Below are 144,179 nucleotides of genomic sequence, written 5' to 3'. Positions count from 1 at the left end.
AGTGATTCCAATATTTCAATTTTGAGTTTCTTATTGCCACTTTGGTTAAAATTTATTCCTAACTTTGAAACGTGATTTTTGATTACCAATGACGAGATGTTTCAAAATCGTTTTCACATTACATCTCAACATGTGTATTTCAACTTTTAAACGGTGATATTTAAAATGCTTTACATCTTTGAATCGAGATTTGCAGGTTCTTATTTCATTTGAAAGTATCTATTTTTTTGCCCTTTTTGGCAATATCTGATCTAAGAGGTGGCTTCGATTGAGTGAATGACTTCGATGCATGAAGGAAAAGAGAGAAAGAAAAAAAGTGGGTTGTTTTGTAAAGCGGGAAACACATTTTCAGAGGCTATTGCTACCGACACGAAAGTAGTTCACCACAGATTGCGCATCTCGCGGGCAGGTTTTTCGAAGGAAAATTTTGTAAATTCATCAGTTCGTAGCCTAAACAACGGATGCATTCTAGTAAACTGGATTGGACGCTACACCAAAAGAGTTATCAACTTTGCACCCCCACTTCTCAGCGCAGACTTGTCAATTTTCATCAACTTGTATTATTTTGTAGACTGACAATGAGTCAACTCTCGCATCGCTGATGAAAATTGGAATTTTTATACCACCCGTTTGTTTTGTTGCAGATCGGCTAAACAGCACAGTAAATGCGTTAGCCACTAATCATTTCTATTTTCAAAATGTATTTAATTCATTATTTTGGAGAGGGGGGGGGGACAAAACGTCTCTACGCATCCGCATGTTTCATTAGAAAGTTTGCATACCATCTCGTGTGATACAGACATAATAAAAATTAGAAATTTAAACCTCATATCACCCAGATAACCCGTATCACTCGGCACGTTTGCCATTTTTCAGTTTTTACGACGTGTATCAGGAAATTTTGAAAATCAATAAAAGTAGACTCAGTTAAGGATGAGGCTCAGTAAAGGTAATTTTAGGTTAGGGTAAACCCAGTAAGAGTTACATGTTTTCGATGGGTTTAGATTTCACAGAGTTTTATTTTCGTACTTCTTTGCTAAACACATTACCCTCACAAATGTGAGAAAAATCGTTCTCTCCTAAAATTTCAAATATTTGACTGTATACTTTCGCTTTTTATGATTTACCTTACACGTAAAAGGACTTGTTACGTAAACTCCAAAGTCTGTAGTCTTAAAAACGCTTGGCCTTATTAGTTTGCAATGTCCATGAGAGAATTATTGTCAGAGTTACAGATTTTCCACCATTTGACAACACTGCCCATCTAATCCAAAAAGTTGCTCACTTGTTAAAAAAGTCGGGCAACCCGTCTATGTTTTTCCAAGCAATGCATGTTTTAATCATCGGTTCATTGAAACCATCGCAATGCGCATTAGTGACTCGTTTGATGGCTCCCCTACGTGAGGTTGAAAGCTCTTGCAAAAGCTGAAAAAATGTTTAGTAAAAAAGCAACTCACTTGGTTATACCCACTGCTTATATTTTATCGATTTTATCGACGGCGATGCATTGCAATATTATCGAACTAAAAACCGTGATAAATTGGAATACAATTTTGATTGTATCGGACGCGATTTTAGAAGGATACAATTGCGACAAGATTGAGGATAATCGCTCAGATGTTGATAGTCTTAACGATTTTATCGCCAAAAAATTGTAAAAAAATCGCATTTCAATTTCAAAATATTGCAATTTTTGGTTGAAAAATGCTTCTTGGGAAAGCACAAGATTTCTTAAAACTGACAACCCTTTTTGCGAGAGAGTATCCAACGCCAACAACCTTGCCCTTGCACAATCACTTAACTGGAAGCTGAATTTTTCTCCGAAATTTTTCGCGGTAAATTCAGAAAACTCCGACGGGAAAAATAAGATTGTTGAAAAATGATCGACAGAAGAATCCCACGAATGAAGACGCTTCGATTATTGTTTTTCAAAATGTTCGACGGAATGAAGCATACTCTTCCATTACTGTTTCATGAAAGACACCGAGATAAATCCTAAAAAAAAAGTTGGTGCAAAGTTCACTTAGATGACGGAAAATGATTTCTTTCATGGAATGTAGACGTGATCTTTGTTGTGACTGGTATTCGAATTTTTGCGTCTTTCATTTGGCTTTTAACCTCCAATTTAATTAAAAGTAAACAATCGTCCACTGCCGGCAGTCTTCCTTTTAAATAGGGTTTACTCCATTAGTTCATGACTCCCAAGTACTTGCCTTTATGCTTTTTAAGAGATCTACGGTGAAACTCCCAAACCACGCATCTCGTTTGCAGTGTTTAAAAATCTCTCCTCCCTTTTTATTTTTTCACAAGTGAACGAGTCAACATCATTCCTTGAAGTTTTCGTGGAATTTTCTCCGATCGGAGAAGCAAAATCTTGGTAGTTTTTAAAAATTGCCGCTGAGTAGTTTTCGATTTGAAAAATAAAAGACAGGAAGTCTGCAACGTCGCAAACCGAGTTACCTGGTTTGGGAGTTTCAGCGACGATATTGGTTTGCGACGTTACAGACTTCCTGTCGTGCTTTATTTGTTTTAAATAAGGAACTATTCAACGTCAATTCTTAAATACATCCGTGATTTTTCTCCTCTGTGCGAAGCAAATTCTACGAAAACATCAAGGAATGATGTTGACTCGTTCATCGATATAAATTGGTTCGACATGTAAACAAAGCCTCAAAAGCCAATTGAGTAATCTGAGGGAACGGATTTTTTGTGATAAATGCTTTATTCTAATGAGTACAAAATGATAATAAAAAGAGAAACAGTCAGGAATTTTCTCATTCTCAGCTTTTCCAATACAATTCCTAAATTTTTTGTACGAAAAAGAGAGAGAGAGAGAAAAAGAGTTTATTAAGCCATTTGGTGTCTTTTCATCGGCATTATTGTTTCTTTCTTAAAATTTGCCTCCGATTACATTTAATATATCACAAATACCGCTTCTTGCAACAAGACCTTTATTTTCTCTGCTACGATTTCTTTTTCTGAGTGAGGCGAAGGTTAGTAGCTTTATTAATTTTCAAGTTCCAAGACGTCTTTCGTGAATAACAGGGCCGGATTCACCTACTTGCCGCCCATAGGCCGCCTATATTTTGCCGCCCCCTTCTCATTCGTTTTGAAACTCGATAAAAACCATCAAATGAACGTGCAGGCGGGGGAGGGGTGCATAAGCCGCATTTATTCGTGTTGAACACATTTTTTGGGAAAACCCTGTCAACACTACTAGCAAAAGTTCACGGAACTTAGCGCGAAAGTTAAGTTCCGTAAACCTATCTCTGTGTGGACACGGCCTTCCATTCATAAGAAATGAACGAAAAAATTATGAAAGAACAAACATAAATGTGGTTCAATGATTTTAACTTCCGCCGCCGCGCCGCGCAGACCGCACAGTGTTTGGCGCAATGCGTGAAGTATTCCGGCAGTCTTGTAGGCGCTTTGCGTTTCACGCTGACCGCACTCGCACTGTGTTTGGCGGAATGCGTGAAGTATTCATGTATTCTTGAAGGCGCTATCCGTTTCATGCTAACCGTAATGACAGCACTGTGTTTGATGCAATGCGTGAAGTATTCGTGCAGTCTTGTAGGCGCTAATATGTGTTACATGCCGATCGCCGCGCCGCCGAGGGCGTCTCCTTTTCATCTCAAGTCCTCGTTATCGTTTCTCTCTAAGTCGCGCCGTTCCAGTCCAAATTACGTGTTTGTTTTCTCTCGTACATATTGAGGGTGATGTCTCTTGTATCACTAAGAGGCGACAAAATTAGAAATTACTATACTCTCAGGAAATGACAGATTTTCTCGCCTTTTCTCGTTTGTAATTTTGTTTTTATAAATCCGATTTTTTTTATACCTACACTTTAAAAAATTGCAAATTTTTGCCGCCCCTTAGATTTGCCACCATGGGCCGCGGCCCATGTGGCCACCCCCTTAATCCGGCCCTGGTGAATAATACGAAATAAAAACGAATTAAACGACGACGAAGAAGAAGAAGAGTATGCAAATACAGAATGAGAGGAAGAGTACGACGACGAAAAAGGAAAGGAAACCGAAGTAAAGGAAGGAAAGACAGGAAAAGAAGGAGGAAAAAATCAGTCCATCCCTGAAAAATTGAATAAATACAAGAAACGCGAGAAATTTGGGCACTCTCCCAATTGGCAAGACGTTTTTCGGGATAGCGTTCGTTTTTTTGCCCCTCCTGTCGGCTCTGAATCTCTGTCACCCCCGATTATTGTTTTTTTTTATTTTTTTTTCGTATAAAATCAAATTAGTACAACATACAATTATAGAAGCTTATGCATGTTTTTTTAAAGCTTAATCGAACTGTAAGTAAACTTAAATATGGTAAGTATACATTTTAACTTACTGCCTCTTTACTATGAGGAGAGAGAAAAGTACAAAATTACTACGAAAAATAAAAATTTCTTTTTGTTCTATCTTCACTGAAAAAAAATTCTCGGCGTTTTTACCAAGGTCCGTTGGTACCTGTATACCATCTCACTTTTTTTTACCAATTATTGGTAATTTTACGAAGACAGACTGGTTAGCTTACCTAAAGACCGGTATTTTTACTGTTTTTTCAGGTAAGAATACCACTTTTATTGGTAATCAATTCCCGGTAACTTTGCCATTTTATCTCGGTAATTATACCACAGTTGATAAAAAATATTGGAGTTTTTACCAAGGCCCTGTAAAATTACCGAGAAAGTCCAATGGTTTTACCGAGATTTCTCGGTAAAATTACCAATTCCATTAATGGTAATTTTACCAAGAAAAAACTGGGATCAAACAGAACCCTGAATTCTAGGTAATTTTACCCTTTTCTTAGTAAATACACCGAGATTTTTTTTTCAGTGTTTCAACGTCTTTTGCTTTAACTGATTGTGTCACTCCCTGACGATAGTGTGAAGATAAATGGATGGGGATTTTCCTATAACATGGCAACAAGATTGGGGGTCGCGTGTTGGGTGAGATGCGCACGCGAGCGGGCGATTGAGCGGCAGAGCGGATAATGAGCTGGAAGAGGCGGGTGTCGCGCTACCGCCGCGCCGCCCGATAAGTCAGTGACGTCGTCAAAAGTTTACTCCTTGCCCCAGTGACCAGGTCATTTTATCGCCTCTCCTTTCTCACGCCGCGCGCCGCCCGCAACCGCATCCCGATCAACACCGGCTGCGTCCCTGTGGGAGCCCAGAGGTTGGAGAACATCGCTTCGGACGTCATGTGTTTCATGTCCCAATCAGGGTGGCATGAAACGTAAGAAAGAAATGAGAGAAGACCTGACGCAAAGCCTTGAGAAGTCACGAGAAGGCACAGGGTATTCAGTAATGCTGGACAGGGCCGGATTTACCTACTTGCCGCCCATGGGCCGCCCGCATTTTTCTGCCCCCTTCTCATTTGTTTTGAAACATCAATAGATTGTATTCGACAGTGGTTCGATGTATCGTTTGGTTCAAAACAATTGAACATAACCTCAAACAAAAATTTTAGGATTTCATTTGGAAAAGCTGAAAATGAGAAAATTCCTAACAACTTCACTTTTCATTGCTAGAGCGTAAAAATTTAATCACATAAGACCCGTTACCTCAGATTTCTAAATTGACTTTTGAGGCTGTGGTTACATATTGAACCAATCGATATCAATATAATCTCACCCGTGTGACCCGTCGATTACGATCTATAAAAACCATCTAGTGAACGTGCCGGTGGGGGAGGAGTGTATGAGCCGCGTTTACTCGTGTTGGGTACATTTTTTGTGAAAGCCCTGTCAACACTAACAAATGTTCAGTTCCGTAAACCCATCCCTGTTTGGACAAAGCCTTTCATTTATAAAAAACGAACGAAAAAATTATGAAAGAACAAACATAAATGAGGTTAAAAATTTCAACTTCCACCGCCGCGCCGACCGCACTGTGTTGGCGCAATGCGTGAAGTATTCATGCAGTCGTGTAGACGCTATGCGTTTCACGCCGACCGCTGCTGACCACACTGTTTGACGCAATGCGTGAAGTATTCATGCAGTCTTGTAGGCGCTATGCGTTTCATGCTGACAGCCGCCGCGCTGCTCCGTTCCAGGTCAAATTGCGTGTTTGGTTTCTCTCTTAACTCGACTAATTGAAGGTGTTGTCTCATGTTTCACCGAGAGACGACAAAATTAGAAATTACCATACTTTTACTCTGAGGAAACGAGAGATGTTGTCGTCTTTTCTCGTTTGTAATTTATTTTCTGAATCCGATTTTTTCCTCTCTTTTTTTTGATACCTACATTCAAAAAGATCGCAAAATTTGCCGCCCCCTACATTTAGCCGCCATAGGCCGCGGCCCATGTGGCCACCCCCTTAATCCGGCCCTGATGCTGGAAATCTCCGCCGCGCGTGCCAAAATCTCCTTCAAGATTAAAACTAAGCAACCCCACGACGGCAGCGTTTGAATAGTTACAGTTTTAAACTGATAGATTTGAGGAGGAAAATGACTAATTTAAAACGCATTATTGATTCATCATTTTTGAAAATTAGGTTTCATGCACCTCAGAATTGTTTCCCTTTCTTGCTCTTTGTCCATGGTTTTTTCAGGACGTAGATAAAAGGATAGCGTTATATTAAAGCACTTCTGTGCAAAGATTTTGTGAATTTAAGTGAAGACAATAAATTTTCATATACACAATCAGAGGTCATAGAAATCAAGTGGTTATTTGACTCTCTTTGCAGCAGGTGCTCGCTGCTCCGTGATGTCCGATAGTGACGTGTCAATAAAGTGTAATAAAGAGGGTTTATTTTTTTTTTATATTTTTTTATTATTTTTTTTTTTTTTAAAGCGTGATACCGCATTTATGTACTGCTACGCATAACGCAACATTCTCTTTTAATACGGTACTGGATACAACTGAGAGCCCAGTACCGCGAAGATTTAAACGATCCATTTCGTGCTTAAACTTTCTAACAAGACTTCAAACCGTCTAGAGCCTTCGCGCAACTTTGATATGTTCTCTTATCGAGCATCGCGGAGAAACTGCATCGTAGAAACAGAGGAATTAAAATGAATCCTACTGACCTATTTTCTGGCTTCGGTGGAATTGACCTTTTCCAAAACTGCGTCTATCATCTTTTATTAGATCTTCCCGCGACTAATATACGCATTGTTTTTCGTGAAAATCATATCGGAAACATTGCTCACATCAATACATATATTTGAGGAAAATTATGTCGCATGAGTGTTCATAGCTTTTCTTGCGGAGAACAGAATACAATTGATTAACTCTTATCTTTGTAAGACTTAAAAATAATAAATGTTATCCATTTCTTCAAAGAGAACTCCACAGTTATTACCGAGTGAGAATTTTTAGTGTGATTAAAAAAAATTTAGCCCGTGCAGTCACGGAATTTTACTTTCACTCAACTATACCGCTATCTGGTGCCTTTACACTTCTAGCTAGTGCAACTACTCTTATGGCTAGCGCCAAAATCGGCTGGAAGTACAGTTGAGATTGTGATACTTTTTATTTCATTGCATATTGGTGGATTTCAGCCAATGGGATAAAATATGGGAAAGACGTGTAACATGGTTGCTCAAAACTTTCAATTATAATATTTTCTTTCGATGTTTGGTTTTTTGCGTAGATGCAGGTCACACCAACCACAAAAATACCAAGAAAATGATCATTTATCATTATATATGTTATGATATATTATATAACGGTATATAATATATATTATTATATAATATATATTTTATATATTTAATTATAAACGAAATGATGATTTTCTTAAGAAGACGAGAGAAAAAATAAATGATGCGAAATTTCGTGTAAGCGGGAGGACAGATCTCAAAAATTTGCCGTTACGAACCGCAGGTGATTTTTTTATCTTTTACGTGTCATATTCAGCAGAATAGAAGAAGAAATACTGAGTATATACTGTTATTTTCTGAGGTTACATGAATGTGCTGTTTACAATTGCGGCGAAAAAAAGTATTATTTTTTGTGAATAACTGCCCCTTATCTTTGCGCCTCTTGTTGGTGAGAAGATTTCAGCATTCTCCAAAATTAGAGAACTTGTATGCTTCTTTAGATTCATCTGCCCTTTTATAGCATGACAAAAACCCCAATCACAAAAGCTCATCTTAGACCCAAGCCAGTAGTCCTAAGCTCATATAAAGTCTTAAAATGAAGCTCAGCCAGTCAAAAAACTTGAGCATTTTAAGTACCGAAAGTTGCTTTCTCTGGTTCTTTACAGGTTGCCTTTCTCTATCGAGCGATGCTAGGGGGTCTTCTCAAATTGACAAACTAGCTCATTAGAAATTCGCATAAATTTGAAACTATGTCGAGATACCGAAAAATTTAACGAGTCGCAGAGGCTGTGACGGGTGTCTCGCTGAAAGACAGCGACCGGCATTTTTAAATGCGTTTTTGGGGAGCAGGGTTGCCAGATGCGAAGGAGGAAAAATCGATCGATTGATTGGTTCTTTAACTCCATTTTTGCGCTCATAATTCTGCAAACTGACAATTCCGATAGGGAAAAGCGGGCAGATCATTGATCGATGAGAACCTCGCGGTCACTAACTGAATTTGAGATCGGAGTCAGAACTCTGCTCTGAACGAAATTACGCTCCGCTAACATACCAGATTTTCCTTCGTTGGCAGCAGGAATGGCATGGTTTTTTCTTAAACTAACCTTCTTTTCCTAGCTTTTTAGTATGCGTGATAGATACTTATTTTAAAAAATTCTCGTTGACTTGAAACAATAATCAAAGTTTCAATGACTCAAGTCTATCTATGTTGAAAGTTTAATCTGAGGATAATAGCATATTTCTCACGTTGTTAAGCTAACTCCAAAGGACGCCTTCTTTAATATTCTGACGTATTGTTAGGCATTCTAAAATCCGCCCTTATGTGATTTTCAAACTTGCATAATCAGGTAGTTTCACGAATTTAAAGGGTAGAATGCATGGATCAGTCACGTGTCTCATAGAATTGCCCTCTAACGGTTAAGATCTTACGCGCTAGCAAAAAATATTAAGATGTATTCAAACATCAATTTTTCTCAATTTACATGGTAAGCAGTAGGTTACAGTGGTTCCTTACACCTGGTTCCATCGATGATGTATAGGAGCAAGTGATGCATCCAACATCGGAGAGTAAATAATCGCCTTGAATATTCGTCGGTCTTTAGATGTAAGGGTGTATCTCCATTTCTACATAGGCCCTAGAAAACATAGAGCTAGAAAAATAACAAGGTTCAAGAATAGAAATAGAGGTATGCCCTTACGTTAGGGGAGCGACGATATATGCACAAAAGCGAAACGTCTTTCAAAATACGATAAAGGAGGGGGGGAGGGATACCTGTCAGTTCCGGGGAGGGACTTAAAGCGTTTGGACTTGTATCATCCTTTTTTGCTGCCCAACAAGATTCGACCATCAAAACACGATCCAAGGCTGCAACTTAAATCAACCTATCACAGAAGTAATCTTATGAAATTAGATACTTTTGGAACATTGTTCCACTCTTATGTTTTCGAGAAGGTGGGACCATGGGCTTTTGAGTCGCGTCTTCGTAGTTGCCATCCAGAATACATATCGACGGTGCATAAGTCGGCAATCACATAACTCGTTTGCGCGGTGTCTGAAAATTCTCACCTCTGTGTTACTTTCTGAAAGGAGAACAAATTGACATCATTCCTTGAAGTTTATGCAGAATTTTCTTTGCACGGAGAGGAAAAATCACGGCAGTTTTGAAGATTTGCCGTTGTATAGTTTTTCGTTTAAACAATAAAGTATGACAGGAAGTCTGCGACGTCGCGATTGCCGACTTACACTTTCGATATGCAAGATAATACCTCTTTAACACTTACATGTTCCAACTGGGTCAAATTGACCCGAGGCTTGCTAAAAAACATGTGTCCTGCGGGTTTTATGGGGCCGATACAGAAGAGCTTTAGATTCAGGTCTACAAATACGTTCTGAAAAAAGAATCAGACATTCATTGAAAGAAAAATAAAAGAATCGAGAGTATACAGCAAATGATAGCAGAGACATAAACGATCCAAGCTTTTTAACCTCACTCCAAATCTGAGCATTATCTCACTAACAGCACAGATCGGAGCACTGCAAGCTCACGCCCGCCCGCTTCATCGCTCCTTCAATCTGTTGCATGCAACACGGACATCCATTAGGTGTGTATAGTTGTATCTCTGCGCCGTCATCAACGCGCGTCCTTTTCCTTCCTCTATTCCCATATAGTGTTGGTTTCTGTTCGTCTTATTTGTAGCGGTGATTCTTGGGCAACACAGCTGAAGGTAGGAGCGACGTAAACGGGCCTCGGTTTTTAACATTCCTCCGAATTTGAGCGGCACTACACTAGCACCATACTAGAACGGAACATTGCGAGTTTACGCCTCGCACCATCGCGCAATTTTGCAGACGCAACACGGACAATCAAACTTGGGACATTGCGTATAAAAAAGTCTTGGAAATCTAAGGGTTAAAAGCACTGTTATCAGTGGCAAAGCGTGAACGATCGATTATCGATATATCCCCATTTAAAGTTGTGGTAAATGGACGTATTTCTGCCAAACGGAACTATGTGCATTGAGACATGAGCCCTGAGACCCATAAGAATACAAGTGTAACAGGGCTCACGTCATAATACACATAGTTCCGTTTGATAGAAATACGTCGAAATAATCGATTATTAAGGTGTTCGTTGCGAAAACTCTGTTCATCGATCCTTTTCCATATGTTTAAATGACAGATCAGTATAAAATCGCAAAGCACGCCGCGCTACTGACTGTTATCTTTCTGCCCGTGCCATGAGCGTTGCTCATGACAGACTGAAAAAACTAGGGGGATGCCCCATCATTAAAAGCTCTCGGACACCCTAATTTTTCATATTTTGTCACTATTCATTCTACTGTGCCAACATGCATGATTTTTAAAGATATCAAGAGGTGATTTTTTTTTCAGAAGAGCCCGTTTCATTCAGATTATGGAAATATGACTTAAATTTTTGTAATATTACATGATAAAGTTGTGAATTCTCCCATTTAAACAATGTAAATACTCACTATTTGTCTTACAGGATGAGAAGTGCCCTCTGGGGGTCGGACTGTGAATACCGGTCTACCGTGCTAAGGACGAACGCCGTATGAACATTGGAGAGATGACAAGTTTCCTCCAATGAAATGCTCGTTTTTGAGGAAAGTTTTGAATATTTTTCCTTGCAATTTTTAGAACTTTTTGGTGGAACTGCATGCAAGCAAAATTCTTTAGAAAATTGGAGGAAAAATATTCATGAGTTTAATAGGAAGTTCGTTTTTTATTAAAGGAAATTTGGCAACGCCTGAAGGTTCATACGACGTTTTTCCTTCGCACGGCAGTAAGTTTGCAGCATTAGAGCGCATGACGTCAATTGCAGTACGTGTCTCTCGAGGGCCGATGTCTCCGTCTCTCCGTCACGATCGGACGTAAAAAAAATTTGCATTCGGACGGGCCGTATTTTTGTTTACAAATCTGCAGTGTTCTACCATCAAAAGGCAGTTGAGCACCTGCTACGATCGACCCATCTGTGGAAAGCCGGAAAGGCATATCCTTAGGTTGAGAAGTTGGTGTAAGTATGCATAATGTAGTTTTATCCCGTTTCATCGGCGTGTGTCATATATAACAGCAATTTGAGGACCTTGAACGAAGCACATGAGTGGCATGAAATATAGGTCAACGGTGATAAATGGACCAATAGGTCAACAATGGCACAGAGCGCGGCAAGGCAAGGCCGAGCGCGGAAGCATCTTATGAAACACCCGAATTAGTCGGAGGATCCAACTTGCCCTACAGCATGTTCATTTGTGCGGGGACCCAGCCAGCAACCTCACAAAAGCATTATAGAGTACCTACCTAGGGAGTGGGGCAATTCTGCCGTGCTGACGAAAAACGCCGTATGAACATTCAAGAGTTGCCACATTTCCTTAGATAAAATGTTCATTTTTGAGGAAAGACGTGGATATTTTCCCTTGATATCTTCAGGAACCTTAGGTGAAATTGCGAACAAAATTATCTGAGAAATTGACAGAAAAATATTCATAAGTCTACTAGGAAATTCGTGCTTTACCAAAAGAAATTTGGCAACGCCTGAAGGTCCATACGGTGTTTTTCCTTAGCACGGCAGCGCCATGCTAGGGAAAACGTCGTATGAACCTCCAAGCGCTGCCAGATTTCCTTCAGTAAATCACGGATTTTAGGGAGCATTTGTAAATATTCTTCTTTCAATTTTCAGATAATTTTGTTCGCAATTTCACCTAAAGTTCCTGAAAATTTAAAGGGAAAACATCCTTTGCTTTCCTCAAAAGTAAACATTTTATCGAAGGAAATTTGGCAACTCTCGAATGTTCATACGGCGTTTTTTCTTAGCACAACAGAAGTCGTCTAAAGCTTTTCCATTATTCGCAAAAAATAGGCCGATGTAGTGATCATACGGATGTCAATGATCAATAAAAGTTGTACTTCCTCGCAACCGTTAAATTCCCTCTGAAATACTATTAAACCGACTCATTATAAAGCGTACATCGAATGCAACATAGAATTTCGTTAGGGAAACATAAACTGCTGTTTTTGGTGTCTTACCCTGTTTAGCGGTTCTCTGATACACCTATACAAAAAACACAATTTTATGCTTTATGGGTCAAATTTAGAAATTTTTGATTCGCCTATCGGACTCTGAGTAAAATATTGATGAGGAAACATGTATTGTGGTCCATGAAATTGTATGTGCCTTGTTCAGTAGCCCATCAGTTATTGTGTTTTTTGCCTGGTTTTTATCCCATACACTGATAAAAATATTTGTTTTCTAGTTACTTCATGGTTAATATCGGAAGTGGAACACAAATAAACACAAAAATTGTGTTGATTTTGGTACCGATTGCGATGAATTTATCGCAGAAAACAATGGCGGGACTGGAAAAATTCATTCCTCCAATTGGGGCGTTGGTACTCACCGCTCGTTTTTAATTACATTTTTTCAAGAAAACTAGCTGGTATTAGCTCTGAAAATTGTCAACCGAAATCGAGTGTTATTTTGTGTTTTACTTCCTGCATTAACAAAATTTTCGTGTTGAAATTTCTCTTTGTGTAGTGCCTTTTATAGAGAAATTGTGGTTACTTGAGGATCCATTTCAGATTGACTCAGCTATCTCAGGCTTCTCAGAGCTCCTGGGATAAAGTCAGAGCTCTCTAGGGCCTCAATAAGACTCAAAGGCAGTACTTTCCCTATTAAGGTACCTTAGATATACCTATTGGACAATATGGGTACTTGAATTTCTCGACAGAAAGAACAGTATCATCTCTAGGCATGTACACGTGTTTTGGACATTTTAACCTAAGACCATTTATGGTCCATCCTGTATATCCTCGGTTCCTCCACTATTCTCGGCAGGCGACGAATGGGGAAGGAAGGTCAAAATTTGCTCGGAAATCAGCTCGTCAAAGGGAGAATGCTCCATGAATACTAATCATGCTCGGCTCAATTCATCCTTTGCTTCTCTGCAGTGGCGTGGCGTGCTTTGCGATGTATCGGTTGATCTGTCATTTGAACATATGGTAAAGGATCGATAAACAGGGTCATCTTAATAATCGATTATTTACCTTGGCTTCAAATGTGGAAATATCGATAATCGATCATTCACGCCGCGCCGCTGCTTCTCTGCGTCTGTGTCTATGCCTCTGTGGGCCGTCCGAGCCGCCTGCGTCTGCTCTGCCATGACCAAGGTTCGCATTTTGTGACCTTCTCAACCAGGTATCAATATGCAAAAAGACGTATCCATCCGAGACACTAATATCCTATAGGACCTTCTTGCACATTCAAGTGTTCGCCACAGTTGCCATATGTACAGAGGTCTCGTTTACGATATACTATACGTACTTCAGTATGCAAAACGTGAGCCGTTATAACCTCACTTCATGATATGGCAACGCTGTCGAATATTTTTTATCGCACAACGGGAGGCTTTAATACCGTCTTAAAAACTTGGGACCGTGTTCATATTCGCTTCTCAAACTGCTTCTTTTCTTAGGAAGGTCCGCTATGATTTTCATTGTGATTAAGGAGGGTTTGAAGTGGCCTTCAAAATTCTACGATAAAAAGGACAGATTTCTGAGCCTGGTGTAAAATTCAAGGAGCGTACTTTTGGAACTTGATCTTAGTAAGGAATTAAAATGACTTTTCGCCACAACAATCACGAAATATGAGGAAAAAATGATCAGGGCTTTTGCAAATATTATTTCGGTTCCAGATCCACATTAAAGCTTCAAAGATTCATGGATCTTCTTTTTCCTGCGTACTTAGTATCTTATCAAGTGGCACATCATTTTACTGAATCCCTTAATAGCAAGGATTTATTTCTAATGTTCTACTCCAGCCTTGTTTTGTGCTTTTTATTATCTGGGGGAATACGCATATTCTATGGAAGTTGTTACTTTCCTCCGTTATACAGAAAATAAAGGATGAGATGCAATTTTACATTACCAAATGCGTTCACGCTTATTTCACATACAGCTTTTCATCTTCATGCTATCACTGAATGCTCATTAGTGTGTAGTGTCATCGTCCATTTGTCTTTGAACTCGAAAACAAATAGCGAGAATGTTCCCCATTTTAATGTATACTTATACCTAACATTGCTATTTTTTTTAATGTACAAGAGACAGTTTCTTCCGCGATAATGACCATATGAACATTGGTAAATTCCTCCAAAATCATAATTTCATCAAAAGTTTCAACGGTATCAGAAATAGATTATTTAAACACGTGTCCTCTTCCCTGGTGTCATCTTTTCGAGAGAAATCTTACATCATCCCCTGCCCCAACCTCATGCTCTTCTGGATGCCGCTGTTTCTGCGGATTTTTCGTAATAATTGCGATTCGTTGGAATTTCCTTAAAACATCAACCAAAGGAGCACTGTAATGCGAGGAGCATCATATTTCGCTGTTTTCTCGTCGTAATTTTATACAAATATCAAAACGCAGAAAGTACCGAGAAACAGGGGAAGAGGATATATTTTTGGTACGCAAATCTTAAGATGGTTTCTTTTCAACAGTTGCACGGTTGCCGCTTGTCACTCTTCTTTCTTTTTATGTGGACGGTCTCGTTCAAAACGGATCTCACCATTAAAAATAGTTTTAAAAACAACGTACAATCTATATCATAGGTCTGAGAGCGCGTGCATACCAATTTCTTTTGGTTGAAATATGCACTCAAAGCTTCTGTTACATTAATACCGTGGAATGGACGGCAGTACTTATATGCATCGTTATAATTTTACCACTAAAATATCCCTTTCTCTGCCCTGATAGCTCAATAACGCTTAGCGAATGATTTTGAAAGATATGAAAAACAATAACATGTTTCAAAGATGTTTTAAACAAGGGGCAAAACTGGAACATCTCAAAATCGACTTTGAGACTTTGAAGGGAGTAAGTTATCAAGGCATTTTTGATCGTGTGAAAAGAATGTTTAAAACGTTGAACCCTGGTAAAAATTGGCGATAGGAGCTGCGTTTCAAAATACCAAAGGAGCTCTTATAGCCGACTGAAGAAGGCGATAGATCATATAGCTGGCTGTAGAAAGTGGAAAAAATCATACGGCCGGGCTACACGAAGCGATAAACAATTATACAGCCGGGCTATAGTTCCTATCGCCGGGCTTTACACTTTATATCGCCTGGCTGTTGCTTTTTCGCCATCGGCTATAAAAGGCTATAAGAAATTGTGTAGAAATTCGTGTGCTTTGTAAATCCTTGAGTTTGTACGGAATCACCTTAATATTTACAAAACGCACATTATATTTTCCTTTACTACATATTTTTTTTCATCAATTAAAATGAGAATAATCCATAAAGAGTGTGCAAACATTTCAAAGTCATGAGTTGAAAAACGCTGACTCCACGATATTAAATATTAGAGCCTAACACAAAGCGGAGCGGAGGTACACTGCCGCCTACAAACCTAACAGGGATACTACACGCATTGCGCAATGCGTGAAGTATCCCTGTTAGGTTTGAAGGCGCCGATGCGCGAGTTTCGCGCTGGCTGCCCGCCCGCCGCGCGGCGCCGCAGCGTACCACGGCGCTTGAAGCAACTATTTCACACCAGAGGTATTTTGCTCAGTATCATACGAAATGGCAGGCATCCTTCAAAAGTACGGAGCTTTCCTCGCAAAATAAATCAAGATACTACTGCCCAAAAAGAGAGCGGTTGTCTAAAAACTCACTAAGTCCTAGCATCCGTAATTAGTAACGTTTAGCATACACTTTATCGCCAGGCTGTTGCTTAGTCACCATCGGCTATAAAAGGCTATAAGAAATTGTATTGCCGGCTAAAGAAGCTATCGGAAATCTTACAGCCGGCTGTAGGTCTATGGTATTTTGGAACACAGATTCTATTGCCAATTTTCACCAGGGAAAGTCATTAAATGGCTTAAAAAGTTTAAAATAATTCTTAATTATTTATAAACTTTTTAAACTGCTCTAGGCAAGACCCTCCGCAAACCTCCTTGATAGATAGAGAGCGAAGGTTGCACTCTCCTGACCGTTACTAACCTCATCATTGTTACTATTTATCAAACCTTTAGTTCACGCGTCACCACTGATCACTGAATTAGCATAGTATACATTTCCGTGTTCCGTCCACTGTCGATGCATTTGGTATGACAAGCAAATTCGTCGGCTGCTTCACAGACATTAAAATTTGACGAGGGGTGGAAAAATCGCAGAATGCAGGTACTTCCGCGATAAGCGGCGCCCTCTTCTCTACGTGTTCTCAAAGGGTGATATGTCCATTAATGTATCTGGTTATTTGTAGGTAGTACACTATACATGCAATCATCAAAACACGATTCAATGATCATCGTAACGTATTTCTTCCGTGAGGATTCGGACATAAACACCCACTCCAGTAGGAAATGAAAATATCAATAAAGTAAAGCAATGAGGCAATATGGCTTTTAAAACCTGAAAATTCCGAATCTGAGCCTCGCATCTGCATGTAATTGTATACGCGACACATCTTCAGATGATCAGTGCGTGCGCACTTCCCAACCAGCGTCCGAGTTTGCCAAGCCCATTTGGATAATGGATGTATTTCACCCTTCTTTAATAAGGAAATTTCGCGTTCCAATTGTAAGTTGGGAACTATGGAGGCGCAATCTTATCCCTGATCAAAATAAGTCGCATCTTCTTTCCATCTGTGGGAAACGTCACACTGACCCACTTCTCTCGCCTGGTATACATGTCAGCACATTGAGAGTGGATTTCCATGAATTCCATCATATCCAGTTGCATGAGAGTCCCGTTCAAATTTTCCACAAAAAGCAATTCCCACAGAGTGAAAATCACGTATACCACGTAAGTTCCGAGAACTTAGTGTCATCAAATTTTTTTGGCAGGAGGATACAGGATACAGGACTAAAACCCACTGGTGATCCACTGAAAGGGCGTTGAACCGGTGACAAACATCATACGACTCGAATAAAATGAGCTCGATGGTCAACGTCGGAAAATGCGTCTCGCGATTTGCTAGATTGGAAATTGTCATCTCGGATTAGTTTCTCTGTGGAAGAAAAATCGACAAAATAAATCAAACATAGTACGATTTCTCGCTGATTTCCAAGACGATCCTCTAAAAATCACAAGTAAAATGTAAATCGATACCAAAATAATAACTGAGGGATGTGAGTTTAGCCAATGGACCACTAGACAGGGTCTGACCTAGAAATTAATATAACATGAATTCTCCTCAAAATCTTTCATAGAAAACGAGTCATACAACGAGAGTTTCGGGATTCAACTCCTGGACGAGATATTCGCTAATATTTTTAACGCGAGTCAAATGGTAGTCCAAGTATACAAATGACTTCATTTATATTACTGCTATTTAACCAATGTTAATTTTAAACAATTATATCTTGTTCAGGATTTCATTTTCAGACTTCCCGTTGCGTGATTCGTTTTCGTCGTGAAATTTTGAAAAGCAAACATCTTGCGCAGTGATTTAATTCGTACCTGGTCTAGAACCCTATTGGGCATGCATTTTGCCCCTTGATTCGGCAAAAAAAAACTAGACACGTTATATAATTTCAAATTTTTGAGTAAAATGTACAAGGCATGGTAGAGTAAATTGAAGTCTCAATTCGTGGTGGTCAAAATGTGGTGCCTTTACATACGAAGGTAGATCGATGGTCAAGGTGCGGAATTACCTATACCTCCGTTTGCAGCGCTGCAGATTTCCCGCCATACTTAGAATACAAGTACGCCAGCGACAAAAATACTAAAATCCTGACTATAAATGAGCCGAGGGGGAGGGGGGGGGGGCTGGTCCTCCAGAAATCTTCACAGCCCCCTCCAGAAAAATTCAGATATTTTCCTCAATAACTTCCTGACATTTTTTTGGAATTATTATATTTCAATCGACTTTTCGGTCAGAGCAGCTGAAAATTTTTTCTGTAATTACTCATTCTGTCTACATTTTCTCTCAGAGCCCTTCTATATTTGGAGCTGCCACCTGGCGACCCCCTTTGGTTGGGAGTCTTTCTGCATCCTTAAGACCACCCTTGATTCCAAGTCCCATCCATGATGGTCCTGGCGCCTAGTTCGGAAGCGAGAAATCGTTGCTCCTCTAACGTGAGGGCTTATCTCTATTCCCAAACGAGACCTAGAAAGCATAGAATTATAAGGAATTCAGGGCTCTCTTGCAATTGAGATACGCTCTTACGTCCGAGGAGCAACGGAATGTGCCTTTGCGAGAGCCTAAACGCGAGAATCTTAAACGAGCGCTAAACTGAATGATAAGGCTGATTACGCTGCTCCGAAGCATGGGTAACATTGTAGTCCAAGGAGCTTAAATTAAGCGACCTGACAAATGTCAACACCTTTGACCGTCAGCTGGCGATTTGCTCTAGTGGCCGGCGACAAAAATGACATCATGTGGGCCGCTGATTGTGAATCTCATGAACTAGCAAGTGATTTGACAGTTGCTCCCACTTCACCATAATTAATAGGTCGTAATAATGGTACCAGCCAAAAAGTTGATTCTCAGTGCCCGATGGTAATGTATATTTTATGAAATCACGTAAATTTTTATGATTCAATTTTCCTCGCTCCTATTGGACAATTTTTGTAGAAATTTGTTCAACTAAATTTGAAACTTATCGTCCCTCTCTCTCAAGTTTCAACAAAGCTAAAAGATGGATATGCAATAGTTACTTTGTGAAATCTCCGATGATAAAGGACGTATAAACGTTAAATTTGGGGTACCATCATTCTGTTTTACAAGGAATTTAAGCCATTTTTACACAATTCTATTACCGATGCAACTACCCAGGTCCGGAACTGTAAATTTTTCCCAAAATAACGTCATTTTCCGTAATTTTCAGGAAAGTTTTTCCTTCAAATCCCCCATGAGAAATTTTTGACCGTAGACCCCCCCCCCCCCGAAATGTGTCTTGCCCTACCACTGAAACCAACCCATCGCATGTCGGTCATCGGAACTATCAGCGACGGCCAAAGTGCACCAGTGGCGTGGCGTGTTTTGCGATGTATCGATTCATCTGCCATTTAAACTTATGGAAAAGGATCGATTAACAGGGTGTTCGCAACGAACACCTTAATAACCGATTCTTTACCATAGCTTCAAATGGGGAAATATCGATAATCGATCATTCACGTCACGCCACTGAAGTGCACAGTCACGTATCTCCATTGTGGTGTTTTAAAATTTCGACTCCTATTTTAATTTTTTGGATGTGAAACAAGGCAACTTTAAAGCTTGAAAAAAATATTCTGCTGATAGGGAGAAAAATCAAGGCAATTTTCAAGAATTTGACCAGTTTTCCGAAGAAAAAATAAATAATGTCATTAAATCTGCAACGTCGCAAACGGAGATACATGGTCTCGTACTTTATAGTCACCAATATAAATCCTGTAGATTTGATAACAGGCCCCAGCTAAAGTTTTTATAAGCCTTGGTGCATCGATCAAATGGACTTTTTGAGTGTTTCGAAATCCTTCAAAATTGTTTACAAGTTGGTAAAAAGAGCGGCGCGGAAAGAAGAACGGATATCTCAATTGAGTGGGAGTAATACGCTGAGTGAGTCATTCATCAGAAATAAGGCTTGGATCAGCGATCGTGATGTTTCATAATATCCAGGTGCACTCTCCGAAAGAATTTTGGATTTCCGTGCTTTTAGCGGATGAATACAGATTTTTGACCGGGCGAATAGAAGTCAAACCACGATTCGGCAGATTTTTTGCTCGCGTGTTAGACATATCAGCAAAAAACTTGGAGTGATTGACCGTTCGATTGGCAGTCTACTCAAACTTAAAACCTGGCTGATTTCAAAATTTCGATCCCCAAGACTGTCCTTTTAAATACTGTCTTCAATCCAGTTACCTTAATGGTCAACACATACACCATATATATCAACTCCTGACATTTTACAATTACTAAAAAGAAATTGGTGTAAAAGGCCAGGTCAGTAGGTATAAATAAGAATGAATAAACATTAGAATTCTTGGAGAATTTCGGTGATTATTTTCAACATTAACTTTTAAAGTATAAATTAGTGTTGACCTCCGTTGGTCCCTCCGATTCTATCAAATGAACCAATTCTAATTTCCCTTTTTGCGAGAAAATTAAAATGAGCATAGAATTGACGATTGTGAAAGGGATCAAATAAGAAAATGTAGTCATCTAGCACTGAATACTAAGAAACGAGCTATACACGTACATACATTATGTCAAATGTACGAAAGCTTTTAGAAGGTGCGTTAGCCTGCATTTCAGTGGTTATGCTATTTGATCGACAGCACCTCGTCAATCAAACAAATAAACATGTAAATGTTCTCATTTATCCAGATCACCGCATTGGAATGCATATTAAAAGCATTTTTTTAAAAAAAATGTTGAGTGGTTTCCTTAACATATTTTTTTCTGAATTTTCTTTTAATCGCCTTATCTTTTGTCATGAAATCTATAAACGTTCGTTTCGACCATTCAGATGTGAAAACTCTGTGGTATCATTAAAATTTTGTTGAAAATTTTCGCTCAAGAGAAGCGTTCCAAATTTATTCACAAATGCAGTGATTCTACAGAAAAAAATATATATTTTGTCTGTGAATCTTACATAAAATTAACCAGCAACGTATTTACTTTTCCCTTTTTCGTTAGGTATGGCGATCTGACTAAATATTGCTTAAACACCTCTAACTTATTGTGACGGTTACGGAAACACCTAATAATGCTGCCTACCATTGTGCTGTTTTGGGAGTTGTTCCTGCAAGAACAACATCCAAAACAGCAAGCTACGAAACCGAGTAGTCGTGCCAAATGTTCCGTACAGATATCCGGCTCCTAAGTTAGCGCCATCAGAAACTAAAATAATAAAAGGAGGATGTAAATAAAAAACAATAATATTTCATGCCCTCGGTGTTTCCGTTGGAACGGCCCGTGATCAGACCTATAACTTATGGTCTTCCTTGACCGACTTAACTTCCCTTTAGCATGTCTCCTGCCAAATGACTCATTGCACCCATAGCTACCGTGGTAGCATATGGTTTCATTTCCGAACCACTCGGTGTTATATTTCGCTCTATTTGCCATATGTGTTGCCACCCGTTGTCTTATGCGTTGTCTTTTTAAAAGTAGTTGATCATTCGAGAATCTTCTCTTTCCTACATCGTAACTAATTACTTTCCACTGATGTTCTTTTACCCATACTGCGAGGTACGGCCCTCGACCGATTCTCGGTCCCATCCCCCAGGCGCTTTGCGCCTCAAATGTTAAGCGTTACGCGTTACTCTAAAGATTTTAGCTTCTATAATAGCTTCTATTTTAGCTCTAAAATAATAAAGAATAATATGATGTATGCTACTGTATTAGCACATGTATTAACAATGATCATGTTACTTTCACCGAAATTTAAATTTTCACCCTAGTAATTTGTTTCTAGATGTTGAACGTCATACATTGAGTGATATCATTCGCACTTCAAACTGATTAAATTTTGCAATAAATAATTTTTCTGGCTCATCCATAAAAATTTCTGTCACTGTTTACGGTACCTAATGGTACATATTTTATCGCTAAAATAAGCAAGATGTAGTAGCTCCATATTACACTTTAAAAAGTTATTCTCATATTCGAGAGCGACTGCACTGTCGCCGTCTATAGGCCTGTGCATTAACTGAAATTCACGAAAAAGGAAATTAATACCAGTAAACGTCTACATTTTTAAAAACGTAAAAAGTATCCAAACAATTAAAGTACAATTAAAAATACCTAACGCTGAAAATCTCCAAATCGATAGTTCAATGCCGCACACATTTAAAGCGCCTTTATACTTTTTACTTTTACCGTTCGCGTTCATTTTGAATAGATTTTTCCTGGACGTTATACGGGCAGATTGCTTATCTGGCCGGGCAAAATTGAAAAAACTAACGTAGGGACAACAATTTAGCACATAGCGATCTGCCCTAGCAAACCCCTATCCTGTGAACCATTGCAATCGATTTATGCAATTTTTTTTTCTTTGTGTGTTGTTTTACCATGGATATACACGTTTTGAAGATGAGTTCCTTCCGTAGCAAACCTGTCGAGATGCTTATTTTCCGATCGGTTCACCGGTTCCAGGGCCCGGGCCCACGGGTCCGATACGTTACCTCTGTGTGTCTTTAACCTCGGGAGGAATCCGGGTGACCTATTTTTTTGTGAGGGCGGAAAAAAAGTGTATCACTTAGTTTTTTGTGGTCCTGGGATTATCAGGAGTCAATTAGAGGGTTAAGAAAGTGGCTTCCTTTCTTCAAAAATCCTCGACAAAAAACGCGTCGCCGGAGTCCCGAAATACCTCTAGGAGTTGAACGAACCCGCTGACAAAAGGAGCGGGCGACTTTTTGAACCTTTTCTGGGAGCCAGACGGACCCTGCTTTGTATCGCTCGATCAGTCGGCGACCTCAACCGTTGAGCACCCACGCCACGACATCCGCTGTCTGGCTCCTTTGTAGAGCCATGGCGAATTTCGTGGCCCTTTCGTGGCTTGGTTTTGAAAAATGAGGAAATTACAAAAAAAGGCCCGCCAGCCTGGACCGACCTGAATAGGTGGAAGAGACTTGGCCGTGAAATAGGCCACGGTTCCTTCGGCTGGCCTTGAGCTGTACAAAAGGTTCGAAAGGTGGCCACGACACTATTCATCGGAGGTTCTTGAACCCGCTTGCGGTTTGGGTTCTCGAAAGCAAATCAACGACCGAGGAAACAGGGCAAATAATAGGCCTCGATTTCGAGCTGATCTCCAGGATGTATCTTACCTCGTTCTATTTTTCTCTAGCGACCACGGAAACACTTGTTTCTGGAAGAAATTCGGATCTGAGTAATGGTTTCGCGTACAAGAATTACATTAGTTTACACTCGTTTTATTGGTGGAGGCATTGACTGCATAAACCAGGCGTTTATAGTGTATGACCTAATGGAATGCATCTTGCAATAAGGAATAACTATTTCTGTCTCGCCCACAAAAGCACCTACCTACGCAGGGCAACTAATGGGACATATGTTGTTCCTAGAGTGAGCCCAAAATAATACTTCCCTCCTACGCAGTGTATAGTCCAAATGATCATACACTTTCTGGGCTTATTAGTTATTTAGTTAGTATATTTTAAGACATTCAGCGTCTCAGGCTATTATTAGTTGATCAACAGAGACATCGGATATACACGTAAGTACACTGAAATAATTTGGTGAATGTAATAGAGTATATCACTCACGGGTGTTTTTAGTTCTTGTTTTTTCGTTTTTTTTTTCTCTTTTGCTCCCCTATCATATCAAAGTCAGCTGATATTAAATAGTAAAATAATCGATTTTCCGCTGAAATTTTACAACCGTGCGCGAGCGTGCCGTGTAGTTTGAGCTGCGATTAAGCTTTGATCAGACCTCGGTCATTCTCAAGCTTAAAAACTGTAAATTTACTGCTAGCTCCCACTAACTCCATATATTTATGGACTTTTAATCAAGTTCTTCGTTTCCTTAATTCTTTGCTCCTTCTGTTTCTTTTCTTTTTTCTTCTTCTTCCTCGTCCTTTCCTCCACTCCTCCTTTTTTCAACTTCCTCTCACCGCAAGTTGGCCCTCTACTTCAGAGCTGGGAACCTGAACCTTACTCAATTAAGCTCCAGTGATTTATGCAGAGTTAAATTTAAATTCACCTGTAATCATGGTTGCCACAATGTGGATGAATTTCTTCCCATCCCACTACCAACAGGTTTAAGGGGATCCTAAACATATATCGACGGTGAAACTACCAAACCACGTATCTCGGTTTGCGACGTCGCAGACTTCCTGTCATACTTTATTTTTTAAATGAAAAACTACTTAACATCCAGTCTTGAAAATTTCTGTGATTTTTCCTCTTTGTGCGGAGAAAATTCCGTGAAAATTTCAAGGAATGATATTGATTTGGTCTACTTCAAAAAAATAAAATGTGAGCGTAGATTTTTAAACACCGCAAACGAGATACGTGGTTTGGTAGTTTCACCGTCGACATACAGTATCATATAAAGGGCAAGTTTTACTAGTCGCGAGCAAAATTTAACAGAACAGCTTTGGAAAAGACCCTAGCATAGGATAACGATGATTTACTGTTGCAAAAAATAGAAAAATAAGGGAATCGAAAATCATATAATTTTAACAAACTGTAAGGTAATACGAATGTACCTTGGAATTTTCAGAATCTGCAAAATTTTAATTTCGTAAATTTAATTTTTGGTAAAAGTAAATAATTGAAATCCCTTGCGATGGTCTTTATTCAAGGTGACAGTTGAATTTACTCGAGACACGTACGTTAAAATTATCTCTCTGATCATAGGTACTCCCTTGAGGATCTCCTTAAGCTTCGCCAATCACAATGTAAAGCATATCGACGGTGAGACTTCCAAACTACGAATGGACGTATTTATGCTAAAAGGAACTATGCGCATAGGGTTTGCGCGCGTGTAACATAGTTCCTTTTAGCATAAATACGTCCGTATCTTGTTTGCGGTGTTTAAAAATATCCTCCGCCTTTTTACTTTTTTATCGAAAACATATCGAAATCATCACTCGAAATTTTCACAGAATTCTCTCCACGCAGAGAGGAAAAATCAAGGAGGTCTTTAAGAATCGTCGTTTAATGGTCTTCCATTTTAAAAACAAAGTATGGGAAGAAGTCTGGGATGTCGCAAACCGAAATACGTGGTTTGGGTGTTCCACCGTCGACATAAGGCCTCCTAACTCAAGGTGCTATTTAAAAACAACTCTAAATACGGCCCTCATTTTCCTTCTTGGTTCAGCTTTAAGAATCTTGTTAACCCTCAAAGCTACCCCACGTTGGACGCCGACTTAAAATGCACCCAGGACTCATAACGGCATAAAGAGTATTTATATATTTTGTTGGCGTCGTGGCCATTCATCGAATATTTCTTCAATGCGGTGGTTTTTATTGCAGCAAAGATTTGCGACGTCGCGTCGCGCAGTGGATCAAGTCAGTAGGGAAGGTCGGACTGCAAAATTCGGAAATTTTAAGCGCTTATAACTCCGTTCATACAAAACTTTGAGGTTCTAAAAGTTATTTCATCGGTTCCCCCGTAAAATTTTCTTCTTTAAACACTCCTTGAAATTTAAAATGTGACGAAATAAACATAAAACTCGCAGTTTTAGTCACAAATTTCATGTCCGACCTCTCCCATTGACTCGATCCACCGTGCGCCGTAAATAATTTCACACTTACTCTTGTGTAAAATGGTTGTAAGAGGAGCGATGCCAAAATAAATCAAATCAAAAGGAACTTTGCGTATACTGGGTTTGCAAGTGGCATAGCTCTTTTTTCTTTAAATCATCGCCTTATATGATTCTTTTTGTGATGGATACGTCAAATTATTACCTGCATTGGTAACACCGCTCCGGACACGTTTTAATTTAGTCCGGACTCCGGACGGCGGCGGCGTCTAACGCGACATTGACGGGCACGGCAGCCACTGGACAAGGTCTCGAATGGCTGTCACGACAAAGCATCAAATTCAGCCATTTCATATTACTTTCAGCATGGCGCAAAGTTGAATTTTCGTCACTTACGACAACTGCGCTTTGTCGTAGGACCGAGACGCGGTCATCTAAAAGGCCGGCCACCGTTTTAGCCCGGAGCTTTCAATGAAATTGCTATATCGTGCGCGAGCCTCCGGATCTTGCGTTGGTCTTTGCGGATTTTTCTGGAGATCTTGTGGATGTGGTGCCCAGCCGCCTTAACCTTTGCTCAGCCCCGACTTTGAGACCGAAATCGAGGGATAATGTCACAAAAGCCATTTAAATGATAATTAAAGATTGATACGATTCCGCGTATGATAATGCGTCCTTTGCCGGTGATCTGAATTGCTGCAGAGGCGTCTCTGCCTGTTTCGATAGTGTAATTTCGCAATTTAACGGGTTTCGATGTTCACATTTTGCCGCTCGGTAGTCGGTGAAGGTCAAAGTCTTGAAGACTGCACATGCCATTTTGCTCCGAAATTTCACCCGAGCAACAATGCTTGGAGCGCGGGCCGAGTTCAGCAAAGAGATATGCATGGAGGGAAAAAATGAAGGAACCATATACATCCTCAGATCGTAACATATCATTCAGATATCATAATTCCTCTACGATGTCCTCCCCTTATTTAAATTTTTCCCACTCCCCTTTAGGTAATATCATTCTGCGCCCCATCTTCATCTCATTTAAAAGGAGTTGAAAGATAATTCATGAAGAGCCTCTAAAAATGGTGAGCATTGCATATACTTTTCTGCATGTATATAAATGTTTTTTTTTTTTTGTTTTTTTTTGTGTGTGTGTGAAAAGGTGTGAGTGTGTACATAAACAGTCCAAAGGGGGCCATTTTATAAATATACATATGTGCATTAAGTCCTCTAAGCCGCATTGAAGGCTCCAATCCTTCACTGAAGGTTCCACTCGTGATGTTTCAGCCATCTTAGGCTTCATGGAGCTCTTACGATCCAAAAGAATGGCAAAGGTCACAAGAGGACCATTCTCAAGTGGAGATCTTATTTGCCTTTATGACCATGAAATTTACTCAAATCCCGCAAAAAAATGTGTGAAGTTTTTACACATTTCCGGCACGTGCTCTCACAAATGCACAGTCGGACAGTGGTATGGTTAATTTCTTTGAACATGCAAGTAGCAACTGCAACTTACAATGATGAATTCTCCGAATAGAAAATCGCCTTCAAACAAGAGGTTATGCATATTTGCCTCCAGTGCGCACGAATAATTGCTTGTGGGTCTTTTATATCTCCGTTCATGATATAATAAAGGCGCAATATGTGACGTTTAAAAAATCATAACCGGGAGATAATTCTTGAGTCTAGTAAGGTCGATTTCTCCTCGGAGGTATAACTTTCTTTGTTGTTACCTAAACATTCATGTTGTCCACTTGGACCAGTCAATAACCCTATGAATTTGACCAAGAGGGACAAATGAGGACATAACATGATACCAATGAAAAGCACATTGAACTTGCATCATCGTTCCGGGGAAAACGACGGCAAGTAGCATGAAAAAATCCCAAATTTTTCGGATTCTTCTGAAGACGTGGAGATTTCCCCTTCGGTTCGATGACCGTGAGATCACACTTTCCAACGCAATGCTCGGCGGCTCTCATAGGCTGTTGCGCTAAGGAAAAACGCCTTATGAACATCTAGACGTTGTCAAATTTCCCTACGTAAAATATGTATTTCTAAGTGAGATTATATTTGTTTTTTCTCGAAATTTCCAAATACTTTTAATTGAATTGAGAATTAAATTCTCTGGAAAAATGGGAGGAGGATATTCACACAGTTTCCTGGAAATTCATATTTTACCAGGAAAAATTTGGCAACGTCTGACGGCTCATATGACGTTCTTCCTGAGCGCGGCAGAGTGTCGCACGTGCCTACGGTGCGTCGAACCTCGAGCACACCGCGCGTATCGTCTTCGCAAGGTCCCCGAAAGAGCATTTCTAATCTCATCAAAAGCGATAGACAATCTCCGCCGGGCAGTGCATCTTGTCTATCAAGTCGGGAAAGCAATCAGGCATCGCTCGAGTCAACGGTTCGAAATCCTAGTCACCAGGTTCAACGCTCGCCTTATGTCGAAGGTAAGCATGTTCGGAGAGAGTACAGAAATTTACCGGAGGAGTCCACGGTTGCCAACCGTTTAAAACTCGCTTAATTCACATCACAGAGCTAACGCTATGGAAAACCTTTGTTTCATAAAAATTTGGCGTCAAAGCCAGAGTTTCCTTGGCCGGAGCTTTCGGATATGTGGAAGCGGGGACCGGAGCAAATCGTTCGGAAGTTCGTCAAGGCTCAAAGTTGTCGGACGACTTCCAATTTTCTTAGTTTTTCCACGGGTATTTTGTTCGGATTTTCCAAATATGGCAACGACGCCGGGGTGCTTGACCGAGAGACGAGGGACTTCAACCTCAATTTAGGATGGACAAGTAAGTTGTTTTGAGATTTGTTTCGTCTTCTGGTTTCCTCTATTGTGTCACGGAAGAGAGCGCTGGAAAAAGTGAAACGAGGGTCATCCGACTAGTCTCATACACCATACAGTTTTTTTCTCCTTCCAACCTGGTACCTTTCTTGCAGTCTCACACATGATGCGTTTTGATTCGTCACTTCCGTCTGCAGTATTTTTTGTATGAAATAATCAAAAAGCTGATGTCTCAAAACTATTTCCAGAGAGCTCAAATTAAAGGGTAACAAAAGTGATAAAAATGTCAGTACTGCCATTTCTCAGAATTAATTCCAAATTTCGGATCATTTGCAATTTCTCGAAACTTCACTCGGAGTCTTCGACATTCCAAGAATATCTGGGGATTTCCAGCTATCTTCCGAATTTTCTCGGAAATTTTGGTTGTTTCGTTAATTGGCTCAATTATTTGATCAACTTGGACGATTTTTTTTTTTAAAATTAAATTTGACAATTTTTGGAAATAAATCCGGGCGTACTTTTGAATTTTTTCCCGGAACTTTTGAAACCCGGAATTCATCCCGGAAACCCCGGAATGCTTGGTCAAATAAAATGGCCGCATTGAAAAATGTAAGTTTCTTTTATTATTAAACTCGCGGTTTCCCCTTGCTTCGCTATACTTTGCGCATTCATAAGCAAGCATTCCGTGCAGCTTATTTTTCAATTACTTTTGAACTAAAATGATGAGTAAATGGGTAAAAAATGAGAAACGCCCGTTTTTTACTCGCCTCACTGCGTGTCTCTCATTCGATCAAGTTCGCCTTCAATCACCGTGATGGCAATATAACCGGCTCTGGAGCACGAATAGTTGCTCCCAGTCACAATCTCTCACAGTCTTGTCACACTCGCTCTGTCCAGGCAAGGAATACACATTGGTTAGTCTTAATCAAAGATGTTGCTACCGAGATATTTTCCCCATTGAAACCAATGAGATTGCAGAAAAATTGACCGGAATACGGCATCAGCTGATTTTCTGAATTTTTTTCACTCACTCTTGCCAAAAAATAGAGCCATGAATTTTCTCGAAAAATCTTCTACTCTACTCGCATCAATTTATAAAACGAGAAAAAGCACCCTTTTAAACCGCGATTACTCCGCGGGTTATGCACCTGCAGGAATAAAATTTCTTACAATTAGTTGCATCAACAACTAGTACATCATCATCATCATTGCTCCTATAAACATTGAACTGCGGTAGGGCAGGAAAATTCAAACCTTAACGATCAACTGTTCCGAGGATAAAATGATCATTGCTGATTGCGTGATCAGTCGACTGAACTCGCATTTATACGTGCAGAATGAATTAGAATTGTTTTAAAATTCTTAAATTTTTTAATTATGAAATCTTCCTTTTACTTTCTTAAATTCTATCGATTAAAATGCGTAGCCTACGACCTTGAATAATGGACGATATAAAATCTAATACGTTTTGATCAAAATACGCTCCATTTTTGCCGTGGTAAAAATTGGCGATAAGAGCTGCGTTTCAAAATACCATAGGCATTCTTATAGCCGGCTAAAGAAGGCTACAGAAAATCATATAGCTGGTTGTAGAATGCGGAGAAAATCATACGGCCGAGCTATACGGAGCGATAAAAAATTATGCAGCCGGGCTATAGTTCTTATAGCCGAGCTTTACACTTTATCGCCTGGCTGTTGCTTTTTCGCCATCGATTATAAAAGGCTATAAGAAATTGCGTAGAAATTCGTGTGCTTTGGAAATTATTAAGTTTTATACGGAACCACCTTAATACTTACAAAACACACGTTATATTTTCCTTTAATACATATTTGTTTTTCATCAATTAAAACGAGAATAATCCATACAGGATGTGCAAACATTTCAAAATCATGAGTTGAATAACGCTGACTCCACGAGATTAAATATTAGAGCCTAACACAAAGCGGAGCGGCGACGCACTGGCGCCTACAAACCTAACAGGGATACTTCACGCATTGCGCAACGCGTGAAGTATCCCTGTTAGGTTTGTAGGCGCCAATGCGCGTTTTGCGCTGCCTGCCCGCCTGCCGCGCCGCAGCGTGCCACGGCGCTTGAAGCAACTATTTCACACCAGAGGTATTGCACAGTATCATACGAAACTGAAGGCGCTCTAATATACTAGGAATGGCAGGCATCCATCAAAAGTACGGAGTTTTCCTCGCAAAATAAATCAAGATACTACGGCCCAAAAAGAAAGCAGTGGTCCAAAAACTCACTAAGTCCTAGCATCCGTAATTAGTGACGTTTAGCATACACTTTATCGCCTGGCTGTGAGTTGCTTAATCGCCATCGGCTATAAAAGGCTATAAGACATTGTGTAGCCGGTTATAGAAGCTATTGGAAATCTTACAGCCGGCTGTAGGTCTATGGTATTTTGGAACACAGATTCTACTGCCAATTTTTACCAGGGTGCGAACGTCTTCCGAAGATGTACCCCTGCCCCACACATTTTTAGATAGTGTGCGCAACTGCGCGAACTTAGCGCGATTCTCGAGTCGAGCCATGAGCAAACCTGGCGTGCTAAGGAACAACGCCGTATAAGCATTCGAGAGCTGCCAAATGTTCTCTGATAAAATGTTTTTTTTTTTTTTTTTTTTAGGAAAATTGTCGATATTTTTTCTTGAAATTTTCTGACGCTTAAGATCAAATTACAGGCAAAATTACCCGAGAAATTGGAGGAAAGATATTCTTAAATTTTACAAAAAAATAAGTTGATTGTCAATGGAAATTTTGCAACGCCTCAAGGCTGAACGGCGTTTTTCCGTAGCACGGCACAAAACTAGAGATAGTGTTCCGCGGCGTCGCGGAAGGCTCGGCTCAGGGAAACGGCGCAACGCTTGAAGTATTCCTACCGTCTTGCAGGCGCTTCCCGAAGCGTTGTGTTTTCCCCTGAAAACATTAGCATTTTCAATGATAAAGGTGCAAACTTTGCAATGCTGTATTGACGGAAAGAGCTTTTGAACTCAAGCTAGATCTTTCACCTGAGGACTGTCACATTATGAAGTTATGATTGGGGTGGATTTAAACGAAATCCCTGCGTTTCCAAGAGGGGCACACAAGGGTGTCCCAAAAATCGACGGTCAAAAAGTTCCATTTCTCGGACAAAAAAGTGTTCCATTTGGTTAGAAAACAACTTGAGCCAAGTTTCAGAATTTTAGGCGGAGTCTAAATGCTGTCGCACCGCATCATTTTGAAATGCACAATTCCGAAGATTGACGAATTTCGTCGATTTGATTATTTTTTAGGGATAAAGCAGTTACGCTAGAGCTCCCATTTGAGATAGCAGCCTCCTAGTACACTCCTTTTGATATTAATTAAGCAATTGTACGTGCAAAACACGTGAAAATGTTTTTAAATATTCGGAATCTTGGTCAAACATGCTGAAAATGCGTAAATGTGATACATTTCATCGCGTTGACTAATTATTTAAAGTTTGAAGGAACATTGCTATCGTTGTAAAAATTGTAGTTTTTTCATTTTTTTTCAAACTGAGTGGAACATTTTGTGTCCGGAAAACGTAACTTTTTGACGGGTCAGTCTTTTTCTGGCACACCCTTCATTTGACAGGCTATTTAACGAAGCTTATTGAAATTTCTCGGGAATAAATTTCAGGAAATTTCCCATGCACGTTCACAGTTACCTCGGATCTGGGTGATGATCCGCTTGGCCGGCAACAGCGGCGCAAGTCCCGTCACAACAAGTCGGGGCAGACGAGGCGCATTTGGCGGCGCGTCATGAGTCTGGATGAAGCTTCGGCCGTGGCGCATGCGCGACGACGCACAGTGGATCGAGTCAATCAGAGAAGTTGCACACGACATTTTCAACTCAAACTGCAAGATGTTTCATTCGTCGCATTGTAAACAGCATGGGGTGCATATAAAAGAAAATTTCACGAAAAATCAATGTAACCTCTTTTAAAACATCAAAATTTTGTATTGACGGAGTTATGAGCTTATAAAGTTACCGAATTTCGTCCGACCTTTCATATTGACTCGGTCAGCTGTGCGACGTGTGACGACAACGACGGAGCCCACCAGAAATCTGGCGGGAAAACAGGACGATTCATTGAACCTGGAACCTCCGGTATCCGACGTATTCACCAAGCCCCGGCTCCAGCCCCGAGCGTGACGCAACAGGAAATTCCACAAGAATCTTGGCCCACGTTTCACCACCGCGATTACCCGAGGGACCTGCCAGGAGCCAGATTATCCACAGGTGCCTTCAATCCCCTAGAAATGCAACGGTGCCAGACGGAAATACAATGGACGGATCTAATCTTGATTTGCCCAGCTGCATTCTTCCTTGCCTAATTTCCTTCGTTGATGTATTTTTGTACAGGAATCATAACGCTTTGAAACTTTACGTGAAGTTTCCCTCAAGTTTCAAGACTAAATCTTTAAAATTTCGTGAAGAGAAAAGAATCGTTGCTATTTTACAATGTTCACAGTAGGTTGTGAGTCCAACCCAGTAGTCTAATCTCGGTTACTTCTATGGGGCTTGGAGGACAAGACGCATATGTGCAGTTGTTGAACAAATTGAGACTTTAATGATTTTAAGTAAAAACTAGTCTTAATGCATATTCTGTGAATAATTCGCTCCTAAATTCCCATTTTTACGCGTCAAAAAGTCGGTATGATCTTTCTTTCTGCCATAAGAATCCATGTAATCTCGAAACTTGAAAGACATATTTCTCGAAATAGCAAAAACTACGCTTATGTGCATTGTCCTCCAAGTCCCGCAAATGACCAAAGAACACAGCGCAAAACCCTTGAGGAGCATCATCCGCCATAAAATGCAATATTCGCGATAAAAGCAATCTACAGGGTGTCCCAGGATTAAGTGCGAATATTGAAGGAGTCGATTCTTTGGGTCAAATAAAGACGTTTTCGTGGTAATATTTTTTTTTCCATAAATGCTTTCCCTGGGGGCATGACCCCCCAAAGTTGGAGAAAAAAATCGTATTTTTAACACTGTGACAATATTCATCAACCAATAATAATGACAATTGGTAACTGGGAGTGATTTTTAGCGTTCTTTTCACTTTTGGCCTCCAAAAAAAGGAAAACTCACTTTGAGGGGGGTTTAGGGGGGTATCAAACCTAAAAGTGGCCAAAATTAATATAACTCAAGACAAAAATTGATTTTTGACAGCACTCCTAGATTTAGCGTTGAAAAATATTGGGGAAATATATCTTGCGTTTTTTCGCTTTGACTCGTCGTTTTCGAGATAATAGGGACTAACAAGGGATAATAGGGGGTAGTAGGGGATAAAGGGGGCCTCCAAGGAAAGCGTTTATGGAAAGAAAGTTTTATCATAAAAACGTCCTTTTCTGACCCAAAGAATCGACTCCTGCAATATTCGTACTTAATCCTGGGACACCCTGTATTTTGACTCTCTCGTCTGGGACCTTGGCTGGTCTGGTAATGGTCACTCGAAGATGGGTTTGAAGGGGGGCCGGGAGGGGCATGGATGGACTTCCTGGGCGGGGATGGCGGGAATTCCTGGAGCAGAATCGAAAGTGAGTCCCGAGAGTAAAAGTGGCGAGCGCGGCACCGAATCCGAAACCGAAAGTGAGTGGCAATGGCCGGTCGCGTCGCGTCGTCGCGCCGTTCCGACGCTGGGACGTGACCCGGCCGACGCGACGCGACGCGCGGCGCGCCGCACGCCATGAATGGGACGACACTCGTTCACACCTCAATTCTTGGAAGGGACCAGATTACACCGGACAGAAATGAAAAAAATATAACATAAAACGGAAAATAGTGGTAATTTAAGAACCCTTTACCTGACCCAGCCGAGCAGGGTTGCCGCTATCCTCCGCAAAAACCGCGAATGTTCCAGTGGAATACAGGGTGTCCCACGATTAAGTACAAATATTGAAGGAGTCGATTCTTTGGGTAAAAAAAAAGACGTTTTTCGTGGTCTAACTTTTTTTCCGAAAACGCTTTTCCTGGGGGGCCCGTCATTCCCCTTTTATCCCCTGAGACGTATTTCGCGTGTGATTAATGCAAATCGATAGCTAAAACGTGAACTCGTATAACTTAATTTCGGTGTTTCAAAATTTCCGCTCTTATTTTATTTGTTTAAAGAAGCAAAACAAGGTAACTTCGTAGCTTACAAGCTTCACTGATTTTTTCAAAACCCAGTCGAACAATGCAGACGGATTACATACCGGGTAACTATGTCCCTCCCACACCGTGTTACCTCAAGGGTCACAGGGTGTTGGAGTGGCTTAGTCTTCCACGGTCACGATGACTGATATTTGAGTGTACCTCCTCCGGGGATTGAGCCTGGGACCTCAGTGTTGGCAGCGAACTGCCTTGACCACTACACCACTGAGGCTGACTCTTCACCATGTACCTACGGATGAACGAGTAATTCCAAGGCATTACGTTCGGTTACTTTAAACTCCTTTAAAGGGATTGACTATATTACAAATACTGTTAATTGAATGTTTATTTTTCGTTTATGGAGAAAGTAAACAACGAATATCTCATTTACTGGGTCTGCGGAGAGATTCGAAGATATTCTCATTTCAGAGAGTCCATAAATATTCAGATGAATAGATAACATCGAATCAGAAGGTATAATCAAACCACGACAAGAATCAGCTCTAGACTTATGAATATTATTCCGACCAATGATATCCTTAAAGTGAGTTCGGTTGAGCTGGCTTCCAATAAAGGCCGCTGATTTTTTTCATTTTTCTCTGAAAAAATCTAATGGTAATTTTTGCCTTACTCAGACGTGCATGATGAAGGTTGATTTTTGCACTCTGGAGGGAAGCAAAAAGTGACCCTTCCTTGACCCGTGACTTTTACTATCCAAGGAGACATTTAGACCTAATCAATAACTTATTCGCATCATTACATTTTGAAGGCAATATATATGCACAAATAACTATCAAATTTGTAATCTTTGAATAAATATTTGGTCGTTCTTATTCTGATTCTGGTATTTTTTTAAAGAAAATTTCTCATTTTTTATCGTGTGGAGTGGATTTCTGCGAATTGCCGCTCGTTGCTCGAAATTGGACGTATTTACGCTAAAAGGAATTATGTTACACGCAAACCCTATGCACATAGTTTCTTTTAGCATAAATATGTCCAATTCAATTTTTATTGCCATCTTTTATTCCTTTTTTGCTATGTTGTATGGTTCCGTTTTCCGACTAATCCAACGTATTAAAAGCTGCGGTCAGATAGAGGGTTGCTAGTCTAATCAAGCCTTCAAACTCCAATCCATCTCTATACTGCCGTGCTAAGGAAGAACGCCGTGCGAACATTCGAGACTTGCCAAAGTCCCTTCGATAAAATGTTTATTTTTTAGGAAAGTTATGTTTGTTTTTTTCCTTTAAATTTTCAGAAACTTTAGGTAAAATTGCGAACTAAATTATCCGAAAAATTGGGAGGAAAATATTCATTAATTTACTAGGGAATTCGCGTTTTATCAAACGAAATTTGGCATCGCCTGATGGCTCATGCGACGTTTTTCCTCAGCACGGCAGTATAACTGATGGGCTTTACCCTAAAGCTCTCATTGTAAATAGACTGCTGACGCATGCATTAATCAAATCGTTCGATGTAAAATCTTGGAATCTGAGATCTTGGCACAGTTTGGCAAATTATGCCTGCAATTACAAATCCGCTGCCGGTCGACAGAAAACTATTTCACTGCACCTATGCCTATGTGGCGACAATATTGTCGCCGCTTACTGAAGCCCGTGCGCAGGTCAATGAACTGCGATGCGATGTTGTCGTTGCTTATCTTCGGATAACTAAATTATTTCTAATTAAATATTTTAAAGCAAATGCCAGAGGCTAGAGCAGTGGCGAGGCGGGAAAGGTCAAGTATCGATATTTCCCCTTTTCAGGCTATGGTAAAGAATCGATTAAAAAACTGTTTGTTGCAAACACCCTGCTTATCGATCCTCTCCCATAGGTTTAAATGACAGATTATTCCAGTGGCGAGGCGTGAATGATCGATTATCGATATTTCCTCATTTGTAGCAATGGTAAATACCTAATCGATTATTAAGGTGTTCGCTGCGAACACCCCGTTTATCGATCCTTTTCCATAGGTTTAAATGGCAGATCATTCGATATATCGCAAAGCACGCCACGCCATTGCGCTGGGGTAACCGCTAGCAAACGTAGCTATACTCTTACACACACGACCCAAAAATAGCTTATGACTCGCTTTACGAGGGGAGGCTCAATATCATTTTTACGCAAATGAGTGATACCTCGATTTATAATTTAAATTTATGCAAATTTCGAGGAGTTCAATAGTTTCTATCGATTTTTGCAAAATTTTTGATGTCCTGGAGATCGTATTAATTCACAAAGTTCATTACTCTATCAATGTCGGTTCTTGATAGCTGCCAACACGGTTTTTCCTCCATTTAAATGCGTGTAAATTAATCGATTCTCAGTAAAGCTGCTTGCCTCGCCTTAAATCGATGTTTGTAGTAGATATAAGTGGAGGAAAGTCAGAACTGTCGAAATTGCAAAATCGTCACAGTCTCATAAGAGATGCTCTTTGCTCGTTATAGAATGGATTATGCGGTACCTAATGATTAGCTGTGATTCATATGCTGATTGATTGATCGATCCGTTATTCCTCCGCGCACAAATATTGTAAGAGGTAAAACATACCATATTTTAATTTAAGGGACCTATTCTTCTGAAATTTAATTATTAACCACAGATGATGTGAATGAAACTTTTGAGAATCCTGACCAAGATTATACGATAAAACTTTTAATCATTATCGGATCAAATATTTTGTTACTCGTTACAGTTTTACTTTTTTCTCGAGCAGAAAATATATGATGTAAATGACAGCACTGGACATAGTAGGTATCGATGTGCTGGAGAGAGAAAGCGAATGACACGAGTGATTTGTGCGTGACTTGCGACGAAATTTAGGTGATTGCCCACACCCTGCTCTGTTCGGTGCCTCAAGGCAACTCAAGAGGGCCGATTCTGGGGGGTTGTTTTTGTAATGATTGTTTTTTAACTTGTTTTTGACCTCCAGAGGCCCCAATCATCGGGGTCTTTAAACTCGGTTCGGTGAGCCTCCTTCTTCTTGGAAGGATCGTCCGAGACGCAAAAAAAGTTGTTGTTTTCTTCCCCAAAAAGTATGACGCACAAGGGACTATAATTAATCACAGTTCCTTTGTTAGTTTGTTTTTTTAATGGTGTGTCTCTTAATTTTAATGTATCCAAGCCTGGTTTGTTTTTAAATTGTTGACGCAATTCCTGGAAAATCCATCTCATCTTTGATCCATTCCTTGATTCTCCTGTAGATAATCACCTCTGTTCACATTATTCAATTGATCAGATCATAGGTACTAATCGATCAGAGCTCGGACGCTAGTTTCAGGTTTATCTTCCTTTCAATTTTTTCTCAGGCAACATTAAAGGAGACAAATTAACTGATCATCGTGAGAATTGTTAAAAGTTTTTCCATGAATTCAAAACTATTTATGTTTTCTCCGTGATAATATCTGATGGTATAGTGTCAAATTCTGTCTGGGACAATATAACTATCATTGGGCTAAAAATTAAATAATGTAATCTTTCGTGAAATAGAACTTATATTGTATTCGAGCAGATTAAAGTTTCAAGTTCCGAGGGATTCAAGGAGGGGGATCGATTACGCCCTTTGTCCACTTCACACATTCCACATCCACGATATCACGGGCTCTTAGCAAGGAGTGATGGGGGTAGAGGGTTACTTTGGCAATGTTTTTAGACTTAAAAGTAGAGATTATAAATGCTATACGAGTTTGTTACTTTGTTTTGCTTTTTGAGAGTCTGCGAGAAGTGAAAATTATTTTATATCGAAAATCATCGAAGCAGAAATCATGTAAAACATCGGAATCGCAGTAATTACAAAACTATATTCACTGATTTTTAAACCAATTAACACAGCGAAAAATAACTTCATTTTTTCATAAAAAATGTTATGATCACCTACTGCAACAGTCACCTAATTCTCTTTTTTGAAGAACAAGAGTGACCATACGATTGTTAAGACTGGTACGATGCTTCTAATGACCACTTGATCCGAGTGCATGTAATGGTAATGTATTAAAATAGCAGGATATGAAGCAGGTGTGGGCGGATGATGTGAATGAAACATTTTGATAATATTTTAACTTTGGTATTTTATTTTTTGATATGTAATAAATACAATTCAAAAAGAGTTTCTCAGAAACAATATGATTACATCATTTTTGAAAATTCAAAAATTTATAAAATAAAGGTATCAAAACATTAGTATTTATAGTATTTACACATCATATTTATATATTTATACGCGACATTTGTGTCGAAAATTTGTTTTTTTTTTAAATTTTATGAAGCACTGAATACTTCGTTGGAAATAAGGGCGTGAATATTATTATATTATTTGAAATATTATTTACATTTCTTTGGACTCGAAGTTCAAACGCACATCGGTTTTCTAGTCGACGCTTCTGGGAAGACTGAGGGTTGGTGGGTGCCACAATATTAAGTCAGTTGCTTAAATAAATGAGATCCGGAAGAGTCAGCCATTTTAAATGTCTTTCTTGTTTGCTAAGAACAGAAGAAAAGAAACAAATACGTTTGAACCATGTCATAAATAATATGGTCAATCATCAGAACGAATTAAATGTGATTCCTTCCTCCATCTCATCGGTAGGTGTTGCGTGCACTAATGAAGATTATACTATTTTTAAATCGCCAACAATGTTCATTCGTCCTTTTGATGCTGGTCAGGCACGATGTATAAAAATAAAAGAAAACAGGAACACAAGAGGCACAATTGCAAACAGAAGTCAAAGTATAATTAAGGGCACCAACAAGAAACGTCTGATATAGGACCAAAATATCGTCTCACCAAATTTGTTGATAATAAAAGGATAGGGCTCATCGAATATCAGTCCATATTTAGTCCATAGTCCCGCGAAATGGTGTGGACCCAGCACCATTTCTCCACCTTGTTCAGTCCATAGTTAAACATACTAATCATAGGTGGATCCAGACACTTCGAACGGGAGGGGGGAGAAAGGGGGGTCCGGGGGGCTTCCACCAGAAAATTTTCAAAATTTTAAACGCATCTAACATGCAGTTAGAGTCCATTTCGTCATGAATAATTAAAACATTTGAGCGTCCTTCTTTCTTCTTTCTCTATTCTTTCCTACTCTCTTTCTTCCCTGTTTCTTCTGTCTCTTTTATTTCAGCAAACGAGGGGGTGGAGGGGGGAGTACCTCTCCCTACGCTCTCCCCCTGGATCCGCCTATGCTACAAATATGACCCTCAGTAGTGAAATGGGTCAGTTGCGCTGGTAACAGAATTGTGTTTGGATGCTTGATTCACATGGATTAGCTGAAGATAATAAGTTCTGTCCAAACATCAACTTTCTGCGTTCATTATGAACCGAGATATCACCCTTTCAAAAGTCGGATTTTTGACGTTGAGTAACCAGTGCAAATGTGTGTCACACTGACTGATGAAAGCAAGGTGGACGAAACCAAGGGTGTCACCACCGCGGTGGATGACGTCAAAAGCCTGACTTTACGAAGGGCGACATCTCAGTTAATATTGAACGTAAAAAGCTGCACTTTCTACGGATCTCATTATTTTTAGCTAACTACAAGAATCAAGAATGTAAACACGATTTTGTGACCAGCGCAACTGACCCATTGTAAAATTGCAAGGATTGCGTCGAACTCACCGAAATGACAAATCAGGAAGAAATCCGGGTGATGTGTCTACTGGCCGTAGAGAGCTCGGGGTGGAGGTCCAGGGTGCAGCATTTGATGGAGCCTCCTCCAAGGAGAAGCTCGCTCAAATCGACGGAGATGGGGTTGTAGCCGTGCTCCCTCAACTGCCGCCCGAAGGTCTTGGCCCGCGAGGGGATGACCACGTTGTAGCCGTCGCTGTAGACGTTCATGGCGAAGACGGCCGCGTCTTCCTCCGTGGCCAGGATGGCGTTCGGGAAGCGGTCCCGGAGGATGGCCAGGGACTCCTCGTCGAAGGCCGACTCCAGGTAGGCGATGCACGGCGAGGACGCGTCGACCGGCTCGCGGTCCAGGACCGTCAACGCCGTGTCCAGGTGGTAGTACCGGGGGTTGACCAGCTTTAGTGTTACCACTTCGCGATCGAAAACGCGGGCCACCTGAAAATCATATTCATCATGATTTATTACTTCCTCTTCACAGTGAAAAGTAAAACAAATCATAAGAGTACCGCGTATCACGTAACGCACGTAACGCCTGTACTGCCTTACTAAGGAAGAACGTCATACGAACATTCGAGATTTGCCTTTCCTCCGATATAATGATAATTTTTTAGGAGAGTTGTGAATATTATACCTTGAACTTTTCAGGAACTTTATGTGAAACTGTGCACAAAATTGTCTCAAAAATGAAAGAAAAATATTACAAATTTTCCTGAAAATTATGATTTGTCTAAGGAAATTTGACAACGCTGAAGGCTCATACAGCTTTTCCTTAGCACGGGAGTGTAGCGCGAAACGCTTCGGTTGGCAGGACCGCGAAAGGGGTAGGGGGGCGTGGCCCCTTGTGTGGTTTATAATATATGTATATGAAGTAGAACGGTAAGTAACAATAACTTTCAGTTACTCAGCCTCAATTGAAGGTACGAATTTAGGTACTGCGAAACATATTTTCTCTGCAAAATTTCACGAGGGACCCGAATCACACGACTAATACTTACAGTTAACATTGGTTAAAAGGCAAATACAAACGGCGACGTTTCTGTTATTTAACTTTCACAAAACGAAATATATGAAATATTGAAAATTTTCGTGAAATATTTCATGCGGAGCTGTGATATGGAACTTATTTTCAGGAGCTGAGTATACTAAGAAACATCAATAATCAAACATTATAATTTCTTGCACTTAATGCACTTTTCAATATCTTTCATAGAGAATGGGCATCAATTCGGGACCTTTTGGGCTTACCCTGAATTTCCTCAGTATGCTTTTTTGCTCCTTGGAGGTGTATATTTTACGGAATGCATCATGATTTGGTCTTTTTCGGGTCTAATTCTGGCCTAGAAACATGGGTCTAAAGGTTGACTTTGGCAAAAAATTTAGGTTTTCGACCGCAAATCCAAAATAACTCGCATTTCTCGCCACATTAGTCGTCCTTAGACCCATTTTTTTGGGGCCAGCATTAGACCTGAAAAGAGCTCGAAAATGATGAAATCTCTATGCATTCCGTAAAATATAGACCTTCATTGCGCAAAAAATTGTAGAATCGAGGAAATTTAGGGTGAGCTCAAAAACGGCCCTTATTGGTACCTCTCCTCTCATGAAATTTCACGATTCTACTTTTCATGAATAATTGCAAGCCAGAGAGGCACGGTAGAACGTTTGCCTGTCGTGTACGGAAAAATGCATGAACAAAAATACACAGAAATACCTCTAATAATTCAATAAAAAAAACACAATATAACGCGTGACCATGGTTAAAAAACAACAAATCACAAAGCCTGGGGTGTTCCGGGGTGGTTTCAACCCCCTCCTCGACCAGGAAACGAAAGTATGCAAAAAAATACAAAAATCAAAGTTCAGAACCTCACTTTTTTTATCGCGAAATGAGGGTGTAGTATTTTGATTTTTATAAATGTTTACATATTTTTGTATTCTGGTCGCGAAGGGGGTTTAAACGACCCATAAACGTCGCATGCTTTGAGTTTGTTGTTTTTTAATCTTGGTTCCCCGTTTTCTTGTGGTTTATTTTGTAGAAAAATGGATACTCACCTCTTGGTGGGAGCGAGGGTTGGTGCGGAAACCGGTTCCGGCGAGGATGACGTCACCGACGGGGAGGAAATCGCCCTGGCCCTCGTTGGTCTCGCGCGGCTCGGCGACCTTGAGACCGTGCTTGCGGAACCAGGCCATGTAAGCAGGGCCCTCGGCGTGGCGCTCCGGGTGGAGGAACTTGGCGCCGTAGGCGACGTTGCCCAGGACGAGGCCGCCGTTGGCCGCGTAGACCATGTCCGGGAGACCGGGCAGAGGGTCGACCAAGTGGACGTCGAAGCCCAGCTCCTGGTAGACGTCGTAGAGACGCTGCCACTGCTTCAGCGCCTTCGTCTGGTCCACGCCAGCTTCCGGGTCCATCCACGGGTTGATCTTGTAGGCCACCGTGAAGAACGTCGGCCGGCACATGAGGATGCTCCGCTTCGTCGCCTCGCGGACGGGCCGCGCAGGCTTCCCGGACACTCCTGTCTTCGTTGCGCACGAGTTTGCGATTGAGCAAGACATTTTCTACGGATGATCTTCAAAGGCGGGAAACTGGTTCGGAGTCGGCGCTTTTGGCACTTTTCAAGATATCACTGCTCAAGTGTAACTGCAATCAAAGTAAACATAGTATCAGGATAAGTACACCATCTATGAAAATATATCGATGTCACAAGTAATAAAATAAACTGTGATTCATTATATGATGTCTGATTTACTATGGATTTAAAAATATTCAACTAAAACAATTTATTATGGATATATTGAAAATTCAAAAGCTTTTGAAGTTCTCAAATCCGACCAATTTTTCACAGTATAAAAACTAGTTTTACCATATTGCTAGTTTATCTCCGTGGTCATATGTTTTGTATATAATAGGATGGTTTTTTAATCAATATAAAATTTTAAACATTTTTTCGTGTCAATCGTTTCTAGCAAACCTTTCAAAATTTTTATTCCATAATGTTACTCATGCAAGGAAGTAAACTCACGGACAATCATAAAATCATTAATTGTACAAAGACTGCAGGCGAGAGGTAATTTAGTTTTTGTAACGAAAGAGCTTAAACAACGAAAGGAACGTAGATGGGTTTAGGAATCGTTTAAGATGACGGTTACAATATGTTTCTGCTGGGAGGACAAAAATTCGGTTCTGAATACAGCGTAAGTGAGTAGTCTGTGTGTGCTGTTACTCTGCGTGAGATGTGCTCTTTCTGTAGCGTAATCAGACAGAATTCGAGATATTACGAATGTAATTTTTGTTGAATAGGTGAAATTATAAAAAATGGAATCTTTCTAATCAGCTATGACCTGGCCTTCGTAACGTGAAAATGAATAGACAGAAGACAGAATAGAAGCAACGTTAATACGACTTGAACAAAATTGGCTATTGATTATTAATTGTCTAATTGAAAAGGTTCCTACTGATAAAATGAAATTGCATTTTAACTGTTCACAGCTGTGCTTTGATTTCTGGTAGAAGATAAAAAATTCGCGAAGCTAAATTTTACGCGGCAAAAGACTGATTTTCTCATCAAGCAGTGTGATATAAAATGTTTTAAAGGTCAAAACGATGGGTCTGCTTGTAAGTTCTGAAGTACTTTTTGGAGGGGAAATTTCTATTATCCTTTTAAGTTAATTTGAAATGTTGAGCTTACACCCTTTTTCATGAAAATGAAGAGGAAATTGAGAAATTTTGAAATAAAAAAAGCAGGATTAAAGTGAATTTAGATAGTTTTTTTTTTCACTCAACTTTATCATTTTAAGATTATCATCACTCACTTTATCATCAACTTTATCAAGTTGAGCATGGTAATATGGCCTTTCGATGCAGACAAAAATTAAGGCCTTTTTTAAAAAAAATAAACATAAAGAAAACAAAACCTTAAAAAATGTGTGGGTACTCTTCAAATAACAAAAAATTAAAAAATTAGGGATTTGAGAATTTTGGATTCACGAACTTCTCCCAAAAACTTATTTAGTCGAGTTCAAAATGATCATGCAACAAATTACCAAAGTTTCGGTTTACGGTATTTTATTACCTATCGCTAAATAGAGCAGACGGTTAACACTGTTTACTTGAAAGGAGAACTGAATTTGTTGAGTTATCTGTGGAATAACAATAGAAAAACGCGAGTGCCACAAAGGAGTCGTCCCTTCGAAGAAGAAGCTGAAACTTAAGTCACCAACGGGTGTCGTGTGCTTAAATAGTAAAGTTGACTAAAACGCAACAAGTTCTCCCTCTCTGTCACACTTCCTTCCTTTTATCTGAGCTTTCTTTGTTTGAAAGTTTCACCCGCTTATCCTATCTTATCTTGAATTAAACATTAGGTCGATCCCCTCGAGGACCGTGATAATTTTTTTTTGTAGTCTGGTCATACGCACTCGGTTACGCGATCCGGCACTGATCCGGCACTGATCCGGAGCTGATCCGGAACTAAGAGCGTGACTCGTAGCATCCATCCGTGTCGAATTCTTAGGCAATCTGAGACTCAAGTGCAAAGTTCTTGAAAGATGTCGTTTTCATCGTGTTTCAAGTGCAATAATCTGAGCACACTCCACTTAAGCAAACACTACAGTTTCCGACTAGACGCAAAACGCTCAATCCAAATAATGCTCCGTCGAACGGAATTTTTTTCACCGTCCTTGTTTTTATTTTAGGGCTGGTCGAGTTTTTTTTCGGCGAAACAGTTAGCATTGGGTTCTGTTTTTTGCAAGAAGCACACTGGAAGGACAAATCTTTGCTACAATTACATGCTTTTCTTTCTTTTCTTTTCTTTTCTTTCTTTTTAAACAAATTTTATTTAAAAATATCGTAACTACTACTAGAACTATATGCCTTGTATCTACATGAATTAAATTAACGGAGACATTTAAGAAACAAAGTATCACTAGATAATACACATTGTTCACATAGTAAATACTAAGAAAAAAAAGTTAGTTCGATGACATGAAATATAAGTTGGTGTTCCATATAGGTCGTATTCTATTAGATTCATGTGACCGAACTCTAGGTCTTAGGAACCGTATCCCTAGTTAATCAAACCGAACCACAGTGAAAAGATCCCGTGGATAAATTACATTAAAAGATACTTATTAGACTTAGTTGAGATGCGTGTTAGAAGTCTTAGACTGCTTAAAAAATTCATTAAAAGAGAGTTGGAAGAGGGATAGGGCGCCTTTAGTACTGGGAAAGAAAGGTCAAAACGCCCTGGTAAAAATTGGCAGTAGACTCTGCGTTCCAAAATACCATAGACCTACAGCCGGCTGTAAGATTTCCAAATTGTACTCAACATATTCCTATTCATGTATTACAAATTTTCGTTTTTTTTAACTCTCTCTCATTTTTTTCTTTACCAAATTACTGTTTTTTATAATTGCGTCTTTTTTCAGTTTTAATTATTTGAGCTTTTTCCTAGTTTGAATTTATGTCGATGTATTTATGTTATGTTATTTATTTTTTTCGCTTCTTTTTGTCTTTTCTTCCCCCCCCCCCTTTCTTTTTTCTAGCGATTGATTTTAGTAAGTTCCGCAAAATAATTGGTAAACAGAGCAAAACCATACGCTAATTTGGCAAACATTTTGAAAATCTAGCAAAAATTTTAGCCATAATAGCATAAACTAGTAATGTTAATTTCGCAAAAGTATAGTTTGCCATTTTCGCACAATAAAATTACCACTTTTGCAAATTGTTTTGTCGTTCTCGCCACGAGGGTGGGCATTTTAGCAAAAAAAGCAAATTGCAGAAATCGCAAACCATTTTTTGCCATTTTAGCAATTAATTTTTAAATATTACAAAAATATTTATAAAATATTTTTAACATAATATTAAACAAATATTTTTAAACTAATATTTCTAAAATAATTTTAAAATATTTTGTAAATATATTTTACAAACTGTTTTAAAAGTAATTACATAAATATATTTTGTAAATATATTTAAAACATTTTTGTAAATATATTGTTACAATATTGTCATGAAATATTTTAGCAATATTGTCAACATATTTCTGCAGTGTATTTAAGGAAATATTTACATGACAATATTGTTTCAATATTGACAATATTGTTTCAATATTGACAATATTGTTTCAATATTGACAATATTGTTTCAATATTGACAATATTGCTGCAATATTTCGTGTTGGGCGGGTAGCTTCTATAGCCGGCAACACAATTTCTCATAGCCTTTTATAGCCGCTGGCGATTAAGCAACAGCCTGGCGATAAAGTGTATGCTAAACGTTACTAATTACGGATGCTAGGACTTATAGAGTGAGTTTTTGGACTTCCGCTCTCTTTTTGGGCCGTAGTATCTTGATTTATTTTGCGATAAAAGCCCCGTACTTTTGAAGGATGCCTGCCATTCTTAATATGCTGGAGCTCTTTCAATTTCGTATGATATTGTGCAATACCTCTGGTGCGAAATAGTTGCTTCAAGCGCCGTAGTACGCTGCGGCGCGGCGGGCGGGCAGCCAGCGCGAAACGCGCATTGGCGTCTACAAACCTAACAGGGATACTTTACGCATTGCGCAATGCGTGAAGTATCCCTGTTAGGTTTGTAGGCGTCAGTGCGCCGCCGCTCCGTTTTGTGTTAGGCTCTAATATTTAATCTCGTGGAGGCAGCGTTTTTCAACTCATGATTTTGAAACGTTTGCACACTCTGTATGGACTATTCTCATTTTAATTGATGAAAAAAAAAAAAAAAATATGTTTTAAAGGAAAATATAAAGTGTGTTCTGTAAATATTAAGGTAGTTCCGTATCAAACTTAATGATTTCCAAAGCACACGAAATCCTACACAATTTCTTATAGCCTTTTATAGCTGATGACGAAAAAGCAACAGCTAGGCGATAAATTGTAAAGCCCGGCGATAGGAACTATAGCCCGGCTGTATAATTTTTTATCGCTTCGTGTAGCCCGGCCGTATGATTTTTTCCACTTTCTACAGCCAGCTATATGATTTTCTATCGCCTTATTCAGTCGGCTATAAGAACTCCTATGGTATTTTGAAACGCAGCTCCTATCGCCAATTTTTACCAAGGCGGTGGGTGAAAAACCTGATGTCAATCATAGACGGTCTCTAAGAGTTGAAACTTTTATTTCAAAGTCCCTTTAGAGTCTCGCAAAGAGAAATCAAAATCAGATTAAATTACAATTGTAGACTGTAAGCCGGTGAGCCAGTCGTTAATTTTAAATGAAATCCATGCGCTAAGCGACAAATGTCTCCCAACGACCAATTTCTGAAAATATTCAAAAATTTCGTGATAGATTTAAATGTCACCTAAAAGAATCAAAATAAAAACCTAGATGATACCCAATACCCCCATCATCATAAATAGACGGTCTCTGTCGAATTTATTGTAGGCACAATAACTGTCGTTGGAATCCTGCTGTCAACAAAATCAAATTTCGTACTAGTTCTTCCACCCAGTTGTATGAAGCCTGAGTTTGAATTTGGGTCCAAGCGCATTATTTTATCGTTTACCAGTGAACGGTCTTAATTTAGCGTTTTTTTTTTACTTCCGTCCGAGAAAAAGAAAATAAAAAGAGAAAAAATAAGAGGAAATAGAAGAAATGAGATAGGAAAAGAAAAAAAGAGACGGAGGAGGAAGAATCAGAAATAGTAAATAGGAAAATGAAGAAGAACAACAAAAGAGAAAGGAGAAGAACCGAGAGGAGAGAAGAAGGAAAGGGAGGATTGAAAAGAAAATAAAGAAGAGGAAGTAGATAATGAAGAAAAGAGGGAGGAAAAAAAGGGAAAAGAGAGAAGAAAGGGAAGACGAAGATAATACTTAGAAGGAGGAGAGGAATATATGACAAAAGAAAAAAAGAGAAAAAAGAAGGAGAGAAAAAGAAGAAAAATGAGAACAACATCCAAAGAAGAGAGATAAAAATAATGAATCAAAGGAACAAGAAGAGAAAAAGAATATAAGAGGAAGAAGAGAAAGAAAATATGACAATGAAAGAAAGAGAAAGAAACGTGGGAAAAAGAGAAGACGAGGATAAGAGAAAGAAAAAGAATGAGAGGGAAAGAGGAAGAAGATGAAGACTAGATGTTGACAGAATGAATACAGAAAGAAGAAGAAAAGAGAAAAAAGTAGGAGAAAATTGGAACAAGAAGACAATGATGGAAAGAAAAAAGATGTAGAGATAATAAAAAGGAAGAAGATGAAGGTAAGAGGATAATAAAGAGGAAAAAAAATAAAGCAGAGTTAATTGAGAGAGAAGCGGAAAGTAAAAGAATAAGGAAGAAGAAGAGAGAGAGAAGAAGAGCGAAATGAGTGAACTAGCGGCATCATTGTGATATTCCTCGCTTACGCGAAAGCGGAACTGGGTACAGGTACACGAATAAGATCTGTTTACCAAACGAGGAATGATTACAGTAGCACCATGTCAGTTCGCCTTCAAATTTTATTGTAGGCAACACGAGCTCCAACGTGGTCAAATAGTGATATCGTCGTAAAATAGAAAGCTTATTCTACACACATACAGATAAGAGCTTTTTACCAAAGGAAAGGAAGTTACTTTCACGTCATGCCAGTTTGCCTTCAATATCTAGTATAGGCAACATAAGCTTACGCGGGGTCGAATAGTGTTATAATAATCCTCTTTATAATAAATGGACGGCCTCTATCGGCGAATTTGTTGTAGACGCGACAACTTTTGTTAAACTTTTGAAGATGAGAGGAGGAACAAGAAAAAGAGAGAGGAAGATGTAAAGATGACAAATTGAGAGAGATAAAATAAAAATGATGAAGAATAAGAAGAAAAGAGAAAGCAGACGAGGAAAAATGAAAGAAAAATAATAGAAAAATTAATAGAATAAGAGATTGACATGAGTCAATCGGAACAAATAAATGGGAGCCAATCGACATCGATTTGATCGAGTAATAACAGTAAAATAGCCGTTTTTTCGATAGAAATATGTTTATTGAAACAATCGTGGTCTATTGCTACGGTAAATTCCAGTTACATCACTCAATTTATTGATGAGAGGAGATCAATTATTAAAAGCATGCAGGTTTATGTAAAAGTCACCTACCACCCTTGTAAATTTTTTCCAAATTTAAAAAGAAATTTGAAACTTTGGGGATATTCCTAGGTCTGAAGTAATAACTTTTTGGTCCCCTCGAAATTTTCTAGGGCGGCCCTTTCTAAAGGGGGCTGCGGAAATTTTTTTCAAATGGTAATCCCCCCTTTGTGACGCCGCATTCGAAAGACGAAAAAAAAACCACAATAAGCACTGGCGCAAGCCGCAGGTCAAAATGTTCATTTCTCACAAAATGTCGGCCGATCAAAGTTTAAAATGACGAAAATTTGGCATCTCTGTTTTTCTTGACGTATTGGGATGAAATTCGGAATCCTGAGGCTGAGGGTTTTCGGACGAGAAGAACGATTCTGGCATTATTTTTCCAAGAAATTCAGTCCTTTTCAATACGGCGACCTAAAGCGGGAAGGAGATTTTTAGGCTGCTTATCGATGAATTTGCATAAAACTTGGTATCCCGGGGATATTCTGGAGGAAAGTGAATCTTTCATTGGATTTTTGAAATTCTAAATAACACCGAAATGGCAGCAGAAAATTGGCGGGAAATCAGTGTTGGGATGTTTACAGATATAAGTTATTGAATTCGAACCAAAAATCGTCAGGGTACCGAGTTTCTTCATGCGAATACATCTGTAAACCTTAATAAGATCCCCTCCCATAAGATCCTCCATCTTTTGAATAATAATTTAGGTTTCAATTTTAGTTTTATAATAGCCGACAACACTTCGTCGTATTTCATTTCAACATCATGAAAAATTTTCCTCGAAACTTTAAATTCCTTGTAAAAAAAAATAAATAAATAAATAAATAAATAAAACAAGAAAAGTTTGGAGAACTAGCGTATTAAAACACGTAGATATGCGCTTTTTTCCTTGTTCTTATCTGCTTAGTTTTCCTCATTGAAAACTATATGGACTCCATCTTGGGTTCATGTTTGTTTCCATTCATTAATGAACCTATCAACCCGATAGATGCGTTTTTTCCATACTTACAATGTGATGTCATACGCCACTCGAGGAGTGGAGGGTTTTCTGGTCCATAAAAGATAACGCTGATGGGGAAATAAAGAGTGGGATGTTTTGAAAAGAACTGCGCAGACACTCCCACATTTCCCGTTGCTTAAGTTTTACTGCGCAATAGTTTGCAAAGAATCACGCATCTGATGCCGGATTGGTTCCGGATCAAGGCCTGACTAGGGCCGGATCAAACTTAAATGTTAGCATGATCCTTCAACTAAAGGGGCTTATCGATAGTCATTAACTGCCGTATGCAAAAAGTTTGTAATTACTTACAAAACGAGGAGACATCCTTCTAGAGAGGTACTTGAGTGTATTTTAAGCTCAAGTGCGACCGCGAGATGATTCGGTGAATTTTTAAAAACCCACAACAGCTCAACTATTAGCCACTTACACTCGACAGTTTCATCCACGTCCGCGCCTGTGATCGAGAGGGGGAAGCCGGGATCTCGCTAGATGTTTGTTTTGATGCCACTATCACCTCCAGATAAAATAGGCATATGAAAAACCGACAGCCTAAATTCGGACAAGCAGTCAGTCTCTATCCAACTTCCCTATTTTAAGTGCTCATCAGCTCCCACACCAGCGTGATCACATTTACGCGTTTGTACTTATGAACTTTAAACAATTATAGAACTAGCTCTTGTCTAGCTCGTGGTGCCGCGCGCAGTCAACTCCCTCCTGAACCTAGCTCTCTTTGCATCGCATCAATCAGTACGAACTTTGACTGAATTTCAGCCGAAAAGTCTTAGCTTTCATTAAGATTCAAAATAGTGGCCGCATCTCGAAGAATAAAATTAAAAAAGAAACGCATCGAAGACCCTCGCTTGGCACCAGCTGCAACGGCCGAAAAAAAGACATACATTGAGAAGAGGCGGCTCTGACCGAACGGGAAACTTTGGAAGTGGATCATGTCTTGTTGCGCGAGGAAAGGGTGCCCGCCACAAACCCGACAGCCGACCAAACGATCCATCCTCATGTGCCGTCCGACTTTCTTCACGGTTGCCTACGCGATCAACCCCTACATGAACACGGACACCCCGGTGGACCAGGCGAAGGCAGTGGCGCAGTGGCAGACACTCTACGACACCTACGAACAGCTCGGATTCGACCTCCACCTCATAGACCCGCTACCCGGGCTGCCCGACATGGTCTTCGCCGCCAACGGGGGTTTCGTCCTCGATGGCATCGCCTACGGCGCCAAGTTCCGCCACCCGGAGCGCCAGCCCGAGGGACCCGCCTACATGAACTGGTTCCGCAATTTCGGTCTTAAAGTCGTCGAGCCGGCGTTCACGAACGAAGGCATGGGTGACTTCACCCTCGTCGGCAACGTCATCCTTGCAGGGACCGGTTTCCGAGCCGACGTCCGCTCCCACGAAGAACTCAGGCGCGTCTTCAAACGGGAAGTGGTGACTTTGAAGCTGGTCAACCCTCGCTATTACCACCTGGACGTGGCACTCACCGTTCTGGACCCGGTGCCGGTTGACCCGTCGTCGCCCTGCGTCGCTTACCTAGAGTCTGCCTTCGACGAAGCATCCCTGGCCACTCTGAGGAACCGCTTCCCAAACGCCATTATCGCCAGTGAGGAAGACGCTGCCTTGCTCGCACTCAACTCGTATAGTGATGGCTACAACGTTGTCTATCCCTCGAAAGCTACCAACTTCGCCAGGCAACTCAAGGAGCACGGATACAATCCGATCGGCGTGGACTTGTCCGAGCTTTTCTTGGGCGGTGGCTCCATCAGATGCTGTACTCTGGACCTACATCCTGTCGGCACCGGCACCTCCGTTGCTCGCGCCTCTTAATCCAGTAATTTATTTTAAGGTACTTTTTGCTACTTTTAAAGAAAAACCAGAAAATTGTCAGGGGCAGTCACGAGGGGAGGCTCTTGCCTCTCAGAAATAAAGCGGTCCCCTAGAATATTTCTCACAGCGTGAAGCCATTTAATATACCACGAGACTGCGAGGAATTCATAACCCCTTGCCCACCCTCTCAAAAAAAGTGTATTGGAGAGACGAGGAATACACTATCTGAAAGATCAAATACTATATTTTAACCAGACCAGGAATAATCACCAAATAATAACCCAAATCGATAGGAATTTAGAATCACATGTACCTACTGAACTTACATTTAATTTTTTCTTCCTCTTCAAAATATACTTTTCGCAGCGACACAACGCAGAGTAATGGAGGGAAAATTAGAAATTTTGATAACAGTGAAGGCGTAGAATAACTTGTTTTGCAATTGAATGAAGTTGTCGTCGGGAAGCTCATCATTCAACTTTTTTTACTTTAAGCTAGTAATAAATTACAGATAGTATACCCTTTGTTAGAGATGTTTTCCTTTTTCCAGAGGCCCTTTACACGCGTACAAAAAGTTACCTATCTAATAATCTTCTTATTTTCAGTGAGCTGAAATAATTGACCGATAAACAAGGTGCGAATGTAAGCATTCTGATACATGTCTATCCAGAATTTCACGTAAAACATGATTCGTGAAATAAAAATTACTAAAATCAACTCTCAACTAAGATGTTAGGGTTTTTAGCTTAGGTACATTGGTCAAGGGAATTATGAATTCCTCGCTCACAATAATAGTTTACTTGAATCAACTCGCGCACAAAATACGGTCTTGACACCTAAATCGATCGCCTTAATGCAGCATCAGGCTCCTTAATCGATCCATTTTCCTTTCCCGCATTGTGTTGTTAAACGTCTTAAAAATGTACGACAGCTGAGCCGAAGAACTGAAATTGGGGTTTCCATGTTTCCCTACCGCAGAGACTATTACGGTGGCGTACGATATAATAGTTCACTCACGTTGACTTTTGTTTTTTCAAGAGCGGGAGGTTTGAATTTACGCGTCAAGAACCTTAAAACATCTTAATAAGGAATTTATTTCAGTAATTTTGGTTGCGCGAATCGTGGTCTACATAAAATTTTCGACAAGAATCATATATCCGAATGCTTAGAGTTGTACTATGTACTTTGTCCACTGGTCCATTAAAAATTATGTTATAACTCGTGACACATGCACTTTATAACGCAAGGAAAAATTACATTAAGGAGACGGTAGCCGCATTTGGCGAACACGGAGAAAAAAGAAATACTGATTATCTTCGCGGGGTGTTGAAAAATCATGCGGCACGTCTAGCACAGGCAAGCCAATGACTGATTTTACATGAACTCATAATATATTTATCGGGTAAAACTGAAAGTGAGAGGTCAAAGCTTAATGCCACAGTCACAATGAGTTTGCAGATCAATTTTTAATTGTTGCATTTTTGAAAAGTAGTTGATGCACTGGTGCACTTTAGTTCGCGGAGACTCTTCCAGATTATTTTGAAGATTTTAACCAACGAAAATGACTCCTCAGTTGAGTATTTTGAGCTCTCATTTACGCGCATCATTCATTGAATAGGAGTAGTAGCGGAATGAACTCCCATATTTTTTAAGTACACCAGATTTTTAACAATTTTTTTTCTGAACCTCACGAGTTTTCTATGAATTTTTACAGGTCTTTGCTGGCATGAACATCCTCCTAGTTCGTATGTGGAAAGGCTGTCTGGAGAACTACCTTATAGGAACACTGCCTATTTATCTATTTTCTTCGTTCTTCCTCTTACTTCGTTCTTCCTACTCTACAAGGTTCCCGCGACCCGGGTTAAAGTTAAGGTTACAGTTTGTACATTCTCATATTGCTTAAGCTTATTTTATTGTTAAAAAATTGTAATATTTTGATAATTAAACTAAGTATTATGACCCGTTACCATAACAACTTTGTTTTTTGCAAATTTAAGTATAAAAAATTATGCTTAGTGAGTGAAATAAAAAAAAAGTTGTTGAGACTACTTGTTTATTATTCTTTTAAAATTGGTAAAAATTGAGAAACACTCTTTTTATTAGTAGGTGAATAAACACTTTCAAGAGACTATTTTAAGTGATAAAAGTGTTCAAGCAAACTTTTTTACAGATTATTTTTCATTTTCCCTACATGAATATATTTTAGCGTCGGTTTTTCCTCTTTAGTCTTGCAACTTATGAACCCTATTTTCCCCCAAAAACGTTCGACTCAAAGAAAAAATAATGATTGAATAAGTTGAAAGTCGGCTCCATATGACTAGCTTATTTTTTTTCTTCTTTTTGGTAATCAAACTTTTTTGTTCTTTCATGTTCTATTCGATTTTAATACAGAAAAGTTTAGTCAGATATGCAACATGATTACAGAGATTTCTTGATGATCGATTTATCATTTCTTGAACAAAAGCTCAACTTATCGACGGTGAAACTACCAGACCGCGTATCTCGGTTTGCGACGACATTGCAGACTACCCGTCATACTTTACCTATTTCTTAAATGGAAAATTACTTAATGTCAATTTTTGAAAACTTACAAGGTTTTTCTTTTCTGTGAGAAGAAAATCCCGTGAAAACTTTGAGGTATGATATTGATTTGTTCTCCTTGGAAAAAAAGTAAAATGGAAGCGCAGATTTTTAAACACCGCAAACTAGATACGTGGTCTGGTAGTTTCACCATTGTTATACAGGGTGTTCGTAAAGTCCCCTCCCCCCCCTCTAACTTTTGACCTAATTGAGGTAGAGATTTGAAACTTGGAGGGTGTTCCTAGATCAAAGGGAGCTACTTTTTGACCCCCCCAAAATTTTGGGGGGCCCCATTTTGGGGGGGTTACGGACCCTAACTTTTAATTTTCAAATGAGAAGACCCCCTTTGTGATACCTCGTTCGAAAGAGCATAAAAAAAGAAAATTTTTCGCGCAAACCGGAAGTCATTATCTCAAACCGTTTCAAAATGGCGGCCGGTCAAAGTTCCAAATGGCCGAAAATTGGCACCTCTGCTATTTGCACATGGATTTGCTTGAAACTCGGTATCTGGGGGTATTTTGGCACGAGAAAAACGAATTTAACGTTAGATTTTCAAAAAAACCCTAATTTTTCAAAATGGCGACCCGTTTAGGCTCAAAAAGGCCGAAAATTTGACAAACTCGATTTTTTTGCCAATGGATTCACCTGAAATTCGGTATCTGGGGGTATTTTGACCCGAGAATAACGAATTCAACGTTAGATTTTTAAACAAACCCTAATTTTTCAAAATGGCCGCCGATTAAAGTTCAAAATGGTCAACAATTGGCAACCTCGACTTTTTGCCGATATATTCGCCTGAAACTCGGTGAAATAACGTCGAATTCGTTTGTTTCCCACCCAGATACCCTCAAACACCGAGTTTGAGGCGAATCTATCGGCAAAAAGTCGAGGTTGCCAATTGTTGACCATTTTGAACTTTAATCGGCGGCCATTTTGAAAAATTAGGGTTTGTTTAAAAATCTAACGTTGAATTCGTTATTCTCGGGTCAAAATACCCCCAGATACCGAATTTCAGGTGAATCCATTGGCAAAAAAATCGAGTTTGTCAAATTTTCGGCCTTTTTGAGCCTAAACGGGTCGCCATTTTGAAAAATTAGGGTTTTTTTGAAAATCTAACGTTAAATTCGTTTTTCTCGTGCCAAAATACCCCCAGATACCGAGTTTCAAGCAAATCCATGTGCAAATAGCAGAGGTGCCAATTTTCGGCCATTTGGAACTTTGACCGGCCGCCATTTTGAAACGGTTTGAGATAATGACTTCCGGTTTGCGCGAAAAATTTTCTTTTTTTATGCTCTTTCGAACGAGGTATCACAAAGGGGGTCTTCTCATTTGAAAATTAAAAGTTAGGGTCCGTAACCCCCCCAAAATGGGGCCCCCCAAAATTTTGGGGGGGTCAAAAAGTAGCTCCCTTTGATCTAGGAACACCCTCCAAGTTTCAAATCTCTACCTCAATTAGGTCAAAAGTTAGAGGGGGGGGGGGGAGGGGACTTTACGAACACCCTGTATTTAAGTTGATTTCTTTAAGTGTGAATGGAAGGTGATTTGGGAGTAATATAATCTGAAAACTCACAAAAAGTATACCTCCTATTCCTCTGCAAAAGTCTCCCGATGGACTGTTATACCTCCGAGGAAAGAAATTGGATATTTTCTTCGCAATTTTCATATAAGCCTGATAAAATTGCGATAAGAACTACCTGCAAAAAGTAGCTTCTCTTCAAGATCCATACCTCATCAGAAAGAAGGGCAATATCACAATCTTCATACGGCAGTTTTTCTTAACTTTATGGAACTGTATCTGTGGAACTTAAATATAACGTACTGAAGATTATTGTAATGAAAAAAATCTTTAGAGGTGAAGGTAAGTAAATAAAAGATACAATAACAATCGTTGCAATAAAAATACTATCGATAGCTGCATGTCCTCGCCGACCATAATAATATTCACTAAAGTACGCCTCCGTACTGAAAACATTTGATCGGCTTTAAGAAACATCACCTTAACATAGTAATTTCGAAATTGGATCTTAAATTGAAAACGATACATAGTGGCTAGCTGCTGAGGTAACAGAAAATATGAGCCGAAAAGACGGTTACCCTGTTCCCAGTATTGCGTCTAGATGCAGAGGGTTACTGACACTGATAGTTGTAATGCGTCAGGAAAAAAGTTATTTTACACACGCTTCAACATTTATTTCTCATCTCCATATAAGTGTTTACCGCCACAACACTGTTCAAGTTATCGCCAGGCAGACAGACCTATTTCAGCAGTTTTAAGGTCACTTTTACATAGTTTGTCTGGAAACTCAATGCCGCAGACTTTCTCAAATAAGGCAGTTCGTTGACCCATGCACAGACAGAATCTTGTGGTCGAAATGCCTTGGAATAAGCTATAGAATCCTCAATTCCTCATTCACCACTGGTATCAATTATATCGATCCTAATTAAAGTCTAAAAGGGAAACTCGAATCGGAGCTTCTTCAAACGATGCAAATTTCCGGTCTACTTGAACCCATTCTTACAAACTTAATCGGATACATGAAACAAAATTAGGATCAAAAAGGCAAAAATTCCCCCCCCCCTCCCCCCAATAAGATCCGCAAAATATTATTGAAATTGATTTTTTATTTACAGGCAGTGGCAATGTGTCAATGGTCGATTATCGATGTTTTTCCATTTGAAGCTATGGTACAGAATCGAATATTAAGGTGTTCGTTGCAAACATCCTTGTTTATCGATTCTTTTCCAAAGGTTTAAATGGCATATCGATCAATACATCTCAAAACTTGCAACGCTACTGATTACAGGACAAATCATCACACTGGTGGAATTGAAATATTGATATAGCCTTCATGCACGCTGGCCTTTTCGATTTCCGTTAACATTTTTGCAAGCATGAATGCATAGCTTAAGTGCGCTTCAGGTAGAATTGTATATAGCAAATGGGTAATTTTTATAGGAGGATTATGAATAAACAAGTGGTTAGAAATGAAAACAAAATAATATGAACTATGCAAAACGATAATCCGGCACGGTGCCCCTAAACTCACTTTAAATGCGACTTTGTTGTACATCAAAAATTCAAGTTGGAGGTTGTATGTGGGGTACTACCCTGATGGGTTTTTGGGCAATTTCGAAATAGGTTGTCGGAGCTCCTCGAAAAATAATCGCATTTTTGTGGTTTTTTAGGGGTAAAATAGCAAAATCGGCCTAGGGGCGACAAATTAAACCCCCTCTACCCTCATCCTTGCCTAGACCGATCTGAATTTTTAGTATGTTTTTTACCTGGTATAAGATGGGACTTTTCTGAAATTTTTCATGCCCATCACAAATTTTTTTTGCTCCCGCGGCAGAGTTGCCAAGTTGCGGACTCCAAAATATCGAATTTAATGATAAAATGAAGGTTTCGGAGTGTGATTTCCATTCAAAATCAAAAATGCAAATTGTAAGTTGTGATAGTGGTACTGCCTAATGGGGTTTTGGCCAATTTCGAAGTAGAGTGTTTGAGATTTTTGAAAAATAATCGAATTTTTGCGTTTTTTTAAGGGTAAAATAGCACACTGAGCACGGGGCGGCAAGTTAAACCTTTTCTCTCTCATCCTTGCCGTGACCGATCTGAACTTTTAGTATGTATTAACCTGGTATAAGATGTGACTTTTCTGAAATTTTCATGCCCATCACAAAATTTTTTTGCCCCCCGCGGCAGCGTTGCCAAGTTGCGGACTCAAAAATATCGACTTTGATGATAAAATGAAGGTTTCGAGGTGTGATTTCCTCCAAAATTTCACGAAAAATGTGCAATCTGAGAGTTTTTCGATAAGAAAAGGCATATTTGAACAATTTAGAGTTGCATGTTGCCAGCTTTCGATTTAAAATTCGTCAAATGACCCAAATCGCGTTGCAACCCTCAAGCGCTGGATTTTTATTTCGTTCAGAATTGGTTATTACGGTTCTTCTGTACTCTATGCATTTAGGTACCATGAAAATTATGCCATTACTTACTTGATGGGTGCAGCTAACTCAAAAAGAGAGGCCGGAAAAAGCGATGAGTCGGGAGAAAACGAGCGGTTCGGGTTGACAGAAAGTTCTTAAATCTACTCCATCTCCAGAAAGTAAGAATTTGAGAACTTTCTCCCACCCCCCAAACCTTATCCCTGTTACAGTCAACCTTTGAACATCTTATCTGAAATTTTGCCCCCGAATTTTGATTTGATCAAGAGGCCTCTTGACTTTAGATGGACTCCATCAGGTTTGTTCCGATCATAAAAAGTCATAATTTCGTCATCTAGTTTATTTTTTTTTGTGTGTTTTTGGAAAAATTCGGGGGCAAAATTTCAGATAAGATGTTCAAAGGATTGACTGCAACAGGGATAAGGTTTGGGGGGTGGGAGAAAGTTCTCAAATTCTACTTTCTGGAGATGGAGTAGATTTAAGAACTTTCTGTCAACCCGAACCGCTCGTTTTCCCCCAGACTCATCGCTTTTTTCCGGCCTCTCTTTTTGAGTTAGCTGCACCCATCAAGTAAGTAATGGCATAATTTTCATGGTACCTAAATGCATAGAGTACAGAAGAACCGTAATAACCAATTCTGAACGAAATAAAAATCCAGCGCTTGAGGTTGCAACGCGATTTGGGTCATTTTGACGAATTTTAAATCGAAAGCTGGCAACACTGCAACTCTAAATTGTTCAAATATGCCTTTTCTTATCGAAAACTCTCAGATTGCACATTTTTCGTGAAATTTTGGAGGAAATCACACCTCGAAACCTTCATTTTATCATCAAATTCGATATTTTTGAGTCCGCAACTTGGCAACGCTGCCGCGGGGGGCAAAAAATTTTGTATGGGCATGAAAATTTCAGAAAAGACACATCTTATACCAGGTTAATACATACTAAAAGTTCAGATCGGTCACGGCAAGGATGAGAGAGAAAAGGTTTAACTTGCCGCCCCGTGCTCAGTGTGCTATTTTACCCTTAAAAAACCGCAAAAATTCGATTATTTTTCAAAAAACTCAAACACTCTACTTCGAAATTGGCCAAAACCCCATTAGGCAGTACCCTACTACAACTTACAATTTGAATTTTTGATTTTGAATGGAAATCACACTCCGAAACCTTCATTTTATCATTAAATTCGATATTTTGGAGTCCGCAACTTGGCAACGCTGCCGCGGGAGCAAAAAAATTTGTATGGGCATGAAAATTTCAGAAAAGTCCCATCATATACCAGGTAAAAACATACTAAAAATTCAGATCGGTCTAGGCAAGGATGAGGGAGAGGGGGTTTAATTTTGTCGCCCCTAGGCCGATTTTGCTATTTTACCCCTAAAAAACCACAAAAATGCGATTATTTTTCGAGGAGCTCCGACAACCTATTTCGAAAATGCCCAAAAACCTATCAGGGAGTACCCCACTACAACCTCCAACTTGAATTTTTGATGTACAACAAAGTCGCATTTAAAGTGAGTTCAGGGGCACCGTGCGGGTATCGGAACTTGGCTGATTTGAAAACGCCTTCGAATGCGGCGTGATACCTCACGCATTCCGGAGAGTTCAAATAGTTGTATCATTGCGCCGTAAGAATGTGACGGAAGATTTAAATGGAAATAGCCTCCACGCACGCTGGGCTTGTCGATTTCCTGTGACATTTTTGCAGTGGTGAATGCATAGCTGAAGTGCGCTCTAGCTAAAATTGTATTTAGCAAATGGGTGGTTTTTATACGAGGATTAAAAAGAAACAAGTGGTACGGAATAAGACAAAAGAATATGAACTATGCAAAACGATAATCCGGGTATCGGAACTTGGCTGATTTGAAAACGCCTTCAAATGCGGCGTGATACCTCACGCATTCCGGAGAGTTCAAATAGTTATATCATCGCGCCTTAGAAATTTGACGGAAGATTACAATTATTTTGGTACAATTAAAATTTATTCTTACTGGGCCATAATTTAAATTTTAGCTAAAAACATTTATCGTGCTCAAAAAAAGATATATTTTCATGGTTCTTTGGAAATCAAAGAGGTGACTTCTGTTCCAGTTTCATCCTTGATTCATGAATCAATTAATTTTTGGCGAGGAATTTTTCTCTTTCGTGGAACATCGTGCAGAAAAAATGATGCCTTTCGAACCAAACTATCACGACTTAAAATGACTATTTAAGAGGGCATCGCAGAGAGAAAATTACGAGAGAAGGGCATCAAGTGAATACACCTACTCACTTGAAAATTTCTTAAAATTATTCTAATTGCTGGAATGAAAATCAAATAAACTTGCGAACAAAGGTTTCCCTCAAGAAAATGAGCATAGACGTTCTATGAGCGTTGTTTGTAACAGTTTTAAATGATAAAAACTCTATCCTCAAATATTCATGAATTTGGATACAGGTATTTCTCATGGATAAAATAAATTTTATTATTGAAGTATAAGTGCTATTGCTGATATAACCCCTTTATTGAAAAAAATGCTCTGTGATATCGAGTTTTTACACAATCGACGGTGAAAGTATCAGACCAAGTATCACGTTTGCGGGGTTTAAAAATCTCCGCTCCGCTCCCATTTAATTTTTTTGAAGGAGAACAAATCAATATAACTTCTTGAAATTTTCACAAAGTTTTTCTCGGACAGTGAAGAAAAAACACGGAAATTTTTCAAAAACTAACGTAGAGTAGTTTTCCGTTTAAAAAAGTCCGACATGAAGTCTACAACTTTGCAAACCAAGATACGTGGTCTGGTGCTTAGTTTCACCGTCGATATAAAGTTAACTCTTAGTGTTTCAAGTGCTCTCTGAGTTTAATGATGTTCGGGAGGTGAGTAATCTTTGTGTTTCCTGAGCTATGAGGTGGAGAGAAAGGTAATCGGAATAAGAGTGTCCCAAAGTCCTGCATCGCAGGAATATCCGCTAGGCCATCTACGTCATTCTGCTCCGTTAACACACGCATATAACGTCACCCACAATCCAATGCCAGCGGGAAAGAGGCGAACAGATAAATCGCCTGACAGGGAATTTTACGTTAGGTCTTTGTAATCCGCGCTTAGATTAACAGCGTGAGTCAATGACACCGTTCAATCCATATCCAACCAACTTCAACCCATTTCGGTTGTAATTGCAGGTTCAGTGAATGAGCGTATTTTGGTGAAATATTCGCGATTCTGCGAGAATCAGATAGTCTCAACTTTAAAAAATTACAGGAGTTCTATCGACCTGAACAAATTTTTGGCTGGTGTTGTGATACCGAAAATCAAGGTTTGACGCTCTTCATTGATTAAACTAAACTAACTGACTTTCTGACGAATTTCGCGGGATTTTAAGAGAAACCTAAAAGTATCAAAACAATGCACAGGATATGTAAATCAATTTTACAAATTAATTCATTCTTTTTTTCAAAATTTATACGAATTGACGAGTTGTTTTAAAATTTTCGTATATTTTCATTATCCTGAAAGTTCGGATTGCATACTCAAAAATTAGAAACGCTTCCGCTTTACAAAGACTAGACCGAGTTGACTGCGGCGTCTTGATGCAACTATTCGTGTCCTACGGATGTGCGTGTTGCCTATTCAAAAGTTGAAGGCACTTTCGCTTTCATCACTTCTTCAAAGATGCACGGGACTCGTCGCTGATTACAGCTCTTTAATGACTATTTACCCAAGTAGGAAGAGTATCACCAGTTAGTGGCATGAGGCTAGAGTATCTAAGACCAAAATAAAAACGGTCATTCCTAAAAAGACTGAAACACCGGAAATGGAAACGCGGAAACAAGGTTGAAAACTGTAATGATCGACATGTTTCATATCTCAGATTTTATAACAAGGCATGATTATTGATTCATCGCTTTAAGTTTTCAGTGGCAATTCAGGTATACTTTTAAATGTTTTTTACTGTTTTTGTTGTATTGTAATTTCTGACGCTTGAGTCTTTTTAGATTGACCGATTCAAATCGGTGATCAATGAGACCTACGAGGTATCTCGCCCTTAGTAGGACTAGGCGCCTTGATGCAACGCGTTGCATGTTCAAAATTGAAGGCACTTCTCACCTCTTCAGAAAAGTTGTAACACCCGAATAACAGAGTACCTAAGTTATTATTGCAGTTAGAGTATTATTATTGACATCTCAATCATATTCCTACAATAAAAAAGTGCCGCTCTCTGATTGATCGCAACGAGTTTCAGGCTTTCGTGAATATTTTGTTCTTCAACTTCTAAAAATCTTTCAAAACAAAAACTTTCCTCCAGAATTTTGCTAAGAATCATTCATTTTCTGTGAGATTCATTCCCCTCGCCCTCGAATGAGCAAATTTTTAAAGATCGATTTTGTTTACTCGAGTACCGGGTTTGTAAAAAAAATAAAAAAAAACTTGAGAATTTTTATTGAAAAATCTTAAAATGAATTGAGAGCAATTAAACCTGTAAATATTTATAGATTTTATTTGTTTTTAATTTGATACGTCTAAATTTCATTAAAAATCTCGAGAAATATTAGTCAGAAATCGATCAGTGGTCGTCGGGTAGCATATGGACTGCATATAAAATTAACGTTCGGCCCGTTAGCGTAGTTTTCAGACTTCGGCCTGTCCAGTGCGCGAGCTGGCCACCCAGTTTATCTTTTCATTTAAAAGGGCTTTCATTTTTTTAAAATTGTTTTATTCATTGGTGTATCTAATTATTATTCATGAAATTGTTAAAAAGTTTAATGGTCCTTTCCGAATAAAAGTTTCGCGAACTGGGCAATGGGAATGGCCAGTTTGCGGATGATGGGGCAAACATTTTCTAAGTTCACGAACTAGACATATTGGACAATTTTGCCAACGGGACGTAACATCTAAGATCGAAAATGTCTTGTGAGGAGAGGGTCGAGGGAGCAGAGGTAAATAAATTCCTGAAAATAACGAAAAATTAAGTTTTTTTGGATGAATTTCGAGTGGTGGGGTGGAGGGGGGTTTCATATCTTTTGGAACTCCTCCCACGAGAATCGGATCAGGTAGAAATCTTCAGCTCCTTAACTACCTACAATGAGGGTGTATTTTTGCAGTCAGTTCTATAAAATTTCTTACACAGCGTTGCCAATATGTGTGTTATTATTCCACGAGTTCACACAGTTTCAATGGAGAAAACTTGAATAAATTGCCTTATAAGCATCGTTATCGTGACGATCCACCGAGAGACCTTTCGGTCCACTGATGACGTAAAAGCCGGCCAATAAATTCTCTCTCATGAATCAGAAATTGAACCACGCACGCAGACGCATTAATAAATCTTCGAAATGAATCTGACTGATTACTCGATCCATCGCTGCCAAATTGTCTTGAAACTTTACGATTCAGAAAATTTAAGCCAAAGCCCATTCAAATAGTGTTATTATAATCTTTCTTATTCGGTAAGGTTATCCTCCTTTATGATCTTTTAACTTTAGATATTCTGATAATTTTTCAGCTTGCATAGTTGGCCATTAATTTCTTAAACAGTTCTACTTCCGCACTTGAAACTTTGAAGCTGAATAATGTAAGCTTTTAGCAACTCAGGTGAATATGTATCGGAGGATTTACTCACCCGAGAAAATAAAGAATTGTTCCTCTCACAATGCCCGTATGCGATGGATTTTAAGTCCAACCTACTTTTCTGGTCGTAGCTACAATGTTAATTGTATGGTAACAATTATTTCGTTTCCAGAAATAATGTATTGTTGTTGACGGGAGACCGGAGCATAATTCTAGAGACTGAACCATTTATTATCATAAAAGTTACATTGTAAGCACGACCATTTAGAAAAGTAGGACCTGGAATCCATTGTGAGTATTTTTTAGCGCAACGCTGATTAATGAAGGAGAACTTAGACGCAGCAACATAAAAAAGATAATTTTTGCAAACCTCGATTGAATTTCAGCAGTATTATTTTGTAGATGGGCTTTTGAAAGGGATTATATTTAAGATAGGTTTGAACCTACCTTTAAAGTTTTCAAAAGCGTCGACTTCTTCTCCCGTCTTTTGTGCTTTTTGCAGTGCCAAATCATTGTAATGCCTCGCAAGGACCCATGCCTGAAGTTACACCGCTGAATTTTACTCGGAGTATGGCAAAAATTGTCCTTTTCATGATGCTTTATTGAAGGATTTCTTAAACCTCCCTTGATGACAATGTAAACCATACAGACGGTGAAACTACCAGACCACGTATCTCGGTTTGCGACGTTGCAGACTTCCTGTCGTACTTAGTTTTTTAGATGGAAAACTGCTCAACGTCAAATATTGAAAACTTGCGTAATTTTCTTCTCTGTGCGTAGAAAATTCTGTGAAAAATTGAAGGAATAATATTGATCCGTTCTCCTTCAAAAAAATGAAATGGGAGTGGAGATTTTTAAACACCGCAAATGAGATACGTGGTCTAGTGCTTTCGATATGGGCCCTCCTTTGGGAAGGGGCTGTTTAAGGAAGGACTTCGCCGAAAAAAAGTGAAGTTGATTTAACATCCTGGATGTAAAAAAAAAGTGTGCGAGAACTCATACAATGCTGAATTACCCGCTACGGCAGTTAGTTTTACATCTTGACATTGCTAAAGTAACTGCTAGTCCACTGAAAAAAATCTCGGTGTATTTACTAAGAAAAGGGTAAAATTACCAAGAATTCAGGGTTCTATTTGATCCCAGTTTTTTCTTGGTAAAATTACCATTTACGAAATTGGTAATTTTACCGAGAAATCTCGGTAAAATTATTGAACTTTCTCGGTAACTTTACTGGACCTTGGTAAAAACGCCAATATTTTTTATCGACTGTGGTAGAATTACCGAGATAAAATGGCAAAGTTACCGGGAATTGATTACCAAAAAAAGTTGTATTCTTACCTGAAAAAAACAGTAAAAAAACCGGTTTTTAGGTCAGCTTACCAGTCTCTCTTGATAAAATTACCAATAATTGGTAAAAAAAGTGAGATGGTGAAGGTACCAACGGACCTTGGTAAAAACGCCGAGAATTTTTTTTCAGTGTTAATTCTGCATTTTGTAAGTTTTTGCGCACTCTTTTTACATCCAGATTGTTAAATCCATTTTTTTTATCAGTGTATGAAAACAGGCCTAAAAAGGAGAGCTTTCGGTGAAAATTCGCCTGTGGTATACGATGCGGCATCGTTGTATTCAAAGCGCGGGGCTTGGGGTCGATGACCCGGGTAGCGGAGGACTGGAAAGGCGCCTCAGCCTCGGCCGGAGCTCCGGAGCACGAGAGGAAGGGACCTTTTCCCCTTACTGACCCACATCCGCCTGCGCCGCCGGTTTTCCGGAAACGAGCTCTGCCCCGGAGTCGAACTCGGACCACCGCCGTTTTCGATTCCGAAATCTCGGCGACCGCTCTTGCCTTTGAACCAGTTTCGGTCCACCAGCTCCAGTCGACCAGTTCGAATTAAATCGCTCCGTGTTCCCCGCTTTATGACCACGATATCGGAGCATTTAATTGACCGGGTCATAGGCTCGCTCTTCCGTGCTAAGGAAGAACGCCGTATGAACCTTTAGGCGTTGCCAAATTTCCTTTAATAAAACACGATTTTCCTGGTAAGCCTCTGGATATTTTCCTTCCAATTTTTCAGATAATTTTGTCCGCAATTTCACCTAAAGATTCTGAAAATTTAAAGGAAAAATATTCATAACTTTCCTCTAAAATAAAAGTTTCATCGAAGGAAATTTGGCAACTCTCGAATGTTCATACGGCGTTCTTCCTTAGCACGGCAGCGCTCTGGATGAGCCCGTGACTAGTATGTCACATTGGCTCGTGAGTCTCATTCTGCCGTGCTGAGGAAAAACGCCGTATGAGCCTTCAGACGTTGCCAAGTTTCCTCCGATAAAAACCGAATTCACTGGGAAAATTGCGAGTATTATTCTCCAAAATTTTCAGACAATTTTGTACGCAATTTAATCTAGGATATCTGAAACTTTCGAGGAAAAATATGCATAAATGTTGTAAGAAAAACATGTTTTATCGAGGGAAATTTGGCAACACTCGAATGTTCATACGGCGTTCTTCCTTAACACGGCAGCATACTCGACATGTTGATCATAGATCATGGGGCTCATCAATTGATGTTGCTTCGGCCAGTTTCCCGACAGTCATCTGATATGAGTCTCGGATTCAAAAACCAGACGGAGGGATGCCCACCTCGTGCACGTGTAGTATATCAAACTGTAATGCCAGGTATTTTTATGTTGGTAATTTTTTAGATTTTTTTAAAACTATTTGACAAACTCATTTAATGTTCCCGTCTGTTTAAAATTGATAAGTTGAAGGGAAACTGTGTCAGTGTGTGTTCTCTAACTTCCTGGTATGATGCGGTAGATTCAAGCAGGAGCAAGTTTCATCCAGAGTAGCCTTAACAGATGATAGCTTTTATTGTGTTGAGTCAAGAACAGTAACATTAATTTTGAAGTTTATATGAATATTTTATATATATTGATAACAGTCACCGAAATTTTAAAACTCTTCAAGCAATTAAATTTAAAAATTTAAGATTTCCTGGTCCCCGAGGTAAATAGCCTGGTTGCTGATCGTCGTAAATTAAAATAACTAACTAACTATTTAGTTTCGGAAATGCGAAATTTACACCTGAAAATGTATAATTATAATCCGAGCTATAATCGCAATTGCGGCGCCTCGTGATTTCAATCAATGCAGATTTTGACCTAAGAACTGTGCTGCTGCGCTTAGGAAAAACGCCGTATGAATTAACACCCGAGAGTTGCCAAATTTCCTCCAACAAATTGTTTATTTTTGAGGAGTATTATGAAAATTATCCCTTGAAATTTTCAGATAATTTAGATCTGATTGTGAATAAAATTCTCCGAAAAATTGGAGGAAAAATATTCACAGATTTACCCGAAAATTTTTATTTTATCAAAGTAAATTTGGCAACGTCTAACGGCTCATACGGAGTTCTTCCTTTTAGCTCAGCAAAGGGGGGGGGGGGGGTCTCCCCCATTTCCCTTTTAATCGCGTGACTTTGAAAACCCTCAGCTGTTCCACAAAAGGTCTGATTCTTGAACACTGATCAGAAGCTAGGATTTAATCGAAGTAATTTTCTGGTGGATGGTTTTGGGATGCCTGTCAAAGGTCCTGAAATCCCTGTAACTTCATTTTCCTTAAACTTCCAAATTTTCATTTAAATTCTAACTAGTCATTAGGGATGGCTGAATTCTGTTCATTTTTCATCTTTTCAGTCCTTTATCATCCAGCCATCACCCATAAAATGAATGACTAGACTTGCAACTGATAGCTCCACTGATTATAGCCAGCCAATCGCGTATAGACTTGGAGTCTCACCACCCGTGACGTCATCAAGTCTACAAAAGCGTGTGCTGCCCGTTATATTCTTGGTCTATTCCATCTTTGACTCGTATGAGCTCCACTTAACGCATATTCAGCCCTTCAGGCGCAGTGTGACGAATCTCTTGTAAAACTTGTACTTCTCATTCAAAATTTTAATGTAAACTTTTCGGCTTCTCAAAATTAGTTCTTCTCCTTTAGCTCTTTCACAATCTCTCACAATCATTAGATGTGTTCAGCCCCCCTCCCTCCCTTCATCCTGTAAATCTCGCACAATCGCAGCTAGGATCTAGATCCAAGATGCGGATGGGAGATGGACCAATCACAACAGGGACTCGGAAACCGCGCAATTCGTCATTACATCCCTCCTCAACACAAACTCGCCGATGGGAGCGTTTTGTGAGACGAGGCCTTACGGGGTCGAGGTGAAACGTTGCTCAGTTGTCAAGGTGGCAATATTTTTACTCTGGAGGCAAGGTGGAGTGGTTCACGGTGTCATGGACGCGCACTTGTCTCGTAGGATCAGTTTGAATACCTGAAGATGGATCGCAGATAAAATCTACGCCAACGACAGCTTTCGATAATCAAAAAGGTTTATTTCTTTAAATGGAGGTAAATTGAAAATATACTTTATTTTCATTACACTAGCCCAGATCGATATAATTGAGACCTGCCCTAACGATAAAACATGGCCCGGCCCAGGCCTGTTGCGTCGCGAGGGTAAATTGTCCTCCACACAATTAGAAAATTTGATCCCCCTCCCCCTCTCCCGGTCAATTTACGAAGGGGATATGGAAAAGTAAGGGAGATATAGGTATACTAGCGAAGAGCCCGTGACTACTGAAATTTACAGGAGCAATGACTGATTGTTTCGCTAGACATTATTCGATCGCAAAATAAAAAAAAAACCCGTTTTTTTTCTGTATGCTTATACTATTTCGATCGAATTGACGATGTTGATCGGTTCGTGTTCACCTATTTCGATCGATTCTTGTCGATCGCTAATTCTTTTTAATTCTATTTTCATTTTATTTTTTTTCTCTCTCCTAATTCGTGTTCTTCTTCCTCTTTTCTTCTTGTCCTTCTCCATCTTCTTTCTCTTGACTTCTTCCTTTTTCTCCTCTTTTACTTCTTCCTGTGTTCTTCTTCCTTATCTTATCTATTTTTTATTTTTCTTCCACTTTTGTTATTCTTCTTCCCCTTTTTTCTCCCTCTTAATTCTCTTTCATTCTTCTTTTTGCTCTGTTCTTCATCTTCCTCTTCCTTCTTTATTCTCCATTATTCTGCTTCTCTCTCTTATCTTCTGCTTCCCTATTTTCTCCTTTTTTCTCATCTTCCTCTTCCTTCTTCTTCTTCTTCCTCTTTTTCCCATCTTCTCTGTGTCTTTTGTCCTTCCTATTTTATTGAAGTAAGTCTGCTTAAATCTAAATCTTTCATCTTCATTCCTCATTACCTCTCTTCATCATCTTCTTTCTCTTCTTTTAATTCTCATTCTTTTCTTCCTCTAATTTTCTTATTTTTCTACTTTTTCTACTTTTTCTCTCCATGATACGACGATGACTCCAATATTCTTCTTCTTTCTCATTTCTTCTATCAGCTTTCACCTTCCTCTCTTTTATCTTCTTTTTCCTCCTCATTTCTGCTTTCTTTTTTCTTATTTTCCAATTTATTTTCTTCACCTTCTTCAACTAAATTATTTGTTCCTCTTTTCATTCTCCAACTTTTCCTCTTCTCATCTCTCTTTCCTTCCTCGTCTTCCTTCTTCTTGTTTCATCATCCTCTTGCGTTCTTTTTCCTCTTATAATCCTTCATTATTTTTCCTTCCTTTTCCCCTTTTATCTTTTTAAATTCTTCTCTTTTTATCGTGTCTACAGTCTACAGCAAGTTTGCCGACAGAGACCGTCTGACTACATACCTAATGGGTTGATACCACTATTCGACCAAGTGAGAGCCTGTGTTGCCTACACTAAAATTTGAAGGCAAACTGACGTGTCGTTAAAGTAACCTCTCCCCGTTTGGTAAAGAGCTCTTACTCGTATGTGTCTCGAAAGAGCAAGCCATTTCACGATGACACCACGTTAAAACTCATGTTGCCTACACTAAAATTGAGGCCGAACTGACCTGCCGTTGATGTAATCTTTTCCCATTTGGTATAATATTTTTTATACGTGTTCCGAGTGAACGTGCAATTTCATATGGTCGTTTTTAGCAGTACCTAATTATTGTGCGCAGCCACTGAAAGTGCCATGGGCTTGCCAATTAGTTCATACTTTTTACAATGTGGAAGTTACTTTCAGGAGTCATTGCTCAGATTTGTCTAATGGGTAGTGACTGATATCAAAGAGTTGAGCCGTTGGTTTGGCAAGCAGGGCCTGATCTGCAAAAGCAAAGAGAAAAATTACATAGGGATATGAGCATGCACCCTAGAAGTTTCCCACTTCAAGTCCGTCGGAAATAGCCTTCAAGCCGAGGAAAGTCCTAAGCAAGGAGAAGAGCCGTTTATCGCAATTTTTCTCAGAAGCCCATTGTTTTTTTTCTCTCTCTCTTTTTTTTCTGACCTATTTTTATTTATTTATTGCTACGATAATGAAATTTTATCTGGACGGATATAAGTTTATTAATTGTTCACATTCATTTTTATCAAACACAAGGCTATAACCAGAAAAATTCGCCCATTCAATTTTCAATTAAGCGGGAACATCATTCATACGACTCGATTTGATTGTGGCGCGGCGTTGCGCGGCGATATGACTTATTTTCGTAGCCAGGCGTCAAAGTCTCCGAAAAGGTGTAGGGGCTATTCAGTTATTACTGGGTATCTATTCAGATATTAGCGATTCCGCAAAGGTAAAGGGGGTGGGGGGGGGGGGAAGAGAAAACAATTGACGAAATTCAAAGCAATGAGGTGGAAAAGGAAGTGGGGCCAGACTTAATGATTTAGACCAGAAGAAACACTTCTTAATAAGGGAAAAAATCGAGATACCTACGAACAGGCCCGCCACAACGGAGGGACGGATACTGGGTCCCTGGTACCGGGGCCCGGGCTCCGGAGGGGGCCCGTGTTACCCGTGAAAAACCACTACGAATTCACATGCAACCCTTGTTTCGTAAGAAAAAGTGAAAAATTTACCCTAAAAATTTCGCCAAAGGTGAATAGATTTTCAGAAACACGCTGGGGCACTGTAGAATTCTTCTAAAATTTTCAAAGAAATATACTTCTTTGAAAATTTCTATCTATTTTCAATATTTTCAGTACAGAGGGATATTTTTAGTAACTGCGTTATTCATTTTCTTCCGTCGTCAGATGCTAAGGGTCTCCAGTCTGGACATCCTCGACTTCAATGGCTCATGGCTCAACTCCCATGCCATAGACAAACGAAGGGGGAGTCCAGGGGGGCCTGGCCTTAATAGAACTGAAAATAGTATCATATGCCCCCCCCCCAAAAAAAAAAAAATATATATAAAAATTTTCCAGATGTTTTGAATGCAACAATTAGCAGATATTTTGTGCTGAAAGTATAAAAAAAAAACATAATTATTCCGAAATTCATGGAAAAAATCTTTATGGAAGCTTCAAAATGCGTCCAATTAGTCGTATAGATTCTAACATTTCTCGGGGAATGCCCCTCGGACCCCCCCCCCCCCCCTCTTAGTGCTTGGAACGCGGACCTTAAAACAGGTACCAGGGCCCGAGATGCGATGTGGCGAGCCTGCATGAAGGCTATTTCCATTGAAATCTTCCGTCACATTCATGCGGCGCAATGATACAACTATTTGAACTCTCCGGAATGCGTGAGGTATCACGCCGCATTTAAAGGCGTTTTCAAATCAGCCAAGTTCCGTTATCGGAATAATCGTTTTGCATAGTTCATATTCTTTTGTTATATTCCGTACCTACCACTCGTTTATTTTTAATCCTCGTAGAAAAACCACCCATTTGTAAATACGATTCTAGCTGAAGCGCACTTAAACGCTTTCATGACTGCAAAAATGTTAACGGAAATCGAAAAAGCCAGCGTGCAAGAGGGCTATTTCAATTGCAAACCTCCGTCGCATTTCTAAGGCGCAATGATACAACTATTTGAACTCTCCGGAATGCGTGAGGTATCACACCGCATTTGAAGGCGTTTTCAAAAAAGCTAAGTTTCGTTATCGGAATAATCGTTTTGCATAGTTCATATTTTTTTATTTCCAATTCCAACCACTTGTTTAATTATAATCCTCCTATAAAACCACCCATTTGCCAAACACAATTCTAGCGGAAGCGCACTTAAACACATTCATGACTGCAAAAATGTTAACGGAAATCGAATTGGCCAGCGTGCATGGAGGCTATTTCAATTGCAAACCTCTGTCGCATTTCTAAGGCGCAATGATACAACTATTTGAACTTTCCGGAATGCGTGAGGTATCACGCCGCATTTGAAGGCGTTTTCAAATCAGCCAAGTTCCGATACCCGGATTATCGTTTTGCTTAGTTCATATTCTTTTGTTATATTCCGTGCCACTTGTTTATTTTAAATCCTCGTAGAAAAACCATCCATCTGCAAATACAATTCTAGCTGAAGCGCACTTCAACTATGCATTCACCACCACAAAAATTTCAGAGGAAATCGAAAAGGCCAGCGTGCATGAAGCCTACGAACTATTCCATCGTTTTTTATGGCTTCAGGGTCTTCTACATCCCCGTTTTTATACTCAGCTTATTTACTGAGGAGCGTTGGCGTGCTTCTTATCATGAAAGTTTTTAAAACATCTTTGCAATAATACCAGCAAAAGCTGAGAAAAAAGTGATTAATCTGAAAAGAGGCACATCTCCACTTCTTTGCCATATTTTACATAGTGGTAGGTACCTCCAACAATTTTTTTCAAGCTTTCTCACTGAATCTAAGAGCAGTTAGATTGATTTTACTACATCTGGGCATTCCTTAATGTAAATTCTACACAGTTTCTTGTCTCTTCTGTAAAGTAGCAGTTTTTGACATGTGCTCTTTCTCCGGGTGATCCTTCGTTAATTGATAGGAATTTCAAGCCTCGACTATGACTGATTTGCCTTCGCTAGACGGGGTAGGCAAAACAGGGTGCATTCAGAGACGGATCGAGAGTGAGTTGGAGGGGGAGGCAGAAGCTAATGTCAAGTGGGGGATCTGGGGGTCTCCCCCGGAAAATTTTCAAAAAAAATAGCTCCTCCCAGATTGAATTTTAAGCAGTTTCAGCACACAATATTTGAGAGTTGAAAATTAACGATATATACCCCTTTTAGAGAAATTTTATTTTGGTATATGGCCTATTTATTTTTGCGGTCCTGAGAAACCTTTAACTTAGTACACTTGGTTAAATAGTTCTGAAGCTTTCTTGACACCATTTCAGTAAATTTTTAGGAGTATTTTTCCCCCCTTTCATCCTTCCTTCCTTCTTTTCCCCCTTTTTTGGGCTCGAGGGGCGGGGAATGCCACCATGGCCCCCCTGGATTCGCCACTAATCAGGGGGGGGGGGGGGGGGGTTATAGCATCAGGTATAGCATTGGCTGAGGTCAAAAGAAGTTAGTCATATTTTCAAGTTTAAGTTGGTACGATTGTAATACGATTGTTGTTGGTGTACAAAAAAATATTGTAGGAATTGAAAAATAACAGAAACAGAAAAGGCATGTACTTGGGCCATTTTTGCGTATTTTGTGTATTTAAATGCCTGATACTTTGGCCTTTTTGCATAGAATCACTTTCAACCTATGAAGGATGATTGCTAAGAAAAGAGAAGAGAAAAAGTTGAATTTTTTTAAAGGAAAAAACTGCATTTTTAAAGGAAAAATATATAAAAAAATGAAAATTTGTCCACATAATCATGAAGATATGTTTAATCCAAAAAGATTTTCTCTGCCAAAACGGTCGGACGATTTTGCACCGAACTCCTCAATTTAAATAAAAGCATTCAATTGTAGTAGGAGAGCGAACTAACTTTAATACCCCATAGTGCCGTTCACGGAAATATTCTTAGTAGGCCCATGCATGGAAATCTGTAGACTTATGAAGGTATGGAAATCCATATGCTGTAATTTGGTTATGGATGTCCATGTATTGTGAGAATCTATGGACTTTATGGATATTCGTGACCGAATTTCCATGGTTTTTGCAATTCACGAAACAATTTTAGCAGAGCATGCGGGTGCGACCTCTTCTGAACTTATAACTACACAACCGATGCTGGTTGATGAGACTTAGACTTGATAAGCACTTCTTGTTACAGATTTACTTAAAATTTGACAAGCACTCTAATCACCTCTTGATAATTTTAACCGAACCTTAGACTGTTAGTTCTGGAATGTCTCACCAGGCTTGAAAATGTCATCTGGGCTGTAAAACGCATGGTGCAAGCCCTAAAATCCCTAAAAATAGCACTAAATGTATTCCTTTAAAAATAAGTTAACATTATCTAGAGGTGGAAGAGCTGGTTCGAAGAATAGGAGTTGAACACTAAAGAACGATTAGACAAGCATTCGATCTTGCTCATAGCTTTATTGAGTCAAGAGACAACAGAACAATGATAGGTACCTAGGTACAACAAAAGAGGCAATGGAGGGGAGGAAAGATGGGGGTGTATGGGGAGGGGGGTGAGAGAATATAGATACAGAACACCAGAAAATAGCACCATCTGAGCATTCACAACACATCATGCTAATGTATAAACTGAGTATGACACAATATAAACTGAGTATCACACAATACAAAATGACTCATCTGAAGTTATCAATGAGTTTAATCATTACGTTTAAATAAACATTCAAACATTTGAACTTACATGTTGAAAAGACACTTAAGTTAAAAGTGACATACTCTGACAAAGTCTTTTTCCTTTCTGTAGGTCTTTTTGCTTCAAACTTCAATTCACATCTCTCGGTTCTATATCAGCTGCAGCATTATGCCAACATACACATTGAGGCAATCAATTTGACTTCCCCTGCATTGTAAATGTTTTAAGAAACTTTTATTTGGTCTTGCAAACTAATATTATATCAGCAAATAGACATTCTTGATTATAAAAATCTGTAAACTAATACCTTTTTATGAGTTTAGTGCGTATTATGTATTATCATTTCTCGAGTTTTCCACAAAAAAATTTCGGAGCCTTTGCTACGAGGATTTTCTTACTCGAAATTTCTATCAACACAAGGTTTACTTTACTATTAAGTGTTTATATACCATGCAATTGGGCTTGCGGATGTTTTCTTTCCCTCCTAAAAGTTTCCCTCTCTAACAAGAAATGACTAAAGTTTTCCAAGTAAAAAAGTTCTGAAATACTTATGATTAACTGGTGTTTGGCAAACTAAAGTTTTCCTTCCATTTTTTTCGAGTTATGAGGAGATTTGACAGCAGAAAAACTAACAGAGAAAAAATTAGAGAAACACTGGAATATTGCTGAAGAAAAATGGGTGTAATATGCAGAGACTACATTGAGGATATCTCAAATCAAGCACACTTTGCTGAGCTTCAAGAAACACTGTGTGAGGAAAATAAAAAGCTTTAAGACCGGCTAACGAGGACTTACAGGCACTACACATCGCAAGGATATCAGAATGAAATCATAGCAATTTTCTCTGCTCAGATCCAGTCAAGCATCTATCAAAAAGAGAGAGAAACGGATTTTTGCAAAGCAATTGTCTCAGGTAAATTGACCCATCACTACTTTATCTCAGAGAGAATAAATGCCCCATGAGGGCAAGTGCAACAATACCTTTCTCCTTTTTTCTGGAGAGAACTTAACAAAAAAGTCAAGATTGACAAGCAGCAGACGAGTTTTGGACATATTTAAGCAATCGTAGTATTGTGGTTGGGGTAACTCCTGGAATACGACTGGCAGCTGCTATAGTTTGAGGCTGTGCTACTGTTAGCTTCTCCACCTCTTCAAATGAGAGATTTAGTGATTTTTCTGAGTAATCTATATGACTAGGAATCTTGAGCTTCTCGTCTTTTTGGATCCCTTCTACTTCTTTTTCCTGTTTTATAATCATTTCCTTATAAAGGGCCTCAATTTTGACCCGTCTGATTGTATTTTCATCAAACTTTTTTAGTACACTTAAACTGTCAGGGGACGCAATGATTAAATCTTTAACTGAGATAGAAAGTATGAAACCTAAAACGTCAAAGGCTGATTTGATTTCCAAATTCTTTGTCGGACTCATTCCAAGGCTTTTCCTCCACCGAGACGTTGGGGCTTTTATTGACTCTAACACTTCAATGCAAGTGTTGACACTATCTGTGGTAGAGACAAACTTATCAAACCTAGATTTAGAAACACAGCCGATGTCAAATCCTTTAGAAGTTAATCGTAGGTCAGCATTATCTGGCCGGAGAGATAACCGGAACTCAGAGCGGCTGGTAAACATGCGATATGGCTCATTTGTTCCTTGTGTGGTTAAATCATCAATAAGAACGCCTATATAACCCTCAGTTCTATTGATAGAGAGGCTAGGTCTTTTTTGAGACTTGGCAGCTCCATTAACCCCGGCTAATATTCCCTGCGCCGCTGCCTCTTCATAGCCTGTTGTTCCGTTAATTTGACCAGCCAGGAACAAGTTAGAGATTCTCTTAGTCTCTAGAGTTGTGTATAGCTCTCTTGGATCAATGTAATCGTATTCTACACCATATCCAGGTTGTACAACTTCTGCTTTTTCCAAGCCTTCGATGCATCTGACTAGCTGAATTTGTAAATCTGCTGGGAGGGTGCAGGAAAGACCATTCGGATAGACTAAATTACTTGACAAACCTTCTGGTTCTAACCAAATTACATGCTGTTTGCCGCCAAATTTGATTGCTTTTGACTCTATTGAGGGACAGTAGCGAGGACCTGTCGCACCCTCCGTGACATGTCTGTTCACATGCAAATTATCAAGGATAATTTTTTCTACTTTCGAATTCGTGAAAGTTTGGTGGCACACTGCTTGGTCCTCCGGCTGGAATAATACAGAATGAAGATTAGTGGAACAATAATATCAAACAAATACTGAAGGTTTAACTGAGGTTTATATGAAGTTCAAAATTTTCAGAGGTAAAACTGCAGATATATCCTTCCTTATCCATAGCAGATATATCTTTAGCAGGTACATCCTTCCTCGGTTCTAAACTTCAACTTTCTTCTTGCTTGAGAAGATCCCCTCCACTTTAACTGAATCACTGGGGGTAACAAGAATTAAAAATGATCTACTTCATTAGACCACCTACATAGGGTGTCCCAAACCTACAGCAACGGGCTTGATTCTCGATTATTTTAGGGCTGGACAAAGGCAAGGACTGCAAAATTGAAGAGGAATTTGACCCTGCAGCATCCAAATTTCATCATCCCAAAACCTGCCCAGTCCCTCCGATGAGCTGAAAGGGGATCCCTAAGTGATGGGTTAACTATGAAATTTCGGGTTCCTGCCACAATTTTGACATTATTTAAACGAAATCAGAAAGGATGGAAAATTTGAATCTACGTCTATGCAACTGATTGAAAGTCCAAAATCGATCCAACTCTATGTCAAATATTGACTCCTAAAGTTTCGAGACAGAGCTTCCCTTAAAAAATGCTGGGTCAATGAATTGATGTAGAGGTATGAAAAAGAGATGTTTTCATAGGTAATTGACCCTGAGGAATCCAAGTTTGTGGTATCGCGTTAGGTATGTGAAAATTTTCCCTGTTTTCTGATTTGGATAATATAATTATAAAACTGTGACAGGAACCCCAATTTTAGACCTCAGGATCCATCTTTAGATACCAAGAAGCACCAAAGAGGCTTCAACGTGATGAAATTCGGATTCAGTGAGGTCACTTCCCTATAATCTCCTGCAGTGTTTGACTTTTCCCAACATGAAGTAACGAAGTGAAAAGCATCGTATGGTAAGTTAAGGAAACCTTTTATGAAACAAAAAACGATAAAAATTTCTGATTTGCAACAAAGTTTGTGAAAAAATTTTCAGTGGTGTGCAAAATGCTCAATTTCACCATCTCAGAGGCAAACTAAGGTGAATCTCGGGCCATCAGGCAAGTTTCAATAGTAATGACCTGATTCTCTTTTCCTTTTACTTTTCAAATCTTAAAAAAACAGAGTAAATTGCACAATTTGCCTTCAAATGGTGCAATTATTGCAAAGCAAATTGGCAATTAGGCTGTAAGTGTAAAACATACCTACAGGCTAGATTGCAAAAAATAGTTGGCGTTTTGCAATTTTTTGCATCCTTGAATCAGGATCGGAGGGAATGGTTTCTAAAAAACCTTCAAAAATGTAATACGCTATTTGAAAAGAATATTAAAATAATAATACACACCTTTATCCAAACTTTATCATTGATGAATGAAAATGGAGCAGGAACTTCATCTCCGAATTGAGGGGTTAGATTTGAATAATTTATGGTGCGTTTGTCCAGTCTGGGAGGAGTTCCTACATAAAAAAAGACACAAAAATTTAAAAATTTGACAAAAAAATTAAAAAATTTAAAAGTTTAGAAAAATACATAAAATCGTAAAAATTTACTACTTCACCTATATATTTATTAACTTATTTATGTTTTCATTTTTTCTTCTGAAAATTTGGGAATACTTCATTCGCCTCCTTGTATACTCTGAAATTAACATATTTTCACCTAAAAAAAATTAAGAAGTATCTATTATCGAATTTCAGAGGGATTGTCATCATTTTCGACCTTTCATTGGTCTAATTTTTTGGACAAGAATTTTCATCCATGTAAAATTTAAAATCTCAAGTGAACGCAATCGGCTACAAGAAACACAGTAAAGCCCGCTTATAACAAACTTGGATCTAACGAAATCCCATATAATTAAACAATATACTTAGGTTTGCCTTGAGCTCTTATGAGAGTCCAGTGCTGAATGGGCTCGATTAAAACGGAATTTTGTGGAGGAAAGTCTGAGATTTTTATTTAGGGCATTTTCAAGCTTACAATAATCCTATGGCAGATATGAATCATGGCTAGTTGCTGAAAAGGAGGCCAGCACTAAATTATGACATGGTCATGACACTAAGTGAGGTGATAAATTGAAGAAACTTAAAGAGACTCCTCAGTTTAGTGAGAGACAGAAGTACGCTCTCACAATGAGGAGTTGAAAAAAATGGTGGCTTGCTAGAGGCCCTGAGAGGCTTATTCCACTGATGTTAGTTAATGCTACTACAAGACATCATAGGTGTCAAAATTCTGCTATCCTCAGCCATTACAGTTGTATCAAGTGACAATGCCTTCAATCAAAACTTAACAAAAGAGATAACACCTGATAAGATCAATCAATCAAAATAATTGGCATGTTTTTATCACCATGGAATCAATGAAAAGATAAAATTACTGATAGATAATTAATTAAATAAATAAAAAAAATTATAAAAGTTTTGAGTGCAAATAATACTGTAAAACCACAAGGGCCTTCACAAGACTAACCTGTTCTGAGTCTACCCATCCTGAACTCAAGTGATTCGAGCGTTTTAGCTAGAGTTACAGACGGTTCATCACCTATCCTTCCAGCCGGTCGAATTTCTAGCCCCATATTGATATGCCCACGAAGGAATGTACCAGTAGTAATAACAACTGACCTGGAGAGTATTTTAGTCCCATCATCTGGGTAGAAAAATAAAAAATTAACAAGGAATTCAATTGATTGAAAATTCATTGAGTTCAATTCGAATACATTGATATTTAATCCACCTCCAAACAAGTTCATCCGAGAAGGTTAAGTTTAAGACTCATAGATACTAATACATAGATGAAAAACTTAACCGAGGCATTATCTTGAACCTTTCAAGTTTGGAAATATTAGGTACAAAGGCACTGTATAAGCTAAGCTCTGTAGGGATTTTTCAACCTTTTTTTTTTTCTTTTAAATAAAAAGTTATGATCCAATTTTTCATTGAGACTTTGGTAATGTAGGTAACAGATTATACTATTTTGTTGAAAACCCTCTAAAATATCTCTCTTTCTTTTTCTACTTCAACCCTTTCATTACCAGGCTAAATTCGGTTTGCACATGCCTCACAAAGGGAATTCGTTGTCATGCAATTAGATCAAAGCACACTCTATCAGGAAAAGTCTGAAGTTGTGATTCAGATTTTCCAAACCGGAGAGAGCTACAAATGTGAGTACTTCTCGATTGTAGTTGTTGAGTGATGGAAGAAATATTGCAGGAAGGATACGGTTTCGCTGAACGCAGATGCTACATTCATTACAATGAGAGCGTTATTAGAAATATTCAGTTCAACTTCTTTTCCTCAAAAACTCCTAGCATTATAGCCAGAAAACAATCATGCTTGTTACAATAGAAAAGTTCTGTTGAAATGAATGCCTGATTTACATTACTCTGTTCTTAAAGTTGAACCGCTTTGACCAGAATCAGCCAAACTACATCAGATGTTGCCTAATTTTCTCTTTTTTGCTTCTTTAAACAAAAAACTAAGCAAACTCAAAACTTGAAATTTTGCGAGGGTACACTTTATAATCTAGGGTCAATTTATAGAAATTTTAAGGGGGTGAGTAATGAATTTTTTTTTTAAGAAATAAAATACGAGAAAAAATTAGGCAACATAAAATGTAATTAGGGTGAGTCCTGTTAGATCCTTTTCATTTATCCTAAGATAGAGGCTATCTCAATATTGGCAACTAATCCTAAGTCCTAAACCATGTGCTGACAGTTCAGTGGCTACAACTCTTCTGTTTTCACTGAAACGGAAGCTAAAAATTTGCTTTAGAGTAAGACAACTTGCCTTTATGAATTGTCAAGAGGTTTAAATTTAAGATCACATTTGCTCACAAATTTATGTCCCACAATTTCTAATAACAGGACAACATTACTGGATACCTAGTAAAAACGATGCCTTGTGAGAGAACAGAAAAATCCAGATCAATGAGATTTCCTAATTTAAGGAATTCTTGAGAATTGATAAAAATTTTAACTTGATATTGGAAACTTACTCATGACGACACCACACACTTGACGAATATAATTTCGAGTTAAGTCTTCAGGGTCTGACAGAATGAGATTATCTACCGATCCTTCTAGAATGTCCAAATTTGGTGTCCGATTAAAGAGTTCGTCCTGAAGATGCTTTTTATAGAGTTCTCGATCAATCTGTGCTCTTGGCCCCCATACAGCAGGTCCTTTTCTTTTATTTAGAATCTGAAAAAGGCCAAGATTGATGGATTCACAAAAGCAAAAGGCTTCGTAAGATTACGAAAGAACAGACAAAAATCTGCAAAAGGCCACACATAAAAAAAGAGAAGTTCTTGCTTTAAGTAGACCTCAGAGAATTTGACAGGCGCTCCTGTAAGTGTAAATGGGTAAATAGTCTAGGCAATCTAGTATGAAATTGGGCCTTAGATGGAAAAAATTGGAAGCGAATTCCAATTAAAGGGCGTTAATGTACCTCAGTAGGAATATAGTTTCTGAAAATTCCTCAACTTTCCGACAAGCGGAAAGCCCTGAAAAATCGGAAAACTACCGGAAAATTCGATAATTTTCAAATGCAGATAACTTTGCATTACATTATCGTAATGAGATAGTTTGTTTTTTTTTTTTTTTTTTTTTTTTTTAAACTGTCAGAAATTGAGTCAGGTACATATTAACGACAACTACATTTGAAGAAAAAATTACCATAGTTGTCAAATTTACGAAAAATGGAAAATTTGTTTTTTCTACAAATCTTTAGAGCTGATTTCAGAACCCAAATCGGTAGAAAACGGAAAAATGCCTTTAACAAAAGCTGTAGAAAATTGTTTAAGCTTTAAAACAGTATATTAACACATTTTGTAATATGATTCATTGCCAAACTATGCAGTACGCAAACTACTCAGTGAGGGGAGGTATGTGCAAAGAAATTAGACAAAAAGTGACTAAGAAGCATGCAAATCCTACACTGCCATGCTAAGGTAAAACGCTGGATGAACTTCCGGACATTATCAAATTTCTTTTGATAGGATATGAATTTTCTGGCGAACTTCTGAATTAAATTTGTTGATTATTTTAAGATTTGTACCTCCAATTAAATTCAGAGTTTATGAAAATTTCAAGGAAAAATATTCATATCTTTCCTCAAGAATTATTATTTTATCGGAAGAAATGTGGCAACAAGCGAATGCTCATACAGCATTTTTTCTTAAAACGGCAATAGCAAATAATTCCTTTTGATTTGGACTACATTTTGCCATAGGGATGTAGTTTCTTTCTGACTCATAAAAACAATAACATATAAACCATTGTTTTTTAGTAGAGCCTGAGAGCAAAAGGAGTTTGGTCCCTGGTAGCAAAATTTAGTCCATTTCATTCTCTTGTACACAGTTTCTTTCAGCATTAATGAGGATTGCAAATTTTCAATTGCACTTTAAGGAAAAGATGACCAACCAATGTGATGTAACTAACATAGAACACAACACACTGATGCGGCATGAATCATAAAATGTAACTACTATATCATGCTATTTAGAGGTGTACCAGAACAATGAATACCAACTAAAAAATGCAAGTGTGCTTTCTCTCCTTAACGATTCGAAACTTACTCTGTACTGTATTCCAGAGAGGTCACAAATTCGACCACACACACCATCTAAAGCGTCAACTTCCCTCATGAGGTGCCCTTTGCCAATACCACCAAAAGCAGGATTACATGACATTTCACCTGAGAAACAAAATGAGAAGTTTTCGGATGTGGCTTATGTTAAATAGTAATTGTAAAATTCAAAATTAACATGACGCCTAGCAAAACGTTCCATATTATGTAGAAACTAGCTTTCTGGAACAATTTTGAATTTGGTCAACATTTAGGAGTCATGCCTCTTTAAATACGAACTCAAATGGAATGGTATACAATAGAATGAAATTGAGGAAGTTTAAGATTCAGTAGCAAAAATTACAAACAATTTACCTCAAACTTTTTTACGATTCATGAAAAAACTTTTAAGGTTTTTTGGGGGCACAAAGCAAATACGTAAGAATAGGATTGAGTATCTAAATATCGGTGGATTCGTTCATTTGATCGGGAAAACTTCTTCATTAGAAAGACTGAAAGAGTAGGAAAAATTATTCAGCATACATCAGATATTTACTGATGATGCGTTATTGGCAGCTGTATTCAAACATAACCTTGGTTGTTCCCCCTAATGTACCAATTTTTCAGAGGATTGACTTTTTTCAACAGAAGTTCACTTATGTAAAGTAAAATTTACTTCCCAAAAAATTGTTGTCATTGTTGAATTTGGCACAAAAACACATCCATAACATGTGATGACTTAATTAGGCTGGTTCCTGGAGGGTATATACAAATCCAATTTGTACTAGGTATACCGAAGGATAAAAAATAAATTTGCTACATAGCAATATTTCCTCTGAAATGGCAGACTAAGGACTAGATTCCTCCATGACGGTATCTAGTCAGGAGATTTTACAAGGATAAACATTAAATGTATAGCCTATACTGGAGAAAGAAGTTATAAATGCATGACTGAAGTTTGGCTTTGAAAAAACTCACCAATTTTTTCCTTCTTATGAGTGATGAGTAGTACCTGCGATCCCATACGGGACGCAGCTGTGCATGCCTCAGTGCCTGCATGTCCACCTCCGATTACAATGACATCGTACAACTTTTCCGGCTGAAATGTAAGTTTCCTTATTGATTGGCGGAAGGCAGACCATGATTTCGAGAATATGCCAGATTTTGAGAGACCTTTCATTGCTGACATCGATTAGGTATCACATGAGTCAGCAGATCCCTAATAGTGAACTTGTGTGATTATTCTGAACTGACAGATCCCTGAGAACAAAAACAGAACAAATATTAGTAGTCAATAGTGTCTCCAAATGTGGGTCAGCGTTCCAAAGTAGGACCAACGTCCTTCGCAATACTATCAATGAATAATACTTTACCTGTGAAGATACATAAAATTCAAGGATTTTCTGATTAAAAGCGATGATTTTTTGAAGTGCTGGCTTATTGCCTAACATAATGCATTCCACATTCACGCGGTGCCATCCAAGACACTTGCATACAAATTAGACTCTGGCACCAAAATAATCTGAGTAAGATGTATGTATGTATGAGCCGCTTTTACGGCGCGCTAGGGCGCTCTGCGACGCCTATTCTCCACAGGAATCTGTCATGGTAGAGATCCTCCGGAAGGTGGCATCTCTCCATCTCTTCATGGATGCCCTCTACCCACCGTTTGGCTGGACGCCCTCTCCGTCGCCTACCTGGGGGGACCCACTCCAACACCTTCTTCGGCAACCTGGTATCAGCCATTCTCTGCACATGCCCATACCATACCAATTGCTTGGTCATGATATCGTGCACAATCGTCCCCTCAACGCCCATTATCTCTCGGACACGTTCATTCCTGACACGTTCTCTCCTCGAGATTCCAGCCGATCGTCGCCAGAAATCCATCTCGGTCGCCTTGAGCATTTCTTGGGTCCGCTTCTTCAACTGCCACACTTCACTGCCATAGGTGATAATAGGCTTGACAACCGAGTTATAAATCCTCTTCTTGTTGTCTTTGGAAATCCTTTGGTCCCAAAGGATCCCATTAAGCATGGCGATGGCTTTCCTTCCTAGAAGATTACGGTCCCGAATGGCCTGATCCAGCTTCCCATCCGAAGTCAGGTTCACCCCCAGGTACTTGTATTGTTCGCAACTTTCTATATGTTGACCATCCTCCAGGACTATGCTTTGCTGAGCACCTCCGACTGACATCTTTTTTGTCTTACGGACACTAACCTCGAGGCCCCATTTGCGGTACTCCTCCACCAACTTCCGGGTCATATACTCCGCGTCATCGTGATCTTGACTTATGACTACCTGGTCGTCAGCAAAGCATAGCGTGAACAGTGTTTCTTGGTCATTTAGAGGGACGCCCATGCCGGCACACTTTCTTTTCCATTCCTTCAGAACGTGCTCTAGATATATCTTAAACAGCGTCGGTGACAGACAACATCCCTGCTTAAGCCCCTTGGTGACAAAAAAACCGTCTGAAAGCCTTCCTTGGCACTTAATTCTAGCAAAAGCCCCCCGATAAAACTGCTTGACTGCCCCAATAAGTCCTTTACTAAAACCAGTTTCTTCTAGGACTTCCCAGAGTTTCACAAGAGGAATACTATCATAAGCCTTTTCAATATCCAAAAACACTAAATGAAGCTCCTGGCCAACAATTCTCTTCTTTTCGGTTAACTGGGTAACACAGAACAGATGATCAGCGGTAGACCGACCAGCCCTAAAACCTGCTTGCTCCTCCGCCTCGAACAGGGTCCACTCCTCTTCGATCTTCGCTTTCAACACTTTTCCATAAATTTTACTTATCGTTCCTGTCACCGCTAACCCTCTGTAGTTCCCACAGTCATCCTTCCTTCCTTTTTTATGCGACGCTGTTATCCAGGCCTCTTTCCATTCTTTCGGGATGTCATCACCGTCAATGCACTTCTGCAGCAAATCCTTGAGATGGTTAACCAACTTGCCAGTCCCACATTTAATTAACTCGGCTGGAATGTTTCCTGGCCCAGGAGCTCTTCCATTCATCAATTCCCTGATTGCTTTGACCACCTCCTCAACTCGAATTTCCATTGAGTGATCCTCGACTATATTTTCAGCATTCCCCGTTTGAAACTCTGGTCGTCCTTCCGTCAACAATTTATTAAAATGTTCGTCAAGCTGTGAGATTGTTATCGGAGATATAATGTCCCGTTTCATGTCCCTTCTTAGGCCTTTGATCAGCTTCCAGCTCTCAGCACTCTTCCTTCCCCCCAGGTATGTGTCAATCCTTGAGCAGTTGGTCTCCCAAGACTCGTTTTTCTTCCTGGTGATTAAAAGACGAACCCTCGCCTGGGCTTTCCTATACGCGCCGCGGGTGTCTGCAGTCCTAGAAGCCAGATAGTCATGGTACTTCCTACGCTTTTCTTCAATTACCTCCTCTACCTCTTTGTCCCACCAGTAGGGTTTCTGTACATCCTTGCTCTCATTACACATACCCAGGGCTTCCTTCGCAGCTGAATGTATGCAACTTTTGATGAACTGGTACAACTCTTCTGCAGTATCGAAAGTTTCTACTCCCAGTTTCTCATCCAGCCGCTTCCTGTAGAGATCTGAGTAAGATAATTTTCCAAATTAAGATGTTCCTTCAGGTACATCAAGGAACCCTCTCTGAGGATTAAGACGTCTGTCTTGCAGATTTTGATATCACCTTGACTGACGTACCCACCAAAAAGAAAAAAGAACCCAGTTAGTGTGAATAAGCATTGTTGGTTCATTCTCGTGTAAAACATCTGTGAAAGAAAACACAACTTCTTTCAAGGCTAGGTATTCTTTCGGTAAAACATGTTAAAGATTGAATGAAATTTTAGGAAACTCACTTGCACTTAAAGTACTTCCCAGGATACATCTCGGAAATCCCTGGCTCCATCATTAGCCGTTTTCAAAACAAAAAACTCATGACAGCAGAATCAAGCATACTTCGTAATTACTTCTTGAAACGTGAACCAGGACATGACAAACTTACCTAGATTATCTTTCTGGAGCAGTGCTACGTTTTATTTGATAGGCGAACTTTCAGAGCACACTGAAGATGAGTAGGGCATTACCAGTTACACAAAAGTAGTCACAATAAACATAATCGAATAAAAAGTCTGCACCCAAACAATTTACTCCCCTTCAGTGTGGGTCAGAGGATTAGCTGTCTTCAGGTTGGCATTGAAAGTAAAAGCAGAAATCACGATGCCAGATTTTCTGTCATACTCTGAAACTGCAGAAACTTGCAGAGCGTGGACTCTTGTGCACCTGTAAAATTTGAAGCCATGATATTGAACGAAGAGTCCCGACAAAGAGTCTCTTTCTCCGCGTACATTAGGAACTGAGAAGCTGCTTCCAATGTTCACAAAAGATAATATTCAACTAAAAGATACTGACAAGAGGCAGAATACAGCCCAGGATATATAAGGTGATATTAGTGATTTGACTTAAACGGGGGGAGAAAAATTGACAGCAAATGAATGAATAGAGTGTAGCTGTGGGACAGGAGAACAAAAATTCTGAGGCTAAAATAAGGAACGCTTGACCACTTACCTAAGTATTTCAAGGTGTTGGTTACAAGTTGATGGAAAGAGCTGCTATTTCTTGGCAAGAATAGAGAGAAAAGGTACGTTTGTAAACACTATTCAGAGAAAAATTAAAGCGCACATATTTAAACAGCTATTCACCAACATAAATGACCGCAATTTGTAATTGAGGTTATGTACTTACAACATTCAACATTATTATGCAATCTCAACAATGAATCTCAACCTCAACCAACGGGCTCAGCACTGTCAGCTGTTCGCGGGATCGCGAGTTGATTATTATTATGAACTATTATAAACGGTTCCGTAAGTAGATAACAATTATATCACAGGCAGGGCCGCATTTTTATAGGAGATTATAAATAAACAAGTGATAAGAAATGAAAACAAAAGAATATGAACTATGCAATAGGATAATTTAGGTATCGGAACTTGGCTGTTTTGAAAACGCCTTCAAATGCGGCGTGATACCTCACGCATTCCGGAGAGTTCAAATAGTTGTATCATTGCGCCGTAAGAATGTGACGGAAGATTTAAATGGAGATAGCCTCCATGCATGCGGGGCTTGTGGATTTCCTCTGAAATTTTTGCAGTGGTGAATGCATAGCTGAAGTGCGCTTCAGCTAGAATTGTATTTACAAATGGGTGGTTTTTCTGCGAGGATTAAAAATAAACAAATGGCACGGAATATAACAAAAGAATATGTACTATGCAAAACGATAGTCCGGGTATCGGAACTTGGCTGTTTTGAAAACGCCTTTAAATGCGGCGTGATACCTCACACATTCCGGAGAGTTCAAATAGTTGTATCATTGCGCCGTATGAATGTGGCGGAAGATTTAAATGGAAATAGCCTTCATGCAGGATCGTCACATCCCATCTCGGGCCGTGGTACCAGTTTTAAGGTCCGTGCCCCAAACACGGAGGGGGGGGGGGTCCGAGGGCCACCCCCCGAGAAATTTTAGAATTTATACGACTAATCGGACGCATTTTGAAGCTTCCATAAAGAATTTTTCTATCAATTTCTGCGGAATAATTATGTTTTTTTTACATACTTTCAGCATAAAATACTTGCGAATTGTTGCATTAAAAACATCTGGAAAATTTTTATTTTTTTTTTTGGGGGGGGGGGGGCATATGATACTATTTTCACTTCTATGAGGGCCAGGCCCCCCTGGACTCCCCCTTCGTTTGTCTATGGCAAGGGAGTTGAGCCATGAGCCATTGAAGTCGAGGATGCCCAGACTGGAGACTCTTAGCATCTGACGACGGAAGAAAATGAAACGCAGTAACTAAAAATATCCCTCTATACTGAAAATCATGAAAATAGATAGAAATTTTCCAGGAAGTATACTTCTTTGAAAATTTAAGAAGAATTCTACAGTGCCCCAGCGTGTTTCTGAAAATCTATTCACCTTTTGCGAAATTTTTAGGGTAAATTTTTCACTTTTTCTTACGAAACAAGGGTTGCATGTGAATTCGTATTGGTTTTTCACGGGTAACACGGGCTCCCTCCGGGGCCCGGTACCAGGGACCCAGTATCCCCCCCCCCCCCCTTGTGGCGGGCCTGCTGGTGGGACAAAAATAGGCATTTCATATGCATGCACATAGGCACATATGTATAAATGTCCTCAGCTGAATTTTCCCCAAGTTTGTCCCGACACTCCTGATAGATTTCCATGTCAAGTCAGTCAGTACAGATATCACACACAGCCTCAAAGTCAAAGCTAATTAATTGTAGGTACACTCCGAGTGAGTACGCTGTGCCTTCGAGCTCGAGCATGGCAACAATTTGAATTTGGCGGGCGAGCGACCGGATATGGCTCAACCTCTTTTCCGCTCTCTTATCATTATCAGTTTATTTACTTCACAAGATTGTTATCAATCAGATCAGGGTTTATAGGTTAAGTCACAAGTGCAAACTGCAAAGTGCCGTATCTCGTATCACAATTCACAATCAACCTCAATTTTACCGGATATTTCCAGTTCATTGTCCTTAGAATCTCTATTCCTGTCTCCTTCATCTTCAACGTGCAGTCTAAAGTTTGATTTGGTTTTAAATTTATTCACAGTAAGCAGGCACATAAGTAGGTATGGCTATGAAATGTTTTACTGCATCTTCCGTGCCCCTCCTGTCTATGTTTATTTCAAGAACTCCTTATGCCATCATGTCAGGATCGCGTTCTGTAAGCTATCAGTGCAAGAAATTGTCCTTCAATGAATTTGGAGACCCTTTAAAAGTTGTGTATCCAGATGAAGAGGCGGTATCTGAACCAAGCGCATCGGAGGTGAGTGCTGTACATTTTACATCAAGTCATTTCTCCGTCATTCAGTGAAGATACAAACAAAGATAGGATGCCTGACCAATAATATCATATGTGCCAATTATTCATCAAGCACCAAATTTAAAATTTCCTAAAGCACTTCATTCAATTTAGATAAAGTTCTATAATTTTCGTATTCGAAAAACTGAATAATTTTCATAGGTCATTGAAAGCAAGGAATTAAATGGTGTTTTCTCATAAGTTTTTGGCTTTGGTGTGGTCATGTCATTTTATTTTCTCCATATCACTAGGCCTTTCATCAATGGAGTACATAGAGTCTTAATGTAAACGGGAGAGCTGGCGCCACTTTTAAGCATTTTCCAGATCCCAAATTCCGTGACTTCTGAGTCACGCCAGGTTATCATTTCAATACATAATCAATCTTTTTTGCTACACAGGGGTCTGGCCATCTTATGTAAACAAAGAGGATATGAATTATTAGGTATTCTACACTGCCATTTTGGATCAAAAATGTATTGATAAGGTGACTGAAAATCTACGCAAACCGGGCTTGGAACGTGTCAACCAGAGCATGGCCCCAACTCACTTCACCGAGTATATTACAACTTTATATGTACTCTATGCTTTCATTTAGCTCCACCACAGATTGCAGTAGGATGCAACTATAAATGTCTCTGTGAAGGATTTATAAGTCAGAAAAAGTCGATCAATTTCTTTCAACAATCCTATTACTTTGGTTTCTGATTTTTAGTGGTCATTTTATTCAAAGTTTTAACACCTTGTCATTGTTTGTAGGAGTCTAAAATGTAAGTAATTTTATTTCAATTTCTGTCTGTCCAAGGTTCTTGTTAAAATCTTGGTCGCCCCTGTTAATCCTGCAGACATAAACATAATTCAAGGAACATACCCTGTCAAACCTTCTCTCCCTGCTTCTCCTGGTTTTGAAGGGGTAGGAGAGGTAGTTGCAGTTGGAACTGGAGTGACAGAGTTTGCCGTTGGGGACCGAGTGGTTCCAAACTGCGATACATGTGGAACATGGAAATCTTATACTAAGTTCTCGTCTGATGGAGTGCTCAAGGTAATTTAAAATTCCATCATGTTTGTAGATCAACATCAGGCTTGTTCACCAGATTGAGTCAGCATGTTTTCAGGTCCTATCTGAGAATAAGTTTAATTAATTAATGGAATTAAAGCACCACTTATGCAAGATAAATTCTCTTCAAAATTACTTGAGAGAAATGAATCACACCACAGGAAGTCTTGAAATCAACTGGTAAACAAATTGTCAGTGTGTACAATTAACATTGGTTAAATGACATATAAGGGGCTTGGAGGACAAGGCGCCTAAGTGCAGTTATTGCTATTTCAAGAAATATGTGTTTTAAGTTGCAAAATTACATGGAGCCTTGTGGCGAAAAAGAAGTTTAGACTCACTTTTTGATGCTTCAAAGTTGGATTTTCGATGTGAATTTTTCACAGAATACACTTTCAAACTAGTTTCAGTTGAGTTCATGAATATCTCAGTTTGTTAAGGAACTGCATTCATCCACTATTGTCCTCCAAGCCCCTCATATGTAGGTTTAATCTAAATTCAATTTGATGTATTTGTGTTAAAATATAATAGTTAATATCTTGTTCAAAAGTTATTATTTGAACTTTGCATCATATGAATAGCTTTCTATGTAAGGTTTTTAGCAGAAAACGTGTTGAGCTTTTTTTTAGTTTATACCTTGTCGAAAGACCCATTTTTGTCTGCCTTCGAAGGTCGACAAAAAGTATAGGATCACAGTCTGATTAGTCTCAAATAAAGGCTATAGATGTGATCTAAATTTGTAGACACTTAAAATTTTTTCCTTCTTTTTTGTCCTTTTTCTGTTTTCCCCACATTTTAGCTATGAGCTACAGGCTTAGTGCTTTTTTCTCTTTTTTCTATTTATTGTATATTTGTCAAATCAAATATAGAGGAATTTGAATGTGCTGACTTCCTGGTAATAATTGACTTAGGTATCTCTAGAGACTGTAAAGTTTTTTTTGTCCTTATGTTTTGCAGGTGCCGAATGATATGCCTATTCTAGAAGCAGCAGGTTTAACTTCGAACCCTTGCACTGCTTATCGTATGCTGAGTGACTTTACCGAACTCAAGCCTGGAGATGCAGTAATTCAAAATGGGGCCAACAGCGCTTGTGGCCAGAATGTCATTCAGTTATGTAAAGCATGGGGTATCACATCTGTGAACATTGTGAGGGACCGCCCAAACTTGAATGAATTGAAAGAGCATCTATCCAGTCTTGGTGCCGATCATATCCTCATTGAATCGGAGCTCAGGTACTTCAGCTTAAGTAGAACTTGATTCAAAACCAGTTTTTCTCTGTTGTCTTAAACTCTTAATTGTAAGACAGTTTGTGTAAGTCACCAGAAGGGAATTGAAAAAGCCATCAGCAAGAAATTTTTTCAAACACTAGCGGTATACAATCAATGAATGACTTCTTGAAAGTCTCTATATGATAGAAGCCCTTTAAATGAGTGGCATATCTGGAGTTCACAGCATAGTTCACACAAAAAAGATCTTTGTCCTTGAACTGTGGTTCTCTTCATCTGTACAACCTGCATCCAGGCTGGGTAATTTTACAGAGTCTGGAAAGAAAGAGATGTTAGTTAACATCCCCAAAGGCAGAAAGGGTCAGGATATAACCAATTTCTCTAATAGGTGACCCTTGACAATATTCTCTGAGATGAATGAGCTCTTGGAGAGGGTCATCGTACAAGGTCAAAAAGGAGGGTAACTCTCTGAGCTGCAGTGGTTTCTCTGTCCCCCTCCAGGAATGTTTATCCCTGTGCACTAACCCGAAAATAAGTAAAATGATCAATATCTAATTTGACAAACACCCTTTGTTTTTTGCCTGAACTCAGGATTGATTCCCCTGTTATATATTTTTGTTTCAGGTCAACGCAATTATTCAAAAGCAAGGAAGTTCCATTTCCAAAATTAGGACTAAATTGTGTTGGTGGCAACAATGCAACAGAGGTGATGCGACATCTTGCTCCAAAAGGTGTCATGGTCACTTATGGTGGTATGTCTCGTAATCCTGTCACCATTCCAACATCTAGTTTCATATTCAAAGATCTTGCTTTTCGTGGGTTTTGGATGACAAGGTGGCACAAAGAAAACAGAAACAGCCCTGCTCGCCAGAAAATGATAGCAGATCTTGTAGAGTTGATGAAATCCAAGAAGATCAGAGCTCCAGCTCACAAAGTAGTGCCTCTTGAAAATTACACTGAAGCCCTCATGAACACAATGTCTGTGCAAGGTTTTGCTGGCCATAAGTATTTTATTGACTTTCGCAGTCTACATTCATAAGTTTTTTATTTACTTTTTTTTGAGAATGAATTCTCTAATTTCTTTAATTAAGTATGTCATAGGAAGCCTTCAAATGCTGTGATGAGTCATTATGTTTCAACATGCAAGTGTTCATGGAATGGTTAAGTTTTGATGGAACACTTTAGTTGTCTCTCATCGTTTAATCATGGAAAGATCCGTTGTCTATCATCAAATCTTATTTCTTTTAAAATGTATTCAGCCCTAATTTTTCCTCAGTGATTGGTCAGTCTGGACTCTCCTTTTTTCTTTTACTTTTTTGGAAGGAAAGTGTGCCTGTGTGAATCTTTCATGCCACAAATTTTTTTGGTCCACTGCTCCCACAATTTTTTTACTATGTTTCCATTTTTAAATGAATTAGTATTAGAAATATGAGGAGAAAATATGCCGAGAGTTCGCATAAATGAATGGTTAAGCGTCCTCCATTAAGATACTTTACATCATGAGAAGAATAAACATGCTCCTGAATTTTGATTGTATAGTACAATGGCAATAAGTGAAATCATTTATACATTCCACCCCTTCCGGGAGCCTAGATTTCCATTTTCTCAAGTCTTGGTAGTTGCTAAAAACCTACTGTTAACATAAAAGAAAGGATTTAAAAGAGGCGGTCACAAACCTGCAAATTGTAGAACTTTTGAACTTTTAAGTTTTTTTGTGTTTGCAATTGGTCAAAAGATTGGTAGAACTGATCAATCAGTCAGAGCTTTTTATTAAGTGTTAGAAGTATTTTTTCACAAGGATGCGCTTTCAGAGTTCAGATTTTACAAATTCGTCCTTGGGATTACAACACCTTAGCAGCAGAACCTATTTAACAAAAGAGTACCTGAAAACCAGCAAATTTTAAACGTTTCTAATTATGTTTTTTCTTAAAAGGGGCCCAAATTCTTCCTTTTTTTTAACTCACCATTTTTCTAAAACCGTCTTGATGTTTTTCATTAGTGTGAATAACCCTGCAAATGCTCAGTGAACCTTTTTATAAACTTTTTTTTTGCTGAGGGTTTGATTTTTAATATTCCACTTCAGTGCTTGCAATATTATCAAAAGTTTTTACAAAAATAAAATGTCTAAATTTTAATTAGATATTCTGTTGGCAAAACCTTATGGATCTGCTTCGTTCTGTAAGAAAATTTCTTCTGTCATTACTAATTTACATGCAATAATACATATCTGGGTATCAAATTACATATAAACGTACCTAAGGAAAAATTCATACACCATGAGCATCTTTGATTGTAATGCTTGTTGAGTCGACTTCAATGAAAGACTGGTTGTACTTACTTAACTGTCCTTTGATGAATGTATTTTTTTATTTTCCCTCGATTTTAAATTTATTTTTTAAAATTGAGAAATAAAATAATAAAGAAACAATTAATGATGCAATAATGATTGAATTTGTTACATATTTCTTGTCTTAATCAAATGTTTACAACAGTGAAATCTGGGATGAAATAATTGCATCTGCTAACCTCATCCTATGCTGCAACGAGTTTCTTTTGAACATCCATCTGTTTCTGAAGGAAAGAAGTATTGGTCATCAAAATTTTTGCAAAATATTCCATCAGGGCATGAATGAAACCAGGTGAAGTTTCGATCTTTCTGCCAACCACAATAAGAACGCCGCAACTGCATGTTTCATTTGCATTCTCTTATTTAAGCAACAATAAGTTCCCTTACATGGAAACCTGATCACACAGGTTTCAGATTTTCTTATTACAATTTTTTAGTGGTATGACACGATCGTTTATTCAAAAACACTTAACACTTTTATTATATGTACTAAAACTTATGGGAAGGTGTCGAAAAAAAACTGAATCTAATAAACATAAGGAACAAAAAAAACTTAATTAAAAACTTTGACTTTATTAGGTAGGTACTAGTATCTACATTCAAAAAATTACATTAGGCTTTGTTCCAAATGATTTGATAAAAATACAAATAAAATAGGAAGATACTAAAGCTAATATCACATCATTTTTTATTTAAAATAAATTACAGCGTAAAATTATTCATTTGATGATGAAAACTGAATTGATACTGATTGATACTTAGGTACCCGTAGCTCTGCAATTAAAACCTTAATGATATCAAGGATCATGATAAAACCCTGAAGAATCCTGATTTAATAGCTATCTCAGTGCTGCGAAAGAATTATTCTGTGGAGAATCTTGCTGTTGTGCGTGCTTTCTTTGGAAACTAGGCGGCAAAATTGTCAGATAATATTTGCAATGTGATGTAACAATATTTATAGTGGCAAAACTGTGAAACTGAAATTGTTCCTCAAATTGAAATCAGTTCCTACGTAGCACTATCACAGCTAGTGCCCAATAGTCTATGCTTATGCCTACAAACATAATGTTTTAATTACAACCAGCTATCATTTCAGCAGGGATTATCAGTTGCACCAGGGAAAAGCTCTTAAAAATCAAAGGGATATGAAGCCCAGCACACCAGATTTTAAGTATTAAGTATGTTCTGAATACTTTTTTACGATTCTTTCTCACATCCTTGGAGCAGGTTCTTTTCCTTTATAAAATACTCAATTGTTCCTCTGTTGGCAGAGCTGGCTAATTTAAAACAATTCAACAACCGATCTCATGCTGGTTCAATTTTTTTTCCAAGCTTACTTGACAAATAAGTGAGCTAAAATTACTACCAAGTTGTATGTCTGAAAAATTCCAAATAAGCATTTTAAAATTTGTTTAATAAAATGAAAATGGCTTTAGCCACTGATAAAGGCACTTGAGACATTAGTCCCCGACTCAAGATTATACAAGAAACTTCAAATGCTACTGCGTAGGTACTAAATACACAGCCCAGCACAGCCTTAACATTAAAAAGTAAAATCAACTTCAAATTGATTTTTTTAAAACAAGACTATTTACACCCATATCATACCTACACAACTTACAAATTCAGTACTATGAGGTAGGTACCAAAACCATGAGTTTAGGCGGTAACGTCAGTTCCAGTGCCTATCGGGCTTTCCCGAGGGGCCAAGACAGGCGTCCAAGGACCAAACTTCAGGAGCGTGGGGTAATTCTCTCTGCATGGAGCTTAAAAGTGCCCTTCAGTCATATCAACGGCTACCAACTTTTCTTTAATATCTTCGTTTATTCTAAATTTTGGCAACGGCAACGGACCTTAACTCATGAAAAGTAACAATTCCTCAAAATTTTTGACGCTGAATTCATCAACAGGTAGTCTCAAATGATCGGAATCTCAAGTAAAAGAGAGGAAAAAACCAGGGGGTCTAATTGACGAAAACCATGGTTGGTACTCAGGAATATCAAACGGTCCCTGAAATCCACCTTTAACTTATGATTTCGACCGTTCTGAGACTATCGATGAATTTCGTACCCAAAATTACCTAAGGAAATAACAATTTTTCGTGAGTGTGAGTCCAAAATCGTCGCCAAAGTTCAAAAAGAAATTAAGATTTTCACTAATATTGGGGCGCAGCTCCGATGGAGAGCATTTTTCGAAAGAAAAAAAAGGAAATAACAAAATTATGGGGGGAGGGGGAGGGAGTAATTTTGATCCAGAGAGCGTGCTATTGTGGCCTCGCTGCTTGACCCCGGAACACCCTGTATATTGAGCAAAATTCGATTGATACCCTTGCAGAGTCGCAACGAACTTTGAACTCAAAGACGACCACCGAAACTGATTTTAGCCAGACCTTTTAGAGGTAATCGAGATCTCTTCATAGACAGCCCCCTTGATCAGAGGCGGATCCAGCAATTTGGCAACACCGAATTTCCTCCATTTAAACCTATGCTAAATAATCGATTCCTGTCGGAGCACCTGGCCCCTCCGAGAATCGATACATTTCCATAGGTTTAAATGGAGGAAATCCGGTGTTGCCAAATTGCTGGATCCGCCAATGCCCTTGATGGCATTGATACTCGGCAGGTTGAGGCGCTTTTAGACGACCTCTGCGGACTCGGGCGAGGGTTTAGGTTTGGGCTTGGAGAAGAGATCCTCGATCTCCTCTAAAGTCTTGTTTTTCGTCTCCGGCAGGAAGCAGAATATAAAGACGGTACCCAGGAGAGTGATACCGCCGAAGAGCTGGAACGTACCGACCATGCCAAGCGTGCTGAAGAAGAACGGGCTCGACTTGACCACCACGAAGAAGACGAAGAAACCGAAGAAGGAGGTCGCGCCACTGCCTAACTCCCGGTGTGCTGCTGGAAACACCTGTAGCAAAGAAATAAAACCAACGATTAAACAAGCCGTGCATGTTTTAAAGCTTTGCGCGTATCGCAGCGAGTGGCAATGGAAGTCAAAACGCCTTCTTTAATTCGTGTATGCAATCCGGACAGTCTTCAAGCACGAATAGTTGTATCTTTGCGCCGTTGGTGTAGTATCAACCTCGTTGCATCGTCACGTTCGTTCTTGCTGTTTCCCACTCGCGACGACTACATACTGTCAAAGGAAACTTTAGAAATACTCGTAGATTTCAAGAAGACAACTCTTAGAAAAAACTGTTGAAATATTTAAATTTATGGTTTAGGAAACCCTTGTTGGGTGTGTCTTAAAATAATACGAGAGGTAAAATTTAAGTTTAAAAAAAGCGTTAAAAAAACTCTTGAAAGATCCGCCGTAGTTTGTTGACACTTAAAATTTATGTTGCAAAGTGTTAAAAAAACTCCTTAAAAATAGCAATGATTATTTAAAGACTTATACCTTCTTTTGCGTGTGAGAGGGTGGGTGTGTGTGTGTTTTTTTTTTTTTTTTTTTTTTTTTTTTTAAAAAAATCAATAGGTAACCTAGGTAATTGATAGGTAATCAATAGGTTTCCTTTTTATAAAGGAAATGATTTTGAACAGGTTTTTTTTAAAAGACATATTTTGAATAGTGAAATATTTTACTAAATATGGAGTTCGATCTCTTAGGCTTATTTTAGCAAAACAACTGAGCAGGTCCTTCCTCTCTACTCTCTATGAATTGAATTCCACGGCTTAGGAATGTGGATAAAATTCAACATCATCTAAATCGTGCACTGCACCTAAATTCTAACCTATTTCAATGATAATAATAAAAAAAAGTTGGCTTATCTTCTTGAAAGAGATGAAAAAATAATGGCAGATATTCTTAAATATTGCGAAAAAATACATGACTTATTAAGCCAGCCAACGTGAGTACCTATGTTGTGTGAGCATGCGTACTATAGATCCATTCAAATAATAGATGATAATTCAATTTTCTCGTGCAGATAAAAGCAAAGCCTCAGAGTAATGGTTTCAAATAGCAGAGATCATTCGATGAGGTCCATTGCTTCCTTCCTCTTGTCTCTCGCGTCACGTAGTGATATTTTACAAGCATAGTTGAAGCGAACCTTGCGCTCCGCGCCGCGCGTATTGCAGTAAACGTAAACTGAAGTCAAAGCGCCTTCATCTTTTCTTGTATGCAATGCAGGCAATCATCAAGCACGAATAGTTGCGTGCACCTAGGCGTTAGTATCATCATTGAATCGTCAAGTTCAATGAACCAAGGCATTGCCGTGTTACAAGTCGGACTAAAAGACTCGATTTAGGGCAGAATTTCACGCAGAGACTCCACGTCCATCGTCATGAGAGCCAATAAAATAACAGTCATTTTACTCATAGTGAAAAAATAATGATGTCACCGGAAAAATGAATTAAGTGTTCGAAATTAAGGAGAAGCGCCGGAACCCGACTTACGAAATAATAGAATGATTTGCTTAAATTGTCGAATCGGTTTTGATCCTAAAAGCCAAGAATCTTAATGACACGAGACACGTCAAAATCGAAATTTTACGCGACTGTTGACGAAATGTACCCGCTAAAATAGAATATTTTCTCTTTCTCATGGTGAAGTTACGGTTATCAGGGATTACGCTTTCTGGGTGGATATTATATCAAAACATCACCAGCTCCTTGTTACTCAAATGTTTCCTCTTTGATTAGAGGAAGTACAGTTTTGAGAAATGGACCACCTCACCTTGAATTTGTACTTGAATTGATGTAAAAATGATAAAGATTACGTGTGTCGAGGCAACTGAGGGGCTTGGAGGACAAGGCGCATTAGTGCAGTTTTTGAAAAAATTGAGATATGAATGATTTCAAGTAAAAATTCGCTCTCAAATTCCAATTTTTAAGCATCAAAAAGTCACTTTGAACTTTCTTTTCGACATGAGGATCCATGCAATTTCGAATCTTAAAACAATCAGGTATTTCTCGAAATAGCAAAAACTGAACTTATGCGTCTTGTCCTCACGGAGAAAAAAACTTCGTGCATGGGACCCGAAGTTGAGGTCATATGGCTCTCTGGAGTTTTCGGATCACGCATCCGAAAACTGAAGTTCGGGTCAGACGTCTGAAGCTCTCGGTATGTACCGGAGTACTTCAGATGTGTGACCTGAACCCCTCGGTATGTACCGAAGTACTTAAGAAGTCTGGCTCGCACTTCGGTAGTTGGACCTCAAGTTTTCGGATGCGTGATCCGATAACTTCAGAGATCCATATGACCTCAACTTCGAGTCCCATGCACGAAGTTTTTTTCTCCGTCTTCCAAGCCCCTCAGTTGAAATTGTGCCTTACCTCTCCGGTCATAACCCATGGTAACGGGACGAGCCCGATACTGATGAAGCAGATGTACGAAGCAAGAAGTCCGGTTGGCAACCAGCTGAGGCTCGGATACTCCTTGTAGAAGGGCGTCTTGAGAACGGCGGCCAAGGACAGGAGCGAAACCGTGGTGCCGACCAGCGAGATGAGACCCAAGGGTCGCCGACCGAACTGCCGCAGGAGGATGCACGTGGCCAAGGACATGACTACGCGGATGACGTCGATGACGATGGTGGCCAAGTACTCGTCTACATTCCCCGAGACGGTCTTCATGATATCCACCGAGTAGAAGGCCACCGCGTTGACTCCGGAGAACTGCTGCACGAAGAAGAAGACGTTCATGATGAAGAAGGGCTTCAGGAAGGAGAGCGAAAAAATGGAGCGGAGGGAGTGGGCCAGACGTTTAAACGACCCCTCCTTCGAGTCACTTCTACTGGCAGGCTTCTTCGAAAGGATAACTTTAAGCTCGCCCTGGGCCTGGTCTGAGTAGCCCCGCAGCCAATGGAAAGCCTCCTCCGCCTCAGATGCATAACCTGCAACATAACGGAACTGATAAAGTGATGGATTTGTATGAGGCGATTTTATACATACACAAGTTTGCCCGGGTGAAATGAAAAATATGAAAGATTGAAATACTCCATAAAATTTCACCATTCAGTTGTGAAAAATATGGAACATATTTTCAGGGGCTGGGTACGCAACACACACTAAAAATGCCAAGAAACGAAAACGTAATGCCTTTTCCTTTACTTTTGCATTTACTTTCAAAATATATTTTTCAATAGCTTTCATGTTTTCTCTGAAATTTCATTAAATATTTCACATGAAATTTCAAGATTTTCCTATTCATGAAAAATTGCAACCCTGGACATTTATCACCTCTACAGCGCTCTGCAACAACTTACCACCACATGTGCATGTCTATCTTCTCAAAGGTAATCGGGCAACTGACTGAAAGTTGGACAAAAGTTCCTTCATACGTCCAAGGATATACGACACGCGTCAACATGGTCAGTATACCCTACTCAAGACCAGCGTTATTGTTTTTAGTATCGTCTCTTCCTCACTGCAAGATCAAACTGCATGCTTTTGCCAAAGTGTAGAGTATATATATAAAGTCGCTTTATAACGCACTCTGGCGTTCTACGACACCCAAGCGCCACATATGCCTGTCTTCCCAGAGGTTATCGGGCAACTGACACCGCAACATCTCTTTGTCAACGCCCTGCCGCCAACCCTTTACGGGACGTCCCCGTCGCCTCTTCCCAGGTGGTACCCAATCCAAAACTTGTTTGGGCAACCTCTCCTCCGACATTCTTTGCACATGTCCATACCAGCATAACTGCCTGGACATGACGTCGTGCACGATATCTTTCTCAACCTTCATCACCTGGCGAATTCTCTCATTACGGACACGGTCCCGTCTCGAAATGCCGGCAGATCGCCGCCAAAAATCCATTTCAGTTGCCCTCAACATTTCTTGCGTTCTTTTCGTCAAAGGCCACACTTCACTACCATAGAGCACGATACTTTTAACGATGGCGTCATATATCCGGTGCTTGTTTGCCTTTGAGATGCTCTGATCCCAGAGCACCCCGTTCAGCATCGCGATGGCTCTCCTGCCCTGGATGATCCTGTCCTTAATTGCTCTATCCATCCTTCCATCCTGATCGAGCCAAACACCGAGATACTTATACTCGTCACACTCTTCGATGCGCCGTCCATCCTCAAGCTCTATGCTTTGCCGTTGATGCGCTGCTCCCACGACCAGCTTCTCTGTCTTGGACACACTAACGTCCATGCCCCATTTCCGATATTCTTCGACCAACTTCCGCGTCATGTAATCTGCATCTTCCTCATCTTGAGCTACAACGATCTGGTCATCGGCAAAGCATAGAGTATAAAGGGTCTGCCCATCAAGGAGTGGAACGCCCATTCCTGCAACCTTCTTTTTCCATTCCTCTAAAACGTGCTCTAGGTATACCTTAAATAGTGTTGGTGACAAACAACAGCCTTAGAGCCTTAGCCTGTAGAGTACCTTCGTAAAGAGAGTATGGACACTGGGTTGCATGGAACTCTTAGGATCCAAAAAATATCACGGTGACTCTAGATGGTAGAATGTGGGAGGCCTAAAAACGGATCTGAAGGCTGATTTTGGCGAAATATGTGTGTTTTGCTGATTTGCCGAGAAATCCTCATTTTTCGCCAAGATCGGCCTTCAGACCCTTGATCAGATCAGTGATAGACCTGGAAAGAGACCTAAAATGAATCATGATGTATGTCGTAAAATATAGACACTCAATGTGCAAAAAATCGTACAGTTGAGAAATTTCAGGCAGGGTGGGCTTAAAAACGACCCTTATCGATACCTCTTCTTCGAGCGCTCTCACGCCGGCGCCGCACAGTGAATCTAGTCAATTAGAGAGGTCGGACATACAATTTTGGACTAACACTGAAAATTTTAATGTTTATTTCGTCACATTTTTAAATTTAAAGGGTACTTCTGAAGGATAATTTCACGAGGAAACCAATGAAACCACTTTTAGAATCGCAATGTTTTGTATAAACGGAGTTATAAGCGTTTAAAGTTTCCAAATTTTGTGAGACCTCGCTTTTTTTATTCGATCCACCGTGCGCCGAGCCTGCCTGAAACGGATGTTTAATTGGATTGCATTTTGCAAAAAGGAACCACTAGCATTGCAATGTTGCTAAGATTGTGCAACTTCTTTTGTCTTGGAGGAAAACCCCGATTATCCCTTAATAGTTTCTATTTTACTCGCTAAAAACTGTAAATTTAAGACAATAATTACCATCTAAATTTCATGGTTTTCACAATTTCCGCAATTTTATTGCAAAGGATGAAGTTGCACAATCTTAGCATCATTGCAATGCTAGTGGTTCCTTTTTGCAAAATGTAATCCAATTTACGGGCACTCACCCTTGATGGCTAGCCAGGAAGGTGTTTCGGGGCAGATCCAGAAGAGGCCAAAGCTGAGGCAGGGGAAGAAGACGCTGACGGCGGCGGCGACCTTCCAGTAGAGGAACGTGCCGAGGACGTGCGAGAGGAGGATGCCGACGGAGATGGCGAGGGTGACGGTGGCGAGGAGGGCGCCGCGGTGCCGCGGCTCGGCCGTCTCGGCGATGTAGACGATGGACGGCGGGCCGAGGAGGCCGACGGAGAAGCCGGTGAGGAAGCGGCCCACGTAGAGGTGCCACACGGTCGTCGCCAGGGACAGGAGGACCCAGCCCAGGAGGAACGGCACGCACAGCAGCAGCTGCGTCATCCGCCGCCCGTAACGCTCCATGAGGACCCCGCTGAAGATGCAGCCCAAAGCCATCGGCAGGGCCGCCATGCTCGCTATCCAAAGGAAACACACAGAGACGATACATGTTAGAGATAGAGTCCCTTTATACCCAGAGTTAAGACAACTCACTTTTGGTTGGGCTGAAAGTGGCCTAAAAAAAAATCCAATTCTGATTGGTTCTCGCTCATGGAGGCCGAAACGAGTGCACCAAGATGGCGGTACCTCGAATGTGAACAAGAATAATGAAAATATTACCTAATTGTGGTTTATCAAGAGTAAATTGTCATTTCCATCGGTCCAAAATGAAAATAGATTAAGAAATTATTCACAAACCAATCTCATTTTCTTTTTAATTGATCAATTTGTTGATGTTGTTGTTTTTGTGTGACAGACATCGCAGGATTCCTGATCCTTATCCCTCAATATCGTTCGTTTGGGTGCACTCGTTTCGGCCTCCATGGCCAGCCAAGGCCGGCTGCGAGTCAGCTGATAATCGAGTTGTCTTAACTCTGGGTATAAAGGGACTCTAGTTAGAGATCCCGCCATACGTATCTAAACAATTGAATGGAGTGAGACAAAAGTAAAATTCAGAAGTCAACGCTACACCGAAAAAACAGGGATGCAGATTTAATATTCAGGATGTAAAAAAGTGTGCGACAGCTCACAAAACGCTGAATTAACCGCCAGAGCAGTTAATTCTACATCTGGACATCGCTAAAGTAACTGCTGTAGCGGTTAACGGCGTTTTGTGAGTTCTCGCACACCCTCTTTACACGGAAAAAAATGACTGTGCGCGGATAACCATCTTGGTTTTGTTAATTAAAAGTTGGTGCCGTATACATGAAAAAATTGATAGAATAACCAACGGCATTGTATTGTCCACAACGTCTATAGGGAAATCAATCATTTTCAATTAGTTGCTACTAGCTATTACAAATCTGTTCACCGAGACAATGATGGTAAACTGCTCCATCAAGTTGACTCATTGCACCAAAGAGTGCGCTTGCGCTTCACCTATCTTGTTTTTGGCTGATGCTACTCGGTTAAGTGGGCTCATTGAACTACAGAATGCGTTAGTGCAAATTATAAACTTGTTGATTATGAAGGTCACCATCTCAGATAACTCAATTAAAGTATTTTGTTAGTAGTCTGCCCCGTCAATTTTTTACGCTTTACCAACATTGAGTCACCAAAGAAAGCAATCAGATATGGGCTGATTAGGGAAAGTATGTTGATAAATTTTCAAGAATTCATATTCAACCCACCTTGTGTGACTGATAAGCGTGTAATAATATGTTCGTGGAGCGTACTCCTTTTCCCGTCCCTGGCTCGGGCGACGGTAAAGTCGCCGCAAAACTATATGACTTCGCGCAATTAATTATTCTTGACTCTGCTCGGTTTTAATGATAATTAAAGGACATTTATTACAACAATTCAGAAACTCGGACGATGTTAAATTTTTCACTCATTTAAAAAAAAACGGATTAAAACGAACTAAAATATTTATCCAAACCAAAAAGTATTTAATTCTAGATGTAAAGTATACCTCATATCGTAATTTTCGAGGGGAAAAATAAAACTAACACCGATAGGAGGTAAAAATAGGGCCGCGAAGCGGCCCTTAGATGGCGAGGAGCGCCTTCAGGGGGTTGGACCGCGTAGCGGTCAGGGGGCATAGCCCCCTAGTATTTGACTATTTGCCTAGGCATTTGACAAAATGCCTAATTTTACTATTTGCCTGCGACATATCGATTGCAGTGTTTGAAAATTTCTTTCCTCTCCCCCTCCCCTTGGCACCAAGTTTTACGAAAATCCGACGAGCAGGAACCGAGATAGCGTTTTAGGCCACGCCCGCCGCCTTGGTTTTTCGAATTTTCGAAATTAGACTAAAAATTCGAATTTAATCGATGGAATGGGAGCCGATGTATCAATTATAGGCTACGTCCGCCGTCTTAAATTTTCAAATTCAGAAAATTCAACTTGAAACGCATCATACCCAAAATCTAAGCTCAGATTCGGCTTCCTCGTGAAAAATCGATGCTATTTCATGTATCATATGTTACCATAGCATAAAGAAAAGAGGGTAATCGTAGGCGTAAAGATTCTATCAAAGCCGGCCGGTATGCGGAAGTAGGCACAGAATTCAAACGTTTGAGCTACGCCGCCAGGCGCCGGCGTCCAAGCATTTGGTTCGTCCGTTTCCGAGAAAACAAACTTCTTCTTACTCATCAGCTGACCCACTCCGAATCACCCATGTTGCCACGTCGGACTGATATGTTAGAATCTACACGCCTACGTTAATCTCTTTCCATCATGATATGGTGACATATGATACATGAAATTGCATCGATTTTTCACGAGGAAGCCGAATCTGAGCTTAGATTTCGGATATTATGCGTTTTAAGTCAAATTTTCTTTTATCTATTTTAAAATCACTCAGGAAAATTTGCGGAAACTCATTAGAATAACAGTGTGTTATTCTTTTAAAAACATTGATCAAAAATAAAACATTGACGGTATTTGAATCCATTAATCTCGGAGATATCTTGAACACGGTTGTTCTACGACTTTTTACGTATGTTCTTTCTTCCGCATTGGTTGTCGGCAGCGTAGCGGCCAAAGGCCCCTGGTACTAATAATAGTTTTCAAAATCAATTTTTTTCTACATTCAAAATTCCAAGGAAATGGCAGAAATTTATCAATTGTTACTAATGTTTTAACAATGTTTCTTGTCAATTATATGCTGTCGTTAAGCTAAACATCCCAGGTTTACCAGTAGGCTAGGCATGCACTATATTTAACACCATGTCAAGGCTTCAGTACTTTAGAGGGGCAATTTTTTTATTTTCTATTCTACATAATCTCACTTGTTCAAGTAAGTAGCCTGGGCTTATTTGTCCAATGCTAGAAGCACTTTAGCCAATCATAAAAATAATCCTAGTTTGAAAATTTTGAATTGATTCTCGACATGAAAAGAAAAAAAGAAAAAATAGATAAATAAAATGCGGTTATAAATAACAACGAAGTGATATTTAATAAAGTATAAAAATTAAAATGAAGTGACTGAATTAAAGTAAAAAAAAATCAAAAATTGCAAGAAATAAAATAAAGTAAGTAACGGTAAAATACAGGGAAGAAATAAAGAATAAATAATCAAAGAAAAATAATATTAAGTAAAGAAAAAACAATAAAGTAAAACATTAAAATTAAGTAAAGAAACAAAGGAAAAAATTAAAATAAAGTAAATAAATAAAAAAGAAATAATCAAAGAAAAATTATATTACGTAAAGAAAAAAAATAAAGTAAAAAATTTAAAATGAAGTAACGAAATAAAATAAAGTAAAAAACTGAAGTAACGTTAAAAAATAAAATGAAATACAAAAATTAGAAAAATGAATGAACCAATCTAAGTATGTAGATTGAATATCCTGGTTTTCCGTTCAAATCGAAGCTATGTACAGGTTTTTTGGTCAAGATTCTCATCATACTGTATAGCTCAATCGTTAGGGTCTTCGGCTAGGGTTAGATAGGTCCCAGGTTCAATCCCCGCGGTAGGCAAAAAAATTTGATAGGTCGGATACGACTACAGCACCTCACAATAAGTACTGTAGTCTCATTTTACTCGATTTCGAAATTTATTTACGCGATTAACCCTTTTCCACCATCCCCTAGCTGCGAACCCCGACATTGCACACCTTTGTATTCAATTTTTTTAGCTGTACGTTTCACAAGAAAATACTCCTCTTTATGGCTAAAAACACAAAATATCTAGGTTCTCCTTGCTTTCATGATTGATACACTAAACATCCGGATGGGTCAGTTTACCATCTTTGAAGGTCTATCTCAGCAACGTTGTGCGGGACGTCTACGGAGGACGGCGCGCCCGCCCAGCAGTGTTGGTGCGAATTACCATCTTTGTTGTCAACGCCTACCTGATCGCGGTTTGAGGTTTCTAACCATCATACATTTGTGCTCGTAGCAAAATTGTTCTCAGGGGTCGAATCTGGGAATCCAAGATGGTAAATGTCACCTACTATCTGGCTATAAGCACCAAAGATTTTTTTCCGTGTACATCCAGACAGGCCCGCCACAAGGGGGGGGGGGGATACTGGGTCCCTGGTACGGGGCCCGGGCCCGGAGGGGCCCGTGCTGCTCGTGGAAAATCACTACGAATTCACATGCAACCCTTGTTTCGTAGGAAAAAGTGAAAAATTTACCCTAAAAATTTCGCAAAAGGTGATCAAAAACACGCTGAGGCACTGTAGGATTCTTCTTAAATTTTTAAAGAAGTATACTTCTTGGAAAATTTATATCTATTTTCAAGATTTTCAGTCCAAAAGGATATTTTTAGTAACTGCGTTTTATTTTCTCCCGTCGTCAGATGCTAAGAGTCTCCAGTCTGGGCATCCTCGACTTCAATGGCTCATGGCTCAAATCCCTTGCCATAGACAAACGAAGGGGGAGTCCAGGGGGCCTGGCCCCCTTAGAATTGAAAATAGTATCATATGCCCCCCCCAAAAAAATAACATTTTTCCAGATGTTTTGAATGCAAGAATTTGCAAGTATGTTTTGCTGAAGCTGAAAGTAGAAAAAAGCGTAATTATTCCGCAGAAATTGATGGAAAATTTCTCCATGGAAGCTTTAAAATCCGTCCGAATAGATTTATAAATTCAAAAACTTCTCAGGGGATGCCCCTCGGACGCCATGTTGGATTTTGGAGTTTTGAAAATTTGACCAAAAATTCGAGTTTCCCGTCAAAAAATACTGCCTTGAACCGAGTTTCACTAAAATCGACCGAACAAGAGCTGAGATAGTATTTTATGTCACGCCCGCCATCTTGAATATTGGAATTGTGAAAATGTAACTTAAAACTCGTGAATCCAAAATCTAAGCTCAAATTCGGATTCCTTGTTAAAAATCGATGAGATTTCATGTATCGGCGGCTAGCGTAGCAGGAAGGAAAGAGTCTTTCAGTATGTACACTAATTCTAACATATCAGTTCAACATGGCAACGTGGGTGATTACTGAGTGGGTCAGCGAGGGAGTAAGAAGAAGTTTCTCTTCTCGGAAATTCTCCGGGACGAAGCAGAATGCTTGGCGCCACTAGGCGTCAGCCGGCGCTATGCGGCATAAATCAAAGGTTTGAAGTCTGTTCGAATCCTACTTACTCACCCATACCTATATTCGACAGATATGACGTATGATACATGTGATCCCATTGATTTTCAACGAGGAATCCGAATCTCAGCTTAGATTTTGCTTATCGCACGTTTTAGTGAATGCACACTATAGTAAAAATTACAGGAGTGTTCTAAAAATTTATCACGCGCGGTAGTGTTTTTTTTTTCTTTTCTTTTCTTTTCTTTCTTTCTTTTTTCAGAACGATCAATTTTGAAAAAACTCGTTTCCTGTATCATTAAAATGAACATCTTGCTCATTAAATGTATTGAACTTATATAAAACGAATAAAGTAAAAACGACCGAAGTTCCTTTTGCGGACAAATCGATCCAAGGACGTATTGTAGACGAAACTTGAATTTTAGGTTAGGCTTTGAAACCATCATGCTCTGGTTCCTATATTTCTCCGTAGATTGGTCCCTAATACTAAATCCTGAAAAAAGACAGGATGTGGACGGAACTTAATTAAAAGATGTACCTATCCATGACGCTTGATCATGATCTATCTTCAATGTTGAGTTAGGGCTCTTCAGTTGAGGTAAAAGGACTGCTGAAAACCCCGCTGTCATTCCTGAACTTAAAGTTGCAATAATCGGTCCAGAGGCGGCAAGAAACTGCAACAATCAATGAATATTCAAAGTAGGCTAAAAATAAAAGCTAAATAAAGCCTGGGAATATACGGATAGAGGGAAAGAGGAAGAAACTCCACCCCGCTTGCGCCGGATATGCCTCGGAGAGCCGATGCAAATGTGGGTGGGGGATTAAGCTAGCAGTGAATAAAATATGATGAAAATATACTTGCTTGAATATGCTTTTACCGATAACTTTAAGTTTTTTATAAAACATACAGGGTGTTTCAGACCACCCGTACCAGGCCTTTTTCTCGGTTGGTATAGGTCGTACGAAGTCGGAGACCGCGGGGTTGAATAGGGAATTGACCCCAAGGAATCCGAATTTCGTGGTCCCGAAACCCCCCCACCCCCCCTTGGGGGGTAAAGGGGGGGTCACGATGCTAAAAGTCACGGTTCCCGACCGAATTGCGGATAGATCGCATCAGAATTGAAAAGCACGGAAAATTTCACGTGGAATTGACCCCTAAAAATCCAAAATCGGACCATCCAAGGCCCAAAAATGACCCCCTAAAGAGGGGGACAGTACCCCCCTCCATAATTTCTCTTTGGTCTCAAAATTGACGTAAATTCTCCAGAAAAAGACGGTTTCCCAGGTAATCGACCTCGAGAAATCCAAATTTCATGGTCCCGAAGCTCCTCTAGCTCCCCTTGGGGGTTAAACGGGGGGGCCCAATTTTAAAAATCGGGGCTCCTTTCCGAATCGCAAATTGATTGCATCCAAATTGAGGAGCAGAACACATTTACATCTTAAGTGACTCCTAAGAGTTCTAATAGACCCCCTGAACGGCAGAAAGTAACCCCTGAGGAAGGGGGCCTCGCCCCGCCAAAAATTTCTCAGGATTCCTCTTTGGTCGCAAAATTGACGTCGATTCTCCAGAAAAAGACGGTTTCCCATGTAATCGACCCCGAGGAGCTCAGGGAACATGAAATTTAGAGTCCTCGGGGTCGATTACATGGGAAACCGTCTTTTTCTGGAGAATCGACGTCAATTTTGCGACCAAAGAGGAATCCTGAGAAATTTTTGGCGGGGCGAGGCCCCCTTCCTCAGGGGTTACTTTCTGCCGTTCAGGGGGTCTATTAGAACTCTTAGGAGTCACTTAAGATGTAAATGTGTTCTGCTCCTCAATTTGGATGCAATCAATTTGCGATTCGGAAAGGAGCCCCGATTTTTAAAATTGGGCCCCCCCGTTTACCCCCCAAGGGGGCTAGAGGAGCTTCGGGACCATGAAATTTGGATTTCTCGAGGTCGATTACCTGGGAAACCGTCTTTTTCTGGAGAATTTACGTCAATTTTGAGACCAAAGAGAAATTATGGAGGGGGGTACTGTCCCCCTCTTTAGGGGGTCATTTTTGGGCCTTGGATGGTCCGATTTTGGATTTTTAGGGGTCAATTCCACGTGAAATTTTCCGTGCTTTTCAATTCTGATGCGATCTATCCGCAATTCGGTCGGGAACCGTGACTTTTAGCATCGTGACCCCCCCTTTACCCCCCAAGGGGGGTGGGGGGGTTTCGGGACCACGAAATTCGGATTCCTTGGGGTCAATTCCCTATTCAACCCCGCGGTCTCCGACTTCGTACGACCCTATACCAACCGAGAAAAAGGCCTGGTACGGGTGGTCTGAAACACCCTGTATGTATCCATAACTATCTGATTAATTTTATTATTTTTTATTTTATTTTTAGAGCGATTTGCGATTAATTTTAATTATTAATACAACAATCAGGATCATAATGATTGACATTGACCCTAGTCTAGCAAACTGGAGTCTTACGTCTCATTGTACGTGCCAGACGATGACGCATTAGACATCAGCGTGTAGAAAAGCAATCATAGAAGGAGGGGGAGAGGACGAAAGATAGAAAGAAAGAAAAGAAGAAAAAGAGAGAAGAAAAGAGGGAGACGATAAAGAAGAGAATGTAAGATGACTAAATAAATGAAAAAAAAGAAAAAGAAAAGAAAAGAACAGGAGGAATAATTAAAGGAGAAAACAGCAGAGGAAGAAAGGAAGAGAAATAAAGGAGAAACATAGGAAGAGTAAGAGAAAGACGAAGAGCGAAGAAAGAGCAAAAACAGCAACATCAGAACTTTTTGCATATCGTTTCAATCTAAGCCTTAATCATGTATGCGTTTAAATCTCCCACAAACTAAACATCATAGACAGTAAATTCAGTGGAGATATTATCACGGAGACTATTTCATACCTGTCTAAAAAATGGCGAGAATTTGGCTTTTGATGATATGAGTGGCTTTTCTTCTTTGTTTGGAGCTGCTTTTGGCCTCTGGTCACCGTCCGCTGCAACCGCCAAGTCCAACTCCTTCTTGGCGGACATCGTGATATCCTTGAAGCGCCTGCAAATGACAGCAATACCAAAATCAATACACGACGGCTAATCTGTATATTCCACAGTGACAGGATGTTGTTACTCATATCTATAAGAACTGTGCATTAAACGAGCCATAGATTTTCAAAATGTTCACGAGACTAATGCACGCATCATAAATCGTATTGAGCGAAGCAACGCGATGAGCATTTTTGTTCTCAAAGTATCTAATTTTTCTATCTAAAACTGTTGACATGAAATGATCATATTTCTCATATAATTTTTTTTTTTTATAGTTTTTATAGAAATCAATAGATGGGTGCACGCAATTTCCATTTCTAGAAGTAGATTTTAAAGAAAACTAAAAAAAATCAACAAAACGAGCAATTTTATTCAAGTGCATTATATACTTTTTTGGTACAAACAAAAGCTTTTATAGAGCAACTAACTCGCAAAAGTTTTGGCTTTTTGTTCTCACCGGACCATCTGCACACGAATCATAATACCTTATGCAAGTCTAATATACATTTAAAATCTTTTTTTTTTTAATTATAAAGAAAGAACGTTGCGACTTCGATCCACGGACATCATCTCCTAGATAGTGAGTGCACTTTCGCTTTGAGATTATTCGACATGAGCTTTTGGTGCGTCACCAGATATTTCACTTTGTAATTTATTTTGAAACCCATTTACATTAATTTCGAGGGCTACATAAAAGTGGATCGATCATTTGATATTATCTGGGCTGAAGACATTTTTCCTAAAATTCCCTCACAATCTCATCACACCGCCGTGCATCAGATTTGTTATTAAAACAATTTGATCGGAAAATGATTTTGTAGCAACTCCGAAGTTATGTTCTGATTGAATATCGCAAAAAGTATTATCTTCAGATTTGCAATATTCACTCGAGGGAGCTTTCATAGTTATTTTAAAGTGTATCTGAATCATTATGGCTGACGCAATATAGAGCTTGATGTGACTTTTAAAGATTTTTAAAAATTTGTTCTGAAACGCCAGGATATTATCAATTTGTTGATTAAATATATGAGATCGTGCACACAAATGCAGTGAATTCACTTGCCAAAAAGCCACGTGACTTTGGGTTAAATGACCGTCAAATACCCATTCACGTTCAATTTTTATTCTGCTGTCATTAATTTGTGAAAAAAGACAAGAGATTGAGCCTTGAAAACCATGTAAGTTCACCAAGTTCATGAACACGATAAATAAGTTAATTAGGACCGTTGATACTTTTTTTCCCGAAAGAACGAATAATTTTGTTTGGTGAAATAAAAATAATTTGAGAGATTTCGCAACAGACGCTATATCTTCACTTCTTTCCTAATTTTATGAGATTTTCCCTGCAGTCTTTACTATGGCTCATTGCTTGAATTTGGAATAATACCCGCGACAAAACGTTATTTGATGTAATATTTTTTTATCAGGTGGAGAATCAGCATTTTTTGAATTACCAAGAGGTCCGCCTTCTGCACGGCCTCCCCGTGGCCCAATGAAATTAATAACTTAAACTACCTAACTAACTAATAACTAAACTAGTAAAACTTTTACTTCGCCGAAAAGAAAGTAAGTACAAAATATAAAAATCAGAGAAACTCCTCGTAGAATGAAGTGGAAGAATGCTTGCAATGAACCTGCCATTATCGAACATTTAATGGGAGACTCAGAAACCGCAATGACAGAGAGAGCCTGGAATTCGCTGTCAATTTGTTGGATAACCTCCCAAATTGCACAAAAGACCACTCCATAAGCCAAATCAACACTCTGTGCTGGTAATTTGCGACAAAAAAGTGGACGCAAAAACATAAAATTTCCTTCCAACACGCAACCGAGAGGTAACTTTTGGAAACCGCAACGGTGGTCTTCTGTGATAATGACCAGTTGAGACACCGAAAGAGGGTATAGGACTGACCGTATCGTGAGGTCAAAAGGTTAATAGTCCGGAGAGGAAAAAAAAACCGCCCAGTCACTTGTGGACAGTGGAGTAGGATGGCAGTTTTGCATCAATTCCAGCATTACATTCTCAACACAGTCCGAAAGAGAAATTTCACGAGAAAATATCACTGAGATTACGGGATGAAAAATTGCTCACCATCATTCACCGCAGACACAATTGCTCTTTTGGTGCGAGTCATTGAGGAGGACACAAAAACTTGTAATTCTGAGAAAGAATATTCTTCCGCAGCCGCGGTTCTCTGCGATTCGTACCGAAACACTAACTGAATGAGTTTCCGCCAACCAGGCCTGCATTTTTCGACTGTCAACGTTCGGACTGAGGAGGTAACCCGTATTACCTAATATTTTCTTATGCCATCGGCTTCGCGGGAAATTCGATGAATCGACGATCGATTCAATCTCTCGATTAAGATGCGATTATTATCCCCTCTTCAAAACAAACACGGAAACTCTTAATACGTAATATTTAGCGATTTAATATTTTAACTTTTTTCAATAGGATAAATACCAACCATCGCATAAGCAACTCGGATGTCACTAGACTGAATCGTGTTTTTTTTTTGTATTTTTAAGGCAATGATGGCACCAAACCTTTTTGAATTTAAAATTGGGAAAACGGTAGAAATGTACCTACATCAGTAAGATAAATCATAATTTTTTATTTGGGCGATGATTGGATGGAAAATTGTTTTTCTCTTGGTAATACGGGGGCGCATCATTCATTACGTTTGATCGTGCGAATGCTATTGTTGTTATAAAAGTTTTTTCCAAGAACAGGGTTGGTGCGAGGGTTCGTTTCTGTCACCTATACGCAAACAGCAAGTTTTACACCCCTCCTGCCTTCATACCGAGTCATTAAAAGGAGGAAGAGGATAATTTAAAAAAATGGGGGGAAAAGAAGACGAAGGGGAGAGAGATCAGAGAAAGGAGAAGAGGAAGAACGAGATGGAGGGGAGAAAAGAGAAGTTGAGGTAAAAGTAAGGAAAGAAAGAATAAAAGAAACAGAAGGCAAAAAAAGTAAAACGAAAAGGAAGAATGAAAGAAAAACAAGACAAAAAAGAAAAACGCAAAGGAAAGTAGGGGTAAAAAAGGATGAAGCAGAAAAAGAAGAAAAGGAAGGAGGAGACGAAATAGAAAACGGTGATGAAGAAGAAGACGAAACTGAAGAATGAAAATATTATGGAATCTCCAAAAAAATTAAATGAAGAAGAGAGACGCAAGAAATGCTGGCGCCTCACGCGATTGCATACATTTCGTGACCCTTGTGTTGGGCTTGCCTAAGAGGGGTTGCAAACGTCGATCTTCTTCTAGTCCATCACTACGCCGAGAAAATATTCAAAGGAAATCGCCGAATCGGCAGTAGTGCGACGGAGCCCCCCCCCCCCCCCCTTTCAGAGGAACCGCAGACAGCCTGGCGCCTCACCGCGCGAGGCGCGCGACCCGACCCGCGTCGCGCGCGATTCTCATCGGAAGTGATGTAACTGCCGCATGCCGCAGTGTCACAGTCGAAGCCCGGTTGTCGCCGATCGCCTTAAACGTTCTCTTTAATTTCGGGTGTACGTCTCATCCATCGTCCCATGCAAACGTGAGTCAGTATGAGATCACTCAGCGCCGTGCTCGTAGTAATTGCGTAATTCTTTTCTTGGTAGGCCCTGTGTGGTTCACATTGTAATTAGGAGAGATTTAAGGAGGACCCTAACATGAAAAGGACAATTTTAACGATTCTAGAGTAAAATTCAACAATATATATTGGAGTTACTTGGGATACTAATCTTACAGACTGAATGATTTATCACGACATAAAATTTAAGAAAAGAAGAAAAAATAAGTTATTTTCCTCATCTCTTTAACACCAAGGCTTAAAATGATTTATCACGACATAAAATTTAAGAAAAGAAGAAGAAATAAGTATATTGTTCCTACTCTCTTTAAACTTTATCGAAATCATGAATTTTTTTTTTATAATATTTGGATTTTTCAATTTACAAATCCATGTTTTTCCTTAAAAGGGAGTATTCTCAAAGTTATTTTGCACGGAGAAAAATATATGGCTTCATTAAACCAATTAGTGGTTCAAATGGAACACCACTAATGGTCATAAATGGACTGATGATTCTAAGTCCATGAACCATACTGAGGTATCTCGTACCATCACAAAGATATACATATGTGCTATTATTTTATGTTGCCCTTACTACTATTAGTGGTGTTCCACATGAATCACTAATTGGTTTATATGCCGTGGCTTTTTCTCAGTGTCTTGAATTTTACTCTAGATTTCTTAAAATTGCCATTTTTATGATACGTAATACTGATGTAAACTATATGGGGCCTCGAGAAAAAAGGTGCTGTTTAAGGAACGACTATAAACACGACCATAACCGTATGGATACAACTATTCGTGCTTAGTAACCATCCGAATTGCATATACGAATTGTTGAAGGCGTTTTGATTTCCATTTCCACTCACAATGATACGCGCAGCGCGGTGAGATACAGCCCATATACTTTTCATTTCTTTTCATTTCTCTCTCTCTCTCTTTACGTGGTGCGAAGTTCAACTCTCCTTAATCTTTCCCGGATACGTATTCCCTCTTTTGCACTCCTGGTGGGAAAGTCCAGGGCACTTAGGTGTGCGCAGTATAATCTGGATTAGATGAGGATTATGCTGGACGCGGGGGATTTTCTTCAGGAACTCGAGTGGAACAGGAGGTCTGTGTCGGTGTTGATCGGACTATTGAATAACCACTGAGACTGGGTGCTGTGCGACTGGGTCTGCAAGGCGAGTGACCTTCCGTCACAGAAACTCGGGGAAAATTCGTAGCCGATCGCGATCATCTCGCATTGTGATTCAACTTCCTCGCAACCATAATCGCGTAAATGCTGGACTTTCCGAACATTTGGCCGAAACTTATTCGGCAGATAGTCCATAAAGTAATATTAGAGTTTATTTTATTTATTTTTTTTTTTTTTTGAGAGGCGTTACCCTTGATGGTATCTGAAAATGAATGTGATCATACCCCAATCATTTCCGTCTAAGACTTGCCCCACAACGAGGCATGAGAGAAAATAGATAAGAAAGAGAAAAAAATTCAGCTTTTTAAAGAACTTCATGAAACCGGGACGCATCTCTCGTGGTGATTAATCGAATAACATAGTCACTTAATCAGTCTTTAGGTTCAGTTACACGATCAAATTGAGCCATCAAACTGAAGCTCTGATCGGTGGAAAAAGACCTGAGATGAGGATGCGACCAATGAGAGGCCCAATTTGATGGCTCAATTTGATCGTGTAACTGGACCTTTTTCATTTATCTTCTTCTGGATCGGAGTCACCCTCATTGAGTTTTTCCATTGTGCTCCGTCGTTAAAATCAAACCCAGCCCTCACTCTATCTACAATGCAGGGGAGGGAAATTGATTCAGTTTCAGGAACTACCCCAGAACTTAAAGACAAAACCCACTTAATAACCATCCTACGCCATGATTTGATCTCTCATTCCAGAGTCTGCGGGATAGTTCTGATTTTTGTATTCTTGACTTTCCTACAAATCAGATTGTTGTATCTTTTTTATTACATACGATGATCTCGACCTCTCCAGCACTAAGGGCGAGGGGGGGGGGGGGTGTCCCCATGTGCTCTTCTCCCTATGGACATTGGAAGAGTGATGGAGCTCACTAATTCAACGTGATGGTCGAATAAAAGGATCCGAAATGGTATGCTGTACGAAAAGAAGGAAGAAAAAGGAAAGTATCCACACAATCGTCCCTTCATGTAAAAAAAACTATGGCGAGAGTGAGGATTTGGGGTTTCCTCAAGGCAGATGAAAGTGAGGGAAGTTTCAAATTGCTGCGAATTTGAGTGCTTTTCATGGGCCAAAATGTTTGTCTTTGCAGCGCATCGCTATATGTTGAAAGTTATTTATATTGTTTCTAAAAATCCAAAATAATGTGGAACAGACAATTTTTCTTCGTTTTGTTTCAACTGGAAAAAAAAAGTTGTATATGTTGGCGAGATCAAGGTTGAGGGGTCGTATTCAAGGACTAGTAAAAGAAATACCCCACCGTGAGTATCTCCAGCATTGGGATGAAAAATTAGAAACAGCCTCTGTCACTGAAAATAAATCCTCATTTCTCCGCCTCATTAAATATTTCGAAACATTTATAGCCTGTAACGCGTTTCCGTGAATATCGTATGGCTATCATTATCGACGATTTGCAAATACTGCTTCATCATCAGGATCTATTCTTGGTGTCTATGGTCTCTGATTAGCACACATCTTTGTTGAGTCACTCTTTATTCGCAATTCTTTTGACAATCTGGCTGTCAATTTGAAATTCAACTTAATATATAAACTTTAAGTAACAAGATGGAGAAATGGTGCTGGGTCCACACCATTTCGCGGGGAAATCAACCCCACCCAGCACCATTTCTATACCTTGTTACATACAGTCCGGGCCACTTCTTCGTGTTTTTTTTCTTTTTTTTTCTTCTCGTATAAACTTTATTCGTACATACACAGCCCGTAAAAATTAATATCACATTTTTGAGAAATTTACAGCCTTGTAAAATTAATGAAATATTTTACTGATGTGTGAGGCTGTCTAGTTTGATACTTTTATGGTAAAAATAGCGTAGCTGCCGTTTTTTAGGTCTGCTTTACTATAATGAAACAACAAATATGAAAATGATTGTAAGATGTTGTGAATTTCCACACTGCTGCATATATATGCAAGATTTAGATCACTAATTCCTCCTGTTTTCCTTAGCTAGCACTCGTTCTGTAAAATTAATATCCACGGTGCGTGATTAGGTCGAGGTCGAATGAGAAATGCAACGAGCGAACGGTCAATGACACTTGGCTGGACGTGTGCATGCGTTTGATGTGGTGATTGACGCCTGACAAAAAAGAATTTACTCCCGTGTCACGAGATATTTCCTCTGCTGAGCAAATATCACACAGCAGAAATAGTGAGTTACTGGGCGAGTACAATACTCGTAAATTATGAGCTTTGGCGGTCAGTGGAACAATTTCTGGGCAATCATTTTGATCCAGAATCCTTGCAGGCTTCAAGGATGGCATCTTACACACCATGTGCGCAGAGGAACGTATCTTAGGCGAGGATTTGGGTATATGAAACGTGCAAGAACCTAACTTCAAGCACGTGAGGTGAGGGAGAAAAAATTGTTTTGCGGTGGAAAGAGACAATTTACCTGCTGAATTCTATCTATATTTCTGCGATTTATTAACAGTAGTCAGTGAGAGCTTTTGCTCTTTCTCTTTTTGATGAGCTAATAGTTTGGGCTGTCATTTATATCTTATCAAGTACCGACGCGGCGATGTTTACGTAGTTTTTGCGTAGTGACTATCTTTTTTATTCAGTTCAAGATCATGAGCAGTTGTAGAACTCATACAGTAAAGAAACACATGAAACACATGAACCACTTTCATGTGACCTTGCAATATCAGTATATTTTCTAATGTTTATTTTTTTGTTCTCGTAGAATTTCAGAAATTGACTCTGCGTATACTACGGATCTATAAGCGGACTTCCCGACAACTTTTAAATTTTGACACCAAAATATACGTTTCCCTCGTTCAAATAGACCGCAAACTCACTTACAATAATTAGTACTAGTGAGATACTAGCGTTTTCGTCACATCAAAGTTTCCATTTGCCGAAAAGTCAGTTCGTCAGATCGTGGGCTGAACAAATTCCCCAATGGTGTACGCAGGAGTTTTTCCAGAAAGCGGGTTTTCATTGACAAAAGCTTAAGATTTTTGTCATTAAAATTTCACTCGCAAATCCATAACATAATAACGTCAAAATTTCCTTAATACATTTGCATCAAAAGACGTACTTTTTTGGTAGTCGAATAAAGTTTAAAATCAGATAGGAATTCCCGCGCGGAATGTCAAAAGTTCATCGCGGTATCTTGGCTGAATAAAGTGCGTGCTTTTTTATTCAAGCGCAAAAAATTCCTAGTACGTAGTCATCACGGGCACGTTTTGAGTTTTCCCATCCAGGATTTAATCTAAGGGAATTTCAGATTGTGCCGCGTTTTTTGTTCTAGTTTTGACAGACCAAAACTGGTTTCGATGCTTCTCCCACCATCAAAATTCATCTGTCACATGCGGAAATTTCCAAGTATAAAATTTTTACAGAAGCGCTTTTGAATATGCATACCAATCACATTCACATGTGCTCGCCCGCCACTGTGCTTGCAGAATTCTCTTAGAATTCAGGAAGTGACGTAGGGGAGGGGGACAGGCGGGTGAGTTCAAATAAGCGTCTAATTTGGTGTCCCGAGCTGTTTTAATCGTCATAATCTGAGAAACATGGGCAGATCAAATTTTTTTCTCATTTTCCACACTATTGTTGACTATTACATGCTATTTCCCACTTTATTTGGACTGAAATAAAAATTTAGGAGAACTTTGAATGTGCAAATTGCCTACATTTGTCCCAAATTTGCGTGTCCCCCGTGCCTGGTTCTTGACTTTAAATCGATGTTGCAGCATAACTAGAGTGATTATTTAAGAAAACTTTATCGGAGATGATAGGTAATGCTTTTGAATTTGAGAAAAAAAATATGTCAATTTATTTTTTGCTCCATCAATAACTTTTTCACGCGCTAGAATCATTGTCCCGAGCAACAGTCAGCAACAGTCAGGAGAGACATGGCAACGATGTAATAAGCTCTAAATGATTGCCGTAACGTTGAGGTTTTTCCAAAAACGACTTTTTTTGTTTTGATTGAATAGTTCACACGTCGTAGATGGCAAAAATTCTGAAATTCGCAAATTTTTGTGCAAGATTAACGCCATTAATGATGCCAAACAGAATGCTATACATGATAACTAACAGGGCGTCAAGCATACACACACACACTAATATCAGCTCGTAAAATACTTTCGAAGTGTGCGTTAGGGAAAATTTTCTCTTATTCCGATCCTCTAGGACGTGCTACTAAATATTCCGTGAAAAAAAACACCAAAATTGTCTTTACTGTTAGAGATAAGCTTAAAAAACAGCTTATTCCATCCTGTCCCGTTCCATCTTGTCCCGTTCCATCCTGTCCCATATGTTTCCATCCTGTCCCATGTCCCAGTTTAGTGGGACAGAGTGGAAAACTGTTACAACTGAGACTTGCTTGTTTAAGCCCTGTAGGCGCTCTTTTCTACCGATTTAAGTGAAACTTGGTACCCGGGGGTATTTTTCAATGGGGAACTCGAATTTTTAGTCGAATTTTGAAAATTCGAAAATCCAAGATGGCGGACATGACCTAAAATGCTATCGCAGCGCCTAATCAACTGGGACTTGTTTGTTTAAGCCCTGTAGGCGCTCTTTTCGACCGATTTAAGTGGAACTTGGTACACGGAGATATTTTTCAATGGGAAACTCGAATTTTTAGTCGAATTTTCAAAATTCGAAAATCCAAGATGGCGGACATGGCCTAAAATGCTATCTCAGCGCCTAATCAATCGATTTACGCAAAACTTGGTACCCGGGGGTATTTTTCAATGGGAACTCGAATTTTTAGTCGAATTTTGAAAATTCGAAAATCCAAGATGGCGGACATGACCTAAAATGCTATCGCAGCGCCTAATCAACTGGACTTGTTTGTTAAGCCAGTAGGCGCTCTTTTCGACCGATTTAAGTGGAACTTGGTACACGGAGATATTTTTCAATGGGGAACTCGAATTTTTAGTCGAATTTTCAAAATTCGAAAATCCAAGATGGCGGACGTGGCCTAAAATGCTATCTCTGCACCTAATCAGTCGATTAAAGTGAAACTTGGTATCCGGGGTACTTTTGAATGGGGAACTCGAATTTTAGTCAAATTTCCGAGATTCGAAAATCTAAGATGGTGGCCGTGGTTTAAAACACTATCTCGGTGACTAATTAATTGATTTTAATGAAACTGGACCGGAAAACCTTGGTATAAGGAAAAGAAAGGATATTTTAATAGGGGTGCAATAGGGTTTCTTATGTATCTTAGGCTAACGAAATCCCATCGTGCACAGATTCTCCCGGAAAATTGACTCTTCTTCTGGAAAAGCTAGATTCTTAAGGAAAATTCCGATTTCTCCGGAAAAATTCCGAACTTTCCCAGGATACATCGCATTGATACAGGTAAATGGAGGTGTTCTTCAGAATCAGCGCCAGAAATCTACTCCGAAACCATTGGCAAATCTTCGGAAAATCAAAAATCAAAAAAAAAAAAAAAAAAAAAAAAAAAAAAAAAAAAAAGTTGACCGGTGTAATTGTTATGTTAATGTAAGTCCTCAAACTTTTCCTGGCTTTATCACCACTTCAGCGGGTACACGCCCACTCGAAGTTTTAAAATTCGGTGTTTTTGATCCATTTTGTATTGCAATATTCCAAGAAATAAAAGCTTCTTCTCGTATGAAACGAAAACAGTGCGCATTTGATAACAGACGGAACTGTCTAAAAGACAAGCAGAATAAGCTCCAGATATCTTTCATGACGGATGAATTTTTTCTTAATTTTTTTGGTTCTGCAAGATATGAAAGGGTTACATGTTTTCAATTATGCTTCAATTTAGTGCTCGACGATGCTTTTATGACAATTGTGTTAAATTTTTAATTAAAAGTATTATATGTCACCTCTGAGATGAAAATTTAGGAAATCAGGCAGAATTACGGCAAATTTTGGGAAGTGATCACACTTGACGGTGGAAATTCGGGTTTAAGCCCAACTATTAAGCTCGACGAGCTATATTTCCTAAGTCCACACCTAATGATAGTCAAAATAAAGTTTGGTTTGCCCAAAAATTTAGAAAAAAATTTTGGGAGGAAATAGAACCTGGAATTGACCCTTATTTGAATTCACCCAGGTACGGAATGACGGTTAAAACACTAAAGGTGTGCATAACGGGGCGCATTGCGTATCATCTGGCTTTGAATTTCATTTTTATGTTTTTAAAATTTAATGGTTCGTTCCTTTCATGAATATCCCTTTGGTCGCCCTTTATCATAAGTGAGAATAAACAATTGTAGCAAATAAATGCTTCAATATATCTAGAGCTTACTAAAAGTCGATTTATGAGTTGCACGTTGCACGTTGTAACAACGAAGGGAAAAATTAATGGTCGAAGATTCATAGCAGAAACGTACTTCATTTGAGCAGGAAAATATGAGTATTAATAAATATAGTTTTAAAATTAGGAACAAGGTCTAAAATTTATCGGCTTTTTTATGAAGCACGAAAGGCTGTGGGAGAAATGTGGTGGGGGCATGGAGGAGGGCATCATGAATCATATTCATTCTGAGCACCATAATGCCAAGCTAGGCCAGTGATCACAAGCGCTGATTCTCTTGGTAAAAATTAAACATTTCTTAAACGTTTATAAATAAATATTAATTGGTGGCGTATAGGCCCATGGGATCTAAACCCCTCTCCAGACCGGAAAATCCCCCCCCCCCAAATTATTAATATTGTCTGGTTTTTTTGTTTTTCCCTTTTGACCCCCTTCTTTTACTCCATCTACGTAAATTACTGGCTACTTTGTGAATCCAGGGGGAGGGAAGCGTTAGTGGCGTATACGCCCCTCGTTCGCACCAAAAAAATGAGGAAGAAAAAGGAAAAAAGAAATGGAGGAAAGAAGAAGGAGGGACGTTTTAATTGGTACTTATTCAGACAAAATTGACTCAAATTTCATACAAGATTATTTAAAGTTTTGAAAATTTTCTAGGGAAGCCCCCCCCCCCGGGCTCGAAGTGTCTGGATCCGCCTATGCCTGGCTACGCTTTGATTGTAAGTGGAATGTACTCCACGTATCAAAATTCAAGTCCAAATCATATTTTTCGCCATCAGTGCCTCTGTGACGTCAAACTTTTGGCGCTTGTGAGATTCTTCTCTAAGTAGAAGGATGGAGGATGACGAGGACGACTTACGTAGGCGGGATAGAGTTCCAGGAGGTCTTTTGGCGGGAACAGTGGCGAGCATCCGCGGGCGGTGTTGGCTGGATACCACGTGGAAACCACGTTCGTTTTCGGAGGTGCGGCTACGGGTTACGCCAGCGTGGGGCGCCGAGCCGGACGCGCTACTCTCGCGGAAATGCACGCCACAATGCCAAGATAGGCGCCAGGTGGCCGATGACCGAGTTCCGTTCCGAGTTCCCACACGAAACGGACCGTAATAAATAAAGAAAGACCTCTCCTCAGCCTCGTCTTCTTTTTTTTAGAAAAAAAAACAATACAAGATGAAAAAGAAATCGACCCGGGAAAAAGCCCCGATTAAGTTTGCGTGGACGCACAAAGCGCACTTCTCTAACGCGAGCGTGTCAGGAACTCCACCGATGATACGTGAAAAGTCCGACGGTCACGTCGAAAAATCCGTTGAAAACACAAAATGTGTATTTTTTTGTCAAATTTCCTCGATTCAATGAATAATATGCTGGTAATTAAAAAAAGCTAGACTGCACTGGCGGTATTTCAGAATTAGCCACCTGCGCTTTGCGTACTTACAATTTTTTATCCGAAATTTTTAAGGAGATGAGTTGTAATAAAACTGATTCCAGAGAGCACAAATGTATTCAGACTTCTTCCAATTGTTCCTAAGTCATTTAAAATAAAAAAATAACAAAAATCGTCTACTATAACTTATGAAAAAGTAAGACTGAATAGAAATATCACCTCCTCTTACAAGTTGAATAATCTTAAAACCGAAGTCAGATTTTAAAACGTATGAACTTTCCGAATGGAACTTCCTGCGCCTTAAATCGAGCTGCCGAAATTTTTTTCCGTGATACCGGCACTCAGATGACAAATCCTCCAAAAAAGAGGATATTTTCACCGAAGCCGAGAGGCAAATTCGCGATGGGCTACACGACACGATATATCCTAGCCGAGCTTTAAACTTGGAGACCGGTCAAGATTTCGCGCGCACTTGGAAGGAGGCTCATTCGAAACTTTGACTGCAACCCGAAGGAAAACCGTGGCAAGACTGAACCGGGTCAAAATTTCGTGAATCGGTCAACTGGTTTCGGTTTTTCCTGCGTCGAGAGGCGGCGCTTCGCGACGCTACTCGACTGGCTCGGAAGCAAACCGGCTCTGTTTACGCCGAGCGCCAACCTCTTTCTCTCTCTTTTCCTCGTATTCACTTCTTCTTCCTCTCGTCTTATCATCCCCTCTATGGATTAATTGCCCGTCTAAGCAGGCACTTGAAGATATTCACTCCATTCCGCGTTGTCACTATGGAAAAATACTCATCCGTGTTACATTGTCACACAAGGAGCAATATGTTTTTTGTCACCATATTTGGCATCGGTAGTGTAATATTTGTCTTATTGCCACACAATGACTCTCACTTGACGGTATTTTTTTTTCAGAGCCAAAAAATTGGAAAGTGTTAGGAAGGAAATGCCTTGTTAAGCGGAACATTAAACTCAGTAACTGATCATATACCTACCGCTGCAAACGTTACTGAGTATGAGATCAAGAAAAATGGAAAATTTGCACACAAATTTATTAGAAATAAGAAAAAACCGATTGTTAAGTCATCAGTGGCTGAAATTTGTGTTCCTAGGTACCAGGAGTTTGCATTAAGTAGTAATTAAGTAACCTAGACAAGCTTCACTGTAGTCCTAATATTAGAAAGCTGACATTTCTTAAAATTTGAAGAAGGAATGCAACTTTTACTGCCCTACTTATTTTTCAGGTAGACTATAAATGTACAGAAATTTAAATTCGTGCTCGGCTGTACGTTTGTTGCTTATTGAATGCCTAACATAATTGGGGGGAAACTTGAAGTGGACAATATCTACCCACAGGATTACACGTGGTGGATACTGTCCATTCCATCGAAATTTTGTAGAGAGAGAATGAAAATGATATGTTCTCGAACAGATAACTTTTCGTACTCCTCTGTAGGTTTGTTGCCTATCCAGTAGAATTGAAGGATAATTTCAAGAGGACGACATCTACCGACAACACTTGGTCTTTTCAATCACAACTTTGAAGGAGAAAATGATAATGATATGTTGCTCGAGCAGACCCGTCAATCGCTGCTGCTTATTGTTGCTATCGATTCGTGCTCCTCCGTATATTTGTTGTCCATCCATCAAAAGTTAGGGACAACTTCAATGGGGCGATATGTACCAACAGGATGACACATGGTATGGTCCATCCCATAGAAAGTAGAAAGAGAAGAATAATGTCATATTGCTCGAACAGATAACTATTCGTGCTCCTCTGTAGGTTTGTTGCCTAACCAGCAAAATTGAGGGGTAAAAAATCGAGTGGGCTGCATTTACCGATTCTGATATTCACATTGAGCGTTTGCAATCCTTCACGCGTGTACCAAGCTGTACCTATGCTATAATTGTTGTGGTACAGTAAGGAACTGAAAGCGTATATCCGACTCGACTCATTGGCTGACTGACTTCGCGCGTCATTCCGCAGGTTTTTTCGGGTGCTACTGCACACAGCCCCGGCATTGGATCATTATGAACATTATTGTATCTTTTACATTTAAGAAAATCCTGTCTAAACCGCTTTAGAAGTTTTTGTTCTTTGTCATTCTTTCACCAATTCAATTGGTGAATTCATAACCAATTGGTTTTTTCTTCTAAAATAAATAAATCACGCGTTACCCAGTATCTTCGGTATGTCATTTTTTAAACAAAAAAAAAACAAGCAACATTGAAACTTGATTTTTTTTTCTTTGCGTATATTCTATCTTTGACTCCTGAGTTAGATTTTCACCCTGTGCTCCGATACCCTAGGTTATATAAGAATAGCAAAAATGACTATTTTTAGTTTGCCCACCGTCATTCGCCTATTTCTCAACCGAACAGCTTGAAATTTGTGTGCCTTATCCTAATGTGTGCATGAGTGAAGATCAGTCACCAAAAGTTAATTACTACCGCCCAATTTTATTTTAAAATAATAAAAACCAAAAACAGAAGACTCTTGACGTTCCAAGACGAGAACACTCGTCCGTAAGGGCTCAGTGCGGTTTTGCGATGACGAGTATACTTGTCCATAGGAGGCAAAGGGTTAAAACCTAAAGAAAATTCCCGTTTAATAAGTTTTAAAGCTTTCTTCAATTCAGATCTCTGTTAAAAATAAAACACGAGGGAAAATGAAGCAACATGGCATGCAGTCCGGTTAATTCTTGTTAAATTCACCCCATTTTCCAGCATCAGGCTGAGCTTTCGTAGAATTGCGTTTCGAGATAAGCGCATAAAACAGACTCTTGAGAAAAAATATGAGTGAAATGTACGTCAAACAAATACGACGTTTCGGCAGAAGGTCGTCACATCTGCAAGTCGACGAGTCAGGGTCCCCTGTCCTAGGTCAGTGGGTCGGAGAGTGATAAACTGTCAGGTAGCAGCGGCGGCAGCGGAGCCACAATACTTGCGTAATCTGCGAATCGATCGCTTTGCGCCGGCCCGTTCCCGGCTCATCAAGAAAACTCAAGAAAGTGAAATCAAAACGCACTTTTAGACTCCAAGTGAAAGTGCAATGCGCGTTTAGTGCCGGGGAGTTCACCGCTTCAACTTCCTGCATGGAAGATATCAGTGGTACTAAAAGTTTCCGCTCTCGCGGGTAAGATCACACGGAGAGCTCCCTTTCAAAATCGATTAATATTGGTAGAATATGCCGGGTACTTAAATAGCATTTTTCCACGGAAAAATCGCAACATTTTGGAATTAAGTTACGATTTATATACGATTTTTTGGAGATAAAATCGATAGGATCATCAACATCCGAGTGATTATCCTGGTTTTTTCGCAATTTTATCTAATCAAAATCAAAGTTTTATTTCAACTTATCACGAGTTTTCGTTTAATAATATTGCGATAAATCGCCGTTGATAAAATTGCAATTTTATTGCAAATTAGTGCGATGAAATTGCAATTTTCTATCGATAATATTGCAATAAATCGACGTCGATAACATCGCAATACATTCTCCGATCAAATCGCGATCACTGCTACTTGGGGAATGTATTCTTCTCGTTGAAAATTCAAGTATAACCAGGTTTGAGACGCTTCGAGTGGAAATCGCACGTCTCCCATACTTATGGTGTTGTACTTACGCAGCTTACACTGAAAAGTTCTAAATTTTTTAAAGCTGAGGTGTTGATACTTATTCAAACTCAACGAATGTGAGAATCATCCTTAAAAATTAATCCTGCAGTTCATCAGAAATAGTTTCCCCAACGATTCGACTTGTTGCTGAGAGATGAGGCTACGCCTTGGGGCGGCACCCGATTCCCTCCCAAGATTCCCTCCCAGATCCGATTCCCTCCCGAGAATTCCTCCCAGATCCGATTCCCTCCCACTGATGACTGCTGCCAAAGTCCGTTTCCGATTCCCTCCCGCTAATGACCTTTAATAAAATGAAGCGGCAACGTCGCATTAATCATTCAACTTACCATTTCCAGAGAGGTGCGCATGTTTCCCGTGAGTGGTTCAGGAAAATTAGTGTTTATTCACAAAGTTGCACGTCGACGACGCTCTGTGGCAACGCTGAGTGATTTCCACGTCTTGCACCGTATATTCCTTTCTGAATGGAAATCACATCATCCTTTGTTAAAATGCCGCAGTCTTCTTCGTTCAACTCATCATGTAAAAGTTTCCACGGCCGATCAGTAAAGTCATTTTCCGCCTTACGCTTAACACTGTTCCGTATTTTCCTTTCGCTGTCCAATGCGTGCGCACACACTAGTGTTCGGCTCAAAATCTCGGTTTCCGAAGGGTTCGTTTTTATGAAACTTTTACACGTATTAACTGTACAACACCACCTTTTGTTCCCGTCTTTATAAACTTTCTGAAAACTGAACTTATGATTGTCAGTAACGATTAAATCTTTATTGCGCTCGCTTTTGATTTTTTCGAAAGCCGATGCCATGGTCACAGTTGCGGTGCGGTGCGGTCTGACACATACTAAACTGGCCAAGTAGAACGAACACACTTACGGCCTATTTTCAGACTTCAGGTCTGAATAAACAGGTCCAAAGTGCAGGTCAGGTGCTTCGTGATTATTATCAGCGCAATGGTATCAAAGCACATCTGCTCGCACTGATGAGGAGACAAAATTAATGCGACGCGACGTTGGGGAATCATTTTATTAAAGGTCATTAGCGGGAGGGACTCGGATCCGGGAGGGAATCTCGGGAGGGAATCGGGTGCCGCCCCCACGCCTTCAGTCAGATTTTAAGCAATTTTACTACAATAGGTACAAAATACAAATAGTATCCCTTCTCTTGACCCACACATACGAATATTGTAATCTTCCGTCACATTTCTAAGGCGCAATGATACAACTATTTGAACTCTCCGGAATGCGTGAGGTATCACGCCGCAATCGAAGGCGTTTTCAAATCAGCCAAGTTCCGATACCCGGATTATCGTTTTGAATAGTTCATATTCTATTGTCTTATTCCGTACCACTTGTTTATTTTTAATCCTCATATAAAAACCACCCATTTGCTAAATACAATTCTAGATAGAGCGCACTTAAGCTATGCATTCATGACTGCAAAAACGTTAACGGAAATCGAAAAGGCCAGCGTGCATGAATGCTATTTCAATTGTAATCTTCCGTCACATTTCCAAGGCGCAATGATACAACTATTTGAACTCTCCGGAATGCGGAGGTATCACGCCGCATTTGAAGGCGTTTTCAAATCCGCCAAGTTCCGATACCCGGATTATCGTTTTGCATACTTCATATTATTTTGGTATGTTCCGTACCACTTGTTTATTTTTAATCCTCATATAAAAACCACCCATTTGCTAAATACGATTCTAGCTAGAGCGCACTTTAGCTTTGCATTCACCACCTCAAAAATGTCACAGGATATCGAAAAGGCCAGCGTGCATGAATGCTATTTCAATTGTAATCTTCCGTCACATTTCTAAAGCGCAATGATACAACTATTTGAACTCTCCGGAATGCGTGAGGTATCACGCCGCATTTGAAGGCGTTTTCAAATCAGCCAAGTTCCGATACCCGGATTATCGTTTTGCATACTTCATATTATTTTGGTATGTTCCGTACCACTTGTTTATTTTTAATCCTCGTATAAAAACCACACATTTGCTAAATACAATTCTAGCTGAAGCGCACTTAAGCTATGCATTCATGACTGCAAAAATGTTACCAGAAATCGAAAAGGCCAGCATGCATGGAGGCTATTTCCATTTTAATCTTCCGTCACATTCTTACGGCGCAATGATACAACTATTTGAACTCTCCGGAATGCGTGAGGTATCACGCCGCATTTGAAGGCGTTTTCAAAACAGCCAAGTTCCGATACTCAAATTATCCTTTTGCATAGTTCATATTCTTTTGTTTTCATTTCTAACCATTTGTTTATTTGTAATTCTCCTATAAAAATTACTTATTTGCTATATACAATTCTAGCTGAAGCGCACTTAAGCTATGCATTCATGACTGCAAAAATGCTAACGGATATCGAAAAGGCCAGCATGCATGAAGGCTATATTAATATTTTGAAGTCTAAGTCCCACCAATTGCTGACAATTTGAATAATTTATCTTGGTACGTACTGCATATATCTGCTGGTCCCACAGTTTCAATGGTAAAACCGGAAAACCTAAATCCCGCCGCGATTAAGGGTTCTTCCATGCATACGCTCAATGTTTTTTTTTTTTTTTTTTTTTTTGTGTGTTTTTGTTTTTTTGATTCTTCACGAGGGACTATGAAATATTTCAACCCGACCATTTATTTGAAATAACGTTAACAAGTAGGCATGTAAGATCATGAGGAATTTCATACGAATTTAAATTGGTTGATTGTGTTAGATAGTAAAATAGTAAATTGTGGTAGCGAGTTTGAATAGCGCAAACCAGGATAAAGCTGTCCTAAAGTCTCGCTATCGACATAATATCTTTCCGAATAATTCGGAGCCTAAAACTTTGAAATTATGCCTCATGATCAGTACCCGCAGATAGCTCACGTATTCTAAACCTATTTTGCTTGTCCTACAGCACAAGGTATTATACTGTAGAAAAAAAACATGCTCTGCGCGGTGACCAAAGATGCGAATTACTCGTCGCTTCTCTCGCTTCACAATTTTCTCAGCGCCGTTTTAGTGAGCCTCAGAAAATGGAGCGCCTTGGGGGTTCTCCAGCGTACGACATGCGTCAGTGAGACAGTTCCATCGTTTGTTCACTATTCAAATTAGCGTTGACGCTCCATGAATGAACGAATCGAGAAACCCAACGACGTTAGAATCCAAACAAATAGAGCCACTCATTAGAATGATTAATTACTGTGATTCGGTCTGGTTACCCGCCGGCACCGCGTATGGACTCAGCAGGACTCACAATGAGTAATATTCTAATTGACTTGGCCTCACTCGGGACAATTTCGACATAATTATTGATTTCTGGTGAGACTTGGCTTCAGCAGAATCTGTAACTCCGCATACGCGACGAAGCTCCTTCAAGAGCAGAGCCTACCACCGCCTTAACACAGGCATTAGTATTTTTCCGTACATTATTCCGGACGACTGTGATAACTACAGGGGCTTATCAGTCCCAGGAATGCTGAGCAAGATATATGGCAAGATTCTGAAAGCGAAGATCGAGGATGAATGGAAAGAGCATGAAGCGGAGGAGCATAAGCCGGTTTCAGAGCAGGAAGATCAACATTATATTGTTCTTCTTTATTAAATATGAACTATACCGTTGAAGATCCCCCACTGTACTTGATAAAAAAGGCTGCCCGAAAAAAAACTGACAGGGGTAATGACTTCTTATTCATTTCGTATTATTTTCTAAAATTTTGCTCAGTCAAAATCGAATTGCAAATATTCTTCTAACCGTATTGTATTTTGGTGGATCTTGACCCGTCTTCAAAGAAATGACGGGAGGAATGCGGGTCTATACGATCCGTATATGAGGCACGCGTTGTTGTGTACATACTACGTCAAACTGTTGTCACCGGTCGAAAACGCCTTCAGTTTTGCGCGATACTTCACCGCACACACCAGAGTTAAAATATGTGTATCATAAACAGCCACGCAGATTCCTCCGCTTTCCGGACATTCATGAAGTATAAAGCCTAGTTTTTAATCGGAAAAAACTTTGAGGGAAACTATTTGTATTGTTTGCGTATGTTCAAATGTATAGTATCTTGGTGGATCCCGACTCGTCTTCAAAGAAATGACAGAGGTTGCGCGTTTATTTGAGTCCTTGTCAGGTACGTCCAACTATTGTCACCAATCGAAAACGCCTTCATTTTCGCGCGATACTTCACTGCTGTCACCGGAGTTAAAATATTTTGTGTCATAAATTGTCGTGAAGAATCCTCTGCTTTTCGAATACTCATGAAGCATATTATCTTGCATTTGGTCGGAAAACCTAAGTAACTCTCAGCAAAGCGATTAAATGCTGCTGAATGATGATAGTTGTTACATACTTTTCCTTATTCTTACTTCATGTATGGTTACTCAGTATTTTATCAACTATATTCATGATCAGAAAGGATTTACTTCAAGATAATGAAGAGTGATGAGCCCAAGGGATTCCTGTCTAGTAAGCAGTAACATCAATTTCAAATTATTGTGTGATGAAACCCTTATGAATTGTGTATATTTAGAGTACATTGTCGTATTTTTTAAAGATGAGTTTTCGAATTTCGTTTTTGAACGAAACATAAGCTGCACAATGTACACGTGTCGACAACACTTTTTTTGCCGAAAAAGCGTAGGTATGTGTATTTTTCAGTCCGAACCCATCAGGAAAAATTATTAGGTTTTAAGTGAGTTTCTGATATACATTTTCTATAGATTTTATTCATCTATTTAAGGAAAACCTTTTAGGCCAAGAAAACATGAGAGATAGTTCGTTGACTATGATAGTTGATAGTTCGTTACATGAACGTATGGAAATTTGACGAAAAACTATGGATAAAATCGAACTTTTTTCCACAGCGTATAAGATAGCACGGTTCCCGTCTGTCAAAATAATGCGGTCCTTGAGGTATCTAAAAATGGAAGCTCTCAATTACCACTGATTGAAACTTGAATAGACGTTGAAATTCAAAGTACATTTTTACCTAGTGCCATTATCTCTAGATGTTTTGCCAAAAATAGGTATTTCTTCGGTGGTGTCAATGTCTGTTTTGGGTAGTAGGTAACTCGCGGATGGATTTAATTCACCGCCCATCAAAATATTTTGTGCAAATTGATTACGTTAATAGCCATACGATGCATTGGCGTGGCGTGAAAGATCGATTATCGATATTTCTTTATTTGAAGCTATGGTAAAGAATCGCTTATTAAAGTGTTCGCTCCGAACACCCTGTTTGTCGATCCTTTTTCATAGGTTTGAATGACAGATCAATCGATATATCGCAAAGCACGCCACGCCACTGAACGATGCATGCCGCATGCGTGCCTGATATCCCGCCTGAATCTTACGAGCGCCGCGTCAGATTCGTACAAGAAACGCAGTCATAGGAACTGCTTGAGTTAATTACATGAGACAATAAAAAGTGATCATATTTTACACAACATTCGACAGCACTGAAATTGAGACAGAACGAGCACCGATCCTCGGACACTAATTTAACTATAACCTCTGCAATTGACTCATCGCTGTCGTGCACTCTGTCTCAATCGACTATAGAGACTCTCAAATGTATTTATTGACATCCGTGAAATGTATACTGAAATTATGCGAAAACACCAGGTTGAGAATGCTTTTGAATTTTGAGTTCAAAAATGTTAGTTTATAGGATGGAATATTATTTATTTTAATTGCGACTGTGAATTTAAAAAGTATTCGATATAATTTGTTTAAAAATTGCGGCAGATTATTAAAAGTTAGGGGGTACCGTTCTGGCCCAACTCTAAATGGGCGCTTCGCACCGACCAAAACCTGAATTGCGGGCCCCCGATTTAATCAAATTATCATCACCAAATCATTATTTAGGGACTTTTGGTGATATAATATACCGAAATGTACACGATGCCTACGCATCTTGGGCATCTCTGTCGGCGCCCGGGCAAATTCCGTCTTTATCCTAGATCTGGTCATTGCCCGTAACATATACAAACTTCGGTTGTCCACGGGTGAGCAATATAAGAACTATTGAATCATTATCGATCGACTAGTTGTGGTTAAACCGCGTACCCCAAGTAGCAGTAATTCCGATAATTTGCGATATGATCGGAAAATGTATTGTGATGTTATCGACGGTTGTGAAGCGTAAAATTATCAAACGAAAAATCGTGATAAATTAAGATAAAATTTCAATTTCATCGAACACGATTTCATAGAAATACATTTATGAAAAGGTCGAAGATAATCGCCCCATACATTTTGATGATCTTGGCGATTTAATCGCCAAGAAACCTTAAAAAAAATCGCAACTTAACTTCAATATATCGCGATTTTTCCATTGAAAAATGCTACCTGGGTTACCGTTACCAGGAGCCATGCACAAATCCTTTCCATAGCGCAAGTTCAATGATCTGCATTAATATCCTTTGCCTCGTTTGTGATGAGCTCGGAGGTTGATGACCTGACTCGTGCTTTATTTTTGTGGATTATTATAGGTATAAGTCAGTAAACTACTCAGCTGTCGTCACTTTGATTTTGGTCATTTCAGTAGGGCAGATGCCTTCGGCGCAGAAAGGTTATTTGATGGTTGAGCCTTGCGACTCTACAGATTCAAAGGGTAGCATGAAAATATTACGAACAGACTCGCGGTTTGTGGCACGAGTTGCTTAGAGTTCGTGATTTTCTCATGTGCGATATGTTCAATGTACAACTAATACAATCATCACAGAAGGAAACAGCTAAACGAGCACAATATTCCCCACAAAGAAATGCTGTATGCTGGTGATCGCCCCATCCACCCCCCCCCCCCCCGGATTCCCTCCCGGCTGAGAGAAAAATAAGACAAATTGGCAACGTCGCAGCAATTATGACCAGGAATCCTGGTGGAGGAAGATCCAAATGGTTGGTTTGGCTTTGGATTTTAAAGACCTCGGCTCTGAAATTGGCAAATTTTTCCACCACATTTTCGGTCTACCTTTTCTGCACCCTTATGAGGTTGCTGATATTTTTGCTGCGTTTAAGTCAGATCAGCCAGCTAACGACATGTTAGACAAATTCATATATTATCTATTCGACTTTTTTGTTTCGGAAAGTGCCGTGTTTCCACCTGCTATGTGGGCTGCCAAAACTGAGCGCCCCTGTGAAAGCTTTCACTCACGGTATAATTCATTTTTTACAAACACCATCCAAATTTTCCTTTATTTATCAGCGTCCGAAGGAGCTTTTTCGTGACTCTCAAATCTTAATAAACTCAGCCAAATGTTCGAAGGCCGTTCCTTAAAAAAAACACCGTGATTAAATAGAGGTCCTTCGCAATAACATTTGGAAAGTGGAGAACAATGAAATTGACCTTCTGCATTGTGTTTCAATTCTTTCTCACAAAAATTCACCCAACATCTTCTTATAATTATTTTAAATCTATTTTGACGTTTCAACAATTTTGACGCGGACTTCAAATTGCTGAGTTCCTTTTAATGTCTTTTTAACTCTCATTTATAATTGATGCGACGTTGCCAATTTGTCCTCTTTTTCTCACAGCCGGGAGGGAATCGGTGACCGGGGCGGGAATCGGGCGGTGGCCGGTCTGATGCCGTTGCCCTTCTGATTGGCCGTAATTAGTTACAGAATTTTTCTAAGAGGAAAAATCGTGATCGGATGAGCTTTTTCTCTCTGGAATGAGAATTTCAATTGTATTCTGAAGTTATGATACTTGCAAAATCACTAACTCTAGCATGATCAGGAAGTAAGTCTTCTGCGGATCGTACATGCATGAAGTGACATCATCGTCGATAACTTTTTTTTTCTGGTCAGCTCTCTGCTTAAAAATGGTCACCTCTATAAAATGTTGATGATCTTGAGTTTATATCTGGGTCAATTGAAGGTTGCGAAAAGTCGAAAAAAAGAATTTTGCGTAAAATTGCATGCTAATCAGACACAGTGCATAATGGTGCGAGAAACCAAGAGTAGCTGATCTTATATGAAGAAGAACTTACTATCCTTTGATACCTACGATTAAGATTTCAACGCTCATTATATACCGTCCGGTAATGATGATGACAAGAGCCGTATGTAAAGGTTAAATTGTAATGTCCATCATTCTTTGCTGGGTTGTCAAACTGAGTAAGAACACGAAGCAGCACTGTGATGTCTCAAAACTGTTCTGCGTATCCCTCATAATGGTCAGAAATTGCAGTCATAATCTCGTGAAATACTGTGCTGTCTCGGTCAATTTTACAACCTTGGAATGGAATTGCATTCCTTTGTCTGGGCACCGACGATTGGCAAACTCTCGATCCCTAACTTCAGAAGAGAGCAATTCTATCACTCTTGTAGCTTTAAGATGGATTAAATTGATGAAATTACCACAAATTTTAAAAGTCTCGTGAGAATCGGATTACTTTTTGTGTTATATAAGATGCTTTTTTGTTGTATTATAAAAAGACTCGCTTTTCAAGCAAGGAAAGGCTGGATAAAAAAATGCAAAACGGATCGGAGGGGTGGGGTCTTAGATGACCGGTTAGCAATTTTCTAGCGGATGGCTGGTCGGTATGGCCTTGAATTTATGATTGAACGCTTCCACCGGCAGACTTATGTCCTCTCGGTGTTTCATGATGTGTCCACAAGTCTAAGATCCCTTTTACTAAAATAATTAACGATTTTTTAACGATCAGGTATTCTATTAAACATTATTTAATTTTTCATTTGTTTCATGACGTATACCAATAGATCGAAAGAGAAGGAGTATTCTTAAAAATTTTGGTACGTACGAGTCTCTCGTCAGCCAAATTACACTTTTGGTATGACTTGAAACGTGTGTTATTGCTACCTTCTCTCCCTGTCCCAAAAAAAAAATTTGAGTAATCCTGGCAATGTTTTTGCACATTTACGCGAGTTCATCTACCACAATCAACAACATTAGCAAATAACAAGTTATTGAATTGATAGTTCTTTGGACGGTTAATCCTGAGGCATATACACGTTCCTTTGCTTCTTTTTTTGCAATGTATCCCTCATCATTTGAAATGGTTCGTGCGCATACATGAAGAGAGACAGATTACTAGGAAATACTTCGACGGTGAAATTGCAAGATGTGTCTCATTTGCAGCGTCTTAAAATCTTCGTTCAAATGTCAGGTAATATATCAAAAGAGAACGTGCCAACACTTAGTTGGAAATTTTAACAGATTATTCTTCACACAGAGAAAAGAAATTGGTGAAGTTTTCAAGAAATGATGTTGAGTACACTTTTCCAATTGAATATAAAGTTATGAACGGAATTCTGCAACTTGCAAACCAAATCGATCATTTATAGAATTCCATTGTCGATTTTTTCATCCTCTGATTTCAGTTAAAAATCACAAATATTATTGAAATTATATTAAATATTTGATAAAATCAATATTAAATATTATATTTGAAATTCTAACAGACCACTCTTCACACACGGAAAAGAAATCGGAAAGTGTTTCAAGAAATGATGTTGAGTACATTTTTCCGATTAAATAATAAGCCATGAACGGAATTCTGCAGCGATGCAAACCAAGTCGCGCATTTTCAAAATTCCATCGTCGACTTTTCCATCCTCTACTTTCCGTGAAAAATCACGAATACCTAAAAACAAATTCATTGTCGCCAATTTGAGGTTAGGCCCCAGCAATGCAATTAGACACATTTCCCTCCCAATATATTCTGCGCCACATTGAATAAGCCAAATCCACGATGCCAGGCCTCACCGTGCGCTAAAATACAATCAAAGGTCCGAGACCGAGAAAAGAAAAAATTCCTAATTACCGATACATGATGGAAATTTTGGACGTCTCCGCTGCACGCAAACACACGGGCACAGACACCAACCGGCTGCGTCTTATGTCACAGGCGAGCGGCACGTTACTATTCTCGCCGGGAAAACATAAACAGCGAGTACCATCGCAGATAAAAACCCTCTCACTCACACACGCACAGCGATTGCCACTCACACATGAACTTGCAATGACGAACCGGTTGACCGCCGACGCACAATGGAACGAGTCAACGTGGGAAGTCGGACAAAATTTGGAAACTTTAAAAGCTCATAACTTCATTATACGAAACGTCGAGGTCTTAAAAGTGGTCCCATTGGTTTTCTCGAAAAATTTACATTTTAAAGCACCCCTTAAACTTCAAAATTTGAAGAGTAACATCTAAATTTGCAGTTTTAGTAAAAAAAATCATGTCCGACCTCTCTCGTTGACTCGATCCACTGTGCGCCGCCCGCGACACTGATCCGCGAACGTCCCCCGCGGTCCTACACAGGGCTTTCCGTCGGCGGAAGTTTATCTATATTTTAAACTTTAATATTTCCGTGTGGGTGGCGCTTTTTGCTGCCTGAGTGCCAAGGAGCTACTTTAGAAAAAAAGGTTTTGTGACAGATATTAAACTTCGGCTCATACATAATCTCATACATACTCATGTTGGATACATTTTTTGTGAAAGCCCTGTCAACACTACTAGCAGAATTTCACGGAACTTTGCGCGAAAGTTAAGTTCCGTGAACCTATCTCTGCGTGGACAAGGTCATCCATTTATAAGAAATGAACCAAAGAACTATGAAAGAACAAACGTAAATGTGGTTTAATAATTTTAACTTCCGCCGCTGCGCCGCGCTGATCGCACTGTTTTTGGCGCAATGCGTGAAGTATTCATGCAGTCTTGTAGGCGCTAGTATGTGTTACATGCCGACCGACGTGCCGAGGGCTTTTCCTTTTCATCTCAAGTCCTCGTCATCATTCCTCTCCTCGCTGAGCTCCAGGCCAAATCGAGTGTTTAGCTCCTCTCTTAACTCGACTAATTAAAGATGCTGTCTCTTGTATCACCGAAAGACGAAAAAATTAGGAATTACTATACTCTCAGGAAAGAGAGATTTTGTCCCTTTTCTCGTTGATAATTTTCTCTTTTAAATCCGATTTTTTTATACCCACATTTAAAAAAATTGCAAAATTTGCCGCCATTGGCAGCGGCCCATGTGGCCACCCCCTTAATCCGGCCCTGCTCACCATCACCTAAATCATGCAGCAGAACAACTGTGTATATTTTTGAAAAGTTTATTATATTCACAACTACCCGCTTAAATACCTTACGGAATAGCTCCAGAGGTGAGGCGTGATTTGCGATACATCGATTAATCTGTCATTCAAATCTATGGAAAAAGATCGATGAACAGGGTGCTGGCAACGAAGACTTTAAAAATCGATTCTTTACCAAAGCTTCAAATGGGAAAATATCGATAGTCGATCATTAACGCCACTGGTTAGTAGGCTATTAATCGAAAAATTAGAGAACGAAGAAGAAAAGGAAGAGGAGGCAGAAAATGCTCTGCCGTGAAGATTCGAAGCAACAGATAGTAGATAGGTAATACCTTTTAATTTTAAAAAAAAGTATTCGTCTTCTCAGTTTCAAATCAAAGAGCGTGCTCCAGGGGCGGACTGGCAGTCGAAAAGTTAGGAGGCGACTTACATTTGGGGGCCCCCGGCCCCTTCCCCGGAGAATTTTGAACATCTCACACTTTTTAAACGCAATTTTAAGTATTTTTGAAGTCCAATTCATGAGTACTTGAACTTCAAAATGACCCATTCTCAGGATTCTTCGTGGGCCCTTTCATCATGTCTGGGGCCCCAGGAGCCCACTACATTTCCCTGTATATTATGGATTATACGCTTTAGGTGACCTTTTACGCTAAATTTCAAGAATCTCGGGGTCTTCTAGTGACTGGAAAGAATTCGAAAATTACAACATTACGGGGAAAAAACGATGACTCGAAAACAAATAGCCGCGGGGCCCTCAGGGTGTATTGTTAGGAGGCGATTGCCTCCCCGCCCCCATGATGGCCAGTCCGCCCCTGGCGTGCTCTGTGAAAGAAATCCCGGAAGTTCAACTCTTAGCAAGTAATCGAGGCGGTTTTTTATCACCGTGCCGCCGCGACTGATAAATACCAATAATCAGTGTCAGGCTGTGACAATTTAATATATCTACAAAGTTATGCGGGATTGGACTGTAAAATTGATATCATCATCGGCACAATGTCGCGATATATTGTCTTAACTCGTCATGTCGAGATAAGATCCACAACAGAGGTGATCGTTGGCCAGAAGGGGTGAATGATCAGCTGAAGTGTCTAGCTCCGGCTCCGCGTATAGTTTACACTTTCTCGGTTTTAGGTTATTTTGTCACGTGATTATGTGCCGTTAAGACTACGTGCGTGAGAAATTACAATTGGACGTATTTATGCTAAAAGGAACTAAGACTCAAGCAAATCCTATACATATAGTTTTTTTTAGCATAAATACGTCCAATTACTAAGTCAAAATAACGATTTTTAATAGAAGCCAGAATCGGACACATTCGAGTTCATTGTAATCTTTGTTGACTTCCCATTGCGGGAATGGAGACATCTCTTACAGCACTTGTATTTTTTTACTCCTTCAAGAACCAATCCTGCGTTTTTTTTTAAATTAGAGATCCATTCCTCCTCCGTCCCTTTGTGCATCCAGCTCCAAGAAACCATCGTCTTCTGAGATCATCAAACTCGGGTCGCCTCGGCAGGAATCTAACTCGAGACCTCCTGATCATAGAACCAGCACCACAATCACCATACCTCAGAAGGCCGACAACCGACTTTGATATTCAGAGTGGCTAAGGCATTTGTTCGTCTAGTTTCGTTGCTGGGGAGGGGGAGGAGGGGGTCTGGTCTAGCCCCTCCATGACCTGACCCCCCCCCCCCCCCCCAAACATAATTTTAGTCGATTTATAAGAATTTTTCATCTCAAGCGACCCCTCCTCCCTCCCTAATGAGACACTTTTGACCGCATATTTTCCCTTCTCCATGGAACATTCATGGCTACGCCCCCATTTTTGTCATCCCTGATTCTTTAATTTTAATACGGGACTTTTACTTTCGAAAAATTCCTATTCAACAGAGGAAAAACCGATCCTTCCTTTCTGACTGTCGGCCTAGATCAGCTAAAACTAAGGTTAAAGCAAAACTATCCGCAAAGTTTTGATGCATGTCAGCTATGTCGGATGTCCCGCATTGCAACTCAACGTTTTCCCGCAGAGGTGAAGAAGTTGATACCGTGAATATTTTGATCCGAAGGGTTGCCACCGCAATGCGGTTAGGAGTAGTTCAAGTGTAATTTAACGTTTGACGGGTTATGCAGTTCAGCGCTGAAAAAAGAAAGTGAAGACCGTCAAGAGATGATGGACCGTATCGTGTTCCAAAGGCCCGCTAAATCTAAAGACACGAGCGAGTAAATTGAAGAACCGGACGTTGGTGAGCAGAACAGATCTGTTTACACCGCGTAGAGAAAACACACTTCCTCCAATGAATAGTAAGATAGTCCTTCGTGGAGGACACTTGTACCTTTGTTTAATTCGTATCAACTGATTTTAATTTTTCATTTGTCGTATAAAAATTGGGTTACAATTTAGGCTGAAGCGGATTAAATTTTTAGCAATGAGCGGTCAGTGACGTAAATGCTCCCCTAAACTGATTTCTACTCAACTATATTTTTTATTATTTCCTGTCTTAAAAGAAGAAGGTGAAAAGAGGAAGGAGAAGGAGAAAAAAGGGAAGTCTACTGAGGCATGATAGTCCACTGAAGGGTACTAAAAGGATGTGAGTATACTTTTTAGGTGCAGAAACTACTCTTTTCTCGACTTAGTGGGTACCTATGGAGATCTTAAAAACGGTGTCAACATCCTCTATGCTGCCGCACTAAAGAAGAACGCCGTAAGATCATTCGAACGTTGTCAAATTTTCCCCGATAAAAAGTTCATTTTGGAGGAATTTACGCGAATTCCTTCTTGAAATTTTCAAATATTTTAGATTTAATTGTCTGTGACAATTTTACCTGAGACATTAGACCAAACTTATTAGCAAGTCCCTAAGAAAAATCGCATTTTTATCAAAGGAAATTTGGCAATGTTTGAATGTTCATTCGCGGCGTTCTTCCCTGGCTTAACGGCGCATGGGCGATCTTCGGAGTTCAATAACGAATCTTCTGTTTTCCTTCAAGTCTATGGTCTGCAAAAAGCTACACAGGTACTTCAAGCCGATCTATTCGATTGTTTGAAGGAGCTAAATTGATAGTGAGCTATACACACGTAAAGTTTAATAGAATGCTCGATAAAGTGATTGAACTGTACACTGAACTAAGAAAAAATCACCGCTCTCTTAAAATACAGATTGATTTTTTACATTTCTGATGACTACTAGAAATTCACTCGAAATTATATTAATTCCAAGAAATGCATCAGCTCTTATCGTGTCTCCTAATTTGTTAGAAACCGCACCATAGCAGGAATTTTTGTTTTGTCCATGGTCATTACCGATAAAAAATTCCGGAAAAGAAGCGAGTCAGGGTTTATCCAAACGAGATCTGTCAATAGTGCAGTTTGATTTGAAAGTTTGGTTGCATGAACCGAGGATAGCGGCCGATACAGAACACTGTACTTGCAGTTCACAAGACGGATCTTTTTTCCTCGTATACGTCTTGAAATTATTTTTAAAAAGAAATGAGTATCCTCCAGTAAATATCCTAAGGAATATTCCGAAACATATTCAGTAATTTTAAATAAGTGGCGATACCCCCACACTCCTTCGGTTTGAAGTATATCCGAGAAAGAGCATTGCAAAAATACCCTTTAAATCGCAATGACACCCGGAAGAGCGAGTCTTGTTTGCTTCAGTTTGAGTGACAGTTTTCTGAAATATGGGACATGAGGTAGGATTTGAACGATATTTCATGCGAAAAACAAATGCACGTGATGAACGTGGCGCATTACTGTCCAGTTGCCATGACGACGTGCGGGTTGTTTACCCATCGGCTGCAGGCGCTGTTATCGAGTCCAAGAAACTCTTCTCGAGGAGATGCGTTTGTGGTGTTTCCTTTTGTTTCCGGCTAGAATCCTTCCAGCAACCTCAAATCGAGTATGGCTTTAAAGTGGAATAAGATTAGAAGCAAGACGGTCGAAAATGAGACGATTAAGGATATGGTGGATAACAAGAAGCTCGGGCCAAGGTGACCAATTTATTTTAATTTATAAAGAATTGCTTGGCCATTATTTATCAGGTTGTTGTAGAATTCTGCAGTGAAAAAGATGAGTCCATTTCTAAATGGACGGTTTTTAGTTTTTTCCCCTCTTTCCACTAACCGCAAGAAAATATACCTGCATGTCGCAATGAAGAATTACTACTTCTAGCTCACCCGCAAAACCACCCTTTATATGGAAACTATAATGGCATGGTACATATCGACGGTGAAACTACCAAACCACGTATCTCGGTTTGCGACGTCGCAGACTTCCTGTGATACTTCATTTTTTAAATGAAAAACTACTTAACGTCCAGTCTTGAAAATTTCTGTGATTTTTCCTCTTCGTGCGCAGATAATTCTGTGAAAATTTCAAGGAATGATATTGATTTGGTCTACTTCAAAAAAATAAAATGCGAGCGTAGATTTTTAAACACCGCAAACGAGATACGTGGTTTGGTAGTTTCACCGTCGATATTTTGTTCCTGAAATGAGACAAAAATAGTAAAAACTCATTGTTGAATGAACGAATTTAGTAACTGCATTTCACGTCACTGGTTATATTCTATTTTTGTGAACAAAGAACTAAACTAATTAACGTCTTTAAATTTTTATGTGAATAATCTGTATCGTGAAAAATACACTTTAAAAAAAATTCAAGTCGCAAAATTGTTTAGTTTTCTACTTATAAATAAATTATCACAGAATTGAAGTAGGTAGGCTAATTCCAGTTGAGTCCTTTTCGAATGTAATCAGTTCATATACATATTCATTAGTACACAGTAAGAAAAAACCTAAGTCTTGTGTTAATACGAGTATGCGGGAGGTAAAACACAAAGTAGCACAAGCTGTTGATTGATTTTTTTGGGGGTTAGTTTTTCCAGTGTTAAATCGACCAAATTTTTGGGTAAAGGTAACCAAATCTTTGTGTAATCTGCAACCCCGTTGAAATTTATTGCATGTCGTCAGCCGCCAGTATCGATTCTAAATCACATCGGTGGTAATCCAATAATGCGCTAGCCACTTGCGAGTCGCAACTTCTGAGTACGGGGAGGAAAACAAGAATACATTAGTTTGGCAATACACTTTCTTTATGATCCGATGTCTCAAAGTAACCAACAGCTTGGGTCGATTTAACACAAAATAGTGTCGAGCAACCAAGTCCTTTGGGTTGATCTGACACAAAAAAGTAACCCAAAGTAACACAGAGTAACACCAAACACGGACATTTTTAACTTTGTATGTCTTGCTCCGTGCAGCTAACGATTTTTTTTTTTTTTTTTATGAATTTTAGGATTACTGCAGAAGCTTTGAGAGCTCATTGCAAAGATAACAATTTATACTTAACACCCAAGCTCAACGATGTTTTATACCTGCATTATAAAGGTAAGCAAAACCATGTACTAAAGTTTATTATCATCCCCTAACTTTCTCCTTCCCCTATACCATACTTTCACTCTAAATTGACGGCAAAACTGCAAAAACGAGTATTTTTATTTTGGCGCTACTTAGACTTCTTGATGTAACTTATCTTTTACGAGTACTTCCCGTCATCTCGTGAAAAACTACTCTCATTTTTTTCTCTGTGTCCCTGTATGAAGGATAATATATGAACATCTTGGGCGATAATGTTGGCTTGTTCTCCTTTGATTTGAAAAGAAATGACACTTTTAGATCACCTGAAACGAGGTACGCGTTTCCGCAGCCTCACCTTCGAAATGACAACACAATGAAGAAAGTTTAGAAACACGTAACTTCACTGCGGAGGTGAAAATACTCGAGTTCGAATACATTTTGACCCCGATCGCTGTAGCTCATCAAATGTTTCAAAATTTTCCGTTCCATGTCGTAGACTTTTACATCTTACATATCTAGAAATTAAATGTTTGGTCCCATATCGTATACTTTTTCATCTCACATTTGTCGAAAATGTTTCCTCTAGGATATAGTTTAATTGAAAATCTTGACGAGTACACGGGCCTCAGATGTTTGTGGTTGGAGAACAATGCGATCCGGCGGATTGAAAACTTGAACTATCAAACAGAATTGCGGAGTTTATTCTTGCATAATAATTGCATCAGAACCATGGAGAATTTAGAACACCTGCGGCAGCTCGATACTCTGAATCTCAGCCGAAACTACATTTGTAAAATCGAAAACATAGGCAAGTATACAAATCCCTATCAATGCAGGCCATAACAGAATCAGTCATTTTGCCCATACTGCCCTGCTAAGGAAAAACGCCGTATGAACCTTCAGGCGTTG

The 144,179-nt window shown here is 39.4% G+C and overlaps 6 protein-coding genes across 15 annotated transcripts in view; 3 read left to right on the top strand and 3 right to left on the bottom strand.

Moving 5' to 3' along the window:
• Positions 1-38,689: 38,689 nt before the first annotated feature.
• Positions 38,690-44,504, bottom strand: LOC109044769 (N(G),N(G)-dimethylarginine dimethylaminohydrolase). 2 transcript variants are annotated; one of them, XM_019062679.2, is made up of 4 exons: positions 44,345-44,504; positions 42,327-42,912; positions 40,269-40,712; positions 38,690-39,127 (listed from the first exon to the last, which is right to left on the bottom strand). In XM_019062679.2, the coding sequence occupies exons 2-3, from the start codon at positions 42,825-42,827 to the stop codon at positions 40,281-40,283; spliced, it is 933 nt and encodes a 310-aa protein (XP_018918224.1). In that variant the 5' UTR covers positions 42,828-42,912; positions 44,345-44,504; the 3' UTR covers positions 38,690-39,127; positions 40,269-40,280. The 2 variants fall into 2 exon arrangements, with proteins under 2 accessions (XP_018918224.1, XP_018918225.1); XM_019062680.2 differs by having other exon boundaries at positions 44,316-44,503.
• A 6,237-nt stretch (positions 44,505-50,741) lies between these two features.
• On the top strand, positions 50,742-54,220 carry LOC109044770 (N(G),N(G)-dimethylarginine dimethylaminohydrolase). Of its 2 annotated transcripts, none has more exons than XM_019062682.2 (2): positions 50,742-52,176; positions 53,887-54,220. In XM_019062682.2, the coding sequence occupies exon 1, from the start codon at positions 51,279-51,281 to the stop codon at positions 52,170-52,172; it is 894 nt and encodes a 297-aa protein (XP_018918227.2). In that variant the 5' UTR covers positions 50,742-51,278; the 3' UTR covers positions 52,173-52,176; positions 53,887-54,220. The 2 variants fall into 2 exon arrangements, with proteins under 2 accessions (XP_018918227.2, XP_018918226.2); XM_019062681.2 differs by having other exon boundaries at positions 50,744-52,191.
• A 13,915-nt stretch (positions 54,221-68,135) lies between these two features.
• LOC109044768 (enoyl-[acyl-carrier-protein] reductase, mitochondrial) lies at positions 68,136-94,162 on the top strand. Of its 2 annotated transcripts, XM_019062678.2 has the most exons (5): positions 68,136-68,659; positions 89,185-89,400; positions 90,239-90,475; positions 91,448-91,722; positions 92,341-94,162. In XM_019062678.2, the coding sequence occupies exons 2-5, from the start codon at positions 89,206-89,208 to the stop codon at positions 92,753-92,755; spliced, it is 1,122 nt and encodes a 373-aa protein (XP_018918223.2). In that variant the 5' UTR covers positions 68,136-68,659; positions 89,185-89,205; the 3' UTR covers positions 92,756-94,162. The 2 variants fall into 2 exon arrangements, with proteins under 2 accessions (XP_018918223.2, XP_018918221.2); XM_019062676.2 differs by lacking the exon at positions 68,136-68,659 and having other exon boundaries at positions 88,990-89,400.
• On the bottom strand, positions 75,193-87,329 carry LOC109044766 (protein MTO1 homolog, mitochondrial). Of its 2 annotated transcripts, none has more exons than XM_019062670.2 (7): positions 87,120-87,329; positions 83,544-83,825; positions 82,576-82,694; positions 80,995-81,199; positions 79,471-79,647; positions 78,349-78,461; positions 75,193-76,994 (listed from the first exon to the last, which is right to left on the bottom strand). In XM_019062670.2, exons 2-7 carry the CDS (start codon positions 83,752-83,754, stop codon positions 75,813-75,815), a joined length of 2,007 nt encoding a protein of 668 aa, XP_018918215.2. In that variant the 5' UTR covers positions 83,755-83,825; positions 87,120-87,329; the 3' UTR covers positions 75,193-75,812. The 2 variants fall into 2 exon arrangements, with proteins under 2 accessions (XP_018918215.2, XP_072159153.1); XM_072303052.1 differs by lacking the exon at positions 87,120-87,329 and adding an exon at positions 86,557-86,834.
• Positions 94,163-94,616: 454 nt separating the features above from the next.
• Positions 94,617-136,779, bottom strand: LOC109044767 (trehalose transporter 1-like protein). Of its 6 annotated transcripts, none has more exons than XM_019062672.2 (6): positions 136,639-136,779; positions 110,680-110,827; positions 108,323-108,458; positions 102,299-102,718; positions 99,337-99,893; positions 94,617-96,970 (listed from the first exon to the last, which is right to left on the bottom strand). In XM_019062672.2, the coding sequence occupies exons 1-6, from the start codon at positions 136,644-136,646 to the stop codon at positions 96,698-96,700; spliced, it is 1,542 nt and encodes a 513-aa protein (XP_018918217.2). In that variant the 5' UTR covers positions 136,647-136,779; the 3' UTR covers positions 94,617-96,697. The 6 variants fall into 6 exon arrangements, with proteins under 6 accessions (XP_018918217.2, XP_018918216.2, XP_018918220.2 ...); XM_019062671.2 differs by lacking the exon at positions 136,639-136,779 and adding an exon at positions 127,186-127,306; XM_019062675.2 differs by lacking the exon at positions 136,639-136,779 and adding an exon at positions 123,438-123,879.
• A 4,824-nt stretch (positions 136,780-141,603) lies between these two features.
• The window catches only part of LOC140226090 (uncharacterized), a 3,375-nt gene continuing 799 nt past the window's right edge, over positions 141,604-144,179 (top strand). Inside the window, exons 1-3 of the mRNA XM_072306560.1 lie at positions 141,604-141,902; positions 143,209-143,300; positions 143,857-144,179. The exon at positions 143,857-144,179 is cut by the window's right edge and continues 799 nt beyond it. Coding sequence (XP_072162661.1) covers positions 141,814-141,902; positions 143,209-143,300; positions 143,857-144,113 — 438 coding nt within the window. The 5' untranslated portion in view covers positions 141,604-141,813 and the 3' untranslated portion in view covers positions 144,114-144,179. The remainder of the gene's footprint in view (positions 141,903-143,208; positions 143,301-143,856) is intronic.

Source organism: Bemisia tabaci, chromosome 1, assembly GCF_918797505.1.
Source record: "Bemisia tabaci chromosome 1, PGI_BMITA_v3".
In the NCBI taxonomy this organism is placed as follows: domain Eukaryota; kingdom Metazoa; phylum Arthropoda; class Insecta; order Hemiptera; family Aleyrodidae; genus Bemisia; species Bemisia tabaci.
Note: the sequence above shows the minus strand (reverse complement) of the source record. Positions and strands in the feature narration are given on the sequence as shown.

What these genes read in the sequence shown, in the direction of transcription:
- LOC109044769 (XM_019062679.2), bottom strand. Translation starts at nt 42,827, where the DNA reads ATGTCTTGCTCAATCGCAAACTCGTGCGCAACGAAGACAGGAGTGTCC. An exon ending in ACCCTCGCTCCCACCAAGAG is followed by an intron (nt 40,713 to 42,326) that starts GTGAGTATCCAT and finishes TATGATTTTCAG; the next exon opens with GTGGCCCGCGTTTTCGATCG.
- LOC109044770 (XM_019062682.2), top strand. Translation starts at nt 51,279, where the DNA reads ATGTCTTGTTGCGCGAGGAAAGGGTGCCCGCCACAAACCCGACAGCCG.
- LOC109044766 (XM_019062670.2), bottom strand. Translation starts at nt 83,754, where the DNA reads ATGTCAGCAATGAAAGGTCTCTCAAAATCTGGCATATTCTCGAAATCA. An exon ending in TCATAAGAAGGAAAAAATTG is followed by an intron (nt 82,695 to 83,543) that starts GTGAGTTTTTTC and finishes TTTGTTTCTCAG; the next exon opens with GTGAAATGTCATGTAATCCT. An exon ending in TCTCTGGAATACAGTACAGA is followed by an intron (nt 81,200 to 82,575) that starts GTAAGTTTCGAA and finishes GGCCTTTTTCAG; the next exon opens with ATTCTAAATAAAAGAAAAGG.
- LOC109044768 (XM_019062678.2), top strand. Translation starts at nt 89,206, where the DNA reads ATGGCTATGAAATGTTTTACTGCATCTTCCGTGCCCCTCCTGTCTATG. An exon ending in CGTCTGATGGAGTGCTCAAG is followed by an intron (nt 90,476 to 91,447) that starts GTAATTTAAAAT and finishes TATGTTTTGCAG; the next exon opens with GTGCCGAATGATATGCCTAT. An exon ending in CTCATTGAATCGGAGCTCAG is followed by an intron (nt 91,723 to 92,340) that starts GTACTTCAGCTT and finishes TTTTTGTTTCAG; the next exon opens with GTCAACGCAATTATTCAAAA.
- LOC109044767 (XM_019062672.2), bottom strand. An exon ending in TGATCAAGCGTCATGGATAG is followed by an intron (nt 102,719 to 108,322) that starts GTACATCTTTTA and finishes TCCTTTGGATAG; the next exon opens with CGAGCATGGCGGCCCTGCCG. An exon ending in CATGGGTTATGACCGGAGAG is followed by an intron (nt 96,971 to 99,336) that starts GTAAGGCACAAT and finishes TCTTTGCTACAG; the next exon opens with GTGTTTCCAGCAGCACACCG.